We start from the raw sequence: 143,874 nt of genomic DNA on the forward strand, positions 1-143,874 counted from the left end.
CCACTGGCGCAGGGGGTTGAGCCTGCTGAACTGGCCAAGGGTCCCAACCTTCATCAGCATTAATTGCAACATCTTCCTCAGCATTGACCCCTTCCATGGGAGGAATATTGAGATCAAACTGAAAATTGGGCACTGGCTGACCCATTCCAAAAAAACTCAACTGGAAGCTGGTGTCCATCATGAGGGTAGGGAGGCACGGGGTCCTTATCTTGAGGTTGGGCACCAAGCATAAATTGTTGCACGATGTCACATTGAACAGTCCAAGAGACTCCCTGAAAGCCTTCAGCCACCGAGAACACTATGAACTGTGGCACTTCCTGTAAAGAAGTCACTCTTGCCCGGACCAATAACCTAGTAGCATTATTTGGATCAGAGTCCCACATGAGAACCCTTCCAAAGGCACCAACCGCATTTTGAATGTGTTCATGAGTCCAGAAATCCATAGGAAAACCAAGAAGAATAAGCCAACATTCGTGATTAAAGGTTAGGGCACGCTGGTTCCAGCCCTCATTGTGTCGAATGACAGTAAAAGAAAATCCCAGGGCTTGCTAAGGGCCTAATGCCACTAAGTTGTCTCTGTCAAACGCGAACCTGAATCGCACCAAAGCCTGTCCCAAATGGGAGCGCTGAATGCTCCTGACTTGAACACGTCGGGCCTCCACAAGATACTCACGGATGATATCATCAAAAATGTGGAAGTTGACCTCATGCTCCGGCAAAGGTTGAACAAGCACAATGCCCCAATCTTCATGCACAGAAGGTTGAGGACGAGTCACAGTACGTACCATTATTTCGCGATGATCGACCTGTTGCGCCACGAAGCCATGGGGGAGGAACGGCGCAGGATCAACTCTGCGAAAAGCCATATCTTCAGTGGCACCGAGAGTGTCGGAATGCGAGGGTGGCAGAAGCACCACACTCAGTAGAGAGGTTGATGGCGACGGATTCTTCCAGGGCAGCGTAGCGGAATGGGGTTTTGTGAACAGTGCAAGTTCCATGGAAGGCGAAGCGTTGGTACTCGAAAGAACCGCCTGAGAGAACTCACAAAAATTGTTAAAAGAGGGCGGGGAAGGGGGCCCACCTGTAAGTGACAGCAGAGGTGGCCTGAACCATAAACGCGGGGGAAACACCCAGGAGGCATTCGCAAACTTATTGGGGAAAGAGCCAACCGGTCGATTGCACTTCTGTCCCGAGAGACCAAATAATTGTGATTTATTTCCTGGGAGAGAAAGATCCCAAAAATGATGGTGGCCCGACGCCGCTGGGACAGCAGAGCCATTAAGGCTGGGGACAGAATCCTGCCCAAAATTCCCCGGGCACTGTTCCAAAATCTTCTTGGGCCGCCAAACCAACTTCCGCGGGGCCCATGGGGAAGCGCGAGAGGCCCTCAATGATGACCGAAATCCGGAGCGAACCTTGCGGCCGATTCTGCGATTTGAATAATTTTGAAAATGTGGACGAACATCAACTCCATGATCACTGACAGTGTGAAGGGGGAAGGAAATCCGATCGAAAACCGAGTGCCGCTGCTTCAATCCTGAGGAAGAACGAATAGACCTCATCGGTCGACCCAAAGGAACCAAATTTGCACCTGACAGAGCTGGCTTTCGAGCCATAGTAGCGAACGATGTCGTGGAAGAACGGCGATGTGAAACCAGTTTCCAAGATTTAGATTCTTCCACTGAATAACGTTGCCACTCAATGAACCAATTAGGGCCGCCAGAATTCCAAAGGTGCAGATAAGCTTTGAACACGGAGCAGGAATAGGAGCGTAACTGATAAACTGTGAAACCAACGATCTTGCAAGAAAGCGAAAAACGAAAGACCCGATCCGCAAGTTGTGAGACCCTGAATAAGTCTGCCTTGCCACCAACGAAAGATTGAAGAAGACCCACAGACTCTGAGCACAGTTGCAAGGAGCATCTGCCAAAGGAGACGACTAAAAAGAACTCGTGACGATCAAATTTACCTGAGATGAGGTTGATCGGGCGGTTAAACTTGCTGGAAATCTAATCCTGAAAGCGAAGACCGTCGGAGAAGTCCAAAGCCGAGGAACACAGACCCGCCTGAGGGCCCCCATGGCCATGTGCTGGGGGGCACCAAGCCAAGGCGCACCGGCGGACGCCGGGGGCGACCAGCGCTAAAACACCATAGGCAGGATGTAGGGTCGACTCCCAACAGCTACTTCGCTTTATATCTTATCGATGTACTGTTCTTGAAAAAACATTGGAAAAGGCATTAGTTTAATGTACACTTCAATATATATGGATTGGAATGAATATTAGAGTATCCAAACAAAACCTAAAAACTCATGAAAAAAATAGAAGGTCGAGCCCTGTCTGTTCCGTATTGGCGAGAAGGGTACTGTTCTGAACTTGACAACCTTGTAGAACCAAGTATCTGAATGGGAGTAGTTGTATGAAATCTGTCATTAGGACATTACTATTAGGTGACGAGGTGCTGTCTCCACTTGATCTTTGTCTTCGTTTAACTGAAACTTTTAGGGCCCGGCCGGCCATGTATATAGACACGTAGGCCCAGGGAGCTTGTAGTAACGACGAACAAAACAACGCACGTAGTAGGATTTTGCAAGAAACAAAGAACTGGATCGAGCCACATTCGGCCCTAGCCCCTAGAGGGCGAACAGATGGCGCCAATGGGGCGGGGGCTCCATTGGTTATGTCGTGCTACTGGCCGGCTAGAATCCTGCACTCAGATATTAGCACAGCTCCTGAGACGATGCGCGCCACAGAAACGGCATCACTCTTTGACAGTGACAGCGTGCATATTGTCTGGCACCGAGATCTGATTTCGAAGATACATACATTTGCAGTGGCCCCTCTTCTTCCTTCCCCGAGATCTGCAGTGGTGGAAGAAGTGACTGTCCATTTGCTTGGTGGTACAGTCCGGACCAGATTGGATTGGTGCCACGTCTTCTTCACGGAGCCGAGAGGAAAAGGCTAGCGTTGCACTACTAGCTCTCATGTCCTGCGTGCGTCGAACAATGTGCGCAGATCGATGGTTGTGTTGGAGCTGTGCTACCTTGATTTCGGTATACATACATACATACACATCGTAAGGACAGGCGAGTAGGCATTCACAATGTTTCAGTCAAGTATATTGACCTGCAGCCGTGTAGAGCTAAATACAGATTGGCTGTCGTCGTGTATACTGGACTATATATACACCACCACTCACCAGTCACCACTGCCTGTGTCCCGTGTACAACAAACTTTGACGCCGAACAAAGTCTGCGCCTTCGTACCATCAGATATTTGCGTTCCAAACGCATCATCTCAACCGCCGCCTGTACTGGAAAGTACGGTGAGCTAAGCTTGACAGGTTAGCCACCCTGACGAACCGATTATATGAAAACAAACAAATTAAAGACAGAAGCAGCTCGGGCAGGAAGGGACAAGGACTAAGCTTCTCCATTGCAAACCTCAACATACCAGCAACCCTTTTTTTCTCGCGAAACGTGCAGTGCATACGCACGCGCGTATTTCGCACGTTTGGCAGAGCCGAACATACAGCGCACACCCATTCAGTTCGTGACCAAAGGGGTATTTGTTTGGGATTATAATCTATCGAGATTATATAATCCAGCAAACTTTGAACTAACACTTAGTTCAAAATTTATTGGGTTATATAATTTTGGTAAATTATAATACTAAATAAACACCCTCTAATTCTAAATTTTAGCTTATTTCTTTTTTTATACCGACAACATTCATTTTGGTTTTAAAAATTATCCTCCCGAATCTAATTCTAGATTTTGGCTCGTTTCTTTCTTTCTTTTTTTTTTTGTAGAGATAGCATTGAGCTCGGCTTTAAAACTTGTTCTTCCGAACACATCCTGTTTGTTTCTTTTTTCAGGGGTTTTTCTCGTCGAGATGTATATAAGTAGATGTCTAATACAAGTAGAAAAATGTTCATGGATACGCATCACCAAAAAGTTTTTGGAGTATTTACCGTGTTCTTGATAGCTCGTGGTGATTGGTTCATCCTCGCCAAAACCACGATCAATGCCGGAGAAGAGTTCCGGCTAATATATGATACCAAAGACGTATGAACCACGAAGGGATCATGGAGGGATCGTCGCTCTACTCTGCCTTACGGTAATCATGGAGGGCAACAATGTCGCCATGTCTTGGCCTCGCTAGCGTTGCGTAGAGGGTGCTACGAGGTCATGATGCACTACACCATTCCAGAGACATCCGCCTCGGTGAACCAGTTCTCATATTCACGTGCACCAACTACCATGTGTGGACGATGTTGATACGTGAACTTGGAGGTCACATGATGGTGGTGCACTGCTGAGCCAGAGGAAGGCGAGGATATTGTCTACTGCCACGATCACCTGGCGCTTGCCACAATCATATGCTCCATACCGCCTGACATCGGGGTCCAACGGGTGCGTGAGGCCAATGCGCCATAGCTTCACCATGAGTTTAGAACCTTGGTGTGGAAGGAGACAGATAACAAGAAAGATTTCATGAACCACATCAATGGGCTTGGCGCTGATCTCCATATCCTCGAGAGCACATCACCAAGGTTGAGTTAGTGCAACAAATGATGTGGATCATTGCCAAAGCACTTGGCTTAGATCCAAAAAAACTGAAAGGAAAATAGGGTCAAACCTTTTCCTAAATGATTTTGGTGGTTGAATTGCCCAACACAAATAATTGGACTAACTAGTTTGCTCTAGATTATAAGTTCTACAGGTGCCAAAGGTTCAACACAAACCAATAAAAAGTCTAAGAAAGGGTTCAAATAAAAAGGAGCAAAGAAAACCGAAGGCTGCCCTAGTCTGGCGCACCGGACTGTCCGGTGTTGCACCGGACTGTCCGGTGTTCCACCGGACTATGTCCGGTGCACCAGGGAGATCAACTCTGAACTTGCCACCTTCGGGTTTCTGGGATTGCCTCTCCGCTATAATTCACCGGATTGTCCGGTGTGCCAGCGGAGCAACGGCTAACTGCGCCAACGGTCGTCTGCAAAAGTGTACAGTGAACAGTGCAACTGCGCGTGCAGAGTCAGAGCAGGCACCAGATGGCGCACCGGACAGTGAACAGGACCTGTCCGGTGCACCACCGGACTGTCCGGTGGCCCCACATGTCAGAGCTCCATTGGTCGAACCCTAACGGTTGGGTGACGTGGCTGGCGCACCGGACTGTCCGTTGCGCCCTTCGACAGCAGCCTTCCCCAACAGCCACTTTGGTGGTTGAGGCTATAAATACCCCCAACCACCAACACTTTAAGGCATCCAAATTTTCAGCCAACACATTCAATACAAGAGCTAGTGCATTCAATACAAGACACAATTAGAGTGAATTAAAATCTCTCCAAGTCCCAACTCCACTCAAAGCAATAGTGACTAGAAGAGAGAGTTTTGTCGTGTTCTTTTGAGCTCTTGCGCTTGGATCGCTTGTGTTCTTCCCCATTTCTTGTTCCTGAGATCTTTGTAATCAAAGCAAGAGACACCAATTATGTGGTGATCCTTGTGGGGACTAAGTGTCCCAATTGATTGAGAAGAGAAGCTCACTCGGTCTAAGTGACCGTTTGAGGGAGGGAAAGGGTTGAAAGAGACCCGGTCTTTGTGACCACCTCAACGGGGAGTAGGTTTGCAAGAACCGAACCTCGGTAAAACAAATCACTGTGTCATCCGCCTTATTTGCTTGTGATTTGTTTTTCGCCCTCTCTTTCGGACTCGACTTTATTTCTAATGCTAACCCCGGCTTGTAGTTGTGCTTAAACTTTATAAATTTCAGATTTGCCTAGTCACCCCCCTCTAGGCGACTTTCAATTGGTATCAAAGTCGGTACTTCATTAGAGCCTAACCGCTCGAAGTGATGTCGGGAGCTCACGCCAAGAAGGAGATGGTGACCGACGAGAAGCCCGCCACAAGCCACGAGAAAGCTCCATCGGGAGAGTTCGGCAACAAGAAGAGGGAGGAATCACCTCCCCGTGTGAAGTCGCACCGGAGTGGCGACAAGAAGAAGAAAATGAAGAAAGTGGTCTACTATGAGACCGACTCTTCGTCGCCATCCACCTCCGACTCCGACACGCCGTCCGTCACTTCTAAGCGCCTTGAGCGCAAGAAGTTTAGTAAGGTCCCCTTACGCTACCCTCGCATTTCCAAACGCACTCCTTTACTTTCCTTCCCACTAGGCAAACTGAAAGGGAATTAGGCTCACACCTATTTCCTAATTGATTTTGGTGGTTGAATTGCCCAACACAAATAATTGGACTAACTAGTTTGCTCTAGTGTATAAGTTATACAGGTGCCAAAGGTTCACACTTAGCCAATAAAAAGACAAAGTATTGGGTTCAACAAAAGAGCAAAGGGACAACCGAAGGCACCTCTGGTCTGGCGCACCGGACTGTCCGGTGTGCCACCGGACAGTGTCCGGTGCACCACCGGACAGTGTCCGGTGCACCAGAGGACTCCCAGTCGAACTCGTCACCTTCGGGAAATTCCAGAGGCGCTCCACTATAATTCACCGGACTGTCCGGTGTACACCGGACAGTGTCCGGTGCTCCAAGGAACGGCGCCTCAGGAACTCGCCAGCTTCGGGAATTCACAACGGCTAGTCCGCTATAATTCACCGGACATGTCCGGTGTACACCGGACTGTCCGGTGTGCCATCGAAGCAACGGATACTTCGGCGCCAACGGCTACCTGCAGCACATTAAATGCGCGCCAGCGCGCGCAGAAGTCAGGCACGCCCATGCTGTCACACCGGACACTCTACAGTGCATGTCCGGTGCGCCACCGGACATCCAGGCGGGCCCAGAAGACAGAGCTCCAACGGTCAGAACCCAACGGCTTTGGTGACGTGGCTGGCGCACCGGACATGTCTGAAAGGGAATTAGGCTTACACCTAGTCCCTAATTAATTTTGGTGGTTGAATTGCCCAACACAAATATTTGGACTAACTAGCTTGCTCTAGTGCATAAGTTATACAGGTGCTAAAGGTTCACACTTAGCCAATAAAAAGACCAAGTATTGGGTTCAACCAAAGAGCAAAGGGACAACTGAAGGCACCTCTGGTCTGGCGCACCGGACTGTCCGGTGTGCCACCGGACATGTCTGGTGCACCAGAGGACACCAACTTCAAACTCGTCACCTTCGGGAAATTCCAGAGGCGACTCCGCTATAATTCACCGAACTGTCCGGTGTACACCGGACATGTCCGGTGCTCCAAGGAAGAGCGGCCTCCGGAACTCGCCAGCCTCAGGATTTCTCTTCAGCCGCTCCGCTATAATTCACTGGACTGTCCGGTGTACACCGGACTGTTTGGTGTAACAGCGGGGCAACGGCTATTTCGGCGCCAACGGCTACCTGCGACGCATTAAATGCGCGCGCTGCGCGCGCAGAGGTCAGGCACGCCTATGCTGGCGCACCAGACAATCTACAGTGCATGTCCGGTGCGCCACCGGACATCCAGGCGGGCCCAGAAGTTAGAGCTCCAACGGTCGGAACCCAACGGCTTTGGTGACGTGGCTGTCGCACCGGACATGTCCGGTGTGCACCGGACTGTCCGGTGCGCCATCGAACAGACAGCCTCACCAAACGGCTAGTTTGGTGGTTGGGGCTATAAATAACCCCAACCACACACCATTCATTGTATCCAAGTTTTTCACTTCCCAACTACTTACAAGAGCTCTAACATTCAATTCTAGACACACCAAAGAGATCAAATCCTCTCCAAATTCCACACAACGCCCTAGTGATTAGAGAGAGAGATTTGCTTGTGTTCTTTCGAGCTCTTGCGCTTGGATTGCTTTCTTCTTTCTTGATTTCCTTCTTGCGATCAAAACTCACTTGTAATTGAGGCAAGAGACACCAAACTTGTGGTGGTCCTTGTGGGAACTTTGTGTTCCAAGTGATTAAGAAGAGAAAGCACACTCGGTCCGTAGGACCGTTTGAGAGAGGGTAAGGGTTGAAAGAGACCCGGCCTTTGTGGCCTCCGCAACGGGGAGTAGGTTTGAGAGAACCGAACCTCGGTAAATCAAATCCGCGTGTCTCACTCGATTATGCGCTTGCGATTTGTTTTGCACCCTCTCTCGTGGACTCTATTATATTTCTAACACTAACCCGGCTTGTAGTTGTGATTATTTTTGAGAATTTCAGTTTTGCCCTATTCACCCCCCTCTAGGCGACTTTCAATTGGTATCAGAGCCCGGTGCTTCATTAGAGCCTAACCGCTCGAAGTGATGTCGGGAGATCACACCAAGAGGGAGATGGAGACCGGCGACAAGCCCACTACGAGCCAAGGGAGCACTTCATCGGAAGAGTCCCGCACCAAGAGGAAGGAGAAGAAGAAGGACTCCTCCAAACGGAAGGAGAAAAGATCTTCTTCCTCTCACCACAAAGAGAAGAAGGAAAAATCCTCTTCCCACAAGCCGCATCGGAGTGGGGACAAGAAAAAGAGGATGAGGAAGGTGGTCTATTACGAGACCGACACTTCATCAACATCGACCTCCGACTCCGATGCGCCGTCCGTAACTTCTAAGCGCCAAGAGCGCAAGAAGTTTAGTAAGATCCCCTTACACTATCCTCGTACATCTAGACCTACTCCATTACTTTCCGTTTCATTAGGCAAACCGCCAACCTTTGATGGCGAAGATTATGCTAGGTGGAGTGATTTAATGAAATTTCATCTAACCTCACTCCACAAAAGTATATGGAATGTTGTTGAGTTTGGAGCACAGGTACCATCTATAGGGGATGAAGACTATGATACGGACGAGGTGGCCCAAATCGAGCACTTCAACTCTCAAGCTACAACCATACTCCTCGCCTCTCTAAGCAAGGAGGAATACAACAAGGTACAAGGGTTGAAGAATGCAAAGGAGATTTGGGACCTACTCAAGACCGCGCACGAAGGTGATGAACTCACCAAGATCACAAAGCGGGAAACGATCGAGGGGGAGCTCGGTCGCTTTCGTCTTCGCCAAGGGGAGGAGCCACAAGATATGTACAACCGGCTCAAAACCTTGGTGAACCAAGTGCGCAACCTCGGGAGCAAGAAATGGGATGACCACGAGGTGGTTAAGGTTATTTTGAGATCACTTATTTTCCTTAACCCTACTCAAGTTCAATTAATTCGTGGTAATCCTAGATACACACTAATGACTCCCGAGGAAGTTATTGGGAATTTTGTGAGATTTGAATGCATGATTAAAGGCTCAAAGAAGATCAACGAGCTTGACGAACCCTCCACGTCCGAAGCGCAACCGGTGGCATTTAAGGCGACGGAGGAGAAGAAGGAGGAGTCTACACCGAGTAGACAACCAATTGACGCCTCCAAGCTCGACAATGAGGAGATGGCTTTAATCATCAAAAGCTTTCGCCAAATCCTCAAGCAACGGAAGGGGAAGGATTACAAATCCCGTTCCAAGAAGGTTTGCTACAAGTGTGGTAAGCCCGGTCATTTCATTGCAAAATGTCCTATATCTAGTGACAGTGACAGGGGCAACGACAAGAAGGGAAAGAGGAGAGAAAAGAAGAAGTACTACAAGAAGAAGGGCGGCGATGCCCATGTTTGCCGGGAGTGGGACTCCGACGAGAGCTCCATCGAGTCCTCCTCCGACGAGGACGCCGCCAACATCGCTGTCACCAAGGGACTCCTCTTCCCCAACGTCGACCACAAGTGCCTCATGGCAAAGGACGGCAAAAGGAAGAAGGTTAAATCTAAATCCTCCACTAAATATGAATCCTCTAGTGATGACAATGCTAGTGATGAGGAGAATAATTTGCGTACCCTTTTTGCCGACCTTAACATGCAACAAAAAGAAAAATTAAATGAATTGATTAGTGCTATTCATGAGAAGGATGATCTCTTGGACTCTCAAGAGGACTTCCTTATTAAGGAAAACAAAAAGCATGTTAAGGTTAAAAATGCTTATGCTCTACAAGTTGAAAAATGTGAAAAATTGTCTAGTGAGCTAAGCACTTGCCATGAGACCATTGACAACCTTATAAATGAAAATGCTAAATTACTTGCTAAGGTTGATTCCCATGTTTGTATTGATTCAATTTACAATCCTAGAGATGATAATGTTGATTTGCTTGCTAGGATTGATGAATTGAATGATTCTCTTGCTAGCCTTAGAATAGAAAATGAAAATTTGATTGCTAAGGCTAAAGATTTTGATGTTTGCAATACTACCATTTCCGACCTTAGAACTAAGAATGATATGTTGCATGCTAAGGTTGTAGAACTAAAATCTTGCAAACCCTCTACATCTACCGTTGAGCACACTTCTATTTGTACTAGATGTAGAGATGTTGATATCAATGCTATTCATGATCACATGGCTTTAATTAAACAACAAAATGATCATATAGCAATATTAGATGCTAAAATTGCCGAGCATAACTTAGAAAATGAAAAGTTTAAATTTGCTAGAAGTATGCTCTATAATGGGAGACGCCCTAGCATCAAGGATGGCATTGGCTTCCAAAGGGGAGACAATGTCAAACTTAATGCCCCTCCTAAGAACTTGTCTAACTTTGTTAAGGGCAAGGCTCCCATGCCTCAGGATAACGAGGGTTACATTTTGTACCCTGCCGGCTATCCTGAGAACAAAATTAGGAGAATTCATTCTAGGAAGTCTCACTCTGACCCTAACCATGCTTTTATGTATGAGGGTGAGGCGTCTAGCTCTAGGCAACCAACCCGTGCCAAGTTGCCTAAGAAGAAAACTCCTAATGCATCAAATGATCATAGCATTTCATTTAAGACTTTTGATGCATCTTATGTTTTGACTAACAAATCTAGCAAGGTAGTTGCCATGTTTGTTGGGGGCAAACACAAGGGCTCCAAGACTTGTGTTTGGGTACCCAAAGTTCTTGTTTCTAATGCCAAAGGACCCAAAACCGTTTGGGTACCTAAAGTCAAGAACTAAAATTGTTTTGTAGGTTTATGCATCCGGGGGCTCAAGTTGGATACTCGACAGCGGGTGCACAAACCACATGACAGGGGAGAAGAAGATGTTCTCCTCATATGAGAAAAACCAAGATCCCCAACGAGCTATCACATTCGGGGATGGAAATCAAGGTTTGGTCAAGGGATTGGGTAAAATTGCTATATCACCTGACCATACTATTTCCAATGTTTTTCTTGTAGACTCTTTAGATTACAATTTGCTTTCTGTATCTCAATTATGTCAAATGGGCTAAAACTGTCTCTTTACTGATGTAGGTGTCACTGTCTTTAGAAGAAGTGATGATTCAATAGCATTTAAGGGTGTGTTAGAGGGTCAGCTATACTTGGTAGATTTTGATAGAGCTGAACTCGACACATGCTTAATTGCTAAGACTAACATGGGTTGGCTCTAGCATCGCCGACTAGCCCACGTTGGGATGAAGAATCTTCATAAGCTTTTAAAGGGAGAGCACACTTTGGGACTAACAAATGTTCATTTTGAGAAAGACAGGATTTGTAGCGCATGCCAAGCAGGAAAGCAAGTTGGGTCTCATCATCCACACAAGAACATCATGACAAGTGATAGGCCACTGGAGCTCCTACACATGGATTTATTCGGCCCGATCGCTTACATAAGCATCGGCGGGAGTAAGTACTGTCTAGTTATTGTGGATGATTATTCTCGCTTCACTTGGGTGTTCTTTTTTGCAGGAAAAATCCCATACCCAAGAGACCTTAAAGGGATTCTTGAGACGGGCTCAAAATGAGTTCGGCTTAAGGATCAAGAAAATTAGAAGCGACAACGGGACAGAGTTCAAGAACTCACAAATAGAAGGCTTTCTTGAGGAGGAGGGCATCAAGCATGAGTTCTCGTTGCCCTACACCCCACAACAAAATGGTGTAGTGGAGAGGAAGAATCGAACTCTATTGGACATGGCAAGAACCATGCTTGATGAGTACAAGACACCGGATCGGTTTTGGGCCGAGGCGGTCAACACCGCCTGCTACGCCATCAACCGGTTATATCTACACCGAATCCTCAAGAAGACATCCTATGAACTCCTAACCGGTAAAAAGCCCAATATTTCATATTTTAGAGTTTTTGGTAGCAAATGCTTTATTCTTGTTAAAAGAGGTAGAAAATCTAAATTTGCTCCTAAAACTGTAGAAGGCTTTTTACTAGGATATGACTCAAACACAAGGGCATATAGAGTCTTTAACAAATCCTCAGGACTTGTTGAAGTTTCTTGTGACGTTGTGTTTGATGAGACTAATGGCTCTCAAGTAGAGCAAGTTAATCTTGATGAGATAGGTGAAGAACAGACTCCGTGCATCACGCTAAGGAACATGTCCATTGGAGATGTGTGTCCTAAGGAATCCGAAGAGCCTTCACATGCACAAGATCAACCATCCTCCTCCACGCAAGCATCTCCACCAACTCAAATTGAGGACGAGGCTCAAGTTGATGAAGGAGAAGAGCAAAGAGATGAGCCACCTCAAGATGACGACAACGATCAAGGGGGAGATGCGAATGATCAAGACAAGGAGGATGAACAACCAAGGCCGCCACACCCAAGAGTCCACCAAGCAATACAACGAGATCACCCCGTCGACACCATCCTCGGCGACACTCATAAGGGGGTAACCACTCAATCTCGTGTTGCACATTTTTGTGAGCATTACTCTTTTGTTTCCTCTATTGAGCCACACAGGGTAGAGGAAGCACTACAAGATTCGGATTGAGTGATGGCGATGCAAGAGGAGCTCAACAACTTCACTAGGAACGAGGTATGGCATTTAGTTCCACGTCCTAACCAAAATGTTGTAGGAACCAAGTGGGTCTTCCGCAACAAGCAAGACGAGCATGGTGTGGTGACAAGAAACAAAGCTCGACTCGTGGCCAAAGGGTATTCACAAGTCGAAGGTTTGGATTTTGGTGAAACCTATGCACCCGTAGCTAGGCTTGAGTCAATTCGCATATTATTAGCCTATGCTACTTACCATGGCTTCAAGCTTTACCAAATGGACGTGAAGAGTGCCTTCCTCAATGGACCAATCAAGGAAGAGGTCTATGTTGAGCAACCTCCCGGCTTTGAAGACAGTGAGTATCCTAACCATGTCTATAAGCTCTCTAAGGCGCTTTATGGGCTCAAGCAAGCCCCAAGAGCATGGTATGAATGCCTTAGAGATTTCCTTATTGCTAATGGCTTCAAAGTCGGCAAGGCCGATCCTACTTTATTCACTAAAACTCTTGACAATGATTTGTTTGTATGCCAAATTTATGTTGATGATATCATATTTGGATCTACTAACGAATCTACTTGTGAAGAATTTAGTAGGATCATGACACAAAAATTCGAGATGTCTATGATGGGGGAGTTGAAGTATTTTCTAGGATTCCAAGTCAAGCAACTCCAAGAGGGCACCTTCATTAGCCAAACGAAGTACACTCAAGACATTCTAACCAAGTTTGGAATGAAGGATGCCAAGCCCATCAAGACACCCATGGGAACCAATGGGCATCTCGACCTCGACACGGGAGGTAAGTCCGTGGATCAAAAGGTATATCGGTCGATGATTGGTTCATTGCTTTATTTATGTGCATCTCGACCGGACATTATGCTTTCCGTTTGCATGTGTGCAAGATTCCAATCCGACCCTAAGGAATCACACCTTACGGCCGTAAAACGAATCTTGAGATATTTGGCTTATACTCCTAAGTTTGGGCTTTGGTACCCTCGGGGATCCACATTTGCTTTGATTGGTTATTCGGATGCCGATTGGGCGGGGTGTAAGATTAATAGAAAGAGCACATCGGGTACTTGCCAGTTCTTGGGAAGATCCTTGGTGTCTTGGACTTCAAAGAAGCAAAATTCGGTCGCTCTTTCTACTGTCGAAGCCGAGTACATTGCCGCAGGACATTGTTGCGCGCAATTGCTTTAGATGAGGCAAACCCTGCGGGACTATGGTTACAAACTAACCAAAGTTCCACTTCTATGTGATAATGAGAGTGCAATCCGCATGGCGGATAATCCCGTTGAGCATAGCCGCACTAAACACATAGCCATTCGGTATCATTTTCTTAGGGATCACCAACAAAAGGGGGATATCGAGATTTCATACATTAACACTAAAGATCAATTAGCCGATATCTTTACCAAGCCTCTTGATGAACAATCTTTTACCAAACTTAGGCATGAGCTCAATATTCTTGATTCTAGGAATTTCTTTTACTAAATTGCACACATAGCTCTTAAAGTATACCTTTGATCATGTCTCTTTTATATATGCTATGACTAATGTGTTTTCAAGTGTATTTCAAACCAAGTCATAGGTATATTGAAAGGGAATTGGAGTCCTCGGCGAAGACAAAGGCTTCCACTCCACTCTACTACTCATCCTTCGCCGTCGCTCCGCATCACTCTCCATCTTTGGTATAATCTTCACTTATATGTTTTATTTGCCAAAGGGGAGAATGTAGTTAGGAAAGGGCTTATATCTCACTCAAAAAATCCGTTTTTGGCGATTCATGCCAAAGGGGGAGAAAGTATGAGCTCAAAGCAAAAGGACCGCACCACCACCCTAATTTTAAAATTAATGGTTTTCAATTGGACAATTTCAAATTGGTATCTCTTTGTGTTCTAAAGGGGGAGCAAGTAGTATTTTCAAAACGTGATATCTTAAAACCCTCTTGAACACTAAGAGGAGAATTTATTTGAGGGGGAGTTTTGTTTAGTCATAGGAAAAGCATTTGAAACAAGGGGAGAAAATTTTAAACTTGAAAATGCTTTGCAAAAATTTCATCTATCTTTGACTATGTTGCAAAAGGACTTTGAAAAGGATTTACAAAAATACCTTGCAAAAACAAAACATGTGGTGCAAGTGTGGTCATGCATATCTTATAAGTATTTATATTGGCTCAAATTCCAAGCAACCTTTGCACTTACATTATGCAAACTAGTTCAATTATGCACTTTTATATTTGCTTTGGTTTGTGTTGGCATCAATCACCAAAAAGGGGGAGATTGAAAGGGAATTAGGCTTACACCTAGTCCCTAATTAATTTTGGTGGTTGAATTGCCCAACACAAATATTTGGACTAACTAGCTTGCTCTAGTGCATAAGTTATACAGGTGCTAAAGGTTCACACTTAGCCAATGAAAAGACCAAGTATTGGGTTCAACCAAAGAGCAAAGGGACAACCGAAGGCACCTCTGGTCTGGCGCACCGGACTGTCCGGTGTGCCACCGGACATGTCTGGTGGACCAGAGGACACCAACTTCAAACTCGTCACCTTCGGGAAATTCCAGAGGCGACTCCGCTATAATTCACCGGACTGTCCGGTGTACACCGGACATGTCCGGTGCTCCAAGGAAGAGCGGCCTCCAGAACTCGCCAGCCTCAGGATTTCTCTTCAGCCGCTCCGCTATAATTCACCAGACTGTCCGGTGTACACCGGACTGTCCGGTGTAACAGCGGGGCAACGGCTATTTTGGTGCCAACGGCTACCTGCGACGCATTAAATGCGCGCGCTGCGCGCGCAGAGGTCAGGCACGCCCATGCTGGCGCACCGGACAATCTACAGTGCATGTCCGGTGCGCCACCGGACATCCAGGCGGGCCCAGAAGTCAGAGCTCCAACGGTCGGAACCCAACAGCTTTGGTGACGTGGCTGTCGCACCGGACTGTCCGGTGCGCCATCGAACAGACAGCCTCACCAAACGGCTAGTTTGGTGGTTGGGGCTATAAATAACCCCAACCACCCACCATTCATTGTATCCAAGTTTTTCACTTCCCAACTACTTACAAGAGCTCTAACATTCAATTCTAGACACACCAAAGAGATCAAATCCTCTCCAAATTCCACACAACGCCCTAGTGATTAGAGAGAGAGATTTGCTTGTGTTCTTTCGAGCTCTTGCGCTTGGATTGCTTTCTTCTTTCTTGATTTCCTTCTTGCGATCAAAACTCACTTGTAATTGAGGCAAGAGACACCAAACTTATGGTGGTCCTTGTGGGAACTTTGTGTTCCAAGTGATTAAGAAAAGAAAGCTCACTCGGTCCGTAGGACCGTTTGAGAGAGGGTAAGGGTTGAAAGAGACCCGGCCTTTGTGGCCTCCTCAACGGGGAGTAGGTTTGAGAGAACCGAACCTCGGTAAAACAAATCCGCGTGTCTCACTCGATTATGCGCTTGCGATTTGTTTTGCACCCTCTCTCGTGGACTCTATTATATTTCTAACACTAACCCGGCTTGTAGTTGTGATTATTTTTGAGAATTTTAGTTTCGCCCTATTCACCCCCCTAGGCGACTTTCAATGTCCGGTGTGCACCGGACTGTCCGGTGCACCATACGACAGTCAGCCCCACCAAACGGCTAGTTTAGTGGTTGGGGCTATAAATACCCCCAACCACCCCACATTCATAGCATCCAAGTTTTCACACTTCCAACCACTTACAAGAGCTAGGCATTCAATTCTAGACACACTCAAGAGATCAAATCCTCTCCCAAATTCCACACAAAGCTTTAGTGACTAGTGAGAGAGATTTGCTTGTGTTCTTTCGAGCTCTTGCGCTTGGATTGCTTTCTTCTTTCTTGATTCTTTATTGCGATCAAACTCACTTGTAATTGAGGCAAGAGACACCAATCTTGTGGTGGTCCTTGTAGGAACTTTGTGTTCCAAGTGATTGAGAAGAGAAAGCTCACTCGGTCCGAGCGACCGTTTGAGAGAGGGAAAGGGTTGAAAGAGACCCGGTCTTTGTGACCACCTCAACGGGGAGTAGGTTTGCAAGAACCGAACCTCGGTAAAACAAATCCACGTGTCACACCTCTTATTTGCTTGCGATTTGTTTTGCACACTCTCTCGCGGACTTGATTATATTTCTAACGCTAACCCGGCTTGTAGTTGTGATTATTTTGAAGAATTTCAGTTTCACCCTATTCACCCCCCCTCTAGGCGACTATCAATTGGTATCAGAGCCCGGTGCTTCATTAGAGCCTAACCGCTCGAAGTGATGTCGGGAGATCACGCCAAGAAGGAGATGGAGACCGACGAAAAGCCCACTACAAGCAACGAGAAAGCTCTATCGGGAGAGTCCCACAACAAGGAGAAGAGGAAGGAGAAGAAGAAGGAAAAGAAGACTTCTTCCCACAAGTTGCATCGGAGTGGCGACAAAATTAAGAAGATGAGGAAGGTGGTCTACTACGAGACCGACATTTCATCACCTTCTACCTCCGGCTCCGACGCGCCCTCCATAACTTCGAAGCGCCATGAGCGTAAGAAGTTTAGTAAGATCCCCTTACATTATCCTCGTACTTCTAGACATACTCCATTACTTTCCGTTCCATTAGGCAAACTGCCAACCTTTGACAGTGAAGATTATGCTAGGTGGAGTGATTTCTAACCTCACTCCACAAAAGTATATGGAATGTTGTTGAGTTTGGAGCACAGGTACCATCTGTAGGGGATGAGGATTATGATGAGGACGAAGTAGCCCAAATCGAGCACTTCAACTCCCAAGCCACAACAATACTCCTCGCCTCTCTAAGTCGGGAGGAGTACAACAAGGTGCAAGGACTAAAAAGCGCCAAGGAAGTTTGGGACGTGCTCAAGACGGCGCACGAGGGTGATGAACTCACCAAGATCACAAAGCGGGAAACGATCGAGGGGGAGCTCGGTCGCTTCCGTCTTCGCCAAGGGGAGGAGCCACAAGACATGTACAACCGGCTCAAAACCTTGGTGAACCAAGTGCGCAACCTCGGGAGCAAAAAGTGGGATGACCACGAGGTGGTTAAGGTTATTCTAAGATCTCTTATTTTCCTTAACCCCACTCAAGTTCAATTAATTCGTGGGAACCCAAGATATACACTAATGACTCCCGAGGAAGTTATCGGGAATTTTGTGAGCTTTGAATTTATGATCAAGGGCTCACGGAAGATCAACGAGCTTGACGGTCCTTCCACGTCCGAAGCTCAACTGGTCGCATTCAAAGCGACGGAGGAGAAGAAGGAGGAGTCTACACCGAGTAGAACACCCATCGACACCTCCAAGCTCGACAACGAGGAGATGGTGCTTGTCATCAAAAGCTTTCGCCAAATCCTCAAGCAAAGGAGGGGGAAGGATTACAAGCCCCGCTCCAAGAAGGTTTGCTACAAGTGTGGTAAGCCCGGTCACTTTATAGCTAAATGTCCTATCTCTAGTGACAGTGACAGGGGTGATGACAAGAAGGGGAGAAGAAAGGGGAAGAAGAGGTACTACAAGAAGAAGGGCGGCGATGCCCATATTTGTCGGGAGTGGGACTCCGACGAAAGCTCTAGCGACTCCTCCGACGATGAGGACGCCGCCAACATCGTCGTCACCAAAGGACTTCTCTTCCCCAACGTCGGCCACAAGTGCCTCATGGCAAAGGACGGCAAAAAGAAGAAGGTTAAATCTAAATCCTCCACTAGATATGAGTCCTCTAGTGATGAAAATGCTAGTGATGAGGAAGATAACCTACGCACTCTTTTTGCCAACTTAAACATGCAACAAAAAGAGAAGTTAAATGAATTGATTAGTGCCATCCATGAGAAGGATGATCTCTTGGACTCCCAAGAGGACTTCCTAATCAAGGAAAACAAAAAGCATGTTAAAGTTAAAAATGCTTATACTCTAGAAGTTGAAAAATGTGAGAAATTATCTAGTGAGCTAAGCACTTGCCATGAGACTATAGACAACCTTAGAAATGAGAATGCTAATTTATTAGCTAGGGTTGATTCTATTGCTTGTAATGTTTTAATTCCCAATCTTAGAAATGATAATGATGATTTACTTGCTAAGATTGAAGAATTAAACATATCTCTTGTTAGCCTTAGGAAGGAAAATGAAAAATTGATCGCTAAGGCTAAAGAATTAGATGTTTGCAATACTACTATTTCCGACCTTAGAACTAAAAATGATATATTGCATGCTAAGGTTGTAGAATTAAAATCTTGCAAACCCTCTACATCTACCGTTGAGCACACTTCTATTTGTACTAGATGTAGAGATGTTGATGTTAATGCTATTCATGATCACATGACTTTAATTAAACAACAAAATGATCATATAGCAAAATTATATGCTAAAATTGCCGAGCATAACTTAGAAAATGAAAAGTTTAAATTTGCTAGAAGTATGCTCTATAATGGGAGACGCCCTGGCATCAAGGATGGCATTGGTTTCCAAAGGGGAGACAATGTCAAACTTAGTGCCCCTCCTAAAAGATTGTCTAATTTTGTTAAGGGCAAGGCTCCCATGCCTCAGGATAACGAGGGTTACATTTTGTACCCTGCCGGTTATCCCGAGAGCAAAATTAGGAGAATTCATTCTAGGAAGTCTCACTCTGGCCCTAATTATGCTTTTATACAATTTTATGTATAAGGGTGAGACATCTAGTTCTAGGCAACCAACTCGTGCTAAGTTGCCTAAAAAGAAAACTCCTGGTGCATCAAACGATCATGACATTTCATTCAAAACTTTTGATACATTATATGTGCTTACTAACAAATCTGGCAAGGTAGTTGCCAAGTTTGTTGGGGGCAAACACAAGGGCTCCAAGACTTGTGTTTGGGTACCCAAAGTTCTTGTTTCTAATGCCAAAGGACCCAAAACCGTTTGGGTACCTAAAGTCAAGAACTAAACTTGTTTTGTAGGTTTATGCATCCGGGGGCTCAAGTTGGATTATCGACAGCGGATGCACAAACCACATGACAGGGGAGAAGAAGATGTTCTCCTCCTACGAGAAAAACCAGGATCCCCAACGAGCTATCACATTCGGGGATGGAAATCAAGGTTTGGTCAAAGGATTGGGTAAAATTGCTATATCTCCTGACCATTCTATTTCCAATGTTTTTCTTGTAGATTCATTAGATTACAATTTGCTTTCTGTATCTCAATTATGCAAAATGGGTTACAACTGTCTTTTCACTGATGTAGGTGTCACTGTCTTTAGAAGAAGTGATGATTCAATAGCATTTAAGGGAGTGTTGGAGGGTCAGCTATACTTGGTAGATTTTGATAGAGCTGAACTCGACACTTGCTTAATTGCTAAGACTAACATAGGTTGGCTCTGGCACCGCCGACTAGCCCATGTTGGGATGAAGAATCTTCACAAGCTTCTAAAGGGAGAACACATTTTAGGACTAACCAATGTTCATTTTGAGAAAGACAGGGTTTGTAGCGCATGCCAAGCAGGAAAGCAAGTTGGTACCCATCATCCACACAAGAACATCATGACGACCGACAGGCCGCTTGAGCTACTCCACATGGATCTATTCGGCCCGATTGCTTACATAAGCATCGGCGGGAGTAAGTATTGTCTTGTAATAGTGGATGATTACTCTCGCTTCACTTGGGTATTCTTTTTGCAGGAAAAATCTCAAACCCAAGAGACCTTAAAAGGATTCTTGAGACGGGCTCAAAATGAGTTCGGCTTAAGGATCAAGAAAATTAGAAGCGACAACGGGACGGAGTTCAAGAACTCTCAAATTGAAGGCTTCCTTGAGGAGGAGGGCATCAATCATGAGTTCTCCTCTCCCTACACGCCACAACAAAATGGTGTAGTGGAAAGGAAGAATAGAACTCTATTGGACATGGCAAGAACCATGCTTGATGAGTACAAGACTTCGGATCGGTTTTGGGCCGAGGCGGTCAACACCGCTTGCTACGCCATCAACCGGTTATATCTTCATCGAATCCTCAAGAAGACATCGTATGAACTCCTAACCGGTAAAAAGCCAAATATTTTATATTTTAGAGTCTTTGGTAGCAAATGCTTTATACTTGTTAAAAGAGGTAGAAAATCTAAATTTGCTCCTAAGACTGTAGAAGGCTTTTTACTAGGATATGATTCAAATACAAGGGCATATAGAGTCTTTAACAAGTCCTCAGGACTAGTTGAAGTTTCGTGTGACGTTGTGTTTGATGAAACTAACGGCTCTCAAGTAGAGCAAGTTGATCTTGATGAGATAGGTGATGAAGAGGCTCCATGCATCGCGCTAAGGAACATGTCCATTGGGGATGTGTGTCCTAAGGAATCCGAAGAGCCTCCAAATGCACAAGATCAACCATCCTCCTCCACGCAAGCATCTTCACCAACTCAAAATGAGGATGAAGCTCAAGCTGATGAAGAAGAAGATCATGCAAATGAGCCCCCTCAAGATGACGGCAATGATCAAGGGGGAGATGCAAATGATCAAGACAAGGAGGATGAAGAACAAAGGCCGCCACACCCAAGAGTCCACCAAGCAATCCAACGAGATCACCCCGTCGACACCATCCTCGGCGACATTCATAAGGGGGTAACTACTAGATCTCGTGTTGCACATTTTTGTGAGCATTACTCTTTTGTTTCCTCTATTGAGCCACACAGGGTAGAGGAAGCACTTCAAGATTCGGATTGGGTAGTGGCAATGCAAGAGGAGCTCAACAACTTCACTAGGAATGAGGTATGGCATTTAGTTCCACGTCCTAATCAAAATGTTGTAGGAACCAAATGGGTCTTCCGCAACAAGCAAGATGAGCATGGTGTGGTGACAAGGAACAAAGCTCGACTTGTGGCCAAGGGATACTCCCAAGTCGAAGGTTTGGATTTCGGTGAAACCTATGCACCCGTAGCTAGGCTTGAGTCAATTCGCATATTATTGGCCTATGCTACTTACCATGGCTTTAAGCTTTATCAAATGGACGTGAAAAGTGCCTTCCTCAATGGACCAATCAAGGAAGAGGTCTATGTTGAGCAACCTCTCGGCTTTGAAGATAGTGAGTATCCTAACCATGTTTATAAGCTCTCTAAGGCGCTTTATGGGCTCAAGCAAGCCCCAAGAGCATGATATGAATGCCTTAGGGATTTTCTCATCACTAATGGATTCAAAGTCGGAAAGGCCGATCCTACCTTATTTACTAAAACTCTTGAAAATGACTTGTTCGTATGCCAAATTTATGTTGATGATATTATATTTGGGTCTACTAACGAGTCTACATGTGAAGAATTTAGTAGGATCATGACACAAAAATTCGAGATGTTTATGATGGGGGAGTTGAAGTACTTCTTAGGATTTCAAGTGAAGCAACTCCAAGAAGGCACCTTCCTAAGCCAAACGAAGTATACTCAAGATATTCTAAGCAAGTTTGGGATGAAGGACGCCAAACCCATCAAGACACCCATGGGAACCAATGGGCATCTCGACCTCGACGAGGGAGGTAAATCCGTCGATCAAAAGGTATACCGGTCGATGATAGGTTCGTTGCTATATTTATGTGCATCTCGACCGGATATTATGCTTTCCGTATGCATGTGTGCAAGATTCCAAGCCGACCCTAAGGAAGCTCACCTTAAGGCCGTAAAACGAATCTTGAGATATTTGGTTTATACTCCTAAGTTTGGGCTTTGGTATCCTAGGGGATCCACTTTTGATTTGATTGGTTATTCGGATGCCGATTGGGTGGGGTGTAAAATTAATAGAAAGAGCACATCGGGGACTTGCCAGTTCTTGGGAAGATCCTTGGTGTCTTGGGCTTCAAAGAAGCAAAATTCTGTAGCTCTTTCTACCACCGAAGCCGAGTATATTGCCGCAGGACATTGTTGCGCGTAACTACTTTGGATGAGGCAAACCCTCAGGGACTATGGTTACAAATTAACCAAAGTTCCTCTTCTATGTGATAATGAGAGTGCAATCAAAATGGCGGATAATCCCGTCGAGCATAGTCGCACTAAACACATAGCCATTCGGTATCACTTTTTAAGGGATCACCAACAAAAGGGAGATATCGAGATTTCTTACATTAATACTAAAGATCAATTAGCCGATATCTTTACCAAGCCTCTTGATGAACAAACTTTTAACAAACTTAGGCATGAGCTAAATATTCTTGATTCTAGGAACTTCTTTTGTTGATTTGCACACATAGCTCATTCATATACCTTTGATCATGTCTCTTTCATATGCTATGACTAATGCGTTTTCAAGTCTATTTCAAACCAAGTCATAGGTGTATTGAAAGGGAATTGGAGTCTTCGGCGAAGACAAAGGCTTCCACTCCGTAACTCATCCTTCACCGTCGCTCCGCGCATCTCTCCATCTTTTGGGGGAGATTCAAAAGCAAAAGGACTCCATCTTTGGTATAATCTTCACTCATTTATTTATGTCCAAAGAGGGAGAAAGTTCTAATAAGGGCTTATATTTCATTCTAAATATCCGTTTTTGGCGATTCATGCCAAAGGGGGAGAAAGTATTAGCCCAAAGCAAAAGGACCGCACCACCACCTAATTTTAGACACTAATGATTTTTCAATTGGTAAATTTCAAAATTGGTAATTTTCAAATTGGTATCTTATTGTGTTCAAAAGGGGGAGAAAGTAGTATTTTCAAAATTGATATCTTAAAACCCTCTTGAACACTAAGAGGAGAATCTTATCTAGGGGGAGTTTTGTTTAGTCAAAGGAAAAGCATTTGAAACAGGGGGAGAAAATTTCAAATCTTGAAAATGCTTTGCAAAATCTTATTCATTTACCTTTGACTATTTGCAAAAGAACTTTGAAAAGGATTTATAAAAAGAATTTGCAAAAACAAAACATGTGGTGCAAGCGTGGTCCAAAATGTTAAAAACAAAGAAACAATCCATGCATATCTTATGAGTAGTTATATTGGCTCAATTCCAAGCAACCTTTGCACTTACATTATGCAAGCTAGTTCAATTATGTACTTCCATATTTGCTTTGGTTTGTGTTGGCATCAATCACCAAAAAGGGGGAGATTGAAAGGGAATTAGGCTCACACCTATTTCCTAATTGATTTTGGTGGTTGAATTGCCCAACACAAATAATTGGACTAACTAGTTTGCTCTAGTGTATAAGTTATACAGGTGCCAAAGGTTCACACTTAGCCAATAAAAAGACAAAGTATTGGGTTCAACAAAAGAGCAAAGGGACAACCGAAGGCACCTCTGGTCTGGCGCACCGGACTATCCGGTGTGCCACCGGACAGTGTCCGGTGCACCAGAGGACTCCCAGTCGAACTCGTCACCTTCGGGAAATTCCAGAGGCGCTCCACTATAATTCACCAGACTGTCCGGTGTACACCGGACAGTGTCCGGTGCTCCAAGGAACGGCGCCTCAGGAACTCGCCAGCTTCAGGAATTCACAACGACTAGTCTGCTATAATTCACCGGACATGTTCGGTGTACACCGGACTGTCCGATATGCCATCGAAGCAACGGATACTTCGGCGCCAACGGCTACCTGCAGCACATTAAATGCGCACCAGCGCGCGCAGAAGTCAGGCACGCCCATGCTGGCGCACCGGACACTCTACAGTGCATGTCTGGTGCGCCACCGGACATCCAGGCGGGCCCAGAAGACAGAGCTCCAACGGTCAGAACCCAACGGCTTTGGTGACGTGGCTGGCGCACCGGACATGTCTGGTGTGCACCGGACTGTCCGGTGCACCATACGACAGTCAGCCCCACCAAACGGCTAGTTTGGTGGTTGGGGCTATAAATACCCCCAACCACCCCACATTCATAGCATCCAAGTTTTCACACTTCCAACCACTTACAAGAGCTAGGCATTCAATTCTAGACACACTCAAGAGATCAAATCCTCTCCCAAATTCCACACAAAGCTTTAGTGACTAGTGAGAGAGATTTGCTTGTGTTCTTTCGAGCTCTTGCACTTGGATTGCTTTCTTCTTTCTTGATTCTTTATTGCGATCAAACTCACTTGTAATTGAGGCAAGAGACACCAATCTTGTGGTGGTCCTTGTAGGAACTTTGTGTTCCAAGTGATTGAGAAGAGAAAGCTCACTCGGTCCGAGCGACCGTTTGAGAGAGGGAAAGGGTTGAAAGAGACCCGGTCTTTGTGACCACCTCAACGGGGAGTAGGTTTGCAAGAACCGAACCTCGGTAAAACAAATCCACGTGTCAAGCCTCTTATTTGCTTGCGATTTGTTTTGCACCCTCTCTCGCGGACTTGATTATATTTCTAACGCTAACTCGGCTTGTAGTTGTGATTATTTTGAAGAATTTCAGTTTCGCCCTATTCACCCCCCCTCTAGGCGACTATCACAAACCACCGGTTTTTAACGGTGAAGATTATTGTATGTGGAGTGATAAAATGAGGCACCATCTAACCTCACTCCACGCTAGCATTTGGGACATTATTGAATTTGGAGCGCAGGAACCATCCATGGGGGATGAAGGCTATGACTCGGACGAGGTAGCCCAAATCCGGCACTTCAACTCCCAAGCCACTACTATACTCCTTGCCTCTCTAAGTCGAGAGGAGTATAATAAGGTACAAGAGTTGAAGAGTGCCAAAGAAATTTGGGACGTGCTAAAGACCACGCACGAAGGAGACGAAGTGACCAAAATCACCAAGAGGGAAACGATCGAGGGGGAGCTCGGTCGCTTCATGCTTCACCAAGGGGAGGAGCCACAAGCCATGTACAACCGGCTCAAGACCTTGGTCAACCAAGTGCGCAACCTCGGGAGCACCAAATGGGATGACCATGAAATGGTCAAGGTTATTTTTAGATCACTCGTTTTTCTTAACCCTAGTCAAGTACAATTAATTCATGGTGATCCTAGATATAAACTAATGTCTCCCGAGGAAGTAATAGGAAAGTTTGTGAGCTTTGAGTTGATGATCAAAGGCTCCAAACAAATCATCGAGCGAGGCACCACCTCCACACCCGAGGTGCAATCCATCGCATTCAAAGCAACGGAGGAAAAGAAATAAGAGTCTACGTCAAGTAGGCTCCCCATCGACACCTCCAAACTCGACAATGAGGAGATGGCTTTAATCATCAAAAGCTTTCACCAGATCCTCAAGCAAAGGAGGGGGAAGGACTATAAGCCCTGCTCCAAGAAAGTTTGCTACAAGTGTGGTAAGCCCGGTCATTTCATTGCTAAATGTCCATTATCAAGTGATAGTGACAGGGGCGACGACAAGAAGGGAAGAAGGAAGGAGAAGAAGAAGTATTACAAGAAGAAGGGCGGCGATGCCCATGTTTGTCGGGAGTGGGACTCCAACGAGAGCTCCACCGACTCCTCCTCCGACGAGGACGCCGCCAATATCGCCGTTAACAAGGGTCTTCTCTTCCCCAACGTCGGCCACAAATGTCTCATGGCAAGGGACGGCAAAAAGAATGTAAAATCTAGAGCCTCCACTAAATATGCAACATCTAGTGATGAGGATAGCTCTAGTGATGATGAGGATAATTTGCTTGCCCTTTTTGCCAACCTCAACATGCAACAAAAAGAAAAGTTAAATGAATTGATAGGAGCTATTCATGAGAATGATGAACTCTTGGATAGCCAAGAGGACTTCTTAATTAAAGAAAATAAGAAGCATGTTAAGGTTAAAAATGCTTATGCTCAAGAAGTAGAAAAATGTGAAAAATTAACTAGTGAGCTAAGCACTTGCCATGATACTATTTCCAACCTTAGAAATGAAAATGCTAAATTAATTGCTAAGGTTGAAAAGTTAAATGTTTGTGATGATTCAATTGTTAGTCTTGGAAATGATAATGCTAGTTTGATTACTAAGATTGACAAATTGAATGCATCTCTCTCTAGCCTTAAAATTGAGAATGAAAAATTAATTGCTAAGACTAAAGATTTAAATGTTTGCAATGATGTTATTTCCAATCTTAGAAATGAAAATGTTTCTTTACATGCTAAGATTGATGAAATAAATGTTTGCAAACCCTCTACATCTACCATTGAACATGTTACTATTTGTACTAGATGTAGAGATATTAATGTTGATGCTATTCATGATCACCTAGCTTTAATTAAACGACAAAATGATCACATAGCTCAACTTAGTGCCAAAATTAATGAGCATGACTTAGAGAATGAAAATTTTAAATTTGCTAGAAGCATGCTCTATAGTGGGAGACACCCTGGCATTAAGGATGACATTGGCTTGCAACAGGGAGACAATGTCAAGCTTAATGTCCCTAAGAAATTGTCTAATTTTGTTATGGGTAAGGCTCCCATGGTTTCGGATAATGAGGGTTACATTTTATACCCTGCCGGTTATCCCGAACACAAAATTAGGAGAATTCATTCTAGGAAGTCTCACTCTGGCCCTCATCATGCTTTTATGTATAAGAGTGAGGCATCTAGTTCTAGGCAATCCACTCATGCTAAATTGCCTAAAAAGAAATCTCCTATTGCATCAAATGAACCTAATATTTCATTTAAGACTTTTGATGCTTCTTATGTGCTCACTAACAAATCAGGCAAAGTAGTTGCCAAATATGTTGGGGGCAAACACAAGGGGTCAAAGACTTGTGTTTGGGTACCCAAGGTGCTTGTTTCTAATGTCAAAGGACCCAAGACCGTTTGGGTACTTAAGAACAAGGCCTAAATTTGTTTTGTAGGTTTATGCATCCGGGGGCTCAAGTTGGATAATTGATAGCGGGTGCACAAACCACATGACTAGGGAGAAAAGGATGTTCTCCTCCTACGAGAAAAATCATGATCCCCAAAGAGCTATCACATTCAGGGATGAAAATCAAGGTTTGGTCAAAGGACTTGGTAAAATTGCTATATCTCCTGACCATTCTATTTCCAATGTTTTTCTTGTAGATTCTTTAGATTACAACTTGCTTTAAGTTTCTCAATTATGCAAAATTGGCTACAATTGTCTTTTTACGGATATAGGTGTTACTGTCTTTAGAAGAAGTGATGATTCAGTATCATTTAAGGGAGTGTTAGAGGGTCAGCTATACTTAGTTGATTTTAATAGAGTTGAACTCGACACTTGCTTAATTGCTAAGACTAACATGGGTTGGCTCTGGCATCGCCGACTAGCCCACGTTGGGATGAAGAATCTTCATAAGCTTCTAAAGGGAGAGCACATTTTGGCACTAACGAATGTTCATTTTGAGAAAGATAGGATTTGTAGCGCATGTCAAGCAGGAAAGCAAGTTGGTGTTCATCATCCACACAAGAACATCATGACGATCGACAGACCGCTTGAGCTACTCCACATGGACCTATTCGGCCCGATCGCTTACATAAGCATCGCAGGAGTAAGTATTGTCTAGTTATTGTGGATGATTATTCTCGCTTCACTTGGGTGTTCTTTTTGCAGGATAAATCTCAAACCCAAGAGACCTTAAAGGGATTCTTGAGACGGGCTCAAAATGAGTTCGACTTAAGGATAAAAAAGATTAGAAGCGACAACGGGACAGAGTTCTAGAACTCACAAATAGAAGGCTTTCTTGAGGAAGAGGGCATCAAGCATGAGTTCTCTTCTCCCTACACACCACAACAAAATGGTGTAGTGGAGAGGAAGAATAGAACTCTACTTGACATGGCGAGGACAATGCTTGATGAGTACAAGACTTCGGACCGGTTTTGGGCGGAAGCAGTCAACACCGCTTGCTACGCCATCAACCGTCTCTACCTTCACTGAATCCTCAACAAGACATCATATGAACTCCTAACCGGTAAAAATCCCAATGTTTCATATTTTAGAGTCTTTGGTAGCAAATGCTTTATTCTTGTTAAAAGAGGTAGAAAATCTAAATTTGCTCCTAAGGTTGTAGAAGGCTTTTTACTTGGTTATGATTCAAACACAAGGGCATATAGAGTCTTTAACAAGTCCACTGGACTAGTTGAAGTTTCTTGTGACATTGTGTTTGATGAGACTAACAGCTCTCAAGTAGAGCAAGTTGATCTTGATGAGCTAGATGATGAGGAGGCTCCGTGCGTCGCGCTAAGGAACAAGTCCATTGGGGATGTGTGTCCTAAGGAATCCGAAGAGCCTCCACATGCACAAGATCAACCATCATCTTCAAATCAAGCATCTCCACCTACCCAAGATGAGGATCAAGCTCAAGATAATGAAAATGAAGATCAAGAAGAGCCATCTCAAGAGGAGGACAATGATCAAGGGGGAGATGCATATGATCAAGACAAGGAAGATGATGAGGGTCCAAGACCGCCACACCCAAGAGTCCACCAAGCGATTCAAAGAGATCACCCCGTGAACTCCATCCTTGGTTATATTCATAAAGGGGTAACCACTCAATCTCATGTTGCTCATTTTTGTGAACATTACTCCTTTGTGTCTTCTATTGAGCCATACAGGGTGGAAGACGCATTAAGGGATTCAGATTGGGTGCTGGCGATGCAAGAGGAGCTCAACAACTTCACGAGGAATGAGGTATGGCATCTTGTTCCACGTCCTAATCAAAATGTTGTAGGAACCAAGTGGGTCTTCCGCAACAAGCAAGATGAGCATGGTGTGGTGACAAGGAACAAAGCCCAACTTGTGGCCAAGGGTTATTCACAAGTCGAAGGTTTGGATTTCGGTGAAACCTATGCACCTGTAGCTAGGCTTGAGTCAATTCATATATTACTTGCCTATGCTACTTACCATGGCTTTAAGCTTTACCAAATGGACGTGAAAAGTGCCTTCCTCAATGGACCAATCAAGGAAGAGGTCTATGTTGAGCAACCTCCCGACTTTCAATGGACCAATCAAGTACCCTAACCATGTCTATAAACTCTCTAAGGCGCTTTATGGGCTCAAGCAAGTCCCAAGAGCATGATATGAATGCCTAAAGACTTTCTTATTGCTAATGGCTTCAAAGTCAGAAAAGCCGATCCTACTCTCTTTACTAAAACTATTACAAATGATCTGTTTGTATGCCAAATTTATGTTGATGATATCATATTTGGGTCTACTAACAAATCTACTTGTGAATAGTTTAGTAGGATAATGGTTCAAAAATTTGAGATGTCTATGATGGGGGAGTTGAAGTATTTCTTAGGATTTCAAGTCAAGCAACTCCAAGAGGGCACCTTCATCAGCCAAACTAAGTACATTCAAGACATACTCACCAAGTTTGGAATGAAGGATGCCAAGCCCATCAAGACACCCATGGGCACCAATGGGCATCTCGACCTCGACACAGGAGGTAAATCCGTAGAACAAAAGGTATACCGGTCGATGATAGGATATCTACTTTATTTATGTGCATCTCGATCGGATATTATGCTTTCCGTATGCATGTGTGCAAGATTCCAAGCCGATCCTAATGAAGTTCACCTTAGGGTCGTGAAACGAATCTTGAGATATTTAGTTCATACTCCTAAGTTTGGCCTTTGGTACCCCAAGGGATCCACTTTTGATTTATTAGGTTATTCAGATGCTGATTGGGCAGGGTGTAAGATTGATAGAAATAGCACATCAGGGACTTGTCAGTTCTTGGGAAGATCTCTGGTGTCTTGAGCTTCAAAGAAACAAAATTTTGTAGCTCTTTCTACCGCCGAAGTCGAGTACATTGCCGTAGGCCATTGTTGCGCGCAATTGCTTTGGATGAGGTAAACCCTTAGGGATTCCAAAGTTCCTCTCCTATGTGATAATGAGAGTGCAATCCGCATGGCGGATAATCCCGTTGAGCACAGCCGCACTAAGCACATAGCCATTCGGTATCACTTTTTAAGGGATCACCAACAACGGGGGGATATCGAGATTGCATATGTTAGCACCAAAGAACAATTAGCCGATATCTTTACCAAGCCATTAGATGAGAAAACTTTTACCAAACTTAGGCATGAGCTAAACATTCTTGATTCTAGGAATTTTGATTGATATTTTGCACACATAGCTCATTTATATACCTTTGATCATCTCTCTTTCATGTGCTATGACTAATGTGGTTTTCAAGTGTATTTCATGCTAAGTCATAAATTGAAAGGGAAATGGAGTTCTTCGGCGCAGACAAGGCTTCCACTCCACTCCATCGTAATATTTATCCTTCGCCGACACTCCGCCTCGCTCTTCACTTTGGTATAATCCTTCACTCATATATTATTTGCCAAAGGGGAGATAGTTTGAAAAAGGGCTTATATTTCACTCACAAGTATCCGTTTTTGGCGATTCATGCCAAAGGGGGAGAAAGTATTAGCCCAAAGCAAAAGGACCGCACCACCACCAATTTCAAAAATGTAGTCTTTCAATTTGTATTAAATAAGTTTTTCAATTGGTATCTTATTTTTGATATAATTTCAAATTGGTATGACCCCTTTCAAAATTAGTATCTAAAACCCTCTTGAACACTAAGAGGAGAATTTCATTGAGGGGGAGTTTTTGTTTAATCAAAGGAAAAGCATTTGAAACAGGGGGAGAAAATTTCAATTCTTGAAATGCTTCTTAAAATCTTATTCATATACCTTTGACTATTTTGCAAAAGACTTTCCAAAAGAGTTTGCAAAAACAAAACAAGTGGTGCAAGTGTGGTCCAAAATGTTAAAATTAGAAGAAAGCATCCATGCATATCTTATGAAATATAAATTAGTTTAATTCCAAGTAACCTTTGCACTTACCTTATGCAAACTAGTTCAATTATGCACTTATATATTTGCTTTGGTTTGTGTTGGCATCAATCACCAAAAAGGGGGAGATTGAAAGGGAAATAGAGTCAAACCTTTTCCTAAATGATTTTGGTGGTTGAATTGCCCACCACAAATAATTGGACTAACTAGTATGCTCTAGATTATAAGTTCTACAGGTGCCAAAGGTTCAACACAAACCAATAAAAAGTCCAAGAAAGGGTTCAAATAAAAAGGAGCAAAGAAAACCGAAGGCTGCCCTGGTCTGGCGCACCGGACTGTCTGGTGTGCCACCGGACAGTGTCCGGTGCACCAGGGAGATCAACTCCGAACTTGCCACCTTCGGGTTTCTGAGATTGCCTCTCCGCTATAATTCACCGGACTGTCCGGTGTAGCACCGGACTGTCTGGTGTGCCAGCGGAGCAACGGCTAACTGCACCAACGGTCGTCTGCAGAAGTCTACAATGAACAGTGAACAGTGCAACTGCGCGCGCAGAGTCAGAGCAGGCGCCAGATGGCGCACCGGACAGTGAACAGGACCTGTCCGGTGCACCGCCAGACTGTCCGGTGGCCCCACATGTCAGAGCTCCAACGGTCGAACCCTAATGGTTGGGTGACGTGGCTGGCGCACCGGTAGGGGTGGGCATTTTAAAACCGAAACCCGAACCCGAACCGAACCCGAACCCGAATAGACCGAATTATCGGTCTATTCGGGTTTTCGGGTTCGGTTCCTATATGTGCTATATTTCGGGTTATGGGTTCGGGTTCGGTTCCTAAGCTTTAAAACCCGAATAGACCGAATAACCCGAAATATAAAAAACCTCTTAATATATGATGATATTATTATATGATTTATGAGTTTATTAGCTAAAAATTATGATATCATCTTAACGATAGTATATATATCTCAGTATGCTATTTTTTATAGTCACTTATTGTAATAATAGTACTTCCAATTAATTATAAATTGTATATATTTTAACAAAAGATAATAGTCTCTCTACTATTCGAGTCTATTCGGTGGACCGAATAGACCGAACCGAAATTGTGGGTCTATTCGGGTTCGGTTCCTAAAATTATTTTGGAAATTTCGGTTCTCATTTTTCATAACCCGAAATTTCAAAAACCTGAATAGACCGAACCGAATTACCCTAATAGACCGAATGCCCAGCCCTACGCACCGGACAGTGTCCGGTGGCGCACCGGACAGTGTCCGGTGGCGCACCGGACTGTCCGGTGCGCCCTTTGACAGCAGCCTTCCCCAACGGCCACTTTGGTGGTTGGGGCTATAAATACCCCCAACCACCAACACTTCAAAGCATCCAGGTTTTCAGCCAACACATTCAATACAAGAGCTAGTGCATTCAATACAAGACACAATTAGAGTGAATCAAAATCTCTCTAAGTCCCAACTCCACTCAAAACAATAGTGACTAGAAGAGAGAGTTTTGTCGTGTTCTTTTGAGCTCTTGCGCTTGGATCGCTTTTCTTCTTCTCCATTTCTTGTTCCTAAGATCTTTGTAATCAAAGCAAGAGACACCAATTGTGTGGTGATCCTTGTGGGGACTAAGTGTCCCAATTGATTGAGAAGAGAAGCTCACTCGGTCTAAGTGGCCGTTTAAGAGAGGGAAAGGGTTGAAAGAGACCCGATCTTTGTGACCACCTCAACGGGGAGTAGGTTTGCAAGAACCGAACCTCGGTAAAACAAATCACCGTGTCATCCACCTTATTTGCTTGTGATTTGTTTTTCGCCCTCTCTTTTGGACTCGACTTTATTTCTAACGCTAACCCCGGCTTGTAGTTGTGCTTAAACTTTATAAATTTCAGATTTGCCTATTCACCCCCTCTCTAGGCGACTTTCAAAAACCATATCAGAACCCAAAGAAAAGGAGATTGAGAGAGGGAAAATCAGAGCAAACACGCCAAACAACACAAGATCTTGAGCCACTACCAACCTAAGAGGATAGGGTCTCCATTTTTACAAGATTCGCAAGCTACAAGATCATATTACATGGATGTGTTGGGCACCAAATTGAGAGGGCGGACGGTCCCCGCGTGCGCAGAGCAGTTTAGGGTTCCGAGTTTTGTGCTACTGTTATTAGCTAGATTCGCGGAAATAGCTCGGAAATTAGTTTATAAAGGGATCAGCCCCCCTCCTCTATAAATAGAGAGGTATACGACCGATTTGTACGAACCTTCAATCAATATAATTTACATTTTATCCGAGGAGTAGTTCTAGTCTAGTTCTAGTTTAGCCTTCCAATCCCCAAATTCTTCGCTTCTGTTCGACTCTACGTCGATTAGAGGAGTCTAGGTCAGCCTGCCGAGCCTAGACATCACCTAGGATCTCTCCTCCCCGACGGGGTCCCTCCCGGGAGCGAGATCCAGGCGCCGCCGGCGATCTTCCGCCGCCCCTGCGCAAGCGCGGACCGTCCGGTCGTCAGGCAGGAACCCTAGCCTCGCGCCAGGCCGCGGACCATCCTCCCCTGTGCAGAGAGCACCGCCGCTGGTTCGTGTTGAGTGATTGGCGCCCTAAAAAGGTGTCAACATACTTTTTGTCGACTCCGCTGGGGAAAACACGTCTAGACCCATCAAATCGGCCCTCAATGGCCGGTTCAAGGGATAGTTCTGAAGTCTCTCCCAGCAACATTATAGAGCCGACTTGGGAAACCTTGCCGGCTGACGAACAGCTCCAGTTCGAGGAGCATAAGGAGCAGCTGATTCAAGAGGCGAGAGCAAAGTTTCTGGCCAACTTCAAGGTGGACAGGAACAATAAAGTCATCCGACAACGGGCGACGGATCTGGCTTCGCTCCGACCCACACCAGTTATCCCTAATGTAAGTAATATAAACAAGCTACAATCTCTTAAGAATTATGTAGATGAACAACGAGAACAAATGCAAAATATCATAGGGGGTATGCAAAACGATTATAGGAGACTAGTACGTGCATTTGATAAATCTAGTATAGCAAATTTTCCTTCGCACGAGGTTGAATTAGGGGGTAACACGCGTAATACATCGGCTATAGGTTGTCACGACCAATCACAACCCCTTTATGGGATGCCAATGGACACATACCCTGAGCAACCGCAAATCGGCGGTAAATCAGCCGATCTGCACATGTCCGGACCGTCCGCACGTGAGCGCGGACCGTCCGGGCCAGCAACAGCCGGGCCCATTTTTAATGAGCTACCAGACATGCACCCGAGCCACCACATATGGCACAAAATCTAAACTACCCAGTCGGACCGTCCGAATATAATCACGGACGGTCTGGGTACATGTCCGGACAGTCCGCGCATGAGTCTTTTGATGAGGATTGCTACCTGAATCCTCACATGTCCCAGCAACACTTCCCATCACACTATGCAATGCATCAGCCCATTAATACAAAACCAGAGCCCAGGAAAGCTGTCCGGCCCCGCTTAGAAGGCCAGAAAGGAACGACCAATCCTATGAGCCATATAGGGCAAACAGCAATGCACCACATAGATCAAACCAGTGGGGGGAGACAACACGCTAATATCCAGCCAACCCCACCTATGTTTGACCAGAGAGCCGGTGGTCTCGCACCGGCTGCCATCGATATAGTGAGGGAGGAAATAGCTGGGGCGTTCCGAGATAAGCTCGGAGTAAGCATGGTGCCTGGGGGGCAATCATATCGGAAACCTTATGACAGCCGATTTGATCACCACCCATACCCCCAGGGAACCAGGATACCCGAATTCGCAAAATTTTCGGGTGACCAAGGAAAAAACACGCCCGAACACATAGACCAGTTCTTAGCACAATTAGGAGAATTGGCCGACACAGAAGCATTGCGCATGCGTTTATTTTCATTATCTTTAACAGGAATCGTGTTCGCGTGGTACGCCACTTTACCTCCTAATTCTATTTCGTCATGGGGGAGTTAGAACAAAAATTCCATGACCATTTTTTCTCTGGTGACTATGAGTTAGATTTGGTAGACCTAGTGGCCCTGCGACAGGGGAAGGATGAATCGGTTAATGAATACATCCGGAGGTTCCGGGATACAAGAAACTGATGCTTCCAAATACACTTAGCAGAAAAACAGCTAGCAGGATTAGCCTTTAATGGACTGTGATATTATTTAAAAGAAAGATTAGAAGGCATCCAATTTTTCATGCTAGCACAATTACACCAGAGAGCTTTGGCCTGTGAAAGCCGAAGCAAAGAGACTGCCAAAACCATTCATCACAATGTCCACATAGTAGAGTGCGATCAAAGTATCTCGGACGACGAATCAACAGAGGTATACACTGCTAAAATGGTTTGGCCAAAGCAGGCCAAATCTTCGGCTTGTTCCTCCTTGCAGCCGGTTCAAAAGAAACGGCAAGAGGAGGTTAAATTTACATTTAATGTTGGTAAATGTGATAAAATATTTGATGAATTATTCAAAAATGGCAACATTAAAATAAATCACACTATTCCATTCGCCGACGAACTGAAACATCGTGCATACTGCAAGTGGCATAACTCATTTTCTCATGCCACTAATGATTGTAATGTATTCCGTCGATAGATTCAATCGGCCATTAACGAAGGACGATTGAAATTTCAGGAAATGCAAGTGGACACGGAGCCCTTTCCGATGAACATGATCGATTTTGAGGGCAAGAGGATCCTGGTTCGGCCAAACACAGCCGATAACGGCAAAGACAAAGAGATAATCATCGGCAATACAAGAGAGGCTGATGGCAATCATAAAATTTCTTGCAGGAAAGTGGTGGCCGAGAAGACTCCCGATGGAGGGGAGACTCTTAAGGTGACCATCACGACCCTCAGCGCTGGGGGGCAAACGCAGACCAAGGAATAGGAGCCCGTGCTGTGCATCTCGGACGGTCCGCCGCACAGGCGCAAACGGTCCGGGACCACGCCGGATGGTCCGGAGAATTCCAGCGGACGGTCTGATCATACTCAAGACCTACAACGACCGCGTACCTTCAAACCACGACGACCAAAGATAGGTATGTGGAAAACAAATACATTAAAAGTAGCTGGTCGGGTGGTCAAATCCGGCCCGACTTTCGATCAATTATTATCCAAATATGTGAAAAAGAAGGCCGGTCCCAGTGACCGACCAGCGAAGCGACCTCGCTCGCCCATTCGTGAGCAATGTCAGGTAAGACCGATTGGACCACCCCACCAATCGAAAGAAATGGAAGGTCATATTGTCCAATTGAGACCTAACATACCTACATGGACACCTCCACCCCCTTATCCACCTATGCCATATCCATACACATATTTACCTCCACCATATGTCCCAAATCAAATGTGGGGCATGCCACCATATCTATTTGGGATGCCACAGTACCCCGCTTGGGGGGCACCCCAAACATCTGTATTCAACAGGTTGGCATTTCCAGTACAAGGTCGATTGAGCGTCGCTCAATCCGGTCACCAGACACAGGCTCAACAAGATTGCCAGAGTACTTGGCCTCAAAGGCCGACCAATCCGGCAGGGGGGCATGTGTTAGAAATATGCCCTAGAGATAATCATAGAGATGAGCATATTTCTTTGTATCCATGATATATATATTGCTTAATTGAATATCCATGGAAGGCACCTTGTATTGATTAGCAATTATGTGAATTGTTTGTGAGATTCTTTACTTATATGGTTATTCTAAATGATGTCCCTAGTCAGAGTCGATGACTAGCACATGTATTAGTTGATGACTACATTTCACAAGTCATGAACATGGAGATGTTAAATTAATAATGTGGGCGCATGTATGACATGAGGCTGGACCGACCCAACGTGAGATATTGTAATATAGTTCTCTTCTTGCAACATGAATACTGTATCCTTAGACCTGAGATTGTCGCATGTTCTCAAGATGTGAATTGACTTACTTAGGGACTATCAAACGCTATCCCGTAACTGGGTAGTTATAAAGGTAGTTTTGGGTTTGTCAGGAAGCATGCTATGAGGCATGGTCAGTCAAGATGGAATTTGTCCCTCTCTTTGTGAGAGAGATATCTCTGGGCCCCTCGAGTGATTGGATCAAGAAATGCATGGCCGTGCTAGGGTTAAGAGTTAACCATTGAAAGGATTCCAATTCACAGTATCGAGAAAGAGAGGTCAGCTTAGAGCCAGACCAAATATCGTGAGACAAAGGGAACAGCATGTACGTAATGTCGCAATGGTTCGTCTGATATGATCTTTACGTACACATAGGAGTTGACATGTATTGCTAGAGGCCGCTGTCAATTATTAGACCAAGTAAGAGTACTCGGGCTATGTCTATTTGTACGTGAACCTATAGGGTCACACACTTAAGGGGAAGGAAGCCTAATTCGGATTAGATCCGAAATTAGACTGTGCTTTAGGGTTAATGATGGGCCTCGGCGTCAGAAGCCCACCATAACGCCTATATAATGAGGGGCGGGGGCGCGGTTAAGAATAACCTAATTCGCCACCTGCAAATCAGCAGCCGCCGCTCGCCTCTCGCCCTCGCCAAGCCGCCGTCGCGAACCTAGCAGTTCGGTACGCGGCGCTTCCTCCCTGTACATGTGGATACCTCGGAGGTGCTGCATCTGGAGCACTTGGACGAACCGTGCGAGGACGTGAAGGATGCCGGCGACTGCACGGCACTGCTCGACGCGTTCGTCTACATCGAGACGTCTTCCGCTGCTCTACGCGTCTAGTGGTAATTCCATGACCTATAACCGCAGTAGTTCTTGGTATTATAGGGATGAAAAATTTGTTTTGCGCTAGCGTAGCCTCCCCGTAATCCTTCAGCATGTGCCTGCAGCGACCGAAAGAACAATAAAAAAGGATATCATCAAAATAGGTACTACAGAGGTCATCATACAGGAAGATAATGAGGGGTCGATGATTTTTGGTGAATCGGCCAACACAACCAAAAAAGAAGATACGACTACCATCAAAACAGCCGATCCAAAATACTCCTTGCCTCGATGGTGCCCAGCGGGATTGACACGGTCCCAAAAGCGAAAATTACAACGCCGCCTAAGGGCAAAAGAGAACCAGGAAAAGGAGGCAGAAAAGATATTCAATGACACACATCCACAGTACCCGCCACCGCAAAAGAAATGGAGACCAAAGGCCATTGAGGAAAAGCAAATGGCCACAAAAATAGAAAATAAAACAGCACTTGTATAGCACCTTGCAGGTATGGCAGACATCCCAGCTAAAAAAGCTGGACCATCTACACCAGGCGCCGACCGTCTGACCCTTGAGTCCGGACCGTTCGCAGCACACCAGGATGCCTCCGACGATGTGCCAACACCAATGGAGGAGGATGACCTACTGGGAGAAGACCTGGTCGACTACGAAGCTTCTCCAGAGCGCCTAGGTATGGATGTAAATGTTATTACATTTTCCGCTGATTGTACTATTGTCGGCGACGATGAACCTGTTGTTGCCCAGTTTGATTTTGGTCCTAAAGAAGCCGCCTTTACTAAACCAAAGGAATCGGTAAATCATTTAAAACCGCTCTTCGTGCGCGGTCACATTGATGGAATACCGATTGCTAAAATGTTGGTAGATGGAGGGGCGGCTGTAAATCTAATACCTTATTCATTGTACAGAAAATTAGGTAAACAAGATGACGAACTTGTCAAGACCAACATGACCCTCAGCGGTGTTGGAACTGATAGTTCGATCAAAGCCAGGGGAGTCACGTCCGTTGAATTAACCATCGGGACTAAGACCCTTGCTGCTGCATTCTTCGTCGCTGATGTAGAAGAAAATTATAGTCTAATCCTAGGCAGATATTAGATTCATGCCAACCAATGTATACCTTCTACATTACATCAAATGTTAATACAATGGGTAGGCGATGATATAGAACAAGGATGTATCGGCCTGTATCGCTGTGGCAGATGCCCCTGTACTCTGGACTTATGAGACTTCTACATGTCTCACATGAGTAGATTTTTCTGATTATCAGTTCATAAGTATAGATAAGAAGGGTTTCATTCCTGTAATGATAGAGCCGATGGAGAATCGGCTAAATCCCAAATAAAGTTTAGTCCTTGGTCACGGACAGTTTGGCTTCTAAGGCCGGATGGTCTGGTCTTTCACAAAATAGTTCGGACTTTAAGACCGAACATCTACCACAGCGTAAAGACAGTGTTACGAATAATCTGGCCCCCGAGACTGGAGAGTCCGCCATCACACAAAGATCATCTGATTCCTCTGTGGTAGACATGATAGAGGAATTCAGAGATCTTGATAAACTAGGACAGGGGTTTACATTGGCCGATCCTTTGGAGGAGATTGACATAGGAGATGGTAAAACTCCAAGGCCGACTTTTGTAAACAAAACCCTGGAGACCGATCCTAGAAATGAAATGATCGGTCTATTGAAAGAATATTCGAATTGCTTTGCTTGGAATTACACTGAGATGTCGGGATTAAGCCGAGAGATCGTAGAGCATCGACTGCCCATTAAGTATAGTTTCAGACCTTTCAAGCATAAAGCTAGAACATTTCGTCCAGACCTTCTCCCACGAATCAAGGACGAAATCCACCGGCTGCTAGAAGCTGATTTTGTTAGACCTTGCAGATATGCAGAGTGGGTCTCCAATATTGTGCCGGTGGAGAAGGAGTCAGGTAAACTTAGAGTATGCATTGATTTTCGCAATTTAAATAGAGCAACTCCTAAAGATGAGTATCCCATGCCCATAGCCGACATGTTAATCAATAATGCATCAGGGAATAGAATTATTAGCTTTCTTGATGGTAATGCCGAATATAATCAGTTTTTCATGGCCGAAGAAGATGCGTCTAAAATGGCTTTTATATGTCCAGGCTTCATTGGTTTATTTGAATAGGTTGTCATGACATTTGGTCTGAAAATGCTGGTGCTACTTATCAGAGGGCTATGAATTTGATCTTCCATGAGCTGTTGGGAAACACTGTGGAAGTCTACATTGATGATATTGTAGTCAAATCGGCTGAGTTTAGTTCTCATGTAGCTGATTTGCGCAAAGCCTTTGATAAAATGCGTCAGTATGGTTTGAAAATGAACCCATGTTAATGTGCTTTTGGAGTGTCGGCTGGTAAGTTTTTAGGATTTGTCATCCATAAACATGGTATAGAGATAGAACCTGACCGAATTAAGTCTATTCAGAATGTGGGACCTCCGACCTGTAAGGTCGAAGTGCAAAAGTTTCTCGGCAAGGTGAATTAATTATGAAGGTTTATTTCTAACCTAGCTGGGAAGATTGATGCCTTCACCCCTATCCTTCGGCTTAAGAATGATGCCGAATTCGCTTGGGGGCAGAGCAGCAGGAAGCATTTGATCTCATTAAAAAATACTTGTCTTCGGCTCCTGTATTAAAAGCACCACGAGCAGGAGTACCATTCCGATTATACATTGCAGCTGAAGATAAGGTCATTGGGGCTGTTCTGACACAAGAAACCGAGGGAAAGGAGCATGTGGTGACATATCTAAGTCGGAGGTTGGTGGATGCTGAAACGAGGTACACTTTTATTGAGAAGTTATGCTTATGCTTGTTTTATGCACGCACCAAGTGTAGATGTTATTTACTGTCTAGTCATTGCATTATTTTTGGTCAAGCCGATGTGATTAAATACATATTGCATAACCCAATTATGAGTGGTAGAATTGGTAAGTGGGCTTATGCACTCATAGAATATGACTTGGCCTATGAACCATTGAAATCTATGAGAGGCCAGGTCGTAGCGGATTTTATTGTAGAACATCGGATTAATGATACTCATAAACTAGACATGTCATACCTCATTATTACTCCTTGGACTTTATATTTTGATGGATCCGTTTGCAATAAAGGGCAAGGGATTGACATTGTGCTTGTTTCACCAAGTAATGTCTCCTTCGACTTCTCTAGCCGATTGAAAATTTATTGCACTAACAATCAAGCCGGATATGAAGCCCTTTTGTTTGGCTTGGAACTTTTAAATTGTATAGGAGTAAAACATGTGAAGGCATTTGGTGATTCTCAGTTGGTCGTCCAACAGGTGTTAGAAGAATATCAATGTTTTGATGGTACTCTAAATAGTTACCTTGAAAAATGTTGGGGCATAATTCATTCTTTTGACGAATTCAGTATTCGGCGTATCTCTAGAGTTGAGAATCATAGAGCTAACAATTTGGCACAAGATGCATCAGGTTATCGGATAAAGCAAGGGAGATTTCACAACACTGAAAATCTGATAACCAGTGCAGGGCCAATTCCCCAGGTTGCGGACCGTCCGAGCAAAGACTCCGGACCGTCTGGGGTTACTAGGAAAGTTCTCCTAATTGATTCGGCTCATAATGAAGCCGATACAAGTGATTGGAGGACGCCCATAACTAATTATTTATGAAATCCCAATATCAGGACAGAAAAGAACATTCGACGCACACCTTTCAAGTATGTTTTGATGACAGATGAACTCTACCGCCGAACAGTCAACGACGTCCTGCTAAAGTGCTTGGGCCCAGATGATGCTATACTAGCCATGGCCGAAGTACATGAAGGAATTTGTGGTACCCATCAATCGGCTCCAAAAATGAAGTGGTTTTTGCGAAGGTCTGGTTTTTATTGGCCTAATATGATAGCTGATTGTTTCAAGTACTGCAAAGGATGCCAAGTGTGTCAAAAATTCGGTGATCTACAGTTGGTCTCTGCAGTCAAATTACATCCTATCATCAAGCCTTGGCCTTTTAGAGGATGAGGATTAGACTTTATAGGAGAAATTCATCCTTCATCATCAAAGGGGCATCAGTTCGTGTTAGTTGCCACTGACTACTTTACCAAATGGACTGAAGTCGTTGCTCTAAAGAACATGACACACAAGGAGGTAATTGAGTTCATAACTGAGCATATTATTCATGGATTCGACATTCCCCAGACCTTGACTACAGATCAAGGAACTTCTTTTATGTCAAAGGAGGTACGTGAATTTGCTGAATTATATAGAATTAAGTTGCTTAATTCATCTCCATATTATGCTCAGGCCAATGGACAGACCGAGTCTAGTAATAGGACATTGATTAACTTGATAAAAAAGAAGATATTCGATAATCCTAAGCATTGGCATAAGATTTTGTCCGAAGCTTTATGGGCTCACAGAATATCTAAACATAGTGCTACTAAAGTATCTTCTTTTGAGCTTGTCTATGGGCAGGAAGCAGTGTTGCCTGTGGAAATAAGTTTGAATGCTGTCAGGTTCGCCAGACAGAATGATCTAACCGTCATTGATTATTATAATTCAATGATGGATAATATTGATGAGGTGACCGACAAGAGGGTGATAGCTTTGGGAGCAATAGAAAAGGACAAGATCATGGTAGCCAGGGCCTACAACAAGAAGGTCAAAGCAAAGTCATTTCAAGTAGGGGACCTGGTGTAGAAGACCATCCTACCTTTAAGGAATAAAGATCGAAAGTTTGGGAAATGGTCGCCAAGATGGGAGGGTCCTTATAAAGTAAAACAGGTAATGTCTGGTAACGTCTATTTACTACAAACATTACAAGGCAAGGATTTGCCCAACGCTTTGAATGGGCGTTTCTCAAGCAGTACCATCCTAGTATGTGGCAAGATGCTTAAGAAAACCGATGTAATCACATCGTGTTAAGATGCTTTTGGTTTGCTCAGCTCCACCAAAAGGCAGGCGGCATATGTTGGGCACCAAATTGAGAGGGCGGACGGTCCGGCCCCGAGGCCGGACGGTCCGCGTCTGTGGGCCGGGCGGTCCGCGCGTGCGCAGAGCAGTTTAGGGTTCCGAGTTTTGTGCTACGGTTGTTAGCTAGATTCGCGGAAATAGCTCGGAAATTAGTTTGTAAAGGGTCCAGCCCCCCTCCTCTATAAATAGAGAGGTATACGGCCGATTTGTAATGATCAATCGAACCTTTAATCAATACAATTTACATTTTATGCTAGGAGTAGTTCTAGTTTAGCCTTCCAATCCACAAATTCTTCGCTTCTCTTCGACTCTACGTCGATTAGAGGAGTCTAGGTCGGCCTGCCGAGCCTAGACATCACCTAGGATCTCTCCTCCCCGATGGGGTCCCTCCCGGGAGCGAGATCCAGGCGCCGCCAGCGATCTTCCGTCGCCCCTGCGCACGCGCGGACCGTCCGGCCCCAGGGCGCGGACCGTCTGGCCATTAGGCAGGAACCCTAGCCTCGCGCTAGGCCGCGGACCGTCCGGCCCCTGGCCGCGGACCGTCCGTCCCTATACAGAGAGCACCGCCGCTGGTTCGTGTTGAGTGATTGGCGTCCTAAAAAGGTGTCAACAGGATGAAAGATTTCTTCAGCGACTAGCTCATCTCTATGGATCTCACTCGATATGCTAGATGGAGGGAGAAAACTAATAAGGATGAAAATAAATGAAGTGTAGGAGATATCAGATCCATTGGATTAGCGTCCATTTTTTTAGTCTGGTTTTTTAGACGGTTGGGTCTCACTCGATATGCTAGATGGATCTCACTCGATATGAGACCGGTTTTCTTAGTCCATCAATCCAAGTTTAAGTGTTCGTCCTTCACCACTCCTTGTTTGGCACATACCCTCTTGACCTTCATCTTTGATGTTGACCATCGTTTTTGTGTTGTAGATCTACGCATCACAAACCAAGAGACATATTGCACACATCATAAGTCGCGATAAGGTTAATCCACAAACTCAATCAAAACCGATCATTTTCTCGCAATCACACATCTGTCTTGAATCCCATGAACCAATATCAACCACATATATATCCGGATACTCACCTTTCTCTTTTAATACTACCTTCGTCAATACAACAGCAGTTCTAATGGAACGCGCCACCCTTGAATGCCTGGACAACCATGAAGAAGTAGCTACTAGTTAATCCTTCAATAACTGCTACCAGGTCAATTCGGTTCAATTTTTACAATACCGATATGACATCAAAGTCACACCACACCACCATCGCCCCGGCCGTCGGCATCGCTGTTAATTAAACAAACATTCCGATAGCGAGCGGCGAATCTAAAGCTGGATTTTCCATCCATTGGCGATCGCCATCTGATGAAACGGATGGCCTACGCAGAGTAGTTTATGATGGATCTGGGAATTCTTATACCGGATTGTCACCGTCAGGGGTGCTAAACTACTGCTGTTGTCTCTACCCAGCCTGGGCCATGCCCCATTCTCATCCGTTGGTTTGGTCCTTGGTTTTACAAAGGGAGCATATACCTGAAGAATATGTGATAGAATAATTCAGGTACTTAGCTGTAGTGCTGCTGCCTCTAGTTGCCGATCGATAGCTACGTGATCGATGATTGTGTTGGGACTTGGGACCCCCGATAGTAGGTATAGGATGATGATTGCTAACCTGAATTTAAGCGCCCAGATTTCTACTGCATTGTTTCTTGAAGTACTCCAGTGTTTTGGACAGGGATGAACATGAGGCCTGCGTAGAGAGACGGCAAGAGTCTGTGTGGACGAGGGCACCCAGAGCATGTTCTTCAGTAATAATTGCGGCACTGCCACTGCATTGCGAATCTCCTCAGCCATTTGAACATTTTGTTTTTGCAAAACTAGGCATGTCATATACAGAGTATATCACATCTTGGTGGCACAAGATCTTCCACTGGTTTCAGAACGGATGAATAAATTATTGTTTCATTTCATTTGTTGATCCCACCCCACATGCAACAGATCATACGAGAGAGAGAGAAAAAAAAACAGAATTGGATGCCGTCTGTTAATTAAAACTTATATAATTTTCTATACACACGCACACACACAGACAAGCCTGACACTGAAAAGATCTCACTCCCGAAATATTCTCCAAAGATTATTAGCAGAAGCACATATGCGTGCCGCTGTCGCTGTATAGTGCCGCCCTTTGAACTAGAAAACACGTAATAATGCAATCCTACGCCAGCAGATTTTTCCATTCAGGCAATGTCAGGCTGTTCGCTCGATCCATTCTCTGACAAGAGGCTATCTCCCTTCTGCTTGGGAACCTCCAACGAAACATTTCAACATGTTCGTTGGGGACTCTTGCTGCTGCTGCTGGCAACTTTGGAAGCGTCGAAATGCTGTGATCTTCACAAACGAGGTCAGAAAGGGAGATTGAACTGTGCCCGTAAAGGACACGGACGTAGCTATCGTTTGGCAGGGTGCAGTTTTGGATTCGGCAAGTTAAGGCCAAACAAACACTGCACCATTCCTCCTCCTACTGTAATTTCTACTGTCAAAACATGAATCGCAGCGGGCCGCAGCCGAGGGGCCAAAACAGATACAAATTCAGGTGGGTGAAAATCCACCCAAATAATGCAAATCCTAAATATATATACCAAGAAGCTGCAGTGACGTTCATAAATAGGAAAGCCAACAGCTCAAACCCCCTTTGGCTTTTGCCGCAGGAGGCTGCAGAGATCCTGTTCGTGTACAGTACAGGTGTTTGATTGGGGGGAGAGGATGTGTTCCTTTCTCGCTAGTGGCTCCTCGGGGATCAAATCATCAAGTCTGTTTCTTGTTCCACCTCCACTGGCTAAAATTTGTTTGTGTCACAGTCTCGCCATTTTCTGATCTTATAAACATCTCGAAGAATTATTTAATAGAGAAGTTGCAATAATTAGGCATGGAAGGCAATTCAGTAAACGCATGTGCTGAGTTTAGAGAAACAAACCCGAGCTACATATTCCCGTCAATTCTCATCCTGACATGTGGTGGGGCAATAGGAGGAAAGAATCGTGGGAGTCGGGAGCAATCATGCGTGCGTGACGCTAAACTACACGTAAGAAAGATGCTCGGTTCTCTTAATTTTTATTGAAGAGTATCTCAGTAGCCTCCAGTTCAACGTGATATTGGAAGCCACCGGACCCTGGATGCTGAAAATTGTTTGATACTATCAATAATGGCAGAAGATACACATGCTGTATATGTATAGTTATGACCTTGTCCATTATGTTTATTTCTATGTCAAATGTTAATGTCAACACTGATGGTTATGTTATGTATAGAGAACCTCTATTAACAACAGCATTGAAGAAAAATATAATGCTCCATCTATTCCCAAATAAAATTCGTTTAACCTTTTTAGTTGATTCATACAATAATTAATATATTTGTTTTACATATATATCTAGATTCATCGATATCTATTTGAATATGGACATAAAAATCAAAAGCTAAAATGATTAATATTTTTGTAACGGAGCGAGTAATAAATAGCTCCAATGATGCGTTGACATGCCTTCGTTTTTTTAGTTGTCTCTGTACTAGTACATTTAAGTGCATGGTGCATAACACGGAATCCCCATGTTAAACAGATCGGTTTCCTAAAATATATGAAAATGATAGCATTGCATGGTCTAGTGGTCAGTATTTTTTTTGGTGAAATGTAAGTTATTTCCTGGAGAAAATAAAGTAGAGATGTCGTGAATGAATCATGTGAACTCACTGTCTTTCACTTTCGGACTTGTCCATTGAAATTGATCCCATAAACCCTAGTTTACTAATTCAAATGAAATATGTGTGTGTATGTGTGAAGGATCTCTATGCGGTACGCAACTGGTTTTGTATATATATGGCAGCACTTACATGTTTAAATACTTGCAATATGTGAATATCATAGAAGAACAGCTAAAGTAAAATATGAGCGCACAGTAAGATTTTCTAGTATACACAAATTAAGTAACTTTATCAGCTGTACTTTTTAAGTTTATATTTCTACTGACGATTAAACTATATAAAAGGCCAGTACAAAAATTTATAGATGTTCATGTTCTTAGCAACCACGCACGATTTTTGGCTTTTTCTTTTAACTTCTGATTTTGAAGGTCAGAATTCTATATGTGCATATATTCGCGTACCAATACTTCATGTGCACCGGTTATTATCTCTAATACCTTAGCATATTGCTGGTTCATTAGTATAAGCAAACTAGCTAGACTGGATCTGCTGTGCACACTACTATAACAGTTCAGACTTTTATAGATAGGCACTACTATTCCTCTTCCATGAGGAGACTACTCGATCGGATAAATAATCTACGCTCAGTTAAGATAAGGCCCTGTTTGTTTCAACTTATAGATTATATAATCTATATTATAATTTAGATTATATAATCTGGATTATTTGCTCTGGATTAAATAAGCTAGGTGCTACTGTTTGTTAGCTCAGATTATTTGGACTCGGCTTATTATTCATATGCATACAAATACAATAATACCCTTGATTGTTTTAATTGTCTGGTGGGTGAGAACGCTTATAGATAGGTGGATGACAATTGGAAGTAATTTTAATCAACTTGCCATGGGTAGTGGGTCTTTCATAAAAAATAAGCTGAAATAAGCACCCTTTGATGAGCTTATAGGATTATCATAATCTCAAGTGCTAGATTATATAATCTTATCAGATAAGTTGTTTGTTTGTTTCCTCACTAGCTTATTTACATTGGATTATATAATCTATATAGATTATAATCTCAAACAAACATGGCCTAAGTTGGCATAAATCGATTATCTACTAATAGGCAAAGTTTTTCCTGGTGCAGCAGACCGACTGTGCATGCATGTTTTGAAACTAACGCAAACACGTACAGTCGTACACTGGTTCGGTCGAACCGAAAGCAGAGACTTGCTTTTTTTAGTTGATTTACTACTCTTGGTCCAAAAGGAATATGTGCGTTCAACTCTTTGAATTGATCGAAACGAATTAATTAGTATCCCCTAACTATGAAAATAATATGACCGAGATAATTTTGGTTGAAATGCAAGATGCCATACACATATGCCTGTGAAATGCTAGCTGGAGTTCAAAAGCAGATTGCGACGCGCAAAAAAAGGACACACAACAAGAGGATGATTTACTTCACTTTGAAGTGAAGTCTCTCAAAGCGGAGAGAAGAAGATATACATGCACACTAGCCAACGCAGCATTGATCCATATAGATATATAGTAGCGCTCGAATCGAACTAGAGAATAGCGATGTTGAAACTAGACCTGGCAAAAATATCTATCGTCTCCCACATGCATCGTCAATTAATTTTAGGTGGTGTTTGATTGCACTAGAACTAATAGTTAATTAATAGTTAATGATTACATTAAAAACGTCCTAGCTAATGGTTCAACTATTAACTATTTTTTTTTGTAAATTAGTTAATAATAAGCTAGTTATTTGTTAGCTAACTAATTTCATTAGTAATTTTTAGTCGACTAATAATTCAAAATGAGGTGGTGCATCACTGGTTCATTTATCAAGTTTGGTGGAATGATCTCATTTCTCATATTAGTATTAACCAACTAAGAGCAATGAGGTGGACTTATTTCATTCCACAAACCAAACGAAAAAAGTGAGAAGTGAGAAGATGATATGGACTAGCTCGTTCCTTAAAACAAACACCCTATAAATATCGAATTCATCGTTTAGATTAATGTTTTTTTAAACTATATATATAAATACTCCTGTGGAGAGCATGGGTTCATTTGTTTGCAATACATGCATTATGCATAGTGGGGTTAGATGGGCGAATGCGATTCGATCGTTTGATTAGTCTCAGGCTCTCTCATATGTAGCAGCTAGTGCGAGATCTTCTGGCTGTGTTACTTTGCATGTCACATGTTCATGGTTCAGTTCGCCCTTTCCGGTATCCCAAAGGTTACTTGCACTGCGCTAGCTGCTGTTGTTTAAGACTTTGCATGAAACAAGTGCATCCTTCGTTTTAGAAAAGAAAAACTAATTAAAATAAAAGGCTGTATCTCCAGTATGATCGGCACAGGTGAAAAGCTTCGGCTTTCAGCGCGTATTTTGGACGGACGTGTAGATTTGCATCTCCTTGACGAGAAGCTTGCACTAGCCCAAAGCTTGCACTTGCGCATGTTCGAGAGAGAAAAAAAATCCGATCCGTGTATAGATCTCTTTCTGGAGGAGGTGTGTCGGTTGGAATAATATATATATCTTCTACAAATAAAAGGCCTCTCGCACATTATTTTCTGTTTACACAAGTTTGTAAAAGGTTCCTCATGAACATTTATACATGCTTAAACAAGCTAATAAACACGGTGTTTTTCTCCCCCTTTTTTTCCCCAGGATTCTTTGGAGATAGGGGCCTTTGGAGATTAGAAAAAACATCTAGAGCGTCGTCGTCGGCACCGATGCAATGAGGGTCTCTGCTTCCTCTTTGATTCATACGCAGAAAGTGTTTCATGCTCCTCTGTATATGTTGAAAGTATTGTTGATAAGGCTCATTCTTAATGCGGTGTGCTCTTTTTTTTTTAAAAAAAGAATAGATTAGATCATGTAAAATTTTTGTATAGAAAATAATATTTTATGGTTGAGTGGGGTATATGTAGATAATTTAGGGGTAACCACTGCGGGGAAAACAAAAGTAGGGGGTAGAATCTGGACAGGCTGGGATCTAGGAATCTCCCGTCCCCGCTCATGCATCCAATCAGTGAAAAAGCGGCATGCATTGTACCGCACGTGTCTGTGCATACAACCAATCAGGGGTTTGCACGCATGCGGAGGACATGGACGCGGGTAGCAGGGAAACCAATCATGCGAAATAGGTTTTTGCAGGTGCATGTGCGTATATAACCACCCGCGCGCAGGAGTAGGGATGCGTATAATAGATAGAATGATGAAGATATATCTGCGTAGGCTCGGTGATGTTTGTACGATGGATGAATTGAAGGCGGCATTTCCCACTTGCCTGCGCTACGTACCGACGGTGTGCTGCGGGGCGACTGGCGAGAAGGAAGGGGACAGACACGCACGGCATGTCGGCATCCAGCTGCTGGTGCGCACCCAACGCAGGCAACCGACGGAGGAAAAACGAAAAAGGAAACCAGCCAGGCTCGCGACGCTGCTGCTGCTGCTGGGCGGGCGCTCTGCTAGCCGTTGGTTGGCACGACAGATAATGATAGATGGATCCAATCCAACGCACCACCCCGTCCGTGTCACGACGGCGGATCGGAAGCCAGAAAGCAAGGGGCTGCTGCTGGCTCTGGCTGGTCCATCAGTCATCACGTATACGCGTATCGACCAGCCGCCTATGCGCGCGCAGGCAGTGCAAGAATGAACGAACGTTCCCAAGTGCAGGTGACCCGTGACCGTAGGCGTGAACCACCGGTCTAACTAGTCAAGTACTAGCTACCAGGTAGTTTGCCATATGTATCTGAGATAGTGTATGGCGCCCGAGGCGAGACGTTTTTATCTACGTACTGTACTCCACACTTGGCGCTATCCTGGATGTTCCTGTTGCCGCCGGGGACGGGAACAACACCGTAGCGCCTAGCGCGGGTGCGGGCGCGGGTGGTGACATCTGATGTACGCCACCGGGCTCCGGAGCGCGACGGCCAGGCAGCCCCGGCGCCACACGCGGCGCGCTAGCTAGATTTTCTTTCCCCGAAAAAGCTGGACGGGGACCTCGCCCTCGCCGCGCTGGTTCCGTTCCGTTCCGCCCCGCGGATATTTTGCGTGGAGCCTCCCCACCCCGCGGCGACCCCAGCGGGCAGCGGCTCCTTTCCGCGTCCGCCGCCGCACCCGCGTCTCGGTCTACGGTCTCTCGTCACGTCTCGCTCTCGCACCTCACCTGCGCACGGCGCCACCACAGGATGCTCTGTCTCCCTCTCTCCCACTCCCAGCTTTTGTGAGGCCAGAGCAACGTCCAGGAACCTCTGGTGCGTGGGAGAATCGGACGCCGCGTCCTGCCTCTCCCAAGCTCCAAAGGGCGGGCACTTGACACGTACTGGCAGTAGGCTCTCTACCCGATCATCAGAAACGCCAGCAAACAGATCAGCTCCCCCGCGCCGCGCTGCGCTGGAGAGCTGGAGGAGGAGAGCAAGAGAAAAAAAAAATCTCAGGTTCCGCCCGCCGTGGCAACTGGCAACCGAGTTCCTTGTCCTTTTTCCGAGTTCGTGTTGAACTCAATTCTCAGAGCCTGGTTCACACGCTTGAAGATAGTATCTTACACAATTCTACCTTGCAAAAAATGTTTAAGGGTTAGTTTGGGACATAATTTTCTTAAGATTTGTTTATTTTTCCAAAAGAAATTAGCTCATTTTTCTGGGTAAAATAGAAAATTTCTTAAAAAAATGGAGTTCACAAATTAGCCCTAAATATTCAGGGATTTCCACATCTGTTACATAACTCCCATAGCATCGCTACAAATTTCAGAGGAAAAAAGGAGACCATGTCCATGTATCTTCTCCAAAAACAACCATTAAAGTTCAGAGGAAAAAAGGAGGAGATTTTTTTTTTCTTTTTTGGCGAGGAGGGGGGAACAAAAAGAAATATCGTCTTGTGAGCTGCTGGCCTTGGTATTAAAAATCTGGAGACCATGAATATTGGCCTTCTGTGCAAGTGGTGGTGGAAAATATCCAAAACTCTGACTCCCCCATCCGGGAAAAATTGACTAAGGTGAGGGATTATTTTTTTTAGATAATGTAGGTAAGGAATTATTATCTTAAGGGCATGATCATTGTTACTAAATCCGGATACAAAACTGCCTTCTCGACTGATAATTGGCTAGATAGGGAGCCCATGAACATTACTCACCCAGATCTTTATGAAATATGTGATGAAAAAGGATATCTCGGTTAAGAATGCCAAAGAAGAAAAAAAACTAGCAGCTAAAATTCACAATGTTGATGAATTATGACTTATGAGAATCAATTAACTGGGATAACCTCTTTACGGAGTTCAAAGATACTTCTCAACCTTTTCATGTCTTGGTTCAAATATAAACCTTCCAAATACAATAAGGCCTTGTTTGTTTACTCTATAGACTATGTAATCCAGTTTAATTAAGTTAAAAGACAAACAAACAACATATATTATTAGGTGGATTATACAATCTATAGCTAGATTATGATAATTCATAAGCAGATCATTATATAATTCATAAGCTAGATTATATATTCGGGAAGAAAACAAGCAGGGTTTAAGAGTGTGTTTGTTTGGGATTATAATCTGCCTAGATTATATAATCTAATAAACTATAGTTCAAAAAAATTTGGGTTATAATAGCATATAGCCCGTGCTAACGTCACGATCTCGCGAACGAGGGTAAATATGTTCACGGCGGCGGCGCAAGTGAGGGAAGGGAGCAGCACTGGACAAGGACGCAGGATTATAATTTGTAGTGATAATCTAGCTAGATTATAATCTCAAACAAACATTCCTGATTCTTGAATGAAAATGTAGCGGTAGTGCCAGTAGGGTCATGGATCTAAATGACGTGATCACTGTGATCATATCTTGCAGCTATAAATACAAAATGCCAATGACAGGAACCAGAGGAGGCACGAGAGCGCCATACATACACAAACAGCGTACAAGACTCAACCACTCCCTCCTTGTTTGTTTATATACCTTGGCACCACCAAGGCAGCACCCTGTAAACTAACTACCAAAGCCGAAGAAGGCGGCTTGCCCTGCCCGTCGCCTTGGTGCCGCGCGCGCCATGGCCAAGAGCAAGTCGTCCGCCAAGGCCGGCCCCCCGCTCCTCGGCAAGTACGAGCTCGGCCACCTCCTCGGCCGGGGCAACTTCGCCAAGGTATACCACGCGCGCTGTCTCGGCGGAGGCGACCCCGTGGCCGTGAAGGTGCTGGACAAGGCCGGGTTGGCCGCCACGGGCATGGCGTCGCGTCTCCTGCGCGAGGTGTCCGCCATGCGCCGCCTGAGCCACCCCAACGTGCTCCGCCTCCACGAGGTGCTGGCGACGCGCTCCAAGGTGTACCTCGTGATGGAGCTGGCCCCGGGCGGGGACCTCCTGACCCGGCTGGCGTCGCTGCCGTCGCGCAGGCTCCCCGAGCACGCGGCGCGGCGCGTGTTCCTCCAGCTGGCGTCGGCGCTCATCTACAGCCACGCGCGCGGGGTGTTCCACCGCGACGTGAAGCCGCAGAACGTGCTGCTGGACGCCGAGGGCAACCTCAAGGTGTCCGACTTCGGCCTCGCGGCGCTCCCGGACTCGGTCCGCGACGACGGGCGCCTGCACACGGCGTGCGGCACCCCGGCGTTCGCGGCGCCCGAGGTGCTCCGGCGCAGGGCCTACGACGGCGCCAAGGCGGACGCGTGGTCCTGCGGGGTCATCCTCTTCGTCCTCCTCGCGGGCCACCTCCCCTTCGACGACGCCAACATCGCCGACATGTGCCGCAGGGCGCACCGCCGGGAGTACACGGTCCCGCGGTGGGTGTCGCAGCCGGCGCGCCGCCTCGTGGCGCGCCTGCTGGACCCGAACCCGGCGACGCGCCTCGCCGTCGCGGAGCTCGCCGGCCACCCCTGGTTCAAGCGCTCGCTCAGCGTGGACTCCCAGCTCGGCGGCCTCCTGGACGGCCAGGCGGAGCGCGAGCTGGCGTTCCAGGCCCCGCCGGCGTTGAACGCCTTCGACATCATCTCCATGTCCCCCGGGCTGGACCTGTCGGGCCTGTTCGGCGAGGGCAGGCGCCGCCGCGAGAAGCGGTTCATGACGACGGCGTCCCCGGAGCGGGCGGTGGAGCGGCTCGCGCAGGCCGGCGCGAGGCTCGGCTACTTCATTGTGGGGAAGAAGGGGGCCGAGCGCCTGCCGCTGGGCGTCCTGCCGGGCCTCGTGGCCATGTCGATGGAGATGTCGGAGGTGTCGCCGGAGCTGATGCTGGTGGAGCTGAGGCTGGAGGGCGGCCACGGCGACGAGGACGAGGCGTTCGGGTGGGAGGAGCTCCGGGTTGAGCTGGGGGACGTGGTAACAGCATGGCACGTGAGTGAAGAAGGTTAAAAATTCGCAAGAGGAAATGCGAGAACGATTTCGCAGGTGTATCAGTGTAGCATGTATAGCCGTATAGCAAGTGCGCATCTCATCTCGTGTACGTGAAATTAGTTGGTTAGGACGAACAGCAGCGTGTGATGTTGGGGATTAACTAGACTGGTAGTTTCAATCAAATGTGTGATGTTTGGGATTATTTGTCAAATTAGTACGTATACTAAAGACCTTACTAGGTACCTCGCGTGATTGTTGTTCAAGTGTACTAGCTACCAAGCTAGTGACAAGAATGTTGCAAGGATATACCAGAGGAAACTGTTTCAAAGAATGAGCTTAACTTGAACTGATTGCAGCATTAAAACAGTTTCCTTGTCCAGTCGTCGAATGGAGCTCTCCAAACTTGACTGCACATTCCCATTGTTGCATGGACTCGTGGTCTTCCTTCCCTGACAGCGGCTGCCAAACCGCCGCAGCGACGCCGTCCGAATGATGCAGCTAGCTGCGTGCCTGCACCCACCCAGATCCAGCAAAATACATGCTGCCTCCGAGATCCTCCCATGAGGGCGTGGCAAATTCTTTCTTGTCTATGTGCTTTGGGCCGGGGTGGGGGTGGCAAATGCATCTATCTATATGCGGTCAACCGTTTAAGTCCATCCAATTAAGGTTCAGGTTCAAGGTGCTGTCCAACTCGATGTCACCTGCTCCTTCATCAGGTTGATGAAGAATATATATAATACCATCCCAATTATGGTTGGCGAATTGAAGAAGAACCATAGCGCAAAAGGTTGACAGGCATGTCTACTAGCATTACAGCGAAGATTCATGGTGCAAGTCGTAGTCGGTTTACAGGCAACGCCCTCCAGCAGCAGGGACTAAAATGGCCATGGCGTGCGTGATCAGATGGATGGCGAACGGAGAAATTTAAAACGGAGACCACATCATCTTCAGTGACTTGTAGGCTCCGGGCTCTGGCAGCACCGAGCTCATGGCGGACGAGGATGAACATGTGTCAATGGAACTCCGTGGAAACCACACACCAGTCATCTTGCTGTCCATTAAACACGTCAAATGTCGACCCGCACAAGGCACGTACGCGCGCGGACCACATCTCTCGTTCATCAAGCTAGCAGCAGTTCAAGTCAACTTTGCCGAATGCATGCTAACGGCTGAACTGTTGATTCAAGTAGCAGTATCGGCAGGCAGCTGCAAGCTGTGGCCTCCCTGCTACATATACTAGGTAGCTAGTGGTGGTCTGGTGGATGCGGTGCTAGATGGGGACGAATGAAAGCGAGAATCAGTAAGACCCCGGCCGGAGGAGAAAAAGGAGTGATGCTCTTGGCTGGCATGGACGTCGCCGATCAGGGGAAACGAACAAAGCGAGATCGATCAGCCCGGCAGGGGTATGGCAAGATGACAATGCAAGCAGCTTGTATTGTATCCTTGTGCCGGATAATTTAATTAAGCATACAGTTTTCTCCCTTCTGACGTACGGCCTCATCCAGCCTGCGAAGTGGTGAAAGTGAACTGAGCGTTACAGCAGAATACCAGATGCGACTAGCTGAAACGCCGGGTTTTGGCCATAGATCCAAGAGAAAGAAGCTCAAGTGGAACCACAAGCGCAAGAAACTAAGAATATATTTTGGTCAGGTCATCCGTTTCACAAGAAAACTGAGTTTATTTTCAATTCAGATGCATCATGATAATAGGCAGCAGACCAGAAGGCAAAAAAAAAAAAAAAAAAAAAGAGTTCTTCATCGCTTTGATCTGACCATCTATCTCTTCAACCATGGCCCATGGGGCAATCCTAACTGGAACCCAGAAATAAGCCGCCCCCTTCCTTAAGCTAGACAGAAGAAGACGCCCATTATAGTGTCTAATAACGGTGTTAATTAAGTTGAGTAGTAGCATGCATGAATACTATCGGGAAGAATATGTCAGATATTGCTGAAAGCATGTAATTAAGTTGAGTAGCGGCATGCATGAATCTAGGGCCAGCAAGTCTGACCCGGACGGGCGGACCGGAGAGGGCTCTCCCTCTCCAACAGTCCAACTACTACCGCAACTGTCAACGCAAGGCATAGGCATCCAAAACTGAAGATGAACGATACCTAACACCCCCTGCATTAGTGCACAACTTCGTTGTCGTCTTGCTGCCGTCATGTACTCGATTAGTCTAATTGTGTCTAGCCATTGGACGTGAAGAAAAAGGTTCTCCTCCTTCCCTTGTGCCAAAATAAATAAATAAACGAAGGGCAAAGGGCAAGATCAAGCGAGTGGTCACGATCAGAGGTGTACAGTACAGTTGTACATGCATGTTTCTGGAATCTGATCAGTGGACTCGGAGTGCGAATCAATCAGTCAAGGTGCTAAAAAGAAGCTACAAATGTGCACGCTTCTTCATCTTGTGCATCCCATTCTGTGTGAGAAAGAGAGAGAGAGAGAGAGAGAGAGAGAGAGAGAGAGAGAGAGAGAGAGAGAGAGAGAGAGAGAGAGAGAGAGAGAGAGAGGTGAATGGCACACTTCTAGCAAGTTCTTGTAGCACGGACAACGAAAGGGTGAGCTTTGAAAAGTACACTCCACGAAGGATATGCAAAAAAATGAAATAGGCCCGAAAGTTCAATTAGACAGTCCAATTCCGAAGCACCCACAAATTGGTTGTTGGCCCATGAAGCACCCACAACACCCTGTATCTCGTCCAGCCCACTTTGCATCCAATCCAACGGCAACGGGCAACGAAATGGCACCGTGTTACACGAACACGCGTCACACGACGGGAATGTCAGAAGTCAGAACAGCTCGTTCGTCCGTCACCAACTCGCCATAGATGATAGAACGCTATCCCATCTTCACACACAAAAATATCCGCGCGACCCCGACCTCCCCCCTCCCACTCCGGGCAGCAGCCAGCAGCCAGCAGGCATGGGGATACCCGTGGTGGTTCCCGTCGCGGCGGCCTACTCGTGCTCCTCCTCCCTCGCCGCGCCACCGAGGGCCGCCGCCGCCGCGGCGAGGGCGCCGAGCCGCGCGCACGTCGCGGCGGCCGGGATGTCCTCCAGGGCGTCCTCCTTCGTCGGGGGCAGCGGAGGCGACCTCGCGGCGGTGGCCGCGTCGGTAGCCGCGCGGCCCAGGAGGGCGGGCTCCGGGGGAGGCGGCGCGCTCGGGTGCAAGTGCCTCTTCGGGCTCGGCGTGCCGGAGCTCGCCGTCATCGCCGGCGTCGCCGCGCTCGTGTTCGGGCCCAAGCAGCTCCCCGAGATCGGCCGCAGCATCGGCAAGACCGTCAAGAGCTTCCAGCAGGTGAGGGTTGGGGCATGAATCCAAATGGCGTGGTCAGTAGAAGCTCGCGGTTGCTGGGGGGGCGATGCTGACAATCGTTTGACTGCTAGTTAGCAGCTGCGGAAACTTGTCACCCCGTTTTGCTCGAGATGCTAAAGCTTAGGTCTTCTTCGTAGTGTTACCAATCTGCAAGTCATTGCTTTGGTAGCTATGAATATGCAGGCGGAGGAAGTATCCTCACCCCCACACCCCCGGCGCGCTGAACCGTATAAAAAAAGTTTGGCTGATTTCGGTACTCTAGTAGATAATATTGTTCAGTTTGGCAGCTAATACAGTGGCCCAGTAAATCACATTCATTGCAAATTTGCATTTTGGCTCGGCTGTGCTGTTGACCGCTTAGTGGGATGCCAATGGTAGGATATATGGCCACATTGCTTCCTCATTTTGACTTATGAGCAGTGTTCTTAAGGCGCCTAGGCGAGCAAGCAAACACTCCGAGCGCCTTAGCGCCTACGCGGGCAAGGCGGCAAGGTTTAGCCGAGCGCCCGCCTAGGCGACGCCTTAAAAACCCTGCTTATGAGTTATGTTTTTTTATATGCCAGTGTGATGAGTGGTGTGGGTACAGGGATGTAAGATTGGAGTGATAGAAATTTCTGCACCTCATTCTTTCTGAACTGCAATGGGAAGTAGTAGAACATATCTTCCAATTTAGTACTACCTCTTGTCGGATTTAGGTGACGTTTTGGAAAATCAAAAAGATTGGAGCAAGTAGTTGTTTGAGATGGAGCCAAAATTTGGTGTGGTTTGTTCTTGCCCATTTGGAGTTGTATAATCTCTTAAGAGTCCTGCATGTTATGATATGTGCAGGGTTTTTTTTGGTCGCCGATGAATTATGTCATATACAAGCTAGGCCTGTAGCTGTAGCAAAGATAACAGTTGTTACCTTTAGGGCCTATTTGGAAGCTCTGTAATTTCCTAGTTTCAAGGTAATACTGTAGTATTGGAGAATACCATAGTTTTATAGGCTAAAAGGTGTTTGGTTGGTCCTTTCAAAACTCTGTTTTCAATACTATGGTTTGTCAATACTATAGAATTTTTGTGGTGTTGGATACTTCAATCTTGACCCAAGTTTTCTTTGCGCAAGAGCAGCTCGCAGCACACAGAATAATGGAAACAAACACACTTCGGTTTCAAAAAAATACCATGGTTTAAATAGAGTAATCGAAACTACAGTATTCATGTCACAACCAAAAAAATGCTATTGTATTCTAAAACCACAGTATTAGAAAACAATGCTGCCAAACAGGCCTTACGTGTTAGAGTGTTACCTATTGAGATTCAGCTGACTTTACATTTATTATAAAATGATAACCCCACGATGCTAAATTTTCATTGCTTTTAAAATCAAGAAGGGGGTAATTGTCTTGAGAATAGTCCCACATTGTGTGTTGTGGAGAAGCAATCATGGTTTATATGTTTGAGGGTGCAAGTGCAACCCCCTAATGGGCAAGCCTTTTGGGGGGAGTATTGGCCCAACAGACCTAAAGCCCGCTGCTATGCGTGCGTGCGCGTGTGTCGCGGCCCGATGACTTGGATAGGCGCGCCGTGTGGTGGGTGGCCCGACGGACACGCCATGTGTTGGTGGTTCAGTTTAGGTCCGGTTCCAACAATTGGTATCAAAGCCAGATTGACCCAGTGTATTCTCAGACAAATCTCGGCTCACAATGTGTGAGGGAGAGATTGTTGAGAATAGTCCCACATAGTGGGTGCACCCCCCTAATGGGTTAGCTTTTTTGGAGAGTATTGGCCCAACAGACCTAAATCTCGCTGTCATGTGTGCGGACGCGTGTGTCGCGGCCTGACAGCCTTGGTAGGCGCGCTGTATGTGCGGATACGCCATGTGTCGGCGGTCCGGTTCCAACAAATTGGTCTAAAACTGAGGCCATTTGTGGTTTATGATCTATGTTTTGGTCGTTGCCAACTTACATGCTGATATGGCTTACCCAATTCTACTTGATAGGAGATAAAGCTGCAGAGAAGAAATGGTTTAAAGGTGGCGTGTAAAAGTTGAAAAGTGTTTCCATTTTAGTCCAACTTGTTTTAGGAGGCAGGGTGTGCGGAAATTAGTGTCTAGAGACTAGAGATATGTCACCCACAGGCCACAGGGCCACATTACCACTAGTTTGATAATTTCATCATTACTTAGAAGAATGATATGCCTGCTTCCTTTTGGTCTCACTTGTCTAAGAATTTGATGGGACTGATCCACCTTAGCCTGCACCATTATACTAATTGAAAGCTTGTTGAGTTGCATACACTTCGTGCTCTGTTTCTGAAGATCAAGTTTTCTGACCAGCATTATTTCCTTTTCCATTCAGTAAAATTGTTCCGTGATCCATCCAACTTCTCTCGCAGGCGGCTAAGGAGTTTGAAACTGAACTGAAGAAAGAGCCTGGGGAAGGCGGCGATCAGCCCCCACCTGCAACTCCCACAGCTGTAAGTGGCGGGGAGGAGAAGGGGCTTGAGGCATCTAGTAGCAAGGAGAGCGCGTGAGGATCAGGATCTATCTAGTGTTGTTTATGAAAATTGTATTCTGGGCTTCTCGAGTTAGCAGTTCATATCCTTTTAACCGCATCGCGGTTTCAGGCCATGTAGCGATATTGTTTGTAGTTTGTACCGGGAATAACATATTTGGTTGAGCTTCTACGTATTGAAGAAACAACTTATCTGTGAAGCTGACGCGAACAAATTCTATTTATTATCTATTTTTAGTTTGTTCTGAGAAGCAGCTGTTGTAGAAGTCTATTGTTTGGTACATATTCTGCTTAAATATGTGAACAAAATGTGAAATAAGCTGTACAAATTCTGCTTAAATATGTGAAGTCTAATGTAAAATAAGCTGCTTGGTACAGATTTACAGTTTTTTAAGCAGAAATGTATCGAACAAGATGTTTATGTAACATCTTACTAGTTCAATTGTTTCTTAAAATAAACTAAAAGCAGAGAATAAACATAAGTTTCTTTTCATCTTCTTATAAGATAAGCTAATTTGTCAACGAGCAGCTAGGGATGACAATGATCAGATTGGGTAGAGCAAAACCCTCCCACGATCGCATCTATAAAGTCTATTTAATCCCTTCTGCGCTTGCACCTATGAGTGCAATTTCAAACCTGCATCCAAACCGTCGGATTTCAAGTCACCTACAGTTTTTTACCCAGTCTACAATTTTAACAAAAATTCAACTATAAGCAATTAAATACCAGCAATAATTAAGTTATATCCACCGGCTTTAAACCTTCTCACGTTGATTGGCAACAAAATATTTCGTAAATTATTAGCCAACTTACTTATTCAAAATAAGTATTATTATATCTTAATTATTTTTGCACAAATAAAGAATAAACCACATTTTACCTCAAATGTAAGTCAATCGCGGGTTAAAATATAAACTCACATCAACACCTACTAAACTTTGGTCAGGTGCGGGTGCACTTATGGATACCCGTCGAGTGGGGTACCTGTTAAGTTTCGGTTCTGCGGCGTTGGCATCGGCTTTGATTGAGCGGACGGTCTAGACTATCCGTCGGAGCGGCGCGGACCGTGCGTGCGTGCGTAAAATCAGTTAGGGTTCCAGGTTTCTCGCGAGATTCGCAAAGAGCACCGTCAGACGATTCATTTTCTAGTGTTTGACCTCTAGATCGACACCAATATATGAATTAGATTAAAAATTGGGCTGTATTTAGTCATCGACTGTTATGTAAGCCGTCTTCAGGTACAAACGTAACCGAGCCTTTTGGTATGTTGTGTCATAGATGTAGTAGTGGGCAATCCAGTGAAGTCCACCTCGCACATTCCAAATTTATCGCTTGCAACGTCCCCAATCCGGTGAAAGCCGGGAAAATAACGCCATGGCTATCCTCGCCGTTGCCTCTCCGTTCAAAACCCTAAACCCTAGCCCGCCGGACCACAGCCGCACCCGCAGGCGCCTCCCCTCCTCCATTCTCCACCTTCCGCTACCGGTGCCACGATGTCGCCGCCTCCGGTGCTCCGCTAAGTACAGTGAAGCGGCGGCGCCGTCCGCGTCGACAACGACGCCGCGGCCGTCTGAGATACCTTGGAGCAAGGATATCTGCAATTCGGTGCGGCTCATTGGGACTGTGGGCACCGATGTCGAGCTGCGGCAGCTGCCCAGTGGCTCCGCTGTTGCGAGGGGTCGCCTCGCCGTATGGAAGTCGGCCACCGAGACTACATGGTATTACTGATTTGATTGGCGCTAGGCAATGTTAATTCTTCTACCATTTCTAGCGTCACCTATTTATGTCCATATTGTTGGGGGCCGGCAGTGGACAGTGGTTCGACTATCCGGGTCATTCGCAGTAGGTGTTTGTAGCTTTGTGAGTGTGAGGGATGCGTGATTCTTGAAAGGTCGACGAAGACATTCGGTAATATGTTGGCTAGAGCAGTTTGTGCAATTGATGTATTGTAGCAACAAGAAAGATGATTGCCCAGACCATGGAATTGAGTTTTGTTTATGGACAGTGTAGTTGTGCCAAATTGTCTTGCTGCTTATTGGGTGATGTCGGAAAGTGCTAATGGAACTGTAACAATTCTTTGTTGTGGCTGAGTTACACGCTTAGTTAAATAGGTACCTTATTTTGGAGCAGTGAATATTAACCAGTATATTCCCTTAGGCTATTTGCTACCTGCAAAAAAATTTCTCACAACCTGACAAGATTACCTTACCTATTTCTGTTGTACTCTCTGTTTCAAAGGCGTTATTAGGCTTCCAGGTGTACCCAGCTTGCCTCCGGGAACAGTGTCCGCTCTCACTTGGATGCTTAGTCACCTTTGAAACCATGGTTGTACTATGATGATAAACAAATGAGCTTTGATTTCTCAATGCCTATTGTATCAACAGATGAAGCATTAGACTGAGTTCTGACTCCTAAGGCTCTCCATCAATAATTAACACTATCTTATTTGCACACAGACACCACACACACACACACACACACACACACAGACACACACACACACACACAGACACAACAAAAGTTAACTCTGAATAGCCAAGCAAGTCCAAGCGTGACTGCATGAGTTGTCGATATAAATATTTCTAGCTTTGCAGGTACATAATACTGCCTTTTACATACTCTCAAAGCCATAAATGATGAGCATTTTTTGGTAATTGAAAAATACAGTCCTAGAAGTAGTTGTTTAAGTGTTTAATGGGGTCACTGTACTATAGGGTAACACTACAATTCTGGGATGATATGGCAATTGTGTCCTCTGAGCATGTTAAGAAGGGTGACCGAATATTTGTTGCTGGACGGCTTGTGTCAGATACTGTTGATGAGGGGCCTGAGAAGCGGCACGTTTACTACAAGGTATCATCTTTGCTGGACATGCTCATTTTCATTATCCATCTTGTTAGCTACCTGTGTACATGGGCCTAGCCCACAGCCCACTAGGGGTATATATCTGTTAGGGTTAGGGTTTACTGTAGCGACTACTGTTCATTCGCTCTCCAATATGGTACCAGAGCTCTAGGTCCAGCCGCCGCCGCCACCCTACCCCTCCAGCCGCCGCCGCCGCCTCTCCATGGCCGGTCGGCCGCCGCCCCCTCCCTTCTTCGGCGACCCCTTCCCTCCCCTTCCCCTTCCTCTCTCCTACAGGGCGGCCCTCGCCGCGCCCCTGGCGGGCCTCTCCCCCGCGGCCGGCGCGCCGCCGGGCTTCGCCGCCCCCGCGGCGGTCCTCTCCCCTGAGGCCGGCGCTCCTGCAGGACTCACCGCCCCCGCGGCGGCCTTCTCCCTCTCCCCTGCGGCCGGCACACCCTCCGCGGCGGCCCTCTCCCCTGCGTCCGGCGCGCCGCCGGGACTCGCAGCGCCCGTCGCGGCCTTTCCCTCTGCGGCCAGCGCGCCCTCGGCCCTCACTGCGCCCCCTGCGGCCCATTTCCCCGCTGTCCCCGGCTCTGCACATCCCTTCGCTGCTGCCGGAACGCCGCCGAGCCACGCCTTTGTGCTCACCGCCACGCTTCCCCCCACTGTCGAGCCACCTCCGCCCATGCCGACCCCAACTGCAACCCTCGCGGCAGCCCCTGGCCACGACGGGTCCCCGCCGGCTCCTGCCCTCTCCCTACCGGATGCCGCCCTCCTTCGCTCCCAGCTGCTGGCGCCCGGTTTTCCTCATGTCACCACAACTGGCGGGGGCCCCGTTCGTGGCTGCCCCCTGCCGACCACTGTCTACAGTCAGTCGTCCGCCATTATCTCCTCCCTGCGCACTCCTTCGGAAGACGCTGCTGCCATTCTCGCCGCCACCCGGGCGGCCGTTACGGCTGCTCGCCAGCGGGCCCAGGACGCCGCCCGTGCTCTCGAGCAGGAGCAGGCGGTTGTCGACGCCATTGAGCGCCAGTACGCCGAGACCTACCACCGTCTCGCTGGCAAGGGCGTGCCGGATGGCTCCCCCACATCCGCTCGCCACAGCGCCGACACCTTCGAGCCCGCGCTCGCCCCGGCCTCAACCCTTCGCGCCTCTCTTCATGCTCAGGCGGCGGCCCTCACCAGCATCCGGGCCACCGTCACCGACGTCCTTGCGCCGGCCTCCACTCAGTACCCCCGGTGGCGCGATCAGGTCTTGCAGACCCTTCGCCGTTACGCCCTCGCCGACCACGTCCTCTCAGCGGTCCCTGACCCGTCAGAGGATTGGCTTCTGATGGACGAGGTGGTGCTCTCCTGGATTCATGGCACCCTCACGGCCGAACTTCAGGACATCGTTCGCGTTCCGGACGCCACTGCTCACCGGGTCTGGGGTGCTCTTGAGGCCCAGTTCCTCGGCCACCGCCAGACTCGGATTCTGTACCTCGAGACCGCCTTCCGTCAGCTTACTCAGGGCGATCTCTCTGTGGACGAGTACTGCCGTCAGATGAAGACGATGGCGGACACTCTTCGCACCCTCGGGTCCCCCATCACCGACGAGTGCCTCGTGCTCAACCTCCTCCGCGGTTTGAGCCCTCGCTTCGATCGTGTGACGCCCATCCTCACCCGCCTGAAGCCTTTTCCCACCTTTGCTGAGGCCAAGGACGATCTACTTCTCGAGGAGCTTCGCCTCTCCGCCACTGCGACCGCCGCTCCCGCCACGGCGCTCTACAGCGCTCCTCGGGCTCCCCCCTCTGCCTCCGGGGGGGATCCTCTTCGCCGCACTCCGGCCTCCCGCCGTCTGGATCCCTTCGGCAACCTCCTGGCTCCGGGGGGGGGGTCGCAGTCGTGGTCGCGGCCGTGGTCGCAAGAGTGGCCGCGGCAGCCGGGGCCATTCCCCGGGTGGCTCCCAGTGGCCATCCTTCTACAACCCGTGGACTGGCACCATTCAGATGTGGCCCGGGCCGTCCGCGGGCACCTCGGCCCCTCGCCCCGTCGCCCCTCAGCAGGTTTTCCTTGCCACTCCTCCGGCGGCGCCCTCGGCACCTCCCCAGCCTCAGCAGGGGCTCCTTCCCCTCCCAGGGCCTCCGGCTCCACCCGTGTGGGGACCCTGGACCAATGGGTGGGACACGCAGTCTCTCGCCAACTCCTTCTCCACAATGACGCTGGCCCCACCCACCTCCGTCTCTGACTGGGTGGCTGACTCCGGTGCCTCCTACCACACCACCCCGGACGCAGGTACTCTGTCTTCCACCTATCCCCCCCACCCCTCCCTTCCGTCCTCTATCGTGGTTGGAAACGGCTCTGCCCTTCCCGTCACCTCTGTTGGTGACGCGGTCCTTCCCGGTCCTTTCCGTTTATCCAACGTTCTTGTTGCTTCCCACATCATTCAAAATCTTCTTTCCGTCCGTCAGTTTACTACTGACAACTCTTGTTCCATGGAGTTTGACCCGTTTGGTCTTTCTGTGAAGGACCTTGCCACCAGGACCCTTCTCGCTCGGTGTGACAGCCCCGGGCCGCTCTACACACTTCGCCTGCCTGCTTCCCCGCCACCGACCTCTGCGCCGCCTGTTCTTGCAGCCGCCGCCTCTTCTGTGACTTGGCACCGTCGTCTCGGTCACCCCGGTCGTGATGTGATGTCCAAGCTCTCTAGCAGCACCTCCGTTTCTGGTTGTAGGGGATCTTTTGAGCACCTCTGTCATGCTTGTCAGTTAGGTCGCCATGTTAGGCTCCCATTCCCCATCTCCTCTTCTAGAGCAGCAGGCATTTTTGATCTGATACACTGTGATGTATGGACATCCCCTGTAATCAGCATTTCTGGCTATAAGTATTATTTACTTATTCTTGATGACTTCTCGCATTATCTGTGGACTTTTCCTCTTCGTCAGAAGTCCGACACCTTTCCCACCCTGTCTCACTTCTTCGCTTGGGTCTCCACTCAGTTCAGCCGCACCATCCGGAGCATCCAGTGTGACAACGGGCGTGAGTTCTACAACAATGTGTCCCGTGACTTCTTCCTCTCTCGTGGCGTCCACCTCCGCATGTCCTGCCCCTACACGTCACCTCAGAACGGCCGTGCTGAGCGGATGATTCGCACGACGAACGATGTAGTGCGCTCTCTCCTTTTCCAGGCTTCCCTTCCCGTTTCTTACTGGGCTGAGGCCCTCGGCACTGCCACCTATCTCCTCAACCGTCTCCCCACCAAGGCGGTTGCCCACCCCACCCCTTACTTCGCTCTCTTCGGCGTCCATCCCTCCTACGACCATCTTCGAGTCTTCGGGTGCGCTTGCTACCCCAATCTCGCTTCTACTACTCCTCATAAGCTCGCCCCTCGCTCCACTCGTTGTGTCTTCCTCGGCTACTCTCCCGATCATAAGGGGTATCGGTGTCTTGACCTCGCCTCTCACAGAGTCCTCATCTCTCGTCACGTTGTTTTCGACGAGTCGGACTTCCCCTTTTTGATAGTCGCCTAGAGGGGGGGGGTGAATAGGGCGAAACTGAAATTTACAAATATAAACACAACTACAAGCCGGGTTAGCGTTAGAAATATAAACGAGTCCGAGAGAGAGGGCGCAAAAACAAATCCCAAGCGAATAAGCAAGTGAGACACGGAGATTTGTTTTACCGAGGTTCGGTTCTTGCAAACCTACTCCCCGTTGAGGAGGCCACAAAGGCCGGGTCTCTTTCAACCCTTCCCTCTCTCAAACGGTCCCACGGACCGAGTGAGCTTCTCTTCTCAAATCAAAGCCGGGAACAAAACTTCCCCGCAAGGGCCACCACACAATTGGTGCCTCTTGCCTTGATTACAATGGAGTTGTGATCTCAAGAACAAGTGAGAAAGAAAAGAAGCAATCCAAGCGCAAGAGCTCAAATGAACACGGCAAATCACTCTCACTAGTCACTAGGGCTTAGTGTGGAATTGGAGAGGATTTGATCTCTTTAGTGTGTCTAGAATTGAATGCTAGAGCTCTTGTAGTAGTTGAGAAGTGGAAAACTTGGATGCAATGAGTGGTGGGGTGGTTGGGGTATTTATAGCCCCAACCACCAAACTTGACCGTTGGCTGGAGGCGTCTGCTCGATGGCGCACCGGACAGTCCGGTGCACACCGGACAGTCCGGTGCCCATGCCACGTCATCACTGCTGTTGGATTCTGACCGTTGGAGCTTCTGACTTGTGGGCTCGCCTGGGTGTCCGGTGCACACCGGACATGTACTGTTTGATGTCCGGTGCACCGGTATGGGCGTGCCTGACGTCTGCGCGCGCTGCGCGCGCATTAAATGCACCGCAGGGAGCCGTTGGCGCCGCAGGGAGCCGTTGCTTCGCTGGCACACCGGACAGTCCGGTGAATTATAGCGGAGCGGCTGCCACGCGAACCCGAGGCTGGCGAGTTCCGGAGACCGCGCTTCCTTGGAGCACCGGACATGTCCGGTGCACACCGGACAGTCCGGTGAATTATAGCGCGCCGTCTTCCGAGAATTCCCGAGAGTGAAGAGTTGGAGTCTGAGTCCCCTGGTGCACCGGACAGGTACTGTTCACTGTCCGGTGGCACACCGGACAGTCCGGTGCGCCAGACCAGGGGTGCCTTCGGTTGCCCCTTTGCTCCTTTATTGAATCCAAAACTTGGTCTTTTTATCGGCTGAGTGTGAACCTTTTACACCTGTATAATCTATACACTTGGGCAAACTAGTTAGTCCAAAGATTTGTGTTGGGCAATTCAACCACCAAAATTATTTAGGAACCAGGTGTAAGCCTAATTCCCTTTCAATCTCCCCCTTTTTGGTGATTGATGCCAACACAAACCAAAGCAAATAGAGAAGTGCATAATTGAACTAGTTTGCATAATGTAAGTGTAAAGGTTGCTTGGAATTAAGCCAATATAACTACTTACAAGATATGCAAGGAATGTTTCTTTCTTTATTTAGTATTTTGGACCACGCTTGCATCACATGTTTTGTTTTTGCAAAATTTTTGGAAATTCATTTCAAAGATCTTTTGCAAATAGTCAAAGGTGAATGAATAAGAGTTTGCAAAGCATTTTCAAGATTTGAAATTTTCTCCCCCTGTTTCAAATGCTTTTCCTTTGACTAAACAAAACTCCCCCTAAAAGAGATCCACCTCTTAGTGTTCAAGAGGGTTTTGATATATCATTTTTGAAATACTACTTTCTCCCCCTTTTGAACACAATAGGATACCAAATGATAAATACTTTTGGAAAGCAATAAGTTTTTTGAATTTGGTGGTGGTGGTGCGGTCCTTTTGCTTTGGGCTCATTTCTCCCCCTTTTTGGCATGAATCGCCAAAAACGGAATCATTAGAGCCCTCCTTAGTGTTTTTCTTCCTCTTTGGTCATAAATGAATGAGTTAAGATTATACCAAAGACGAAGTCCGGTCCTTTTGCTTTTGAGCTTTTACTCTCTCCCCCAAGGATGAAGTCCTTTTCTTTGATGCTCATTTCTCCCCCAAAGAATAGAGAGTTGCTCGGAGTGATGGCGAAGTATGAGTTACAGAGTGGAAGCCTTTGTCTTCGCCGAAGACTCCAATTCCCTTTCAATATACCTATGACTTGGTTTGAAATAGACTTGAAAACACATTAGTCATAGCATATAACAGAGATATGATCAAAGGTATTTAAATGAGCTATGTGTGCAAGCTAGCAAAAGAAATTTCTAGAATCAAGAATATTGAGCTCATGCCTAAGACTGGTAAAAGATTGTTCATCAAGTGGCTTGGTAAAAATATCGGCTAATTGATCTTTAGTATTAATGTAAGAAATCTCGATATCCCCCTTTTGTTGGTGATCCCTAAGAAAATGATACCGAATGGCTATGTGCTTAGTGCGGCTATGCTCGACGGGATTGTCGGCCATTTTGATTGCACTCTCATTATCACATAGCAAAGGGACTTTGGTTAATTTGTAACCGTAGTCCCGCAGGGTTTGCCTCATCCAAAGCAATTGCGCGCAACAATGTCCTGCGGCAATGTACTCGGCTTCGGCGGTGGAAAGAGCGACCGAATTTTGCTTCTTTGAAGCCCAAGACACCAAGGATCTTCCCAAGAACTGGCAAGTCCCCGATGTGCTCTTCCTATTAATTTTGCACCCCGCCCAATCGGCATCCGAATAACCAAGTAAATCAAATGTGGATCCCCGAGGGTACCAAAGCCCAAACTTAGGAGTATAAGCCAAATATCTCAAGATTCGTTTTACGGCCGTAAGGTGGGATTCCTTAGGGTCGGATTGGAATCTTGCACACATGCAAACGGAAAGCATAATGTCCGGTCGAGATGCACATAAATAAAGCAATGAACCAATTATCGACCGGTATACCTTTTGATCCACGGACTTACCTCCCGTGTCGAGGTCGAGATGCCCATTGGTTCCCATGGGTGTCTTGATGGGCTTGGCATCCTTCATTCCAAACTTGCTTAGAATATCTTGAGTATACTTTGTTTGGCTAATGAAGGTGCCTTCTTGGAGTTGCTTTACTTGGAATCCTAAGAAATACTTCAACTCCCCCATCATAGACATCTCGAATTTTTGTGTCATAATCCTACTAAACTCTTCACATGTAGACTCGTTAGTAGACCCAAATATAATATCATCAACATAAATTTGGCATACAAACAAGTCATTTTCAAGAGTTTTAGTAAAGAGTGTAGGATCGGCTTTTCCGACTTTGAAGCCATTAGCAATAAGGAAATCTCTTAGGCATTCATACCATGCTCTTGGGGCTTGCTTGAGCCCATAAAGCGCCTTGGAGAGCCTATAAACATGGTTAGGATACTCACTGTCTTCAAAGCCGGGAGGTTGCTCAACATAGACCTCTTCCTTGATTGGTCCGTTGAGGAAGGCACTTTTCACGTCCATTTGATAAAGCTTAAAGCCATGGTAAGTAGCATAGGCCAATAATATGCGAATTGACTCAAGCCTAGCTACGGGTGCATAGGTTTCACCGAAATCCAAACCTTCGACTTGTGAATACCCTTTGGCCACGAGTCGAGCTTTGTTCCTTGTCACCACACCATGCTCATCTTGCTTGTTGCGGAAGACCCATTTGGTTCCTACAACATTTTGGTTAGGACGTGGAACTAAATGCCATACCTCATTCCTTGTGAAATTGTTGAGCTCCTCTTGCATTGCCATTACCCAATCCGAATCTTGAAGTGCTTCCTCTACCCTGTGTGGCTCAATAGAGGAAACAAAAGAGTAATGTTCACAAAAATGTGCAACACGAGATCGAGTGGTTACCCCCTTATGAATGTCACCGAGGATGGTGTCGACGGGGTGATCTCGTTGTATTGCTTGGTGGACTCTTGGGTGTGGCGGTCTTGGTTCTTCCTCATCCTCCTTTTCTTGATTATTTTCATCTCCCCCTTGATCATTGCCATTATCTTGAGGTGGCTCATCTTCTTGATTTTGCCCTTCATCAACTTGAGCCTCATCCTCAATTTGAGTTGGTGGAGATGCTTGCATGGAGGATGATTGTTGATCTTGTGCATTTGGAGGCTCTTCGGATTCCTTAGGACACACATCCCCAATGGACATGTTCCTTAGCGCGATGCATGGAGCCTCTTCATTACCTATCTCATCAAGATCAACTTGCTCTACTTGAGAGCCGTTAGTTTCATCAAACACAACGTCACATGAGACTTCAACTAGTCCAGTGGACTTGTTAAAGACCCTATATGCCCTTGTGTTTGAGTCATAACCAAGTAAAAAGCCTTCTACAGTTTTAGGAGCAAATTTAGATTTTCTACCTCTTTTAACAAGAATAAAGCATTTGCTACCAAAAACTCTAAAATATGAAATGTTGGGCTTTTTACCGGTTAGGAGTTCATATGATGTTTTCTTGAGGATTCGGTGAAGATATAACCGGTTGATGGCGTAGCAGGCGGTGTTGACCGCTTCGGCCCAGAACCGGTCCGGTGTCTTGTACTCATCAAGCATGGTTCTTGCCATGTCCAATAGAGTTCGATTCTTCCTCTCCACTACACCATTTTGTTGAGGTGTGTAGGGAGAAGAGAACTCATGCTTGATGCCCTTTTCCTCAAGGAAGCCTTCAATTTGAGAGTTCTTGAACTCCGTCCCATTGTCGCTTCTTATTTTCTTGATCCTTAAGCCGAACTCATTTTGAGCTCGTCTCAAGAATCCCTTTAAAGTCTCTTGGGTTTGAGATTTTTCCTGTAAAAAGAATACCCAAGTGAAGCGAGAATAATCATCCACTATTACAAGACAATACTTACTCCCGCCGATGCTTATGTAAGCAATCGGGCCGAATAGATCCATGTGGAGTAGCTCAAGCGGCCTGTCGGTCGTCATGATGTTCTTGTGTGGATGATGGACTCCAACTTGCTTCCCCGCCTGGCATGCGCTACAAATCCTGTCTTTCTCAAAATGAACATTTGTTAATCCTAAAATGTGCTCTCCCTTTAGAAGCTTATGAAGATTCTTCATCCCAACATGGGCTAGTCGGCGGTGCCAGAGCCAACCCATGTTAGTCTTAGCAATTAAGCATGTGTCGAGCTCAGCTCTATCAAAATCTACTAGGTATAGCTGACCCTCTAACACACCCTTAAATGCTATTGAATCATCACTTCTTCTAAAGACAGTGACACCTATATCAGTAAAAAGACAGTTGTAGCCCATTTGACATAATTGTGAAACAGAAAGCAAGTTGTAATCTAAAGAATCAACAAGAAAAACATTGGAAATAGAATGGTCAGGAGATATAGCAATTTTACCAAGTCCTTTGACCAAACCTTGATTTCCATCCCCGAATGTGATAGCTCGTTGGGGATCTTTGTTTTTCTCATATGAGGAGAACATCCTTTTCTCCCCGGTCATGTGGTTTGTGCACCCGCTGTCGAGTATCCAACTTGAGCCCCCGGATGCATAAACCTACAAAACAATTTTAGTTCTTGACTTTAGGTACCCAAATGGTTTTGGGTCCTTTGGCATTAGACACAAGAACTTTGGGTACCCAAACACAAGTCCTTGACCCCTTGTGCTTGCCCCCAACATATTTGGCAACTACTTTGCCGGATTTGTTAGTCAACACATAAGAAGCATCAAAAGTTTTAAATGAAATGGCATGATCATTTGATGCATTAGGAGTTTTCTTTCTAGGCAACTTGGCACGGGTTGGTTGCCTAGAGCTAGATGTCTCACCCCTATACATAAAAGCATGGTTAGAGCCAGAGTGAGACTTCCTAGAGTGAATTCTCCTAATTTTGCTCTCGGGATAACCGGCAGGGTACAAAATGTAACCCTCGTTATCCTGAGGCATGGGAGCCTTGCCCTTAACAAAGTTAGACAAATTTTTAGGAGGGGCATTAAGTTTGACATTGTCTCCCCTTTGGAAGCCAATGCCATCCTTAATGCCAGGGCGTCTCCCATTATAAAGCATGCTACGAGCAAATTTAAATTTCTCATTCTCTAGGTTGTGCTCGGCAATTTTAGCATCTAGTTTTGCTATATGATCATTTTGTTGTTTAATTAAAGCCATATGATCATGAATAGCATCAATATCAACATTTCTACATCTAGCACAAATAGATACATGCTCAACAATAGATGTAGAGGGTTTGCAAGATTTTAATTCTACAACCTTAGCTTGTAATATGTCATTTTTAGTTCTAAGGTCGGAAATAGTAGCATTGCAAACATCAAGATCTTTAGCCTTAGCAATTAAATTTTCATTCTCTAATCTAAGGCTAGCAAGAGATACATTTAATTCATCAATCTTAGCAAGCAAGTCAACATTATCATCTCTAAGATTGGGAATTGAAACATTACAAACATGTGAATCAACCTTAGCATTTAAGATAGCATTTTCATTTCTAAGGTTGTCAATCATCTCACGACAAGTGCTTAGCTCACTAGATAATTTTTCACATTTCTCTATTTCAAGAGCATAAGCCTTTTTAACCTTAACATGTTTTTTGTTTTCTTTAATTAGACAATCCTCTTGTGAATCCAAAAGGTCATCCTTTTCATGAATAGCACTAACCAATTCATTCAATTTTTCTTTTTGAGCTATGTTAAGGTTGGCAAAAAGGGAACGCAAATTATCTTCCTCATCACTAGCATTGTCATCACTAGAGGATTCATATTTAGTGGAGGAATTAGATTTAACCTTCTTTTTGCCGTCCTTTGCCATGAGGCACTTGTGGCCGACGTTGGGGAAGAGGAGTCCCTTGGTGACGGCGATGTTGGCGGCGTCCTCGTCGTCGGAGGAGTCGCTTGAGCTCTCGTCGGAATCCCATTCCCGACAAACATGGGCATCGCCGCCCTTCTTCTTGTAGTATCTCTTCTTCTCCTTTCTTCTCCCCTTCTTGTCGTTGCCTCGGTCACTGTCACTAGATATAGGACATTTAGCAATAAAATGACCGGGCTTACCACATTTGTAGCAAACCTTCTTGGAGCGGGACTTGTAGTCTTTCCCCCTCCTTTGCTTGAGGATTTGGCGGAAACTCTTGATGACGAGCGCCATTTCCTCATTGTCAAGTTTGGAGGCGTCGATTGGTTGTCGACTTGGTGTAGCCTCCTCCTTTTTCTCCTCCGTTGCCTTGAATGCAACGGGTTGGGCTTCGGATGTGGTGGCATCGTCAAGCTCGTTGATCTTCCTCGAGCCTTCGATCATGCACTCAAAACTTACAAAATTCTCGATAACTTCCTCGGGGGTCATTTTGGTATATCTAGGATTGCCACGGATTAATTGAACTTGAGTAGGGTTAAGGAAAATAAGTGATCTTAGAATAACCTTAACCACCTCGTGGTCATCCCATTTTACGCTCCCGAGGTTGCGCGCTTGATTCACCAAGGTCTTGAGCCGATTGTACATGTGTTGTGGCTCCTCCCCTTTGCGAAGCCGGAACCGACCGAGCTCCCCCTCAATCGTTTCCCGCTTGGTGATCTTGGTGAGCTCATCACCTTCATGCGCGGTCTTGAGTAAATCCCAAATCTCCTTGGCGCTCTTCAACCCTTGTACTTTGTTATACTCCTCTCTACTTAGAGAGGCGAGGAGTATTGTTGTAGCTTGAGAGTTGAAGTGCTCGATTTGGGCCACCTCATCCTCATCATAATCCTCATCCCCTACGGATGGTACCTGCGCACCAAACTCAACAACATCCCATATGCTTTTGTGGAGCGAGGTTAGATGAAATCGCATTAAATCGCTCCACCTAGCGTAATCTTCACCATCAAAAGTTGGTGGTTTGCCTAAAGGGACGGAAAGTAAAGGTGTATGTTTGGAAATGCGAGGGTAGCGTAGGGGGATCTTACTATACTTCTTGCGCTCTTGGCGCTTAGAAGTGACGGAGGGCGCATCGGAGTCGGAGGTCGATGTTGATGAAGTGTCGGTCTCGTAGTAGACCACCTTCCTCATCCTTTTGTGCTTGTCTCCTCTCCGATGCGGCTTGTGAGAAGAAGATTTTTCCTTCTTCTCTTTGTGGTGAGAAGAGGAAGACTTTTTCTCCTTCCGTTTGGAGGAGTCCTTCTTCTTCTCCTTCCTCTTGGTGCGGGACTCTTCCGATGAAGTGCTCCCGTGGCTTGTAGTGGGCTTTTCGCCGGTCTCCATCTCCTTCTTGGCGTGATCTCCCGACATCACTTCGAGCGGTTAGGCTCTAATGAAGCACCGGGCTCCGATACCAATTGATAGTCGCCTAGAGGGGGGGGTGAATAGGGCGAAACTGAAATTTACAAATATAAACACAACTACAAGCCGGGTTAGCGTTAGAAATATAAACGAGTCCGAGAGAGAGGGCGCAAAAACAAATCCCAAGCGAATAAGCAAGTGAGACACGGAGATTTGTTTTACCGAGGTTCGGTTCTTGCAAACCTACTCCCCGTTGAGGAGGCCACAAAGGCCGGGTCTCTTTCAACCCTTCCCTCTCTCAAACGGTCCCACGGACCGAGTGAGCTTCTCTTCTCAAATCAAAGCCGGGAACAAAACTTCCCCGCAAGGGCCACCACACAATTGGTGCCTCTTGCCTTGATTACAATGGAGTTGTGATCTCAAGAACAAGTGAGAAAGAAAAGAAGCAATCCAAGCGCAAGAGCTCAAATGAACACGGCAAATCACTCTCACTAGTCACTAGGGCTTAGTGTGGAATTGGAGAGGATTTGATCTCTTTAGTGTGTCTAGAATTGAATGCTAGAGCTCTTGTAGTAGTTGAGAAGTGGAAAACTTGGATGCAATGAGTGGTGGGGTGGTTGGGGTATTTATAGCCCCAACCACCAAACTTGACCGTTGGCTGGAGGCGTCTGCTCGATGGCGCACCGGACAGTCCGGTGCACACCGGACAGTCCGGTGCCCATGCCACGTCATCACTGCTGTTGGATTCTGACCGTTGGAGCTTCTGACTTGTGGGCCCGCCTGGGTGTCCGGTGCACACCGGACATGTACTGTTTGATGTCCGGTGCACCGGTATGGGCGTGCCTGACGTCTGCGCGCGCTGCGCGCGCATTAAATGCACCGCAGGGAGCCGTTGGCGCCGCAGGGAGCCGTTGCTTCGCTGGCACACCGGACAGTCCGGTGCACACCGGACAGTCCGGTGAATTATAGCGGAGCGGCTGCCACGCGAACCCGAGGCTGGCGAGTTCCGGAGACCGCGCTTCCTTGGAGCACCGGACATGTCCGGTGCACACCGGACAGTCCGGTGAATTATAGCGCGCCGTCTTCCGAGAATTCCCGAGAGTGAAGAGTTGGAGTCTGAGTCCCCTGGTGCACCGGACAGGTACTGTTCACTGTCCGGTGGCACACCGGACAGTCCGGTGCGCCAGACCAGGGGTGCCTTCGGTTGCCCCTTTGCTCCTTTATTGAATCCAAAACTTGGTCTTTTTATCGGCTGAGTGTGAACCTTTTACACCTGTATAATCTATACACTTGGGCAAACTAGTTAGTCCAAAGATTTGTGTTGGGCAATTCAACCACCAAAATTATTTAGGAACCAGGTGTAAGCCTAATTCCCTTTCACTTTTCCTCCGCCCCCACTGCCTCCCATACCGACCTTGACGTTCTCCTCGACCTCGACCCTGTCTCTCCCACTATCGTGCCTCCCTTCCCCGCTGGTTCGCCCACTTCACCGTCTCGCGTGGCCCTGCCTGCGCCGCCCCCCGCCGCACTGCCACGTGCGGCCCCGACGCCCTCTACGCCGCCCTCCTCCGCACAGCTACGTGCGGCCTTGCCGTTCCCAGAGTCGCCTCGCGCGACCCTGCCTGCGTCGCCCCCTACCGCACAGCCACGTGCGGCCTCGCCGTCCCCTGCGACCCTGTCTGCCCCGCCCTCCCCCGCACAGCCACGTGCGGCCTCGACGTCCCCTTCGTCTTCCGCACAGCCCAGTGCGGCACCGGCGCCTGCTTCGCCGTCTCGCTACACCGAGCCCATCCATACATACCAGCGCCGTGGTCGACGCGGCACCCCGACTCGTTCCCGCGCCGAGGTCACGCCCTACCACCCCGTCGTCGTCCACCGTGATCCTCGCCACATCCACCCGATGGTCACCCGCCGCGCGGCCGGTGTCCTTCGGCCGCCTGATCGCCTGATTCTCTCTGCCACCTCCTCTTCAGCTCTTCCTCCTGTACCCACGACTGTCCGTGGTGCGCTTGCCGACCCACAGTGGCGGCGCGCCATGGAAGCGGAGTACGAGGCCCTTCAGGCCAACCACACCTGGGACCTGGTGCCTGCTCCCCCTGGTGCCAATGTGGTCACCGGGAAGTGGATCTTCAAGCTGAAGTTGCGCGCCGACGGGTCCCTGGAGCGGTACAAGGCCCGCTATGTGCTCCGGGGCTTCACCCAGCGCCCTGGGGTCGACTTCGACGAGACCTTCAGTCCGGTGGTCAAGCCTGCCACCATCCGGACTGTTCTGACCTTGGCGCTGGCCCGGGACTGGCCGGTCCACCAACTCGACGTCACGAACGCCTTCCTCCACGGCACCCTGACGGAGACGGTCTACTGCACCCAGCCGGTTGGGTTTGTCGACCCTACTCAACCCGACATGGTCTGCAAGCTCAACAAGTCCCTCTACGGCCTCAAGCAGGCACCCCGGGCTTGGTACAGTCGCTTCGCCACCTTCCTGTGTTCGCAGGGTTTCTTCGAGGCCAAGTCGGACACGTCCCTGTTCGTCCTTCGTCATGCTTCGGATACCGCGTACCTCCTCCTCTACGTCGACGACATCGTCCTCACCGCCTCCTCCCCCGAGCTTTTGCGTCGCATCATCTCCTGTCTCCAGCGGGAGTTTGCGATGAAGGACCTCGGGACGCTCCACCACTTCCTGGGGATCACCGTCGAGCGCCGTTCCCCGGGCATGTTCCTCCACCAGCGGCAGTACATCGTCGACGTCCTCGACCGCGCTGGCATGGCTGACTGCAAGCCCTGCGCGACTCCAGTGGACACACAGGGCAAACTCTCCGCCATCGGCCCCCCGGTTGCCGATCCCACCGGCTACCGGAGTCTTGCCGGGGCCCTTCAGTACCTCCTCTTCACCAGGCCTGACATCGCCTACGCCGTCCAACAGGTGTGCCTTCACATGCACGACCCTCGCGAGCCGCATCTCACCGCACTGAAGCGGATTCTGCGGTACTTGCGGGGCACTCTTGACTTCGGGCTCCTTCTACGCCAGTCCTCCACCACGGAACTTCGCGTCTACACCGATGCCGACTGGGCGGGCTGTCCCGACACGCGCCGGTCCACCTCGGGCTACGCCGTGTTCCTCGGCGACAACCTCATCTCTTGGTCGTCGAAGCGCCAGCCGGTTGTCTCCCGCTCCAGCGCCGAGGCCGAGTACCGCGCCGTGGCCAACGGCGTGGCCGAGGCGGCTTGGCTCCGTCAGCTCCTCCACGAGCTCCACAGTCCGCTGACCACGAGCACCCTGGTTTTCTGCGACAACGTCAGCGCCGTCTACCTCTCCACCAACCTCGTCCAACACCAGCGCACGAAGCATGTGGAAATCGACCTCCACTTCGTCCGCGAACGGGTAGCTTGTGGAGCTGTTCGCGTCCTTCACGTCCCGACCACCTCACAGTTCGCGACGTCTTCACCAAGGGGCTTCCGTCGGTGGTCTTCACGGATTTCCGATCCAGTCTCAACATCTGCAGTGGCTAGAGTTTCGACTGCGGGGGGGTGTTAGCTACCTGTGTACATGGGCCTAGCCCACAGCCCACTAGGGGTATATATCTGTTAGGGTTAGGGTTTACTGTAGCGACTACTGTTCATTCGCTCTCCAATACATCTTTTCTGTAATTATAATGGAATTAATGGGTACACTGATACACTCTTTCTCAGCTTGCAGTTCAACAGTTGAATTTCATCGAGTCCCAGCCAGTTCGATTATATGAATCAGATGCAAGCCAGGATGCCCCAGGTGTGGATCTCAGTTAGGCTGTGAAGCCTTTTTTTACCATAAAATTGCTGCCTTTTCCATTCCTCTTGTCTGCCTATATTTTTGTGAGATATAGTTGTCCGTAACCTGTGATGACATGTTCCACTTTTTTTAAACATTAGTAGAGTTGTTTGGACTGCTGCAAATTATTTTGGAACATTCTTAGGCTACTGTTTGGTTCATGGTCAATCTTTGTTTTTAGATTTGCTAACTTCTTGATTGCTTGTTTCTTATTTGTATTTGTTATGTGCTTAATTTAGCAGTGGACTCTTGATTGCAGACATGGTTAATTAGTTTGAAGCTTAAAGTAATGAAATATAGCTTATGCAAGTTCTTAGACTTTGCACATACCACAGGCATCTACTGTTTGCACATGCAAAAAGTCATGCTAGTATTATGTAATGGCCATAGTTAGCTGCAACTGTAAATAGTACAAGAGAGCAGTAGAGAAAATAAACTTAGTGAGAATCCAGGTAAGTTGGTTTGCAAGCTTCTGGCAAGTGTTTCCTGTATCCACAACTCTGCGGATGTTTTGGAATGGGAGAGCTAATTCTTCCATTGGCTTGCCAAGTTCAGTGTTACTCCCAACAGAACCTAATTGCAAGGGCAAATCAAACTTGACATTTGTATATTCTGTTTTGTGTTAAGATATATCAATCCTTAACATGCGAAAAACCTTTTGCCTGACTGTTGGTTATTGCATTTTAAGTTTTATGTCCAAAGTGCACCAAAGTTTCTTTTTAATATCGGGATCACTAATTTTCCTGTAATATATAATTTTATATGCTGTTAACCTTACCACTATGCCCCCTTGTTTATATGTATGTGAAAGTAAATATTGCTTATGATAGATCCCATTAAACTACATGCTTCTCAAAAACCTTTGCCAAAGTTTCAAAGTTGTCTCTAGAAAGGCGCAGAAAAAATCTCTTACCTGCATCATTCTTGAGTACTGTTGCAGAAGTAGTTGTTTGATTTAGCTGCCTTTCTTCAGTTCATGAAATGTTTTATTAGCCAATGATGCACATGACTTGGTTCTAGGTAGCTCGTAGCTGTTTATTAATGTAATTAAAATTCATAAAAAGCTAAAATTTAATTCTCTTCTTTTGTTCAATCAAAGGTGGAAGGCGTGCTGATTATTTTAACTTTACCTCTAATTCAACTGACGAAAAGAATAGGGATAACATGAGCTCTTCTCGGTCAACTGAAGAGCTGTGGCAAGCGTTCTTTGCTAATCCTCTTGACTGGTGGGATAACAGGACAAATAAGGTTAGACTGGGATTGTTCAAAGATATAGCCACTTGTCATTTACATGGTAACAGTTACCTTGCATGTGAATAACTTAAATGTTCCTTTTGAGTGTTGCTACTTTGCAAACATAAAAAAGAAATACAGAGAACACATGAGAACTCTAGAACCAAAGAAAAGAAGTTCAAATATTTACTGAGGGAGAGGGATATATGGCCAGTAGAGTGGTTGAATATTAAGACGGAAATAATGAACAGCCAAATGCGGTTATGAAGATATTTTTTCTTGTGATTTAGTGTTTAATTTCTTCACTTGTTACTTTAAATTTAAGACTAGTGTACTAGAAGGGTTCTGTATGTTTATGTTGGATTCTCTTCTGACTTTGGAACCTACCCTTATTTCCTTCCAATTTAACCAGAAGAGGCTGCACTAAATTTTCTAATTTAGAACAGCAGAAATAAAATATCTAATTCACAGCTTAATCAACGTAAGTTTAGTGGCTGTAGTACTGTTTGAGTCATGCAATTGAATTTAGTTGGTTTAATCCCATTTCTATATGCCACGCAGAACTAAAAACAATCACTTGTTCATCGTCCTGAATCTATAAAGAAATCTAGTACAAATATGAAATTAAATTCAACCTGGCGACAAGAGTTTAAGACCTGTTATCAGTGCATAACACTTCTATGCTAACGTTCAGTGTGCTTTTTATGGAGATAGACTTGCTATTACTTGTTTTTTTTCTTAAACAATTTTTTCTCACATATACACCAGATATGCTGTCATGTTCAAACAAATAATAAGTAAATGCAATGAATGGACAGTGACTAGTTTGGTCCATATTTTAAACTGAATAATCTCTAATAGAAGATAGAAGCTACTTTGACTCTGCTTCATAATACAGCTTTCAGAAGGATCATGTTAGGTTGATGTATTTGTTTATCTACTTCAGTAATCTGTCTATCAATTTGTTTGGAAGAGTCTGCTCCACATTTGCTTGATTTATGACCTTAAATCATGTCAACAGAAGAACCCAAGGTATCCAGACTTCAAGCATAAGCACACTGGTGAAGCGCTATGGGTTGATGGGAGGAACAACCCTAACTGGGTTACATCTCAGCTGGCAGTTTTGGACTCAAGAATGAGTTCTCTGCAAGACAATGAGAGAAAACCAGTCTCTTACATGTATGCTGACGAGTTCATGACATTGGAAGGCAATCGATAATCTTTATGAACGAGGAAGCTTCGCAGCCCCCATTTTTTGTGCAGCTTGGCTGGCTGTTATGACGATTGTGATGTCGGAGTAGCTAACCTTGCTGTCTCAGTTTTGTTGTACATATCTGAGCGGCTCTGGAGGGTTGTTATGAGCGTACGTAGTATCATGTATTCGGTAGACTGTAAGGTCGCTATGAGCCTATAGCAGGCATAAACAAATGGGAGAAACCCTTGCTTCTTCTGACTCTGTTAGTAGTATTATCTGGTTTGTGACATGGTTTTTAACTATGCTGTTACGTCGAGCGGTTATGGTATGTAAACCGTGGCCTCTCATGAAGTTTTTCCTTTTGTCTTCGGAAGAATTTGGAAATAAAATGTCGCATTATGCAGAGTGGGATTTGCGACGTTTAGAGCAACTTCTAAACCAAAATAAATTTGAGGGCTCGCCTTAAAGACGGCGGTCTTACAGGTAGAGATGGTAATAGATCACAATTGAAATGCATCTTGATAAAAAAGTTAGGGACATTAAATAATTTTAGTTTAAAAAATAGAAATAGAGTACTATTTTAATTCGATTAAATCTTTAAAGTTTGTAGTGGAAAATCTAGAGTCCATTACTGCCCATACCTACAGGGCTTCTAATCGAGCCCTTAAATTGGAGGAGTCTTTTACCAGCGTGCTATCATAAAAGATTGGAAAATTTGGATATGCACCATTAAAAGATTACAACTTTAAATATATATTATTGTTATCTCACTTACATATAAAGTTCACATGAGTCAATGAAATGTGAACTTAATGGTATATATCTAAAGTTGTAATATTTTAATGGTATAAATCCAATTATTCCTAAAAGATTTTACCATTATGCTATTATAAAAGATTGTAATTGTTTCCGTACCATTAAAAAAATTGAAAGTTTCTTTATTATCCTTGCCTAAAACTTTGAGGATCCTTACTGCTATTAGGGCATGTACAACCCATATAAATATCTTGGATCTTAAGGGGTATCAAGGGGGTAAGTGCAAAAAAAACATAAGAGACGGTATCTTGATGAATGAACGTCTCTAGCACGGTTCTCTAAGTCTAAATATGATTTTAGCCATACAACTCACATAAATTAGTATCTTGAGAGGTTCTAATGAATAAGATACAAGACTTAGATATATTGGGTTGTATGAAGGAGTTTCTTATGTGTATCTAGTGTTTAGAGAATCGCAACATAGTATCTAAGTTGTGCATATCCTTATATTATATAAAACATTGTAATTACTTTTGTTTCATTGGAAAAAAATATTATCCTTGCATGAAACTTCTCCCTAAGCTTCACTATCGTCTATTGGTTAGGGCCAGCGAAAATAACATTTATTGTCTTTAGTTGAATAATACACTAAAAATTTATGGTTTATTCTGGTGCTGCTCTAATAGCCTTTGTTGGATCAGAATTTTATTCTCCTTGTTGCATCATTTTTTTGTTCCCCCTCTGTACTATTCTTTCAGTTTTTGTGTGCACATGAAAATTTGTAACAGATAGAATAAATTTGCAATACATCTAAAAGTTCCATAGTTAACGACAACCAAAGTAAGTGCTTAAGACCCTGTTTGTTTGAACTTCTGGACAATTATAACAGCTAGCTTTATGGTTTAGCTTAAGAAAGCTAGAAACTCAAAAAAGCTAAGTTAATAAGGGAAGCTAAAAAGCTTGATTTTATGGCTTTTATAGCTTCCTGAGTTTAGGAAGCTAATAGCATCATTGGAAAGTTATTATTGGCTTCTCTGAATCAAAAGTTCAGTAACATCATTTCAAAAAAGCTCCAAAAGTTATAGCTTAAACAAACATGGCCAAAATCAATTACATAGGTTTATATTGTTACCATAGCAGCAGCAGCAACAACAACAATAATAACTTTTAGTCCTAAATGATAGATTAGAGTTGAAACTCAATAGAAACCATAAATAAAGCTTCAGCCACATGAATAGATGTAGTTTATGCTCTCCCCTATTTGAACCTAAATATTTAGATGTAATTTATGTTTTTAATTATTGTTTTACTGTCTATTTTCATGTTAACTTGGGTCTTTTCTGTCTCTTTTCTCATTTATATGGAACCTTAGGATCCTGCTAAGTACTAGCTTCTCTGGAGGTTTCCTTTAGATATGTCAAATAATCTCAATCGGTATTAGACAAGCATTTTTTTCGTTTCAGACTTGATCTTTTCTTGTATGACCATAAATCCAATGTAATATACATATTTTCGGATACTTATCTGCGGAACTTATGACATATGACATAACAACTTTAATTATAATCCTAGCTATGAAATTTATCTTTTAGCTTCTATAGTACCCTCTTGTCACATTGGAGCTTGGCACCACACTCATTACCCAAATCATGCACCTTGTCAATCTCATTGTCACACGGCACATATACTAAAGGTGAATCACCGAGATAAATATGTACGTATCCACTGATTTCCTTGTCATACATACACTATCATGGACGTGGTACCCCTCTTGCCTTGTCGGACGACGTGGTCTGAAGAATCTGTGCTGAAACATTTTCTATGCCTGCAGCAGATGGACCTGCCGTATCTCCACTTCTCCAGGCGTCATGCACGCCAGCAACCATACAGAACGCAGCATCCAAGAAGGTAGAAGAGTACAAGATAGGGCTGCTAGCTGCTGCTAGAGCTCCAAAATCTGTAGGCTGTATTTCAGGGACAGGGAGGATATTGACTTGGCTATTTTAAGTTTCCTTCTGATGAATGATGATCCGGATAGTGACCTAACAACCAATCAGCTATACTTACTCTATCCCTCCGAAAGGGCATGTACAGCATTAATCCCTCGAACCGGTTGTCCAAATACAAGATATAATTAAATGACCGCATGATACAATTCTAAACCCTAGATCAAATGTAGTTATAAGATAATATGTATAAAGAGTCGTGTAGATATGAGCTCTTTACAAAGAGATCGTCTCTTGTTATTTTTCATTTATCTCTGAAGGACACTCAAGAGAGACCTTATTATATTAAATAAGATTGTAGTATAGCCTCCTAAGGATGGTACATGATATCAATATTGTAGATAAAAGACTAAAATAATCTTACAAGAAGATGAAATAGATGAAATAGATTAAGATGTGTATCGAGAAGAGAAGAAGGTATTAGGAGGGTGTTTGAATGCACTAGAGCTAATATTTATCTGCTAAAATTAGTTGAGGACATCCAAACACTCTAACTAATAGTTTAACTATTAGCTGTTTTTAGTAAATTAGCTAATAGTTGGCTAGCTATTTGTTAGCTAGCTAATTTTACTAGTAATTTTTTAGCCAACTAACTATTAGATCTGGTGCATTTAAACACCCAACATTAAGTATTTTAAACAAAATTTAAATGCCATAACGATGAGCTCTCTTAAGACGTACGGGAGTGCATTAACTAGCTACTAATGAAGCTCCCCTGATGGCAATGGATCGGATGCTTGGGCGATGCGGCTCTCATGTGCGCCCACATGCTCGGTGTCCGCGGGTGCCTCGACCGACGCATGTGTTGACAGCAAAACGCAGGCAGGTCGGCGGCGTCGTGTCTGCGCTCGATCTGTTTGCTTGAGCGATCGATATATATGATCTCGGTGATAATAATAACCTGTTTTTCTCTCTCTCTCTCTCTCGTTTGACTGAGCTCGGTCACTCACACATTAATTGGTTTCATTTGTGGATCTAGCTTGAGAACTAATTAACAGGCCACCATCACACACATGCAGGGACATGCATGCCACGCTGATTTGAACCGGAACTTCTGGTTTCAAGTCAAACTTGGACAAGTTGCCCATTGTTTTGTTTTGGTTGATAATAACATATATAACTTGCTGGGCTAATGTCAACTGCTGCTAGGAATCAAGAACTACTGCAGTTTTGCAATTTGGACATGCTACAATATTGTATGGCTAGCTTGCAGCATTATATTGTTGGTAGCCTTCACGTACTCCTGTATAATAATTTGCCTTAATCGGGGTTCACCCTGATGAACAATCTTACGACGATGACATGAACTGACACGGCATCAGATAGTACGGAAACGGGCGAAGGCATTAAAACGCTGAACTAGAGCTAGCTAGCTAGCTAGTCGGGAAAGCTCGAGAGAGAAACACCAGCGCGCTCAAGCAAATTAATAAGGGATCAACGATCAAAATATAACTGTATTGTTTCGTTTGTACAGACACACATGGAGAGTGAACTGAAACAACCTCAGCATGCATCTAGCTCCTTTTGTGCCGCTAATAACAGATCGAAAAAAGGACCCCTGGTTGTCTTATTACAGAACCAAAGCCGCACACATCCGTTGCATGCGCTTCGATGCGCCAGCCAAGCTCATCCTTCGGCTTGGGGATCCCTCCGATCCACGGCGGCGCCAACCAGAACAACAAAAATAATTAAACAGAAAAGAAAAGAAAGAAAGAAACAATTAATAAGGCCATGACGATCGATCGACGTGTTGTTGCCGGGCATGCAGGTCCTCTCGATAGATCAGATGAGATCTTCATTGTTGCCTCGCTGACGACGACCCCAGGCCTGTGGCTTCAGATCTCTTCATGATCCTCAGCTTCTTGCAGGTGCTAGCGAACATCTCGAACGGCACGTCTCCGACGAGCATGAGGTCGCCGTCCTTGTCCTCGTAGGTGACGGCGAACTCCGACAGGTTGTTGGCGCTGCTGGAGGAGACGAACAAGGCCTCCAGGGCCTCCCGGAGCTCCCTGTAGCCCCTGTACATCCTCAGGTCCACCTTCCTCAGGTACGGGGCGCCGTCCATGCTCACTTTGACGAAGGAGCCAACGACGACGGCGGCGCTGCTGCTGCTGGTGGTGTTTGTGGCGGCTGCTGACGATGCCGTGCAGCCGGGCGCCGCCGCCGCCGCCTCCTGTTTGGCCGCTGCCGCCTGCTTGCTGCTGGCCTGCTGGAAGCAGCTCTTCCGGTACGACCTCACCGGCGGCCAACCCACCACGGGCGCCCTGCGAGAGTTGAGTGACATACGTACGTAGCGTCAGGACTCAGGAGTCAGGACCTGATGCAGCAGAGCGGAGCTAGCTGCGCCTGCTACGATCGAAGAAGGGACACTACGGTTCTTCTGAACAGTTTTGGAATAACGCTCTATCTATAATCTCTACTCACTTGGCTGCCGGGGGCGCCGTCTCGGCGTCACGCTTGCTTGCCTCCTCGGCGCCGGCGGCTTCCTCCACGGCATCGGCGGTGGCGCGCCTCTTGCCCCTTGGCGTCGACGGCGGCGTGGCCTTCACCAGTTGGGGCTGGCTGCAGTCGTCGACGGTGCCCGGCAGGCCAAGCCTCAGCTCGGTCGCCATGAGGTCGCCCACGACGGTTTCCATGTCCCAAGTTCTGTACGTACTCCTCCTTAGGCCGGCCGGCGAAGGGTAGTCCTCCTTCTCTCTTGTTGCAGAGCTAGCTATAGCTCGATCTTTGCGTGCTAGAAGAGATGTATGCGAATGTGATGATGAGCTGGTCTCTGGTGTGTTCGGCCTGAGGATGGCATCGGTGCGCATGTTTTATACTGGAGGAGGAGAGGTGGTCAGGTCAGCCAGCCAGGCTGCCAGAAGGAACTGGTCGAGGGGAGCGAGATGAGAGGCCGGCGACACGGACACATGCATGCAGCGACGTCGGGGGCGTGCGCAAGGCTGTGCTGCGAGGGCGACCGCGGGGAAGCAGCCACGAGCGGCCTGCCGGGTCGGCCGGCGACATGCATAGATTCCTCGGTCGACGGAGTCATGGCGGGCCGCGGGGCCGTCGGATCCGGACCGGAGGCAGCCCATGTGGGCGGGGCCCGCCAGCCGCTGGATGGATACCCATAACCATAACTCATATCAATATATATATGAAATCATGGTATGCACATATTCTCTAATATATTTTGTTTCATTAGGTATTGTTCAGTTATTCCCCTTTCATATGGATTAGATAAGATTTAAAAAATTAAGAATTTTTTTAACCTGTATGTGATTTAAACCCACCCAGCCTATATAGATTAAGAGCGAACCGGACATTAGAGTTTGTTCGTTTTACCGTTAATCTATATGAATTAGTTAGTATTAAGTCAATTTAAATGTATTGCAAGTTAAAATTTATCTTAATCTATTTTAATACATTTTTAATTCACATAAAATTAGAATAACCGAATAAAACCTTAGCGGGACCAAATGGGTGGCTGCCTGGCTGGATACGCGGTTTTCCGAGTCCCCCGGTCGATTTTTCAATTCAGCGGAGAACATGGCGTGCTAACGGGCTGTCGCCGCTCATCATGATGGCGGATTCAGTTTTGGAGGAATTATTTGGCGATCCTGTTTTGGAGAAATCACTCTTCGCTGATACATATAAGTACCGATTACTTAGTAGGATGCTATGATAGATATAAATGGAGAAGCGTCTCTCCCGTATTATTTACGGTTACATTGAAGATGGCTCATATAGTCATATGTATCGCAGAATATAGGGGGGCACTGTCGATTGCTTTTGCCTGCATATATATATATGCATCTCTTTCTCCATTTTCCCACGTATCTTTGAGTAAATTACACCCAATTATTGACCATCATCGCACGCGTCACCTTTTTCGTGCTTGTACATTTTAAGGTTAGGCAAGGGTCCAAGGGATACATGGAGGAATATTGTTTTTTTACATGGTTGCGCGGATTATACATATTTTTAATAAGTACAACTGGACATCGAAAAAAAATGATAGTATACATATTTTTGCACGGCTGTTCTTTTTTTTACCGAACCAGCATTTAAATCAAGTGACGTTTTGACAAGATAAAGGGGCTCTATATATAGTACCAGTGGCGGACTCACCACCCAGGCACCACAGGCGGTGGCCTGGGCTGTTTTGCCTACGACAATGGAAAGAAGCAAGCAAGCACCATACGCTTAATCCTACGGCAATGGAGAGAAGCAAGCAAGCACAGGCATAGAGGATAGCAACTTAATCTTGCCTAGGTCGTCCTCAAATCCTGGGTCCGCCACTGTATAGTACGACTACCTGTGTGATGTACCACACACTACAGAAAAACCCCCATGGTGTATATAATTTTATATATCCTCCACTATCATCATCTACTTCACTTTGGATCCCCACTATCTCTCTTTTAATAACCACCAAATGGGATACTATTGTTCAGCAAATCTCTCCCTGCGCGCGCCGCTGCTGCTTCATCTTTTGGTTCGGTAAAGGTCCAACAAAGCCAAGTGGGAGCTGTTTGTTTACAAGAGATCTTCGCACACAAATTAAAGCACTGTCGTTTGGCTCTGTGCTATTCCCCATGCAAACAAATTGAACTGCACTTACTCCTGAGTTTTGATCATGAGAACCACCAAATGGCCCCCTTGTTTAAGAATTAATGTGGCTCATACGTGACATGACATGTATATATCATGGTAGTCGGGACCTGTTGAACCAAACTAACGTACCTTTTGGAAACCACGCTTCTCGAGCAGTTCTAGAAAAAAGCAAAAAGGTTAGTGTGCCTTCGGAAACAAGCGTGTCTTGTACGTATAATATACTACAACGTAGGAAAAATCATGCACTCCGGAATTCACGGGATTGCATTGGTACGGTTTGTTTGTCATCAGTTTGACTGTTTTGAAGGCACTAATCCTGGAGCAACTTTATTGTGTGTTTAATTACAGTACGCAACCATCCAAATGTTTTTTACGATCTATTTAAGTCCTTAATTAATTTCCGCTTAACAAATAGAAATAGAGTTCGATCCTAATATGATCTGATCCCTAAATTTTATAGTGTAAAATTTAGAGTCTATCACCACCACTAGATTATCTCCAGCATATACTCCTAGATTATCTCCAACATATACTCCCTATCTTACTCATTATTTCAAACTTCGTTATAGAGACAGTACAAAACAGTAAGCTTTAGTTAGCAAGATAGCCAACTTTGAATTGAAGCATGAACATATAAAGATGCCTGAACCAGAGCCTATATTAACTATGGAATAATTTGGCAAAGTAGAAGAACAATACTTGGGTGCTTTTTATAGTGACAATGGTATTAGGTAATTTAAATAGATACAGATTCGGAGGTTTATTTGAAGTTAGTTTTTAATTATGACACATGTGGGTAATTTAGATAAGCCTACGAGTTACTTTATATAAATTTTTTTCTAATGCTATGGGTGATTTAATTAAAGATTTAGTGGGTTACTGTAGAATAAATTCTATAGTGAAACACGTGGGTAGTTTATAAAAATATCTGCATGTGGTAATCTAGATATATGTTTAGGTGTTACTTTGAACTTTTTCAATAATGAAAGCTGTAGGTAAAAAAAAAACTGAATAAAATCTAAAAATTATTGTTGTTAGCGATCATTAGAGTATGGCTTATTGATACCCGAATATTTTATACTCTCCTTGTTCTAACGCGTGTGGACCATTTTATCTTTTTTTTTGAATATATTATATTTATTATATAACTAGATATATAATAAAATTTAAATATCTAGAAAATGGAAAATAATCTGGGTCAGAGGATGATGGCTTTTTTAGGTTTGCCTTTCTTCTATTAGCAATAGATATATGTCAACCTCCAAGGTGATCTAGACGAACTGTGGCTAGAATATATTGCTCGTATTGAGCGTCGTGGGAGAGGAATACTTGTAGGGACTTGTAGGGACCAAAGCACGGATCACAACAAGGGCTTGTTAAACCCGTACTAACCAAAATTGAGTATAAGAGAATTTAAGAGTGTGTTTGGTTTGATGAATGAAATCATTCATCTTCTTCTCACTCCTCACTTTTTTATTTGGTTTGTAGAATAGAATGAGTTGATCCATCACCACCTCATTCCTCATAAGCTAATAATTAATATATACACGAGGAGTAGGTTGATTCTACCAAAATTGATGGAATGAACTTATGATGCATCACCTCATGAAGTATAGAGTGACTCCACAAACCAAACACACCATTATCCTCTCAGTCCCCTCCGATTCGAATGCAACGGAACAAATCTTAAGTGTGAATATATATGTGTGGATTGCAATTTGGATGTATATAAGGACAGTCGGAAAAAAGAAAAGATAACAAAACTTCTCGAAAGATTGCATGCATGTTGTTTGGCTCCTCTCTCTAAAGTTTAGTTCGTGTTATATCAAATATTTAATATTAATTATAGATATTAAATATAATCATAACAATATTTAATAAATCTGTCTTATTTTTTAGCCTTTATCTATGTAATTTATTTTATAACTAGACTAAATTTAATATATTTAATTATCGTTTAAATATTTAATGTGACAGTGACTAAATTTTAGTTGGGAGGAACGAATAGAATGGTAAGACTACGCTGCAACGTACGGTCTAAAAAAAAACAATCGGAGTAGCAATATTACTAGTACCACAAGTTAAACACACAGGCCTAGCTACGCCTAGTAAAGGACTACTACTATACCCAGCCAAGCCTATAGCTAGCTAATTTGACTTCGTTGTGTGTGTGTGTGTGTTTTAAGAAAAAGTGGCGAGAAGGTTTAGATGATGTTCCTGATGTCGACACTTGCATGCCGCGCGGTGCGGTGCTCCATGACGCGCGCGAAAAAGAATTGTTTTTGCAGCTCGCAACAAGCAAGGTCGTGTCGACTCGTGTGCTATCCCATCCCAGCCCATGCATGAGCATGATACGCTCCGATCCTTTTGTCAGCATCAAGTCGATCCAAATTCAATCTACCGAAGCTAGCTAGCTAGCTACGAGCCGTTTATTGGTGTTAACTAACTGATCTAGCTAGCTGCTCTGCCTGTCTTGAAATGACGAACGCGCTAGCTAGAATTAATCAAGCCTGATTCGTCGATTCCCTGTCCCACTACTGCTCTCTGCTGTCCATGCATGCATGATTAGAGATGCATGCATCCAAAACTAAATTGCATATAGACTGACTGATATAGATCAGAGCAGCTTCCCAGTACCGTTTGACTGTTGGCAGAGATGCCTTGTGTTCCTGCAACCACTTACAAGGCTAGCTAGCTGAGACGTCGTCGTAACACACTGCTGATGATTGGGCTGCTGCTGGCCTGCTGCTCATAGTGTGCATGTGTGTGTGTGTTTCAACTGTCCATGACTAAACTAAACATCATATACTATTCTCGAGCTGTACGTGATGTGTACTACCTGCTGTTGGTGTCGCCCCCGGCCAACCGAAAAGAAAATTCCTGGCGGTCTGCTGCATATGATTCCGATCGACGGATGCAGTGCAGTGCAGTGCAATTGGACTTGTTTGGCTCGGCTGTATTGAAAATGCTGCACTCTGCATCTGGGGTTCCCACGACTAGACTAATAGCTAGATCAGAGCAAAGGTTTGCATGCATGTTCAGTTTGTTTTCTGTTTTCAAAGATGCCATGTGTCGCAATGACCTCCCACATCCAGCGTATACGTACCTACAAATGTGTGTATCTGCCGGTGTGTGAACTGCGAACCATATATATATGCCCTTGTACTATTCGACTTTCTTCAGTCTCCTGTCGAATCTTGATTGTGTTTCTGCATACGGTTTCCTGAAAACCGTGTTCTCTCGATCGTTGTCATCACTGCTAATGTAAGCAGCTAAACTTTAGCCTTGGCTCTCGTTGTTTTTTCTTACTAGGTGTCGTTTGGTCGTTCACATATTTTGTAACGTAATGAATAACTGGTAACGTTAAAAAATATTTGTTTAACTTCAACCGTAATCAGATATCACATTAGAAATTTATAACGGACTATTCAAAATTGTTATCGCTTATACTCAAGTGTGTTACATTACATTTCGTGAACCAAATAACACCATATTGTTTTCGTACAACAATTTCAAAGATCAGACTGTACAACTATAACTGTCGGATAGCTACACTTGAAGTGCAAACCCTCGTGGGCTAAGTTATGGCGAATAGGTGAAGACGAACACAACCCATGTCGCGATCATCGGCCCACACACCTTAAGATATATGGGATGTGGACAACTGTACGAGGGAAAGTTCTGCAATGACACAATAGAGATGTAGACTTGTACTACCCTGTCCTAAAATAAAATTTGTTTTACTTTTTTATTTGATTCATGCAATAGTTTAATATATTTGTTTTATATACGTGTCTAGATTTATCATCATCCATTTAAATATAGACATAAAAAAAATCAAGAGTTAAAACGACTAATATTTTAGAACGGACCGAGTAAAAAGAAAGTGCTCATGCCGGTTTTTTTATTAACACGGAGCTAAGCGCCGTTTTAAACACATCAGCTAACGCTTTGTTTGAATACTCTAATATTAACCACAATTCATGTGTTTTGAGGTGGATTAGGGTGCAATTTAAGTTACACCTCAATATATATAGATTAAGCTCAATACTAGAGTACTCAAACTAGACCTAATCTTGGACGAAGGGTTGAGATTGTTTTTGTATATATATACACGAAGGTGGGTTTAGTGCACGAGATGTGTTGCCCTAATATAAGCCACGCTGATCGAGGTGCTACCCGACCTTGCTGCCAATTCAAGCACGCGCTGCAGCCTGCAGTGCTGGCTGGATCAAGAGACGTCAGAGGAAGCAATGCAAGCAGGCAAAAGTGACCAAAGCTGTAGCAAAAGGCTGTCATGCCCGAATGTGCATGCATGTGTCGATGCTCGAAACATACCACAAATGTACACGCGTGCACGTGAAGCGACAGTTTGTGCGCAAGCACAGTTTTGTTGCCTTCCGGATGGCAACGTATATGGCAGCGTACGCACGTGGAATATAATGACACGCAGGAGATTAGCGTTACTCGCACAACCATTATATTGTGCAAGAACTAATGTTTCATACATGTGTATGCATGCACGCACTAAGCTTACAACGGAGATCGATTATTATGTTATTACACGTATACAAAAAAGCCAAATTACAACAGTAACCTTAGGTGTAAATTTCATTCTAGTTTCATATATTGATTCAATAGGCTATATCTGACAACATTTTTACAATTAGAGAAGAATAGTGTGTGTATATTTAATAAGCTATCTGACAGCATTATTAAAAACAGAGAAGAATAGTGTGTTATAGGGATAAATTAAAAGTATAAAACTAGGTTGGTTCAGTTTTTAAGTCTAGATGAATCGTGGATTAAATGACCATAAAACAATAGAATACGACTATGCATTAAGGGTGTGTGTTTTATCAATATTTTATTTAGTTTTATATGATATTGTAGTCTTCAAAACAGTACCATGAAACTCTCTACTAAGAACAAGTATAATAATGGTCTTATAATCAAACTACTCAACATTTTTCTTGATGTAGAGGAGAGAAGAGTTTGGCTCTCATACAAGCAACAAGCTAACTATGGGAGCTTATGTAATGGTGAGTCTATCTCTAACAAGGAAATACATTTTTAGAGGCATTTAGCTATTTGCATAATAAATAGTGTATGTGTGTGGCTCACAAAGTTTTGTTTCTCCAAAATATCATGCATAATGCTTTGAAGGAAAGGGGTTGTGGGCGTGTAGATTTGTATAACCTCTTTCCTCATATGCATTTTGCCTCTTGTGAATGTGTAGCCGTTCGAGATAGATGCATTGCTCTACAGTGTCGTGCGAGAGGTATTTTGCATTTGCATGCTCTTTTGCATGATCTGTTAGCAAGCAAATATAAGGAGGACTAAAAAAATAATGTGAGACATGCTACCCATAAAATCCGTTAAGGCCTCACCTCCATCTCCTTCCCATCCTAGGTGTGCCACATGACCTTGTAGACACTCAGCTCGCCCCTCTGCTGCATAGACAACTAGCATGCGAGTTGAGTAACACAAGCAAGATATCCACAAAGCTTGGACAAATGTCGCCACTACTTCGGTTGGTGACAGTGCGTGTGGCGTAACACAAGCAAGATATCCACAAAGATATCCACGCAACTCTTCTTTTACTCCTCTGCTCCATCTTCTTCTAATCCTATTCTTTGTTTTTCTCTACTTCATCCCCTTCCCTTGGTTTGGCATCGACTTCACTCGGTGGATGGCTAGATTTATGTTGAAGTTGTATGTATCTGCATGCTATGAGCCAAAAGCATCTGGTTATCGTGCTAGATGGCATGGGCTTTGGTGGTGGTCCTCCATGGCTAGATGGTCATGTTCGAGGCATGGCTACCTGTCTAGTTCTTGTAGGTAGTAAATGGTGTCTGGTGGTTTGGTATCGGTGGATTAGTGCCATCCGAGTGCTCATCAGACTCGGTGTGGCATGTAGTGCTGGACAAGTGGCATGCTACTTGGCTGTCATGGTGTTTTATTGGTGAAAGCCTTGTTCAGCTTGCTATCAATGCCAGCGGTAATGGCGTCCTTCGAGTCTTCGACATCTTGCTCCTTGTTATAGGGATCGCTGAAGAACCACTCCTCGTTAATTATGACTTATGGATCAAGGGCTATGGGTGGTTTGGGCAAGGCCCTTTGCAATGGTAGTTCTTGGGGAAAGCCCTTCTTGATCGCTAGCCATTTGTAGCGGTGATGGTGATCTAGGCATCATGTTCCTTCTTGGAGGCATCACTACAGGACCACTACTCTACTTTGGCCTCTACGTCTTTGTCTTTGTGGCCTTTTGTTGTTCCCAAAGAGATCACTGTTGTCAATGGTTCTTGCCACACAATCGATACACGTTATAGGTCCCTGTTGTGCCTATGCATTTGATTATCGTTCGTCTTTGCAATGGTTGGTCCAACCCTAACATTGTTTGGATCGTCCTAGGGGATTATTTGTTGCATCATTCAACTTTTATGGTGGATGATTTGCTGCCAATATCGCTTTATTCTCTGTGGATGCTTTGCTATACAGATCCTGTCCCTATGGTACATTTTTTGATTATGGAAACAAAGAGTTCCGGCTTTTGCATCAAATGCGTACAACCATTACATGTCAATTATTATCTCAATGAACATGTGCTTGAATAATGAAACTAACTTGATGGAACTAAATATCGTGACTATGGATAACACTAGCCACACTCAAGTCTTGCATTTGATCGCCATTCATGATTCACAAAGACTTCCATTGCCACCACTTCCAAGGCTTGACACACATCGAGAATTTGTTGATGTGTTTCCTTCTTCTGTAGAAGTCTCCAGAACCTAAACCAATGAGTACCTCTGAAAATGACATGCACAATTTATGGTATTGGTTTGTGATTAAAAGCCACCTCATTTCGAGTAAGCCAAATAGACCAAAATAAAGCCGACATGGTTGTTTGGGGCTCCCTCCAATGGATGTGTTGCCATCAATATTTGTGCATGCCCATGTCGTCTCCTTTGGATGAATGCTTTATGGTTATGTGTTCAGTTTCTCTATAGACAATCATTGTGTCAATGCCTTCAATTTTCTTATACTTAGTCTTTGTATTCCGTGCCATAGCTAAGGCTCCTCTCCCCCCTAATTTTTCTTACTGATCTATGCATCTAGTGGTGATACTTTGATTACTTTTATAACTTAACTTATAGCTAATAAACTAACTCTATTATTGAGATCCCTCCGACAATGACTATATATATAGCGTGTAGTGTGTGCGCACGACAGCGCTCTGAAGTCACGCCTCGACGTCGGCCTCTGTTCGTCGTGCACGCCTCGATGCTGGCCGCTACTTGCGCTGCCGTCGACCGCTGCTTGCCGAGCGCACAATTGGCCGCTTTGCCACGCCTTGGCGAACACACATCTCCTTGTTGGCTGTTGCCGCTAATAGCTGCTTGGTCTACTACTTTTGTTGTCTTTTACTGCAGTTATTGCAATTTTATTTATATTTGATGGCCTGTTGTAGCCACAACAAGCTAATCCAAATAGAACGTATAATGTCTCGACGGTTTGGAGTGAAAGCAAATCCTATGTTGTAACGTCCCGCCACTGACGCGTTGAACTAGATCTAGACTGGCCCTGTATGTTAGTGGCCCATCTGATTCCGCCTAGGTTTAGAGTACTTCTAGAAATCCACAAGGTGGCACACGCCACTGTAGTTGGAAGTAGGAACAAAAGGGAAGCAAACCCTCTACAGTAACATCTAGCCGCTAGCATGCGGGACCAGGCATCGACTAGTCCCACACATCAGTGATCGACCGATAAATACGTCCATGCACGTTACTACAGAGGATCTGGTTGAAAACAAAAGAGGGAGATGGAAGAAGGGCCAGCGGCTCCTCTGTCATAACGTCCGGCCGCTACCAAGGCGGGGCCGAGCTGCAACCGGGCTCACGAGTCAGTCGACCGCGGTCGGCTACGTCTGACGACGTTACGTTAGAGGATCTCGATGCTAGAAGAAGTATATGCTTTAATATTATATTGTTTTATTAAGTTTTGTAAAAAACATAACTTGACAAAATAAGATGAAGTGGGTCTTACTCAACTAGTTGAGTTGAGTGGAAGGTGTCATCGTAAACCCAATCACCCATGTACGAATTCGGGGTTAGGTGAAAGGTGGTGATCATGAACCCAATCACCCATGTTCATATTCTGCATGATTATTTCCAGGCGCTGAGACTGCTAGCAACCAAACAGCATGATTATTTCCATTTCAAAATCGGGTGCTTTCTCCTCTGGTCACACTTTCAAAGTTGCAAGAGGGTGTGAGCATATGAAATAGACAAATATATAACAATACATGCTCTCTTATTGTGGCAAATTATCCCAATCCATTGTCGCCTCCGATAACATAGTTTGAAAGCTAGATGTTTTATTAAGGCCTTGTTCGGTTATTTCCAATACACATGAATTGGATGAGATTGAAAAAATTAAAAAGAAGTTTTACTTGTTTGGGATTCAAACTCATCTAATCTCACTCAATCCACATGGATTGAGAGCTAACCGAACAAACCCCAGTGGGAAAGTTACAAACCCTGCACGGCAGTCTCAGCTGGAGGCAGGGCATGGCCTCCCTCTTATTAGTAGTTGCTGTATAAATTCATCCACGTACCTGTCTTGAAGTTCCTTATCAGCTACAATCGCTTGCACCTTGAGAGCATTTGCGACAAAGACACCCCTGGTTTCCTCCTCTAGCATGACGGCCCGGGCCGCGCCGGCCACGCCATGGCGGTCGAAAGAGCCGTCGTGCTCATCCCTGGGCACCTGCAACCCCACCTTCTTTCCCTCCATGAGGCGCGCGTTCGGGCCCTGGTCCCCGAAGATGGGCAGCATGACGAGAGGGCGGCCGTACAGGAGCCCTTCGATGAGCGAGTTCCGTCCGCAGTGCGTCAAGAACCCGCCCACGGCGGCGTGCGCCAGTACGCTGGGCTGAGGAACCCACCCCGTGGTCACCAGCCCACGGCCGCGGGTGCGTTCTTGGAACCCGGCCGGAAGGACGTCCGCGTCGGGGACGCCGCTAGGGTTCCGCAAAGCCCAGAGGAAGCCCGTCCCGGCGAGCTCCAGCCCCAGCGCCAGCTCGTGCACCTGCTCCGCGCGCAGCGGCACCTCGCTCCCCAGCGCCACGTACAGCACCGAGCTCGGCGGTTGCGCGTCCAGCCACCGTACGGTGGCGTGCTCCCCGTTCGCGTTGGCGCTGGCGCCACGCCCTCCGTCGGGTGACGGCGGAAGCAGGCCGAGGGGCAGAACCGGCTTGCCGACGAGCGGCGCCACCAGCGGCAGGAACTCCGGTTCCCACTCGTGGCTGCTTCGTATGGCCATGATCGTGCACCTCTCGCGTGTCAAGAAGTAGCGCTCGGCGATGGACACACCGGATGCGCCATCCTTGGCGGAATACTGTTTGTTCTGCTCCGACTCGTAACGGGGTGCAGCGGCCGGCTTGCCGCTCGAGGACTGCCGTTCCCTGCCCACGGCCAGGCACGCGGCGCTCGGGAGCAGCATCGCGCATGGCACCTGGTGACAAGCCAAGCTAATCTTTGTACACATGTTGCACATATTAAATCACAATTATCCATATTAGATCTAACGTCTCTGGTTATCATTGTAATTTACAAATAACACTTTCTATCACTACATCCACCACGTCGGAGAGTGTTCTTAGCAAATATATCAAACAACTACATACATTAAATCTAAAATGAGTGGTGATGATTTAATGTGCACTAAAATTTCATGTGCATTGATATGTTCTCAGAAAAAACAAACAACGCTAGTAACCAGTTTTCGTTTGGTGTGCGGAACTGCGGACTGCGGACGAACCTTGTGCTCGACGGCGGCGGTGGCGGCCCAGTAGTGGAAGGAGTCGAGGACGACCCAGTCAGGCCTCCTGCCCTCGTCGGCGCAGCACCCGCCCAAGAACTCCGCGAAGGGCGCGGCGAGGCCGTCGAAGGCCTTGAACAGCAGCTCGAACTTGTCGTGGGGGACGCTGTTGGTGGACTCGGCGCCGTCGGGGAGGCCGTCGACGCGCGGGAGCGGGAGCGCCACGATGTCGACGCGCGGCGCGGCGGCGGGGCGCAGCGGCGGGAGGCGGGCGACGTTGCCCGGCGTGGAGACGAAGGACACGCGGTGGCCCCGCAGCGCCAGCCGCTCCGCGAGCTCCAGGTACGGGAGCAGGTGGCCGAACCCGAGCCACGGGAAGATCACAAGGCGCAGCGGCGCCGCGGACGAGGACGCGGCGTCCATGGCGATTGGTTGACCTTGACCGAGGGCAAGCGGAAGTGCCGGGAGGCGAGAGGAGCTGGTCTTGCCCGACGGCGTGGCGTGATCTGGATCTATACTGTAGGAGTTTATATTGCAGCGATTGATACTTAAGGGGGTCAATGGCACCGTCGGAGTCAAATATGGCATGCACTGCTAGTCTTGAATGGATGCTACAGTTCGTCAGATGGGGCTGTCCGGCTGTGCGAGGTGCCAACCTGGGTCGTGTTATCAATTGACCAGATGGGCATCGAGACGTGCGCCGACAGTCGGGTCACTTTAGCCCTGATTCGGTTAGGAGTCCCGGTTTTGATGATTAAACGACAAAACCAACAAAATTTCTAACAAGTTTTGCTCCTAGTATATGTTCATTTATATTAAAGACAGAAGGAGCACAAACTCTAAATGTAAGCAAAAAAGAATGTGTTGAGGACAACTTATATATATCATATGGCGCACTTCATGTGATTCCATGTGACGATCACATAAAATTTTATATTTCTTGAGTAGTAGAAACCAAGGTACAATTAAGAGGGGTCTTCAATGCTCAAGTGTCTCAATTTCAAAAGCTTATTTCGAAAACTAAAGTATTCAGATACTTTGTAAGTTCAACTAGAGTGAGATTTTGGGGTTAGAGAACCTCCCTGTTCAAAAGCAGTTGAACCTGTCCTCAGGGACAGTTCAACTTGTTTTGAGTAAAGACGCTGTACACGTGCTACGTCTCCAGGCCACACGGAGAACGACATCCGACCCCACCACATGGGCAGATCTAAAGGCACCACGTGGCAAGGAAAGATAATACATCCTAGGATGCATCATTGGGTCCGGACCTCCACAGAGGGACACCGGACCCCTGTGCGTACAAGTCCGGAGCTCCCAAGAAGGCATACCGGGTCCCTCGGGTGGGCCCCAGGACCCTCCGAGTAAGGTCCGGGCCTTAGCAAGGTCCCGGGACGGGGAGGACCCCGACATGAGTAAGGGCCCGGTGCTGGCACGTGTCCAGGCCTTGCCCTATGCTCCCCGCTCAGGCGGAGACCCGCTGCTGTCGCGTGGCTTGTGGCCCGTAACATAAGCCAACGGGCCGAGCCTGGCGTAAGGCCCCTAAAGCCGTGCAGCCTCTGCATTTATTGCGGAGAGGACGCGTCACCTGCCACCACGCTGACGGGCGATGTGCCCTCTCAGCATTTAACGCGTCATGTCCACTCCACTGGCAGACGGCGTCAGGGTCATCCATCAGACGGCGTGCCTGTCCAGTCTGTTGACAAACAGTGCGCCCGTGTCGTGCAGCGCATCGTGCTCATCATCCCTTCTACAAGAAGCTTCCCCTGCACGCCGAGGATACGCAGATCTCGGATGTCAGGGCACAAGAAGATTGCCCTAGCAGCGAACATTTGTAGCTCCAAGTGCTATATTCATTATGTCCCTGGGCCCATATGTCGGGGCTCAGTACCTTTGTGCATGCCCCCCTTCAGCTATAAAAGGAGAGGCATGCGACGTTACAAGGGATCCAATCTTAGGCTCACTCAGACACTCACAAGTTCATACAAGCTCTCAAGCAATACATCACACAGTGGAGTAGGGTGTTACGCTCCGGCGGCCCGAACCACTCTAAATCCTTGTGTATTCTTGTGTTCTCCCCATTTTCCAACTAACAAGCAAAACGCTTAGGCCCCTCCTCATCTTAGGATTTAGGACGGGTGCACTCCGCCACCCGGCCGGAGATTTCCTCTCCGACATTTGGCGCGCCAGGTAGGGGGCTAGGCATTAGGTTTTTGCTTGTTTCCTTGCTCGAGCATGATGGTGCAAATCGTTGAGCACCGTGCCGAGACTTCGGTAGATTTCGCGGTGGAGGGAGAAGCTGCCTCTTCCACACCACAGGTTCCCAATCGCCATGTGCCAGGCACTGCTGCTGTGCACGCCGCACGGCAGCACACGGCTGCACAGACGTCCCGGACTCCATCGAGGGCGACCCCACGAGCATTGTCAGTAGCCAGGGAGTTGTTGCGACACCCTCCAAGCTCCACGGCCTCACCAGGGTCCATGAAGCAATGGCGGGACGACGTCGACCGACTACTCGGTATGGCGCATTCTACCTCGACCAGGTCAAGGACACAGTCATCCCGGCGCCAACACAAGGCATCAGCGTCTGTGCGCTCGCCCTCAGTAAGGGGCGCTTAGACCAATGACCTCCGGGCAGAACTCGACCGCAGGCGTGCGGGAGAGGATGCCCGAGTCTCCTTGGAAAGGGCGCGCGAGCGCCGCCAAAACATCGGTGGTCGCAACCTCGATCAAGACTTCGCTGCGGTTGCACCGCAGACACCAATGGGTACCCGGTCTCAAACGGGTGTCCCCTTGGTCGGCGTGGGCTGCGCCGCTCTCGCGGATCACCTCTGCGCGGCGTCATGACCACCTAAGTTCCGGCCGCATCTGCCGGAAAAGTACGACGGAACGTCGAACCCGTCGGAGTTCCTGCAGGTGTACGTCACCGCCATCACGGCAGCAGGTGGAAACACCGCTGTGATGGTGACATATTTTCATGTTGCCTTGTCTGGACCTGCCCGGACCTAGCTCATGAACCTCACCCCAGGGTCAGTCTACTCCTGGGAAGAGCTCTGCGTGCGGTTCGTTGCAAACTTCGCCAGTGCTTACCAGCAGCACGATGTGGAGGCCCACCTCCATGCGGTGAGGCAGGAGCCCGGGGAGACTCTTCGGAAGTTCATCTCCCGCTTCACCAAGGTACAAGGTACCATACCTCGCATTTCTGATGCTTCCATCATCACGGCCTTCCGACAGGGAGTACGTGATGAGAAAATGCCGGAGAAGTTGGCCACACATGACGTGGAAACTGTCCCCACACTCTTCGCTCTGGCCGATAAGTGCGCTAGAGCCGCCGACGGCCGTGCATGGCACTCGGCCCCACAAACCGGAGCTGCCCAGTCGGGTGGCTCGGGTGCCGTCCCTCGGGACGGAAAGAAGAAAAAGAAGAAGGACCGTGACTACCAGAAGTCGCGGTCCACCGCTCTGGTTGTCGCAGCCACGACCGGAGGCCAGGGCGACCGCAACAAACGTCCACGGCCGCAGAGGGGTAACAGCGGCTCATGCCCTGTGCACTCCAACGGTCGCCACAGTGCCACGGAGTGTCGCGAGATCATTGACCTAGCGAAACGCGTCAGTGAGCGGCGCGAGCAGTCTTCCAAAGACGGCTCCCCACCTCGTCGTCGACCTGGCAAAGAAAAGGTGGACGACGGCGAGGTGGCCGCGGCTGAACGGGACCTCAGGTATCAGTCACACGAGGGGGACCTGAAGGATGTCTTCGCTGGAGGCTCCTACTCCGGTGGAGACAACTAGACGGACCCCAGAGGGACCCTGTGTTCCTCGGTCTACGGAGCTGAAGCTTGCCTTCCTCCGGAAACCCTTCTGGATTCCCCACGGGTCCAGGCTTCCGACAGGTACATGCAGGAATGGCCACAGCCAAAGGCGAGGGCTCCCGTGTCAAATGCAGTGGGGACCCAGGGTCGGGACCTAGCCCTATGGCAAGTACCAAACCAAGAAGGGCTCCGCAACTCTCCCCCAGCTGGGAAGGACCCTTCAAGGTAACGGGAATGCACCGACTCGAGGGCAACCATCTAGCTACGACTGAAGGAGTGCCTTACCCCGATGCCGGAACATCTCTGTAAGTTCTATCCATAGAGCAAGTCTGAGGGGTCGATTTAGTTTCCCTTTTGTAACTAGGTAGCGCATACGTGGATGCCAACCCGGTGGGGTCCGTCCCCATAAACCCGGCCTGTTGGTCTACACCCATGCATGATGAGTTATAAAGAAAAACTACCCCCTCAGTTGAGCCCCTATGATAGTTCCATATCGCTGCTCCATGGTCTTGCCTTGCAGTTTTTTCAGATAGTACTTTTTATCTAACCCACCCGTGCGGTTCCCATCTGTCATGTCATGACGACATCCGAATTGAGTAGCCAGGCTTACAGTTTAGGGCCCCCGATACGAAAGTTGGGAGGCCCGACAGCCTGGGGGCCGGCTCTAGAGAATGGGACCCCGTTCCATGGGGTGGTCCGGAGCCTGTGTGGCTGCTTAGCCTGGTTCTGTACCCGAAAGCCTGCACACTCCACCACTCCGTGACGGGTACCTAGTATTTGGGGCTATAAGTCCTGTGCGTCCGACAACCTCGAGTCCGGAGCTAGAGAATGGACATTAGTCTCCTGGGGTGGTCCGGAGCCCGTGTAGCCGCTCAGCCTGGTCCCGTACCGTGGACCTGCACGCTCCACCACCCTGCGACAAGTGTCCTAGTATCTAGAACCGCGACCCAAGGGGGTCCGGACACGCAACTTGACCACCCGGACTGAAACTTGCGAGTCCCGAGCATGTATCAAAGGATGGCTATTATCAGACAGGGAACCCTATGGGTGTACTCCTAACGCTCCCTAGCTGAAGCTGTGTACAGATCTAGATCCCGACGAGGTTGCCTCCCGAGAGTTGTTGACAACCTTTTCAAATACGCTGGTATCCAACCTCAACACATCAAGCCTGCATCCCAGGCGGGGGGTCAGGTACCAGGGAGGAGTCAACAATATCGCACACAGCAGAAACAAGTTGAAAATAGATAAGTACTAATACTGCTTAATAAATAGTACTCTTGAGTACCTTACAAAAAGCGAAAGTATTACATCTGTTTCCAAGCGGAGCCCTAGCTCCATCTCTACTCTACAGGTATGAACTACCTCCACACCAGTAGGGCCGCGGGATAGCTAGCTCCGAGCGGCTCACCAGCGGAGGCGGCCACCTCTGCACCGACGACTCGCCAGCAGTGGCGATCACCTCAGCACGTGCGCCATTGCGAAAAGGTCCTCGCCCTCGTCTTCCTACGGGGGGCGACAACGAGGCCATTAAAGCCAAAGAGTTGGAGGCTCGGCGGCAGGTGGCACTGATGGTCTCGCTAGCAGAGGCAACCACCTCTGCAACGGGCAGCCTCACTAGCGGCGGCGACCACCTCAGCACCGACGACAGCGGCCACCTCTACACCGGTGGGCGGCGGCTACCTCAGCACGCGCGAAGAGGTCCTCGCTCCCGTCCTCCTGCGGGAGTGAGGACAAGACCGTCTAAGAACGTGGTCGCCGCCCCCACGGCGTACGACGTCTTGTACGGCCCCCCGGTGCGGCCACCAGCGCGGGAGAAGCTGTGGATGTGGCGGACCTCCACACGGCGCGACCGTCGCCCATGCGGTGGACGGACAGCCACGCCCCGACCAAGCAGCAGGAGGCAGCGCCAGAGGCGGCACCAAAGCCATCCAGGCCAAGGAGCCAGACACGCGGTAGCTGACGGCGCCTGCAGCCGGCCGACCCTGCGTAGCCGAAGTTCGCCTCCTCCGCAAGGCTCGTGGACGCCCTTATCCCCCGAATGCTGGAGGAAGAAGCGGGTCGCCAGCCCATGCGGAAGGCAGGACCCCAACTCGGCTCGCCCTCTTCCCCATCGCGGATGATGAACATCCTTGAAGCTGAGGGCAGGGGGGAGGCCGCAGCCCGGCTCGCTTCTCTCCACCACAAGGCTGGTGATCATCCCTCTAGATGACCACTGGCAGAAGATTGCAGCCGGGCTGCATGATGAAAATCCTTGAAGCCGAGCGATGGCGGAAGAGCGCCAACCCCCACGGGGTTGCGCTCCTCTAACAGCAGCAAGAAGAAGACAAGATCGGTAGCACCACCATGAGCGCGAGCTCTCCGGTGGAGAGACCGCCGGAGGGGGCGGCCCTGACGCGGATCCCTCTAGAGACCACCGACGCACCCCATCTGGAGGCCCGGAAGGCGGAAGGGCGCGATGAATGCAAGAGGAGCGAGACATGGCTACTGCCCGGGAGATCGACCCCTTTTTAAAGGCAGATTTCCCCACTCGTGCCCTGAAGCGTCAAGGGCAAAGTCTCCCCCGACGTGCACCAGGGTTCCCACCCTATGACACGGGGGCTAGGCCCCACATGTCATACAGACCGACCCGAAGCACGAAGAAGGCGAACCACCGCACAAGGAGCGTGTAACTACTCCGCGGTTATGCGCCCCTTCATTTTCGGGGTAACCAGCGGCCAGGAAGGCGAACCGCCGCACAAGGAGCATGCAACCGCCCCGCAGTTATGCGCCCCTTCGTCTTCGCCGAAACCAGCGGTCGAAAAGGCGAACCGCCACGAAGGAAGTGTACAACCGCCCCACAGTTGTGCGCCCCCTCAGCTTCGCTGCAACCGGCGCGCCGATTACTGGGTGCAGAAAAATCGCACTGCCGCTCGCGCCAATGCCACGTCTTCTCGGGGCCGTCATGGAAGACTGAAAAGATAAGTTTTCAGAACCAGTGCAGCGACTCGAGGCATCCCGCGCATGGCCCAACAGTGACATTAAGTACGAAGGTCATGGGCCAGTCAACCGTGGGAATAGGCGTAGCAGTCGGCATAACCATAGGCGGGCCGGCAGTAATTGCGTCAACAGGCACGTAGGAGAAGTAGGCCAACCGCTAATCAGACTCTGGCCCCACCTGCAGGCTCGCATCCTCCCCTGAGGCGGGTCCGGGGGCCACTATCGGTACCCTGAATCAGGGGTACCCTCTTCTACAGTATGAAGACGTTGTACATGTACTACGTCTCCAGGCCACACGGAGAAGGGCACCCGACCCCACCACATGGGCAGGTCTAAAGGCACCACGTGGCAAGGAAAGATAATACATCCCAGGATGCATCATTGGGTCTGGACCTCCATAGAGGGACACCGGACCCCTGCGCGTACAAGTCTGGAGCTCCCAAGAAGGCATATCGGGTCCCTCGGGTGGGCCCCAGGACCCTCCGAGTAAGGTAAGGGCCTTAGCAAGGTCCCGGGATGGGGAGGGCCCCGGCATGAGTAAGGGTCCGATGCTGGCACGTGTCCAGGCCTTGCCCTATGCTCCCCGCTCAAGCGGAGACCCGCTGCTGCCGCGTGGCTTGTGGCCTGTGACATAAGCCAACGGGCTGAGCCTGGTGTAAGGCCCCTAAAGCCGCGGAGCCTCTGTATTTATTGCGGAGAGGACGCGCCGCCTGCCACCACGCTGACGGGAGACGTGCCCTCTCAGCATTTAATGCATCCTGTCCACTCCGCTGGCAGACGGCGTCAGGGTCATCCAGCAGACGGCGCGCCTGTCCAGTTTGTTGACAAATAGTGCGCCTGTGCCATGCGGCGCACCGTGCTCATCATCCCTTCTACAATAAGCTTCCCCTGCACGCCAAGGATACGCAGATCTCGGATGTCAGGGCAAAAGAAGATTGCCCTAGCAGCGAACATTTGTAGCTCCAAGTGCTATATTCATTATGTCCCTGGGCCCACATGTCGGGGCTCAGTACCTTTGTGCATGCCCCCTTCAACTATAAAAGAGGAGGCATGCGACGTTACAAGGGGATCCAATCTTAGGCTCACTCAGACACTCACAAGTTCATACAAGCTCTCAAGCAATACATCACACAGTGGAGTAGGGTGTTACGCTCTGGCGGCCCGAACCACTTTAAATCCTTGTGTGTTCTTGTGTTCTCCCCATTTTCCAACTAACAAGCAAAACGCTTAGGCCCCTCCTCATCTTAGGATTTAGGGCGGGTGCACTCCGCCACCCGGCCGGAGATTTCCTCTCCGATAGAGCTCTTTGCTCAAAACCGGTTGAACTGGCCCCCGGGGTTTTCTCCTCGAACCTCTCTAGTCAAAACTGGTTGAACCAGCCCTGGGCGGTTAAACCGTGTTAGGGCCTGACTGGATGTTATGCCCATGTCTATCAGTAAGACTAGCAGGTGGTGGCATAAGTGGTTGAACCGGTTTTGCTGGATGGTTTCTAGTTGAACTGATCGTTTTGAACTTGGTTTGGCTTTGCTCAAAACTGGCAACCAGTTTTGGAGGCGATTAAACTGCTTTCCACGTAGAAAGTTCCAACCGTCAGCACATTTTGAGAGACATCTATAAATACCTCCTTGTGTCTCTCTCCTCATTCACAACAGTTGCTGCACTCATTCATTGCTTACCTAACTCGATACAAAAGCTCCTAACTCCTCTCTCACACCCCAAATCGTTCCCTCTTGATTGAAGGAATTTTGGTGTGAGGTTTGAGTTCTTCACTTCTCGACTTGGTTTTCATTCTCCTCTCCTTTCTCATCTCTTGAACTTGTTGCAAACACCTCTTGTGTGGATTTGTTGCTCTTGGAACCATCGTTCCTTGATGGTTTGAGGTTTCTTTAGAGTCTCTAAATTTGTGGATGACCCCAAGAAGTTTGAATCACCTGCTTTTTTAGACAAGTTGAGAAAAAAGTTTGCCTTCACCTTTATGATTGGCTTGTGAAGGATTAGCGTTGGAAAAGATCCGACCCTTTGTGGAGTCCTCAACAAAGTAAATAAAATTGGGGAGTAGGGCCCTTTGAATCACCTGCTTGGGGAGTAGGGCACCTTTATTGTGTGACCAAACCTCAGGAAAAATTCGTGTGTCTTTGCGCTCTTGCTTTGATTCAAATCAATGTGCTTCATCTTTCATAAAGTAGACATCGCTCGAGTTGCCTTATGTGTGAATCTTGTGGAATTTCTCCACACGGATTCATCACCATCCGTCTATCCCTAGTTTATCCCGTGAGTTTTTTTCTTAAAGGAATCTCTCATTGGTCTCCATGTTTTTAATAAACTAGATTTACTCCTGCAGTTGGACTGGTTCAGAGTGGTTCAACCAACCTCAATAGTTGTTGAACCAACATGTACTAGTTGAACTGTTTATTTGACATTATTTCGGATTTTGTGGTGGAAATTTCTGGTTTAGCCTATTCGCACATCCCCTCTAGGCTACTTTTAGATTGGCTCGAGAGCAACGACACCTTGCTGGCCCGACGTGGGTGTGTGAACGGACCAAACAGAAGCCAAGTTTTCAATTGCACCTTGCACGGGAGCAACAACACTTTGCCTCGGGATATCGCTTCTCGCCATACAGAAGAAAAACTGCAATACCAAGACAAATTTTCAATACCCCAAAAATATTGTAGTATTGATAAAATCATGGTTTTAGAAACATAGTTTTTGGCTGAGCAACCAAACATCTTTTGGTCTAAAATACCATAGTATTCTTAAATACTATAGTATTCTTAAATACTATGGTATTGTCCTGGAACCAGGAAAATACTCTATTGCCAAACAGGCTCTTAGTGCATGTTATATCATATGTTTGATCTCTATTATTAGTATTGAATATAGAGGGTGTTTGAATTCAATATAGCTAATAGTTAGTTGGCTAAAAATTGGTAGTGGAATTAGCTAGCTAACAAATAGTTAACTAACTACTAGCAAATTTGCTAAAAATAGCTAATAGTTAAACTATTAGTTAGGTGGTGTTTGAATGCACTAGAGCTAATAGTTAGCTGGTAAAATTAGTTGAAGACATCTAAATTGTTTATCTAATATTTACTTTTAGCAAATTAGCTAATAGTTTGCTAACTATTTGTTAACTAACTAATTCCACTAGCAAATTTTAGCTAATTATATATTAGCTCTAGTGCATTCAAACATCCTCTTAGACTATTTAGATGTCTCCAACTAATTTTAGCAGCTAACTATTATCTCTAGAGCATTCAAACATGGTTATAGTCTAATTATAAAACTAATTACACAGTTAAGACTAAACAACAAGAGAAATTTATTAAACCTAATTAATTCATAATTAGCAAATGTTTACTATAGCATCACATGAGTGAATCATGAACTAAGGCATGTTTGTTTCCCTCTGCTAAAGTTTAGCATCTATCATATCAGATGTTTAGATGTTAGTTAGAAGTATTGAAAGGGAAATGTGCCCTTAGGTCATTTTTATAAGTGTTTTGGTGATTAGGTGCCCAACACATATTGATTTAGTTCTTATGTGCCAAATAAGTGAGAAGTGCAAATCGAAGAAAAAGGTATGTACCCGGCCCTACTAAACTGTTTTTCAGTACTAACATGTGTATCTAAGTACTAGAAATAGTGCCAAGAAAAGAAAAAAGCATCGGAGATGATATGGCTCAGGACAGCCAAAACCAGCACTAGCCTGGCACACCGGACTGTCCGGTGGTGCACCGGACAGTGTCTGGTGCCCCAGGCTGGCTCGGTGGCGAACTGGCCGCTCTCGGGAAATCGGCGGGGCGACGTAGCTAAAAATCACTGGACTGTCCGGTGGTGCACCGTACTATCCGGTGGTGCACCGGACTGTCTGGTGAGTCTTCAACGCCCGCGCCCAAGTACATCGGCGATGAACTCGTCGCTCTTGGGAAATCGCCGGACTGTCCGATGAGTCAGAGCCGCCCGAGCCAACGGTCGCCGGTGCAATCAGCGGGCGACGCGTGGTCCACGTCAACAGTCGGTTGGGCACACCGGACTGTCTGATGTGCACCGGACAATGTCCGGTGCGCCAACGGGACCACCGGCCCAACGGTCGGATGCGCCAGATAAGGAAGGGGGTCGAGCACCGGACTGCTACAGGACCTATCCGGTGGTGCACCGGACAGTCCAGGTGCACCACTCGACAGAAGGCAAGATTTGCTTTCCAAGTTGATCTCCAACGGCTCCTAGCTGACTTGGGGCTATAAAAGAGACCCCTAGGCGCATGGAGCAGAATACCAAGCATTCACTAAGCATCCTAAGACTCCCAAACTCCGCCTCCACGCATATGATCGATTGTGTTATGATTTGAGCTCCATTTGAGTTGTGAACTCTCTGTGCTATGTTTCGAGCTCAAGTCTTGGCTTGTGTGTGTGTGCTACGGATTTGAGTCTTGCATGTGTTACTCTCCCTCACTTACTACTGTGCTTCTCTTGTGATAAACTTGTAAGGGCGAGAGGCTCCAATCTATGGAGATTCCTCGCAAACGGTAGAAAGATTACTAAGGAAGATAGTTGTGGTACTCAAAGTTGATCATTGGATCACTTGAGAGGGATTGAGTGCAATCCTTGACCGAAGGAGGTCACCACAACATGGAAGTAGGCATTGGCCGAACCACGGGATAAATCACTGTGTCTTGTGTCCATCTTTTTGTGATTGGCTTTTTTCTAGAATTCACACTTTAGCAACTTGGTTTAAATTGCACTAACATTTTACAACCAAGTGTTGGCTATTTAGTGTTGAAAATCCCAGGATCACCTATTCACCCCCCTCTAGGTGCTCTCAATTGGTATCGGAGACGTACTCTTCATCTAAGAGACTAACCGCCCAAAGAGATGGATCCTAAGGGTAAGGGGATGGTGGTCAACGATAAGGAGAACGAGTCCCTCTTCAACGAGTTAAGAGACGACAAGACCACTGACTCAGGTTCGAGTCACAAGAAGAGCGACAGGAAAAAGAAGAGGCGCATCAAGAAAATCATATACTATGAAAGCGACGCCTCCTCTTCTTCACCGAGGGATGACGACGATGACTCGTCCAAAAGAAAGACGGTTAATCAAAACTACTCCCTTATAATTCAAATGCTAATTTGCTATCAATTCCACTTGGGAAACCCCCACACTTTGATGGAGAAGACTATTCTTTCTAGAGTCATAAAATGCGTAGTCATTTGTTTTCCCTCCATCCTAGTATCTGGGAGATTGTTGAAAACGGAATGCACTTTGATAGTACTGACAGTCCCATTTTCATAAATGAGCAAATTCATAAAAATGCCCAAGCCACTACTGTGTTGCTAGCATCTCTATGCAGGGATGAATATAACAAGGTCAGCGGCTTGGACAACGCCAAATAGATTTGGGACACCCTCAAAATATCTCACGAGGGTAATGACACCACCATGATCACCAAGATGGAACTGGTAGAAGGCGAGCTAGGGAGGTTCGCGATGATCAGGGGAGAGGAGCCAACACAGACCTACAACAGGCTCAAGAACCTGGTCAACAAAATTGAGAGCACCTAGAGGGGGGTGAATAGGTGATCCTGTAAAACTTACAACTTAACACCACAAACTTGATTAAGAGTTAGAACAATTGAAATCAAGTGAGTAGAGAGGAGAGCTCTTGTGAAGCACAATAGACACAATAAGGACAAGCACAAGAGACACGAGGATTTATCCCGTGGTTCGGCCAAGTACAAAACTTGCCTACTCCACGTTGTGGCGTCCCAACGGATGAGAGTTGCACTCAACTCCTCTCAAGTGATCCAATGATCAACTTGAATACCACGGTGTTCTTCTTTACTTTTCTCTTTCCCGTTTGCGAGGAATCTCCACAACTTGGAGTCTCTCGCCCTTACAATAAGAATCACAATAAAGCACAAGAGTAAGGGAGGGAAGCAACACACTCAAATCCACAGCAAATACGCACACACAAGACCAAGACTTGAGCTCAAGACAATATCTCGAGGTTCTCACTAGAACGGAGCTCAAATCACTAAGAGTGTCGAACAAGTGCACAAGAATGAAGTGTGAGTGATCAACAATGCTCAAGGAATGCTTGGTTTTCTCTTCCATGCGCCTAGGGGTCCCTTTTATAGCCCCAAGGCAGCTAGGAGCCGTTGAGAGCATTCCAGGAAGGCAATTCTTGCCTTCTGTCGCCTGGCGCACCGGACAGTCCGGTGCACCACCGGACACTGTCCGGTGCGGATTTCTTTCCTTCTTTGGCGAAGCCGACCGTTGGCGCTTTGAAGCTGTTGGCGCACCGGACACTGTCCGGTGCACACCGGACAGTCCGGTGCCCCTTCTGACCGTTGGCTCTTGCCACGCGTCGCGCGCGGATTATGCGATCGACCGTTGGCCCGGCCGACTGTTGGCTCACCAGACAGTCCGGTGCACCACCGAACAATCCGGTGATTTATAGTCGTACGCCGTTAATTGCTTCCCGAGAGCAGCCAGTTGACAGACGCCGGCTTGCGCACCAGACACTGTCCGGTGCACCCAGACCGAGCTGTCTTTGGCTGAACAAAGCCATCTCTTTTCCAACTTGATTTCTCCTGTTTCCAGCACTTAGACACAATACATTAGTCTCCAAAACAATGTACTAAGTCTTAGAAACATACCTTTTTACTTGATTTGCACTTTATCCATCACTTTGCATAGATTAACATAAGTCCACTTGTGTTGGCACTCAATCACCAAAATACTTAAAAATGGCCCAAGGGCACATTTCCCTTTCAATCTCCCCCTTTTTGGTGATTTATGCCAACACAATAAAAAGCAACTAAAGGAAGTGCAACATCAATACAAATGAGAACTCAAAATTGTTTTGATTCAAATTTGGCATATATGGATCATTCTTTGCCACCACTTGGTTTGTTTTTTGCAAATCAAATTCAATTTCCTATCTCTAAGTCAAACACACTTATTGAAACATAAAGAGAGATATTTCAAGAGAAATTGATCAAAGATTCAAAAACTCCCCCTTTTCCCCATAATCAAGCCTTCTCCCCACAAGAGACCAATGTTTTGACAATAAGAGACAAACAAAAGTATTTTGACAAACAAAAACTCTAACTCTACTATTTTCAAAATTCTCAAGTGGTAGCTGATCCATTTCTTGCTTTGGCCTTATTTTCTCCCCCTTTGGCATCAAGCACCAAAACGGGATCAATTTTGGCCCTTTAACCCTATTGCCTCACCAAAATCTTCAACTAAGAGTAAAAAGGCAATAGGAGTACAAAGATGAACTTGGAATCAGTTACTCTTTCATCGGAGTGCAGTGGAAGTCTTGCATGGTCCAAGTCCACCTTTTCCCTTTCAAACCTCCTTTGAGACTAAATTAAGCAAACTCAAGCACACAGTTAGTCTCAAAGGGTCAAGTTGTAGCACATCTCCCCCTAAATATGTGCATCACTTGCAAATGGACTTGTGAGGTCCGGGGAGTGCTTGTACAACTTGAGCACCAAAAATAAACAACAAAATGATCAAGGCATAAAACACATGTATGCTATAGATCAATCCAGGTTCCGCGAATCTAAGACATTTAGCTCACTACGCAGCTTGCAAAAGGTCGACTCATCTAGAGGCTTGGTAAAGATATCAGCTAGCTGGTTCTCGGTGCTAACATAAAACACTTCAATATCTTTCTTTTGCTGGTGGTCTCTCAAAAAGTGATGCCGGATGTCAATGTGCTTTGTGCGGCTGTGTTCAACAGGATTATCTGCCATGCGGATAGCACTCTCATTATCACATAGGAGTGGGACTTTGCTCAGATTGTAGCCAAAGTCCCTGAGGGTTTGCCTCATCCAAAGTAGTTGCGCGCAACACTGTCCTGCGACAACATACTCGGCCTCAGTGGTGGATAGGGCAACAGAGGTTTGTTTCTTAGAACTCCACGACACCAGGGACCTTCCTAAGAATTGGCACGTCCCCGATGTACTCTTCCTATCGACCTTACATCCAGCATAGTCGGAGTCTGAATATCCAATTAAGTCAAAGGTAGACCCCTTTGGATACCAGATCCTGAAGCAAGGCGTAGCGACTAAATATCTAAGAATTCGCTTCACAGCCACTAAGTGACACTCCCTTGGATCGGATTGAAATCTAGCACACATGCATACGCTAAGCATAATATCTGGTCTACTAGCACATAAATAAAGTAAAGATCCTATCATAGACCGGTATGCCTTTTGATCAACGGACTTACCTCCTTTGTTGAGGTCGGTGTGTCCGTCGGTTCCCATTGGAGTCTTTGCGGGCTTGGCGTCCTTCATCCCAAACCGCTTGATCAAGTCTTGCATGTACTTCGTTTGGGAGATGAAGGTCCCATCCTTGAGTTGCTTCACTTGGAACCCAAGGAAGTAGCTTAACTCGCCCATCATCGACATCTCAAACTTTTGAGTCATCACCCTGCTAAACTCTTCACAAGACTTTTGGTTAGTAGAACCGAATATTATGTCATCGACATAAATTTGGCACACAAATAAGTCACCATCACAAGTCTTAGTAAAAAGAGTTGGGTCGGCTTTCCCAACCTTGAAAGCATTAGCAATTAAAAAGTCTCTAAGGCATTCATACCATGCTCTTGGGGCTTGCTTAAGTCCATAGAGCGCCTTAGAGAGCTTACACACGTGGTCGGGGTACCGTTCATCCTCAAAGCCAGGGGATTGCTCCACGTACACCTCCTCCTTAATTGGCCCGTTGAGGAAAGTGCTCTTCACATCCATTTGGAACAACCTGACAGAATGGTGAGTAGCATAGGTTAACAATATGCGAATTGACTCTAGCCTAGCCACAGGAGCAAAAGTCTCCTCAAAGTCCAAACCTGCGACTTGGGCATAACCTTTTGCCACAAGTCGTGCCTTGTTCCTTGTCACCACCCCGTGCTCGTCTTGTTTGTTGCGGAACACCCACTTGGTTCCCACAACATTTTGCTTGGGACGAGGCACAAGTGTCCAAACTTCATTTCTCTTGAAATTGTTGAGCTCCTCTTGCATGGCCAACACCCAGTCCGGATCTAGCAAGGCCTCTTCTACCCTGAAAGGCTCAATAGAAGAGACAAAGGAGTAATGCTCACAAAAATTAACTAATCTAGGACGAGTAGTTACTCCCTTGCTTATGTCACCCAATATTTGGTCGACGGGATGATTCCTTTGAATCGTCGCTCGAACTTGGGTTGGAGGTGCCGGTTGTGCTTCTTCCTCCATTAAATGATCATCTTGTGCTCCCCTTGATCACACGCCTCCTCTTGATGAACCTGTTCATCTTCTTGAGTTGGGGGATGCACCGTTGTTGAGGAAGAAGGTTGATCTTGCTCCTTTTGTTCCAGTGGCCTCACATCTCCAATCGCCATGGTGCGTATTGCGGCCGTCGGAACATCTTCTTCATCTACATCATCAAGATCAACAACTTGCTCTCTTGGAGAGCCATTAGTCTCATCAAATACAACGTCGCTAGAGACTTCAACCAAACCCGATGATTTGTTGAAGACCCTATACGCCTTTGTATTTGAGTCATAACCTAACAAAAACCCTTCTACAGCTTTGGGAGCAAACTTAGAATTTCTACCTTTCTTCATTAGAATGTAACATTTGCTCCCAAATACACGAAAGTAAGACACATTGGGTTTGTTACCGGTTAGAAGCTCATATGAAGTCTTCTTGAGGAGGCGATGAAGGTAGACTCGGTTTATGGCGTGGCAAGCCGTGCTCACAGCTTCCATCCAAAATCGTTCGGGAGTCTTGAATTCACCAAGCATCGTCCTCGCCATGTCTAGTAGTGTCCTGTTCTTCCTCTCTACCACGCCATTTTGCTGTGGTGTGTAGGGAGCGGAGAACTCGTGCTTGATCCCTTCCTCCTCAAGATACTCCTCCACTTGAAGGTTCTTGAACTCGGACCCATTGTCGCTCCTTATCTTCTTCACTTTGAGCTCAAACTTGTTTTGGGCTCTCCTTAGGAAGCGCTTAAGGGTCCCTTGGGTTTCAGATTTATCCTACAAAAAGAATACCCAAGTGAAGCGGGAAAAATCATCAACTATAACAAGACCATACTTACTTCCTCCTATGCTTAGATAGGCGATGGGTCCGAAGAGGTCCATATGAAGTAACTCCAGGGGTCTTGATGTTGTCATCACATTTTTGGCATGATGAGAGCTTCCCACTTGTTTACCTGCTTGACAAGCTACACAAGGTCTATCTTTTTCGAAAGTTACATTAGTTAGACCTATCATGTGTTCTCCCTTTAGAAGCTTGTGAAGGTTCTTCATCCCCACATGTGCTAAACGGCGATGCCACAGCCAGCCCATGCTAGTCTTAGCAATTAAGCATGCATCTAGACTGGCCTCCTCTTTTGCAAAATCAACTAAATAAAGTTTGTCGTCTAGTACACCCTTAAAAGCTAATGAACCATCACTTCTTCTAAAGATAGACACATCTACATTTGTGAATAAACAGTTATATCCCATATTACAAAGTTGACTCACAGACAACAAGTTATATCCAAGCGACTCAACTAAGAACACATTAGAAATAGAGTGCTCGGATGAAATAGCAATTTTTCCTAACTCTTTCACCTTGCCTTGGTTCCCATCACCGAATATGATTGAATCTTGGGGATCTTTGTTCTTGACGTAGGAAGAGAACATCCTCTTTTCCCCCGTCATGTGGTTTGTGCATCCGCTGTCGATAATCCAGCTTGAGCCCCCGGATGCATAAACCTGCAAGGCAAATTTAGGCTTGGGTCTTAGGTACCCAACTCATGTTGGGTCCTACAAGGTTAGTTACAATAGTCTTAGGGACCCAAATGCAAGTCTTGTCTCCCTTACATTTGGCCCCTAATTTCCTAGCAATCACCTTCTTATCCTTTCTACAAATAGCAAAGGAAGCATTGCAAGCATAATAAATTGTAGAAGGTTCATTCATTACTTTCCTAGGAACATGAACAATATTTCTTCTAGGCATATGATGAACAACATTTTTCCTTGCCAAATTTCTATCATGCATAATAGAAGAACTAGAAGCAATCATGGCATGAGAATCAAAAGTATCATAACTTCTATAAACATTCCTAGAATGTCTTCTATCATGATACATGAAAGCATGGTTCTTTTGAGCACTACTAGCCATAGGGGCCTTCCCTTTCTCCTTGGCGGAGATGGAAGACTTATGACTTGTTAAATTCTTGACTTCCCTCTTGAAGCCAAGACCATCCTTAATTGAGGGGTGTCTACCAATCGTGTAGGCATCCCTTGCAAATTTTAGTTTGTCAAATTCATTCTTGCTAGTCTTAAGTTGGGCATTAAGACTAGCCACTTCATCATTCAATTTAGAAATTGAAACTAGGTGTTCACTATAAGCATCAACATTGAAATCTTTACACCTATTGCAAACTACAACATGTTCTACACAAGATGTTGATTTATTAGCTTTTTCTAACTTAGCACTCAAATCATCATTTATGCTCTTTAAGCTAGAAATAGAGTCATGACATGTAGACAATTCACAAGAAAGCATTTCATTCCTTTTAATTTCTAAAGCAATGGATTTTTGTGCCTCTACGAACTTATCATGTTCTTCATACAAAAGATCCTCTTGCTTTTCTAATAATCTATTTTTATCATTCAAGGCATCAATTAATTCATTAATCTTATCAACCTTAGTTCTATCTAGGCCCTTGAATAAACATGAATAGTCTATTTCATCATCGCTAGATTCTTCAGCACTTGAGGAAGCGTAAGTACTAGTATCACGAGTGCTTACCTTCTTTTCCCTTGCCATGAGGCAGGTGTGATGCTCATTGGGGAAGAGGGACGCTTTGTTGAAGGCGGTGGCGGCGAGTCCTTCGTTGTTGGAGTCGGACGACGAACAATCCGAGTCTCACTCCTTGCCAAGGTGTGCCTCGCCCTTAGCCTTCTTGTAAGTCTTCTTCTTTTCCCTCTTGTTCCCTTGTTCCTGGTCACTATCATTATCGGGACAATTAGCGATAAAATGACCAATCTTACCACATTTGAAGCATGAGCGCTTCCCCTTCGTCTTGGTCTTGTTGGGATGCTCCTTGCGACCCCTTAGCGCCGTCTTGAAACGCTTGATGATGAGGGCCATTTCTTCATCATTAAGCTCGGCCGCCTCAAATAGGTAGCGCCTCCTTGCTCCTCGTTGCTTTGAGAGCAATGGTTTGAGGCTCTTGGATTGGGCCATTCAACGCATCATCAACGTATCTAGCCTCCTTGATCATCATCCACCCGCTTACGAACTTTCCAAGTATCTCCTCGGGCGTCATCTTGGTGTACCAAGGATTCTCACGAATATTGTTCACAAGATGTGGATCAAGGACAGTAAAAGACCTTAGCATTAGGCGGACGACGTCGTGGTCCGTCCATCGCATGCTTCCATAGCTCCTTATTTTGTTGATGAGGGTCTTGAGCCGGTTGTACGTTTGGGTTGGCTCCTCGCCCCTGATCATTGCGAATCTCCCAAGTTCGCCCTCCACCAACTCCATTTTGGTGAGCATGGTGACGTCGTTCCCCTCATGTGAGATTTTGAGGGTGTCCCAAATCTTCTTGGCGTTATCCAAGCCGCTCACCTTATGGTATTCATCCCTGCACAATGAAGCTAGAAGAACAGTAGTAGCTTGTGCATTTTTGTGAATTTGCTCATTGATAAACATGAGACTATCAGTACTATCAAATTGCATTCCACTCTCTACTATCTCCCATATGCTTGGATGGAGAGAGAACAGGTGACTACGCATTTTGTGACTCCAAAATCCGTAGTCCTCTCCATCAAAGTGAGGAGGTTTACCAAGTAGAATGGAGAGTAAATGAGCATTTGTACTTTGTGGAATACGAGAATAATCAAAAGAGAAGTTTGAATTGACCGTTTTCTTTTTCTCATAGTCGTTGTCGTCATCCTTTTGGGAAGAGGAAGATTCGTCGCTGTCGTAGTAGATTATCTCCTTGATGCGCCTTGTTTTCTTCTTCCTCCCATCTTTTCTTTTGTAGCCCGAGCCTGAGTCAGTAGGCTTGTCATCCTTTGGATCATTGACGAAGGACTCCTTCTCCTTATCATTGACCACCATCCCCTTGCCCTTAGGATCCATCTCTTCGGGCGATTAGTCCCTTTCTTGAAGAGAACGACTCTGATACCAATTGAGAGCACCTAGAGGGGGGTGAATAGGTGATCTTGTAAAACTTACAACTTAACACCACAAACTTGATTAAGAGTTAGAACAATTGAAATCAAGTGAGTAGAGAGGAGAGCTCTTGTGAAGCACAATAGACACAATAAGGACAAGCACAAGAGACACGAGGATTTATCCCGTGGTTCGGCCAAGTACAAAACTTGCCTACTCCACGTTGTGGCGTCCCAACGGACGAGAGTTGCACTCAACTCCTCTCAAGTGATCCAATGATCAACTTGAATACCACGGTGTTCTTCTTTACTTTTCTCTTTCCCGTTTGCGAGGAATCTCCACAACATGGAGTCTCTCACCCTTACAATAAGAATCACAATAAAGCACTAGAGTAAGGGAGGGAAACAACACACTCAAATCCACAGCAAATACGCACACACAAGACCAAGACTTGAGCTCAAGACAATATCTCGAGGTTCTCACTAGAACGGAGCTCAAATCACTAAGAGTGTCGAACAAGTGCGCAAGAATGAAGTGTGAGTGATCAACAATGCTCAAGGAATGCTTGGTTTTCTCCTCCATGCGCCTAGGGGTCCCTTTTATAGCCCCAAGGCAGCTAGGAGCCGTTGAGAGTATTCCAGGAAGGTAACTCTTGCCTTCTGTCGCCTGGCGCACCGGACTGTCCGGTGCACCACCGGACACTGTCTGGTGCAGATTTCTTTCCTTCTTTGGCGAAGCCGACCGTTGGCGCTTTGAAGCCGTTGGCGCACCGGACACTGTCCGGTGCACACCGGACACTCTGGTGTCCGTTCTGACCGTTGGCTCTTGCCACGCGTCGTGCGCGGATTATGCGGCCGACCGTTGGCCCGGCCGACTGTTGGCTCACCGGACAGTCCGGTGATTTATAGCCGTACGCCGTTAATTGCTTCCCGAGAGCAGCCAGTTGACAGACGCCGGCCTGGCGCACCGGACACTGTCCGGTGCACCACCGGACAGTCCGGTGCACCCAGACCGAGTTGTCTTTGGCTGAACAAAGCCATCTCTTTTCCAACTTGATTTCTCCTGTTTCCAGTACTTAGACACAATACATTAGTCTCCAAAACAATGTACTAAGTCTTAGAAACATACCTTTTTACTTGATTTGCACTTTATCCATCACTTTGCATAGATTAACATAAGTCCACTTGTGTTGGCACTCAATCACCAAAATACTTAGAAATGGCCCAAGAGCACATTTCCCTTTCAAAAATCCGAAGCTACGGAAGCACAAGATGGATGGATCATGATGTCGTCTGACTCATGCTCAGGTCATTTACAGTTATTGACCCCTATCTTGTCAACCTTATTCGTGAAAACCCTAGGTACACCAAGATGACGCCCGAGGAAATCCTTGGAAAATTCGTGAGCGGGCGCATGATAGTGAAGGAGGCACGATACGTGGACGATGCACTAAACGGTCCACTACCCGTCTACGAGCCACAGCCTGTTGCTCTCAAAGCAACAAGCAGCAGGGAGGCACTACCGAGCAAGGTAGCACAAGTAGAGGCTGTCGGGCTCAATGAGGATGAGATGGCGCTTATCATCAAGCGCTTCAAGATCGTGCTAAAAGGACGAAAGGAGTACCCCAACAAGAACAAAACAAGGGGAAAGCGCTCCTGCTTCAAATACGGTAAGATTGGTCATTTCATAGCTCAATGCCCCGATAATGATAATGACCAGGGACAAGAAAAGCACGAGAAGAGGGAGAAGAAGAAGAACTACAGGAAGGCCAAGGGCGAGGCGCACATCGGGAAGGAATGGGACTCTGACTGCTCCTCCTCCGACTCTGAGGATGAAGGACTAGCTGCCTTGGCCTTCAACAAATCTTCGCTCTTCCCCAACGAACGCCATACATGCCTTATGGCTAAGGAGAAGAAGGTACGTATTCGAGACACTCCTGAGTACTCTTCTTCTAGCGATGAGGAATCTTCCGATGATGAGGTAGATTACACTGATTTGTTTAAGGGATTAGATAGAGCTAAAGTAGACAAAATAAATGAATTAATTGACGCTCTTAATGAAAAAGATAAACTGCTAGAAAAGCAAGAGGATATTTTATATGAGGAACATGACAAGTTTGTTAGTGTTCAAAAATCTCTTGCTTTAGAAATTAAGAAAATGAAATACTGTCATCTGAGTTATCTTCCTGTCATGAATCTATTGCTAGCTTAAAGAATTTAAATAATGATTTGAATACTAAGTTAGAAAAATCAAATGCAACTAGTTCATGTGTAGAACACATAGTTATTTGCAATAGATGTAAAGATGTTAATTTTGATGAACATGTTACTTCTATTACTAAATTAAACAATGAGGTTACAAGTCTTAATGCTCAACTTAAGACTTGCAAAGATGTATATGATAAACTAAAATTTGCTAGGGATGCCTACACTGTTGGTAGACACCCCTCAATTAAGGATGGACTTGGTTTTCGAAAGGAAACCAAGAACTTAACAAGTCAAAGGACTTCCAATCTCAAGGGGAAAGGGAAGGCTCCTATGGCCAGTAGCTCACATTCCTCACATGATCAAAAGAAACATGCCTATCTTTATGCTCATGTTAAGAAAGTTTCTCATTATAATAGGAGTTATGATCATGTTGCTTTACCTATTTATAATTATTCACATGCTATGTTTGCATCAAGCTCTACTTATGCACATGATAGAAATAGGCCTAGGCGTAATCATGTTGTGTCTCACGCGCCTAGAAAATCTTGCAATGGACCTACTACTGTATATCATGATTGTAAAGCTTCCTTTGTACTTTTATGTAAAAATGCAAAAGTGGTTGCTAGGAAGTTGGGATCCAAATGCAAGGGAGACAAAACTTGCATATGGGTTCCAAAAACTGTTGTGACTAACCTTGTAGGACCCAACAAGAGTTGGGTACCTAAGACCCAAGCTTAAATTCCTTGCAGGTTTATGCATCCGGGGGCTCAAGCTGGATTATCGACAGCGGATGCACAAACCACATGACGGGGTAGAAGAAGATGTTCACCTCCTACGTCAAGAACAAGGATTCCCAGGATACAATCATCTTTGGAGATGGGAACCAAGGCAAGGTCAAAGGGTTGGGAAAATAGCCATCACATCCGAGCATTCTATCTCTAATGTGTTTTTAGTTGAATCGCTCAGATATAATTTGTTGTTTGTGAGTCAATTATGTAACATGGGTTATAATTGTTTATTCACAAATATTGATGTATCTGTCTTTAGAAGAAGTGATGGTTCACTAGCTTTTAAGGGTGTACTAGACGACAAGCTCTATTTAGTTGATTTTTCGAAAGAGAATGTTGTTCTAGATGCATGCTTAATAGCTAAGACTAATATGGGTTGGCTTTGGCATCGCCGTCTAGCACATGTTAGGATGAAGAACCTTCATAAGCTTCTAAAGGGAGATCATGTGTTAGGTCTAACCGATGTCTGTTTTGAGAAAGACAGACCTTGTGCAGCGTGCCAAGCAGGGAAACATGTGGGAAGCACTCATCATAGCAAAAATGTGATGACGACGTCAAGACCACTGGAACTTCTTCATATGGATCTCTTTGGTCCCGTTGCCTATCTCAGCATCGGGGGAAGTAAGTATGGTCTTGTTATAGTTGATGATTTTTCCCGCTTCCCTTGGGTTTTCTTTTTACAAGACAAATCCGAAACCCAAGGGACCCTAAAGCGCTTCTTAAGGGGAGCTCAAAATGAATTTGAGCCTAAGGTGAAGAATATAAGAAGCAACAATGGGTCCGAATTCAAGAATCTACAAGTTGAAGAGTTTCTTGAGGAGGAAGGCATCAAGCACGAATTCTCCGCTCCCTACACACCACAACAAAATGGTGTGATAGAGAGAAAGAACAGGACGCTAATCAACATGGCGAGAATGATGCTTGGAGAGTTCAAGACACCTGAGCGTTTTTGGTCGGAAGCTGTGAACACAACGTGCCATGCCATAAACCGGATCTACCTGCACCGTCTCCTCAAGAAGACCTCCTACGAACTCCTAATTGAGAGCAAGTTGATCTTGATGATATAGATGAAGATGAGGTTCCAACGGCCGTAATGCGAACTATGGCGATAGGAGATGTGCGACCACAGGAACTACAGGAACAAGATCAACCTTCTTCCTCGACAATGGTGCATCCCCCAACTCAAGACGATGTACAGGTACCTCAAGAAGAGGGGCAGGATCAAGGGGGAGCATAGGAAGAACAGGTTACGGAGGAAGAAGCACCACGGGCCCCTCCAACTCAAGTCCAAGCGACGATCCAAAGACATCACCCGGTCGATCAGATTCTAGGTGACATCAGCTAGGGAGTAACCACTCGCTCACGATTAGCTAATTTTTGTGAGCATTACTCGTTTGTCTCGTCTATTGAGCCTTTCAGTGTAGAAGAGGCCTTGCAGGATCCGGATTGGGTGTTGGCCATGCAGGAAGAGCTCAATAACTTTAAAAGGAATGAAGTATGGAGCCTGGTGCCACGTCCAAAGCAAAATGTTGTGGGAACCAAGTGGGTGTTCCGCAACAAGCAAGACGATCATGGAGTGGTGACAAGAAATAAGGCTCGACTTGTGGCAAAAGGTTATGCTCAAGTCGCAGGTTTGGATTTTGAGGAGACTTTTGCTCCTGTGGCTAAGTTAGAGTCAATTCGGATATTATCAGCCTATGTCGCTCACCATTCCTTTAGGCTGTTCCAAATGGACGTGAAGAGCGCTTTCCTCAATGGGCCAATCAAGGAGGAGGTATACGTGGAACAACCCACTGGCTTTGAGGATGACAGGTATCCCGACCATGTATATAAGCTCTCTAAAGCGCTCTATGGACATAAGCAAGCCCCAAGAGCATGGTATGAATGCCTTAGAGATTTTCTTATTACTAATGCTTTCAAGGTTGGGAAAGCCGATCCAACTCTGTCGGCGTTTCGAGGCCGGGGGGTCCCTAAGCCGATGAGTGAGTGTGCCGCGTGCCCCAGCCCAGATGGGTCGAGCGCGTGGGCGAGCGCGAAGGGGGGAAAGGAGCGAGGAGGCCGGAGTCCGGCGAGAGAGAGGTGGGAATCCCGCGGCCTTCGTGTTCGTCCCGCGCCCAGGTCGGGTGCGCTTGCAGTAGGGGGTTACAAGCGTCCACGCAGGTGAGGGAAGCGAGCGGCCCCAAGAGAGCGCCTGTCCCCGTCCTCGTCCCCGCGCGGCCAACCTTTTCTAAGAAGGCCCTGGTCCTTCCTTTTATAGGCGTAAGGAGAGGATCCAGGTGCACAATGGGGGTGTAGCAGAGTGCTACGTGTCTAGCGGGGGGAGAGCTAGTGCCCTAAGTACATGCCAATGTGGCAGCCGGAGAGATCTTGGCACCCTGCTGGCGTGATGTCGTGGCTGTCGGAGGAGCAACGGAGCCTGGCGAAGGGACAGCTGTTGGAACGGTTGTGTCCTTGCTGACGTCGCCCTGCTTCCGTAAGAGAGCTGAGAGCCGCCGTCGTCACGGGGCTAGCGGGGCGCCATCATTGCCTATCTGGCGGAGCTAGCCAGATGGGACACCGGTCTTGTTCTCTGCGGCCCGAGTCGACTCGGGGTAGGGTGATGATGGCGCTTCCTGTCGACGTGGCTGGCCTGTGCCCTAGGTTGGGCGACGTGGAGGCTCCTCTGAAGCCAGGGTCGAGTCTGTCTTCCATGGCCGAGGCCGAGTTCGAGCCCCTGGGTCGGGCGAGGCGGAAGTCGTCGGCAGAGGCCGGGGCGGTGTCCGAGCCCTGGGGTCGGATGAAGCGGAGTTCGTCGTCTTCTGGGGCTGAGCCCGAGTCCGAGCCCTGGGTCGGGCGAAGCGGAGTTCGTCGTCTTCCGGGGCCTTAGCCCGAGTCCGAGCCCTGGGTCGGGCGGAGCGGAGTTCACCGTCTTCCGGGGCTTAGCCCGAGTCCGAGCCCTGGGTCGGGCGGAGCGGAGTTCGCCGTCTTCCGGGGCCTTAGCCCGAGTCCGAGCCCTGGGTCGGGCGGAGCGGAGTTCGCCGTCTTCCGGGGCTTAGCCCGAGTTCGAGCCCTGGGTCGGGCGGAGCGGAGTTCACCGTCTTCCGGGGCTTAGCCCGAGTCCGAGCCCTGGGTCGGGCGGAGCGGAGTTCGCCGTCTTCCGGGGCTTAGCCCGAGTCTGAGCCCTGGGTCGGGCGGAGCGGAGTTCGCCGTCTTCCGGGGCCTTAGCCCGAGTCCGAGCCCTGGGTCGGGCGGAGCGGAGTTTGCCGTCTTCCGGGGCTTAGCCCGAGTCCGAGCCCTGGGTCGGGCGGAGCGGAGTTCACCGTCTTCCGGGGCTTAGCCCGAGTCCGAGCCCTGGGTCGGGCGGAGCGGAGTTCGCCGTCTTCCGGGGCTTAGCCCGAGTCCGAGCCCTGGGTCGGGCGGAGCGGAGTTCGCCGTCTTCCGGGGCTTAGCCCGAGTCCGAGCCCTGGGTCTAGGGATGGCAATTCTGCCCGCGGGCATGGATATCCGCGGGTTTCGTACCCGATGGGCATGGATACGGGTAAGAAATCTCGCCCACGGGTAAGGATACGGGCAACACTTCTCACCCGCGGGTAATTGACGGATATAAAATTTCGCCCGCGGGTATTATCCGTTACCCGCTTAATTTACTAGCCCATCAAAATATCGCCCATGTGTTCATTTTATCCTAAAACATTGTGTTGTAATAATTAATTATCTTAAGGGTTTGAGACATATGTTTGTGGATGATCGATCATGTTTGTGGACTTTGAAGTTTGAACTATGTTCCTTGCCATATTATGTCTGTCAAGTCATTGATGTTCTTGGTAAAATGAACATGACCACATACTCGTATGGTATTTTCTGGCGGGTAACGGGTTGCCCGATATCCGCGGATATCCTGCGGGTACGGGCATGGGTCGAAAATTTTACCCGCAAGCTCTCGCGGGTACGGGTAAGCACTAGAGGCGCGGATATGTTGGCGGGCGGGTAAATGGCTTACCCGCACTTTACCCGACCCGTTGCCATCCCTACCTGGGTCGGGCGGAGCTTCTTATGGTGCCTTTGGCAGGGCCTGGCTTCCTTTGCGTTAAATGCTCCTGCAACTTGGCCGGTCGGTGCGGCGATTCAGTCAGGGTTGCTTCTTAGCGAAGGCAAGGCCTCAGGCAAGCCGGAGATGTGTCCGCCGTTGAAGGGGGCCTCGGGCGAGACGGAAACCCCTTCAGGGTCGGCTGCCCTTGCCCGAGGCTAGGCTCGGGCGAGGCGTGATCGAGTCGCTCGTATGGACTGATCCCTGACTTAATCGCACCCATCAGGCCTCTGCAGCTTTATGCTGATGGGGGTTACCAGCTGAGAATTAGGCGTCTTGAGGGTACCCCTAATTATGGTCCCCGACAGTAGCCCCCGAGCCTCGAAGGGAGTGTTAGCACTCGCTTGGAGGCTTTCGTCGCACTTTTTTGCAAGGGGACCAGCCTTTCTCGGTTGCATTTGGTTCCGGTGGGTGCGCGCGAGCGCACCCGCCGGGTGTAGCCCCCGAGGCCTCGGAGGAGTGGTTTCACTCCTTCGAGGTCTTAATGCATTGCGTAATGCTTCGGCTGGTCTGGTTGTTCCCTCATGCGAGCTGGCCGTAGCCCGGGTGTACGGTCGGGGCCCAAGTTCTCGGGCTGGTATGTTGACGCTGTCAACGGTTCGGTCGGAGCCGGGTTTGCGAGAGCAGCCCCCGAGCCTCTGCACAGGGCGAGAGGGCGATCAGGGACAGACTCGGCTTTTTTACATACGCCCCTACGTCGCCTTTCCGCAAGGAGGAGGGGGGAGAGCGCCATGTTACCCTCGATGGGCACCGAACATGGTGTCTCCGGTGAGCTGCAAGCGGGTAATCCGAGTGGACGTCCGTGCCCCGTTCGTTAGGGGTCGGCTAGGGGCCCAGAGGCACGCCCAAAAGTACCTGCGGGTGATCTGCCGGACCCGGTCCCCTGGCGACGGGGTCCGAGGGCTCGATGCCTCCCTCCGATGGGATTCCGTTACAAGATCGCTCCCGCTGGTCTCGGAAATGTCCTAGGGTACCTCGGGAGCGTAGCCCGAGCCTCGGTTATGTATCGAACGTACCCCTGGTCATCCCTCGCTCGGCGTCTGAGGCGACTGTGAACCCTTCGGGGGCCAGCCTTCGAACCCCTGATCAGTAATGGGCACGGAGCCCGAGTAGCCTGAGGCGACCGTGGAACCCTTCGGGGGGCCGGTCTTCGAACCTCTAACCAGTAGTGGGTGTAGGGCCCACACGATCTGAGGCGGCTGTTGAACCCTTCGGGGGGCCAGCCTTCGAACCCCTGATCAGTAAGGAGGCTCGGAGCCTGGTTCCTTCACGGGGAAGGATCCCTTTCGGGGTATCCCCCTTTCCCGGTCCCTGTTGCAAGAGATAGAGAAAGAGGAAAAAAGGGAAAAAGGATACGAAACCGAACGACGCGGCGTACCTTTTTTGGGGCGGTTGTTTCGGCGAAGGCGAAGCGTCGCCTGTTGCTCCTGCCAGAAGCGCCACCTGTCCAGCCGCGGAGTTAATGCGACGGGGCGAGTAGTTGGCGGGGCAGCCGTTGGGCGTGCGCGAGCCGTTCGAGGAACGGATCACGGGCGCGTTGTCTTCACACCGTGAGGGGGGGCTCTCTCGCTGCCCCCGGATGGGACGTGAGCTTGGCTATCAACGTGCCCGCTGCTCCCGCGCGTCTGCCACCGTCATTACTGCCGGCCCTCCTTTGGCCGCGTTGGCCGCCGTGTCAGGCTGGCGCCGCTGGGTCGCGCGCTGGGTCGCCTCGAGTCGCGGTATTGGTTCCGCAATCGAGGAGGCACGGTGGTGGCGCAGGCGATGCAGTTGCTTGCATGCAGCATCCGGCGCGCCGGTTGCGCGACGCGTGGGCCTGGGCTTCCATGCGGGCGTGTCGGGAGTCGGAGAAGTGCGTCCACTTGGCGCGGTTGCATGCCGCCTGCATGGCTGCCCGCCTCTCTCGCCCGTTGGTCTGGGCAAAGGTGGAGGATCACTTGTAACCGCTGGGCGGTTGCGTGCACCACGCGCGGCGGTTTGGCTTCTTCTGCTCGGAGCCGGTCTGCATGACATGCGGGACCCAGCCCCCGCGCCGCAGGGGAGGGCTTTGAAGCGTGTTGGAGAAGACTCAGCCCGTGACGGTTGGGAGCGCAAGCAGGGAGAGTTGCCTTTAAAAGGAGGGCGACCCCTTTCGTAAGGCGACCATGTCTTCTTCCTCCCTCATGCGCCGCATCTTTCCACCTTCCAAGCCCCCGGATGGGGGATGCCCGCCGTCTTTTCGCCTCATCGTTGGTGGAACGCAACTCCGTGGGAGTTGGTACCTTTCAGCCATCGTCCGGCTTCAAGGATTTTCATCAGCCAGCCCGGCTGCACCCCCCCGCCGGCGGTCACCCAAGATGGTGACCTCCGGCTTGATGGTGGGGGAAAGCGAGCTGGGCTGCGGCCTCTGCCCCTACCTCGGCCTCAAGGATTTTCGTCATCCAGGCCAAGATGGAGGATGAGGCGAGTCGGGGGGCTGCCTTCGTGGGGGTCGGTTGCCCTCTTCTTCCCCGGGCGTCTGGGGGAGAACGGCATCCTCCAGCTCCACGGAGACTTCCTCCAGCCATGCCGGGAGAGGCGGGCCGTCGTCACTCGGCCAGGGCGCAGCACCACGTCCTCCGTCCGGACGACGGCAGCCCTGGGTCTCCGTCTCCCGGCCTGAATGGCTGGCTCTCGTCCTCGGTGGGTGAGAGTCCTTCTGCCGTAGCACCCGCCCTGAAGCCACTGCTGAAGCTGCTTCGTCACTCGGGGCGAGGGTGGTTATCGCTGTCGCCGGATCGGGCGGCGACGGGCCACCTGTCGGCCCGCGATCGCTCCGCGGGCTCCCCAATCTTGTGGGGTTGTTCGTGCCCAGGGGGACGGAACCGGAGTTCCGTTTGAGACGGCGCTTCGAATGCCGGTATTTCTGTTCATTACGGCTTTCGGGGCCTGAACATGTATGTAATTTCGGCACGGAGCCGTGTTTTTTCTTCATCTTTGAGCGCTAAGACTCGTCTGTTGATTATCTGAACCGCTTCACCAAGCATGAGTCGCCCCGTGTCAAGGTGACGAGTGAGGTATCCGTATCCCGGAGGCGTAGGAGTTCCTCGGCTCGGTCGGCCTTGCTGTCCGAGGCTCCTCTAGCTCAGTTAAAGGGACCCCTCGGCCGCTCTTCGATGAGCCGAGGCCAGGGGTAGCGACATCAGTATGAACAGAGGCGGAGTCGGCTCAAGAATGAAACCTGGTTGGCCGGAGCCTAGTCGAGTTGTCCATCAGCGGGACCGATGCCGGAGTTGATCAGACGAGGCCTCAAGTCGGGCTGGCGCCCTCGGGAGATGGTCTTGGCCGAGGCCCCGGGGGTAACCGGCCGAGCCGCCTGCTCGGGCCGGATTCCCGGAGGAGTCCCTGGCAGCGATTGCCCGAGCGTGGTGATGACGTCGTCCTTCGGAGCGGAGAACCTCGGACCGCGTCGCCGTCCGAGGCTAAGTCAGGCCTCGCCGGAGGTGTCGTCGATGCCGAGGGTGTTGCTGCCTCCTTCCAGCGTCAAGACCCGAGCCTGCAGGGTCAAAGTGTCTTGTAGCGTGTGCCTTGTGCGGCCGCCGAGGCCGGAACACACACCCTCGCTGCGTCGTAAAGCTGCGTCTCTTTTCCTCTTGTTTCAAGTATCTGGACTTTTTGTCGGTAACAGGGATGTTTGTGCGAGCGAAAGTTGCTTCTCGCGGAAGGTGATGAGTGAGGTATCCGTATCCCGGAGGCGTGGGAGTCCCTCGGCTCGGTCGGCCTTGCCGCTTACCCGTACTTTCACCCGTCCGCGAGGCCCTGTCACCGACTCGGTCGAGAAGGCTCGAAGGATCGCTTCGGCAGAAGGGCTTCCGAACGTAAAGACTTGTCCGATCCGCAGAGCCACTTTATCCGAACGCGAGTTACTTATCGCAGAAGGTGATGAGTGAGGTATCCGTATCCCGGAGGCGTAGGAGTCCCTCGGCTCGGTCAACCTTGGCTGCTTACGTGTACTCCGTCGTTTCCAGGACCCACTTTTCGAAGTAGTCAAAAAGCATGGAAGATATTCTGGTGAAAGAGATCTTTTTTCGAGGAAAATTTCGACGCAGAGGGGGTTTCCCCCCTTTTAGCCCCCGAGGGAGGGTCGGGCTTTGCCGAGGCGAGGCCGACCCTTCCTTGTTGACTAAACTTTGTGTGGGTGCGAGGTATATGCATAACTTGAAAACATCTTAAGGGTAAAAGCGACGTAGCTGTTGGATGTTCCAAGCGTTGCCGTAGACCTCGCCTTGGTTGTTGGCCAGCTTGTACGTTCCGGGCTTCAGAACTTTGGCGATGACGAATGGCCCCTCCCAGGGGGGCGTGAGCTTGTGCCTCCCTCGGGCGTCTTGCCGCAGCCGAAGCACCAGGTCGCCCACCTGGAGGTCTCGGGGTCGGACCCCTCGGGCGTGGTATCGTCGCAGGGATTGCTGATACCGCGCCGAGTGTAGTAAGGCTCTGTCCCGAGCCTCTTCCAGCTGGTCCAGCGAGTCTTCTCGTCTAGCTTGGTTGCTTTGATCGTCGTAGGCCCTCATCCTCGGGGAGCCGTATTCCAGGTCAGTGGGCAAGACGGCCTCGGCCCCGTAGACCAGGAAGAACGGCGTGAAACCCGTGGCCCGGCTCGGCGTTGTCCTCAGGCTCCAGACCACCGAGGGGAGTTCCTTCATCCATCGCTTGCCGAACTTGTTGAGGTCGTTGTAAATCCGAGGCTTGAGCCCCTGTACAATCATGCCGTTGGCACGCTCTACTTGCCCATTCGACATGGGATGAGCTACGGCGGCCCAGTCCACCCGGATGTGGTGATCCTCGCAAAAATCCAAGAATTTTTTGCCGGTAAACTGGGTGCCGTTGTCGGTGATGATGGAGTTCGGGACCCCGAAGCGATGGATGATGTTGGTGAAGAACGCCACCGCCTGCTCGGACCTGATGCTGTTCAGGGGTCGGACCTCGATCCACTTGGAGAATTTGTCGACGGCGACCAGCAGGTGTGTGTAGCCCCCGGGCGCCTTCTGCAAGGGACCGACGAGGTCCAGTCCCCACACAGCAAAGGGCCAGGTGATGGGTATCGTCTGCAGAGCCTGAGCGGGCAGGTGGGTCTGCTTCGCATAGAATTGACATCCTCCGCAGGTGCGGACAATTCTAGTGGCGTTGGCCACCGCCGTTGGCCAGTAGAAGCCTTGCCGGAAAGCGTTCCCGACGAGGGCTCGAGGCGCTGCATGATGGCCGCAAGCCCCCGAGTGTATCTCTTGCAGAAGTTCCTGACCTTCGGCGATGGAGATGCATCGCTGGAGGATGCCCGAGGGGCTGCGGTGGTAGAGCTCCTTCTCATCGCCCAGCAAGACGAACGACTTGGCGCGTCGCGCTACCCGCCGAGCCTCGGCTCGGTCGAGGGGTAGCTCTCCTTGGCGGAGATATTGCAGGTACGGGGTTTGCCAGCCTCGGTCAGGCGTGGCCCCGCTCTGCTCCTCCTCGATGCGCAGCGCCTCGCCCTCGGGGGCCGAGGGTACCTCGGGCTGAACCGAGGACGCCTCGGGCTGGGCCGAGGGTACCTCGGGCTGGACCGAGGGTACCTCGGGCTGGACGGAGGGTGCCTCGGGCTCGGGCGTGGCGTTGATCTTGACGGAGGGTTGGTGCAGATCCCGGGAGAAGACGTCCGGGGGAACCGTCATTCGCCCCGAGGCTATTTTTGCCAGCTCGTCCACAGTCTCGTTGTAGCGCCGAGCGATGTGGTTAAGTTCGAGCCCGTAGAACTTGTCTTCCAGGCGCCGAACCTCATCGCAGTAGGCCTCCATCTTTGGGTCGCGGCAGTGGGAGTTCTTCATGACTTGGTCGATGACGAGCTGCGAGTCGCCGCGAGCGTCGAGGCGTCGGACCCCTAGCTCGATGGTGATTCGCAATCCGTTGATCAGAGCTTCATACTCAGCCACATTGTTGGACGCCGGGAAATGGAGGCGTAGCACGTAGCGTAGGTGTTTCCCGAGGGGTGAGATGAAGAGCAGGCCCGCGCCGGCTCCCGTCTTCATCAGCGACCCGTCGAAAAACATGGTCCAGAGCTCCGGTTGGATCGGAGCCGTCGGTAGCTGGGTGTCGACCCATTCGGCTACGAAGTCCGCCAAGACCTGGGACTTGATGGCCTTCCGAGGTGCGAACGAGATGGTCTCGCCCATGATTTCCACCGCCCACTTCGCAATCCTGCCCGAGGCCTCTCGGCACTGGATGATCTCCCCCAGGGGGAAGGATGACACCACAGTTACCGGGTGAGACTCGAAGTAGTGTCGCAACTTCCGCCTCGTCAGGATCACTGCATACAGTAGCTTCTGAACTTGTGGGTAGCGGATCTTGGTTTCGGACAGTACCTCGCTGACGAAGTAAACTGGCCTCTGAACGGGCAATGCATGCCCCTCTTCTTGCCTCTCGACCACAATCGCGGCGCTAACCACCTGAGTGGTCGCGGCGACGTAGACCAAGAGGGCTTCTCCATCAGCTGGCGGTACCAAGATAGGCGCCTTTGTAAGAAGCGCCTTCAGGTTCCCGAGAGCTTCCTCGGCCTCGGGTGTCCAAGTGAAGCACTCGGCCTTCCTTAAGAGGCGGTACAGAGGCAGGCCTCTTTCGCCGAGGCGTGAGATGAACCGGCTCAGGGCCGCGAGACATCTCATGACCCTCTGTACGCCTTTTAAGTCCTTGATGGGCCCCATGTTGGTGATGGCTGCGATCTTCTCCGGGTTGGCTTCGATGCCTTGCTCGGAGACGATGAGCCCCAAGAGCATGCCCCGGGGTACCCTGAAGACACACTTCTCGGGATTGAGCTTGACGCCCTTTGCCTTGAGACACCGGAATGTCACTTCAAGGTCGGAAAGGAGGTTGGAAGCCTTCCTCGTCTTGACTACGATGTCATCGACGTAGGCCTCGACTGTGCGACCGATGTGTTCGCCGAACACATGGTTCATGCACCGCTGGTACGTCGCGCCCGCATTCCTCAAACCGAACGGCATGGTGACATAGCAGTACATGCCGAAGGGTGTGATGAAAGAAGTCGCGAGCTGGTCGGACTCTTTCATCCGGATTTGGTGATACCCTGAGTAGGCGTCGAGGAAGGACAGGGTTTCGCACCCAGCAGTGGAATCCACGATTTGATCGATGCGAGGCAGAGGGTAGGGAACCTTCGGACATGCTTTGTTGAGACCAGTGTAGTCTACACACATCCGCCATTTCCCCCCTTTCTTTCTCACAAGCACAGGGTTGGCAAGCCATTCAGGATGGAATACCTCTTTGATAAACCCTGCTGCCATTAGCTTGTGAATCTCCTCGCCTATCACTCTGCGCTTCTCCTCGTCGAATCGGCGCAGAGGCTGCCTGACGGGTCGGGCCCCGGCCCGAATATCCAGCGAGTGCTCGGTGACTTCCCTCGGTATGTCGGGCATGTCCGAGGGACTCCACGCAAAAACGTCGGCGTTTGCACGGAGAAAGTCGACGAGCACTGCTTCCTATTTGGGGTCGAGCCCGGAACCGATCCGGGTCTGCTTGGAGGTGTCGCCACTGGGGTCGAGAGGGACGGCCTTAACCGTCTCCGCTGGCTCGAAGTTGCCAGCATGTCGCTTCACGTCTGGCATCTCTTTGGAGAGGTTCTCCATGTCGGCGATGAGGGCCTCGGACTCGGCGAGGGCCTCGGCGTACTCCACGCACTCCACGTCGCATTCGAACGCGTGTTTGTACGTGGGGCCGACGGTGATGACCCGTTGGGGCCCGACATCTTGAGCTTCAGGTAGGTGTAGTTGGGGACGGCCATGAACTTCGCGTAGCATGGCCTCCCCAATATCGCGTGGTAGGTTCCTCGGAACCCGACCACCTCGAACGTCAGAGTCTCTCTTCGGAAATTGGAGGGCGTTCCGAAGCAGACGGGAAGGTCGAGCCGTCCGAGGGGCTGGACGTGCTTCCCAGGAATGATCCCGTGGAAAGGCGCAGCGCCTGCTCGGACGGAGGACAGATCGACGCGCAGGAGCCTGAGGGTCTCGGCGTAGATGATGTTGAGGCAGCTGCCCCCATCCATCAGGACCTTGGTGAGCCTGACGTCGCCGATGATGGGGTCGACGACGAGCGGGTATTTCCCCGGGCTCGGCACGTGGTCGGGGTGGTCAGCTTGGAAGAAGGTGATGGGCTTGTCGGACCAGTCTAGGTAGACTGGCGCCACCACCTTCACCGAGCAGACCTCCCGGCGCTCTTGCTTGCGATGCCGAGCCGAGGCATTCACCGCATGCCCACCGTAGATCATGAAGCAGTCGCGGACCCCGGGGAACTCTCCTGCTTGGTGATCTTCCTTTTTGTCGTCGTCGCGGGCCCTGCCACCCTCTGCGGGTGGCCCGGCCTTGTGGAAGTGGCGCCGAAGCATGACGCACTCCTCGAGGGTGTGCTTGACGGGCCCCTGATGATAGGGGCACGGCTCCTTGAGCATCTTGTCGAAGAGGTTGGCACCTCCGGGGGGCTTCCGAGGGTTCTTGTACTCGGCAGCGGCGACAAGGTCCACGTCGGCGGCGTCGCGTTTCGCTTGCGACTTCTTCTTGCCTTTCTTCTTGGCGCCGCGCGGAGTAGACGCCTCGGGAGCTTCTTCCGACGGGCGGCCCTAGGGCTGCTTGTCCTTTCGGAAGATGGCCTCGACCGCCTCCTGGCCAAAGGCGAACTTGGTGGCGATGTCCATCGGCTCGCTCGCCCTGGTGGGAGTCTTGCGACCCAACTTGCTCACCAGGTCGCGGCAGGTGGTGCCGGCAAGGAACGCGCCGATGACATCTGAGTCGGTGATGTTGGGCAGCTCGGTGCGCTGCTTCGAGAATCGCCGAATGTAGTCCCGAAGAGACTCTCCCGGCTGTTGCTGGCAGCTTCGGAGGTCCCAGGAATTCCCGGGGCGCACGTATGTGCCCTGGAAATTGCCGGTGAAGGCTTGGACCAAATCGTCCCAGTTGGAGATCTGCCCCGGAGGCAGGTGCTCCAACCAGGCGCGAGCAGTGTCGGAGAGGAACAGGGGGAGGTTGTGGATGATGAGGTTGTCGTCGTCCGTTCCACCCAGTTAGCAGGCCAGGCGGTAGTCCGCAAGCCACAGTTCCGGCCTCGTTTCCCCCGAGTACTTTGTGATAGTAGCCGGGGGTCGGAAACGGGTCGAGAACGGTGCCCGCCGGATGGCCTGGCTGAAGGCCTGCGGACCGGGTGGTTCGGGCGAGGGACTCCGATCCTCCCCGCTGTCGTAGCGTCCCCCACGCCTGGGGTGGTAGCCTCGGTGCACCCTTTCGTCGAGGTGGGCTCGACGGTCGCGACGATGGTGCTCGTTGCCGAGGTGGCCCGAGGCCGCAGGCGCGGTGTTGCGCGTGCGCCCGGTGTAGACCGAGGCTTCCTGCATGAATCGGGAAGTCGCGACATGAGGTTCCGAGGGGTATCCCTGCCTCCGGGAGGCAGAGCTCTCGGCCCGTCGGGCCGCAGCGCCTTCCAGGAGATTTTTGAGCTCTCCCTGGATTCGCCGACCCTCGATGGTTGATGGCTCCGGCATCGCGCGGATGAGCATCGCTGCGGCTGCCAGGTTCAGACCGACCCCGCTGGATGCGGGAGGCGGCCTGACCCTGACGTCGTTGGCGACGCGGTGCTGGAAACCCTGGGGCAGGTGACGTATTTCTCCGGCTGGGGGCTGGCCCGCCCATACCTGCCCGACGTCCCGGCGGATCGACTCAAGTGCTCCTGCTCCCTCGTCGAGCTTGGCCTGCGCCCCGCGGACTTGCTCGAACTGTGGGTCGTGACCCCCCGCCGGAACGGGGACCACAGCTAGCTCCCGCGGGATGTCGGCGCGAGGCGCCGGCCTAGGGAGATCACCGTCCTCCGACATGCCGAGGTGGTTGCCTTCGGAGGGATCCCCTACCTCGACGTGGAAACATTCGCGGCTTGGGCCGCAGTCCTTGTCGTCAAGGGTGCGGCTACCGTCGGAACAGTCGGAGAGGCAGTAGTCACATGCGGTCATAAAGTCCCGCATGGCACTGGGGTTGCCAAATCCAGAGAAATCCCAACAGATGCTGGGATCGTCATCTTCCTCGGACCCAGAGGGCCCGTAGGTCGAGACGTCCGTCAATCGGTCCCAAAGCGACCGCATACGAAACCCCAGAGGGGTTGCACTCGCCTCAACGAGAGCGCCCGCCAAAGCGAGGTCGCTAGGCGGGTTGAGGCCGAGTCGAAATAATGTAGGATGGGAATCGGTCGGTACCTTTTGGTCGACGAGGAGCGACGTAGTCACGTCGGGGGCTGATCGCGCCGTCGTCCTAGGTACGAGGGCGACGTCCTGCAGGCCCTCCGCGAGCTCGCTGGCGTCGTCCACTTGCTCAGGATTGGCGTGTCGCGGGGGGACGGCGCTCGCCTTCGTCTCGAACGCGAGGTCGACGCCCGACGCGCCCTCCGTTGGGGCGCTGGGGACGTCGATTCGCTCGATAGCTGACGAAACGCGGCCTCCCGTTTGGCCTTGGTTGCCCCGCCTCCTCCTCCGTTGCCGGGGGAGAGGACGGGGCGAGCTCGAATGTCGTTCTTCCACCGCGCGGGGAAGATGTCGTCGATTCTGCCGCCGGAGGGCGGGTTGTCGGCCGCCATGGTTGTTGTCGCGTGGCGGTGGAAGGAGTATCATGTCGTAGCTGCCGTCGAGGGACATGAACTCAAGACTCCCGAAATGGAGCACCGTCCCGGGTTGGAGAGGTTGTTGGAGACTGCCCATCTGGAGCTTGACGGGGAGCTGCTCGTCAACACGCAGCAGGCCCCTACCTGGCGCGCCAACTGTCGGTGTTTCGAGACCGGGGGGTCCCTAAGCCGACGAGTGAGTGTGCCGCGTGCCCCAGCCCAGATGGGTCGAGCGCGTGGGCGAGCGCGAAGGGGGGAAAGGAGCGAGGAGGCCGGAGTCCGGCGAGAGAGAGGTGGGAATCCTGCGGCCTTCGTGTTCGTCCCGCGCCCAGGTCGGGTGCGCTTGCAGTAGGGGGTTACAAGCGTCCACGCGGGTGAGGGAAGCGAGCGGCCCCAAGAGAGCGCCTGTCCCCGTCCTCGTCCCCACGCGGCCAACCTTTTCTAAGAAGGCCCTGGTCCTTCCTTTTATAGGCGTAAGGAGAGGATCCAGGTGTACAATGGGGGTGTAGCAGAGTGCTACGTGTCTAGCGGGGGGAGAGCTAGTGCCCTAAGTACATGCCAATGTGGCAGCCGGAGAGATCTTGGCACCCTGCTGGCGTGATGTCGTGGCAGTCAAGGAGCAACGGAGCCTGGCGGAGGGACAGCTGTTGGAACGGTTGTGTCCTTGCTGACGTCGCCCTGCTTCCGTAAGAGAGCTGAGAGCCGCCGTCGTCACGGGGCTAGCGGGGCGCCATCATTGCCTATCTGGCGGAGCTAGCCAGATGGGACACCGGTCTTGTTCTCTGCGGCCCGAGTCGACTCGGGGTAGGGTGATGATGGCGCTTCCTGTTGACGTGGCTGGCCTGTGCCCTAGGTTGGGCGACGTGGAGGCTCCTCCGAAGCCGGGGTCGAGTCTGTCTTCCATGGCCGAGGCCGAGTCCGAGCCCCTGGGTCGGGCGAGGCGGAAGTCGTCGGCAGAGGCCGGGGCGGTGTCCGAGCCCTGGGGTCGGATGAAGCAGAGTTCGTCGTCTTCTGGGGCTGAGCCCGAGTCCGAGCCCTGGGTCGGGCGAAGCGGAGTTCGTCGTCTTCCGGGGCCTTAGCCCGAGTCCGAGCCCTGGGTCGGGCGGAGCGGAGTTCGCCGTCTTCCGGGGCTTAGCCCGAGTCCGAGCCCTAGGTCGGGCGGAGCGGAGTTCGCCGTCTTCCGGGGCCTTAGCCCGAGTCCGAGCCCTGGGTCGGGCGGAGCGGAGTTCGCCGTCTTCCGGGGCTTAGCCCGAGTCCGAGCCCTGGGTCGGGCGGAGCGGAGTTCACAGTCTTCCGGGGCTTAGCCCGAGTCCGAGCCCTGGGTCGGGTGGAGCGGAGTTCGCCGTCTTCCGGGGCTTAGCCCGAGTCCGAGCCCTGGGTCGGGCGGAGCGGAGTTCGCCGTCTTCCGGGGCCTTAGCCCGAGTCCGAGCCCTGGGTCGGGCGGAGCGGAGTTCGCCGTCTTCCGGGGCTTAGCCCGAGTCCGAGCCCTGGGTCGGGCGGAGCGGAGTTCACCGTCTTCCGGGGCTTAGCCCGAGTCCGAGCCCTGGGTCGGGCGGAGCGGAGTTCGCCGTCTTCCGGGGCTTAGCCCAAGTTCGAGCCCTGGGTCGGGCGGAGCGGAGTTCGCCGTCTTCCGGGGCTTAGCCCGAGTCCGAGCCCTGGGTCGGGCGGAGCTTCTTATGGTGCCTTTGGCAGGGCCTGGCTTCCTTTGCGTTAAATGCTCCTGCAACTTGGCCGGTCGGTGCGGCGATTCAGTCAGGGTTGCTTCTTAGCGAAGGCAAGGCCTCGGGCAAGCCGGAGATGTGTCCGCCGTTGAAGGGGGGCCTCGGGCGAGATGGAAACCCCTTCGGGGTCGGCTGCCCTTGCCCGAGGCTAGGCTCGGGCGAGGCGTGATTATAGGTGTACATTCGGGCCGCCCGGCCCGGCCCGGCCCAAGCCCGAAAAGGCCCGTATTGTTTGAATTTCGGGCCGGCCCGGCCCGTTTGAATTTCGGGCCGTGCCGGGCCGGCCCATGGGCCTCGCCCTCGGCCCACGACCCGGCCCGTAATTACTTAAACGTGCCGGGCTTATTTCGGGCGGCCCGAAATTATAAAAGCCCGAAATTCAATTTTTGGCCCGAAATTCACATTAGGGCCCGAAATTCCGTTTTTGGCCCAAAATTCAGTTTTTGGCCCGAAATTCACATTAGAGCCCTAAATTCAAAAAAAATAATAAAACAAATAAAAGATAAGACAAATAAATTTGAACAAAATTAAACTTAATATTTGTATTAAAGTTACCACAGCTATGCAATGACTACCTCGTTTATAAATCATTTTGTTAGAAGAAAAAAGAGTATAATCAGCTCTATACAAAGTTCGTAAGTTTAGTTTATTGTCTAATGTTCATAACAAAAGTAAAATTACATCACACACTCTAATTCAAAGATACAAAAAAACATCTAACTAGCATTATCTCTAGCTTTGTGTTTTTTATCAAGTATATGAAAGTGTGGAATGAAGTGTGTTTTGATAAATATATGGGCCTTTTCGTGCCTCTATATGGGCCTTTTCGTGCCTGCCTTAAACGGGCCGTGCTCGTGCCCGCCCATGGGCCGTGACCTCGGCCCAAACCCGGCCCGATATAACGGGCCGTGCCGGCCCGGCACTAAATTATTTCGGGCCGTGCCGTGCCTGGGCCGTGCTTTTTTTTCCGTGCTTCGGGCCGGCCCATCAGGCCCGGCCCAAATGTACACCTATAGGCGTGATCGAGTCGCTCGTATGGACTGATCCCTGACTTAATCGCACCCATCAGGCCTCTGCAGCTTTATGCTGATGGGGGTTACCAGCTGAGAATTAGGCGTCTTGAGGGTACCCCTAATTATGGTCCCCGACAAACTCTTTTCACAAAGACTTGTGATGGTGATCTGTTTGTTTGCCAAATATATGTCGATGACATTATATTTGGTTCTACTAACCAAAAGTCTTGTGAGGAGTTTAGCAGGGTGATGATGCAAAAGTTCGAGATGTCAATGATGGGCGAGTTGACCTACTTCCTTGGATTCCAAGTGAAGCAACTCAAGGACGGCACCTTCATATCCCAAACAAAGTACACTCAAGATCTTCTCAAGAGGTTTGGAATGAAGGATGCTAAGCCCGCAAAGACACCGATGGGAAATGACGGACATCTTGACCTCAACAAAGAAGGTAAGTCCGTTGATCAAAAGGCATACCGGTCTATGATAGGTTCATTACTTTATCTTTGTGCTAGTAGACCGGACATTATGCTTAGTGTATGCATGTGTGCGAGATTTCAATCCGACCCCAAGGAGTGTCACCTTGTGGCCATCAAGCGAATTCTTAGGTATTTAGTTTCTACGCCTTGCTTCGGGATCTGGTATCCAAAGGGGTCTACCTTTGACCTAATCGGATACTCAGACTCCGACTATGCCGGGTGCAAGGTTGATAGGGAGAGTACATCAGGCAAAAGGGAGATATCGACATTTATCATATTAGCACCGAGAACCAGCTAGCCGATATCTTCACCAAGCCTTTGAATGAGAAAACATTTTGCAGGTTGCGTAGTGAGCTAAATGTCTTAAATTCGCGTAACTTGGATTGATCTATAGCATACATGTGTTCCATGCCTTTGATCATATTACTTTGAGCTTTTACTTCGTTTTTTTGTGGTGCTCAAGTTGTATAAGTCATCCCCGGACCTCACAAGTCTGTATGCAAATGATGCACATATTTAGGGGGAGATGAGCTACAACTTGACTCCTTTGAGACTAACGTGTTTGTTTGAATACACTTGAAGTAGTCTCAAAGGACCAATGAAAGGGAAAAAGAACTTGGACGACAAAAAGACTTCCACTGCACTCTGGTATTAGTGTATTGAATTCCAAGTTCATACTTATGCTCTCATTGCCCTTTTTTGCTCTTATTTGACTTTTTGGTGAGGCAATGGGGTTAAAGGGCCACAATTTTTCCTGTTTTGGTGCTTAATGCCAAAGGGGAAGAAATTAAGGCCAAAGCAACTGGATCAGCCAACCACTGGTAAATTTCAAAAATAGTAGAGTTAGAATTTGTATTTTGCACAAATGACTCCTATTGCAAAATTTGGTCTCTTATAGGAGAGAATTTTGATTATGGGAAAAAGGGAGAGTTTTTGACACTTGATCAATTTTAATCTTGCAATATCTCTCTATTTGCCCAAACAAGTGTGTTTGACTTAGAGATAGGAAAAAGGATTTGATTTGCAAAAACAAACCAAGTGGTGGCAAAAGTGATCCAAATATGCCAAAATCCTATGTGAGTAAATTTGGTCTTCAATTTGCACTTTTTAGTTGCTTTTTAATGTGTTGGCATAAATCACCAAAAAGGGGGAGATTGAAAGGGAAATGTACCCTTAGGTCATTGCTATAAGTGTTTTGGTGATTAGGTGCCCAACACATATTGATTTAGTTCTTATGTGCCAAATAAGTGAGAAGTGCAAATCGAAGAAAAAGGTATGTATCCGGCCCTAGTAAATTGTTTTTCAGTACTAGCATGTTTATCTAAGTACTAGAAATAGTGCCAAGAAAAGAAGAAAAGCATCGGAGATGATACGGCCCAGGACAGCCAAAACCAGCACCAACCTGGCACACCGGACAGTGCCCGGTGCCCCAGGCTGGCTCGGCGACGAACTGGCCGCTCTTGGGAATCGGCGGGGCGATGTAGCTAAAAAACACTAGACTGTCCGGTGAGTCTTCAGCGCCCGCGCCCAAGTACATTGCGGCTAAAAATCACCGGACTGTCCGGTGATGCACCGGACTGTCCGATGATGCACAAGACTGTCTGGTGAGTCAGAGCCGCCCGAGCCAACGGTCGCCAGCGCAATCATCGGACGACGCGTGGTCCGCACCAATGGTCGGTTGGGCATACCGGACTGTCCAGTGTGCATCGGACAGTGTCCGGTGCGCCAACGGGACTGTCAGCCCAATGGTCGGATGCGCCAGATAAGGAAGGGGATCGAGCACCAGACTGCTACAGGACCTGTCCGGTGGTGCATCGGACAGTCCGGTGCACCACACGATAGAAGGCAAGATTTGCCTTCCAAATTGATCTCCAACGGCTCCTAGCTGACTTGGGGCTATAAAAGAGACCCCTAAGCGCATGGAGCAGAATACCAAGCATTCACTAAGCATCCTAAGACTCCCAAACTCCGCCTCCACGCATTTGATCGATTATGTTAGTGATTTGAGCTCCATTTGAGTTGTGAACTCTCTGTGATGTGTTTCGAGCTAAAGTCTTGGCTTGTGTGCATGTGTGTGCTGCGGATTTGAGTCTTGCATCTGTTACTCTCCCTCACTATTGTGATTCTCTTGTGATAAACTTGTAAGGGAGAGATGCTCCAATCTATGGAGATTCCTCGCAAACAGGAGAAAGATTACTAAGGAAGATAGTTGTGGTACTCAAAGTTGATCATTGGATCAATTGAGAGGGATTGAGTGCAATCCTTGACCGAAGGAGGTCACCACAACGTGGAAGTAGGCATTGGTCGAACCATGAGATAAATCATTGTGTCTTGTGTCCATCTTTTTATGATTGGCTTTCTTGTAGAATTCACACTTTAGCAACTTGGTTTTAATTGCACTAACATTTTACAACCAAGTGTTGGCTATTTAGTGTTGAAAATCCCAGGATCACATATTCACCCCCTCTAGGTGCTCTCAAGTATTAAATATAATTTAATTACAAAACTTATTATATAGATAAAAACTAAATGACAACACGAATATATTAAGTCTAATTATTTTATGATTCGCTATTGTGATGCTACAGTGAATATTTGTTAATCATATATTAATTATTCTTAAAAAATTGTCTCTTTTTTAGTCTTTATCTATAATATTATTTTAATAATTAGACTATATTTAATACCTATATTTGACATCCAAACATTCGATGTGACACGTACTAAACTTTAGTCCCTAAAACCAAACACTCCCTAATTAGGTTAAATAGGTTTGTCTTGTCATTTAGTTCTCGTCTATGTAATTAGTACTACTTTGTTGTTCATATTATACTAGTGCCAAGGTTCAAGTTGTACAAAATCATTCTCAGACCTCACAAGTTCAAGTGTATTGATGCACACATTTAGAGGATAGTCGACACGTTGACCTTTTTGAAACTAACAATCTCTTCAAGTTAATCATATGTGTAGTCTCAATGCTTGAAAGGAAAATGGTGAATTTGAGCAAGACACTTGCATTCGTTTGGTATTAAAGATTGCTCCAATTCACATGGTTTGCATTACTTTTACTCTTAAGTTGTTCATTCTCTTGAAGTAATGTAGTAAGGCCACATGAATTTCTATGTTTTAGTGCTTAATGCCAAAGGAGGAGAAATTATAGGCCAAAGCAAAGGAACCAACTCACCAATTAAGTTTTAAAAGATTTAATGATTTTGATGTTATCAGTTTGTTTGTGAAAACAATGTGAAAACCCTCTTGAAAGTTAAGAGGAAACTTTTACAAAATCTTTGTAAAAGAGGAGTTTATGCCAAAAAGAGAGAATTTATCAAACAATTGCAAAATTTGCCTTGATTTCTCAAAATCAAATGGCCTTTGTTTTGGGAGAAAATTCTAAACCTTAAAAAGGAGTTTCATTTTAAAAATCAAAAGTAAGTGGTGATCAATATGGTCCAAAATGTTAAAATTACTTAAACCATTGGAGTCAACTTATTTCATATTTCAATTTTCATCCTTCGATCTTTTATTGAATAGCAAACATGTTTAAAGTTAGTCATGTTCTATTTGCTTTGGTTGTGTAGGTATAAATCAACAAAAAGGAGAAGATTGTAAGGAAAATGGGCAATTAATTCATTTCCATAATGTTTTGGTGATTAATGCCCAACACAATATCTTGGACTAACTAGTTTGCTAAGTTTATGAGTGCATGTTCACTTAGTGCAAATTGAAGATCTCAAAGTCTAAATAAGCTTAAACAAGGCTAGGAAGGGAAATATTTTTAAAAAACTTAAATTTGAGAGGTTTGAACATTTAAATAAGTTGCATATGCCCTTTACAATGTTTTTGGCACTTTGTTTGGTCCTTTAACTCAGTTTCTTGTAAAAGTGTCACTTTGGACTTGGTTTGAGCTAAAACAAGACCGGTATGGAGAAGACGAGTTAAAGGTATGAACCTATGACTTAGACTAGGTAAACATACTCTAATAAAGTTTGTATAAGTCATAGAAAAGCTCTCAAGACCAGCCAATTCGAAATAGAGAAGAAAAGAGCAAAATTGCTCTTTTCTGCTGTACAGGTGATCATCGGACTGTTTGTCTAGAGAGCCATGTAGAAGACCTGGAGGCATGGTGCATCGGACCTTGGGTATGCACACGCACCAGACCATCGTCAGGGAACTCGGTAGTCTCATGATTTTTGGCTAAAAATCATCAGACCAAGTTGGGTGGTGCATCGGACCTCGGGGTCCAACGGCTAGTTCAAGGGCGGCTAACATGTGGGGGTCCGGTGCTCTAGCTAATGGAAGGCTCGTGACAGATCCCGTTGACGATGATCGACCGTTGGAGGTCCAATGGTGCTCCAGACCAGTACGATACACCAGTTGAGAGCAGATCTTTCGGTTTTTAGCAATGACTCGTTGGGGCTTTTGAGCTATAAATAACTCCCTAACTGCCCTCCTCGAGTACCTAAGGACCTCAAAAGCTATAGATCATTCCAATACACTTATGCAACACCACAAATCCATTCTAGAGAGAGCTTAGCACCTATGTGAGTTAAGTTTGTGTTTTTAGTGAGATTGTGCTAGTGTTCTTAGTGTTGTGGCTAAGTTCTTGCTCTTGTGTGTTCTCTCTTGTATTCTTGGAGATGGTAACTTCCATTAACTTGTGTACGGATAGCAAGAGACTCCGATCTGTGGAGATCCTTGTGAGGAGAATACTATAGCGAAGAATTGTGACCTCAAGTTGATTATTGGATCACTTGAGAAGTGTTTACTGCAACCTTTATCCTTTGAAACACCACAATGGGGATGTAGACTCCTCGAAGTTGAACCTCAGTCAAAAATTCATTGTGTCATGTGTTCGTTACTTTCTGCACTTAGTTTTCTTCTCCCTGTTTAAGTTCTTGATCTTCACTTGATACACATAATAGGCTAGGGGTAGCACCAATTGAAGAAAAAAGTGTCTAACATTGATTAAAATGATTTAACATGCCCAACAGAAATCTTCAAAGACAATAATGTGTAGTGGAATCCTAAAGCGAGAAAAGAAAGAAGACCTAGAAAGTAGCAAAATGAGAATTGAAAGGATGTGATATAACCAAAGATTTCGCTTTAAATAGTAGTGCATAGAAATCAGCTACCTATGTGCCCAGAACCATTTACTTGTTTAATTAGTTTTTTTAACTCCATCCTACCCTAAGTTGTTGCTTCACCACGATAAAGAGTGATCTCAAAATTGCAGAAATTAAACTGAATACTATTGATATGGATCTGTCGTCTGCAGAATAAAGTATTAACTTCCAGACATTATAGGAGTAACAAGAATATTATAGATATGGAT

General features: G+C 47.8%; 5 protein-coding genes across 6 annotated transcripts; 3 read left to right on the forward strand and 2 right to left on the reverse strand.

Annotated features, from left to right (window-relative positions):
* The first annotated feature begins 52,570 nt into the window (after nucleotides 1-52,570).
* On the forward strand, nucleotides 52,571-54,319 carry LOC100285495 (CBL-interacting serine/threonine-protein kinase 15). Its single transcript, NM_001158387.2, has one exon. The coding sequence runs from the start codon at nucleotides 52,720-52,722 to the stop codon at nucleotides 54,007-54,009; it is 1,290 nt and encodes a 429-aa protein (NP_001151859.2). The 5' UTR covers nucleotides 52,571-52,719; the 3' UTR covers nucleotides 54,010-54,319.
* A 2,484-nt stretch (nucleotides 54,320-56,803) lies between these two features.
* On the forward strand, nucleotides 56,804-60,071 carry LOC541788 (thylakoid assembly 4). Its single transcript, NM_001157040.2, has 2 exons — nucleotides 56,804-57,288; nucleotides 59,683-60,071. Exons 1-2 carry the CDS (start codon nucleotides 56,914-56,916, stop codon nucleotides 59,818-59,820), a joined length of 513 nt encoding a protein of 170 aa, NP_001150512.2. The 5' UTR covers nucleotides 56,804-56,913; the 3' UTR covers nucleotides 59,821-60,071.
* Nucleotides 60,072-61,066: 995 nt separating this feature from the next.
* Nucleotides 61,067-80,890, forward strand: LOC100283943 (single-strand binding protein). The gene is made up of 5 exons (NM_001156841.2): nucleotides 61,067-61,520; nucleotides 62,517-62,655; nucleotides 77,964-78,042; nucleotides 79,181-79,329; nucleotides 80,336-80,890. Exons 1-5 carry the CDS (start codon nucleotides 61,177-61,179, stop codon nucleotides 80,531-80,533), a joined length of 909 nt encoding a protein of 302 aa, NP_001150313.2. The 5' UTR covers nucleotides 61,067-61,176; the 3' UTR covers nucleotides 80,534-80,890.
* A 3,817-nt stretch (nucleotides 80,891-84,707) lies between these two features.
* Nucleotides 84,708-86,038, reverse strand: LOC100216870 (uncharacterized). The gene is made up of 2 exons (NM_001143259.2): nucleotides 85,696-86,038; nucleotides 84,708-85,535 (listed from the first exon to the last, which is right to left on the reverse strand). Exons 1-2 carry the CDS (start codon nucleotides 85,905-85,907, stop codon nucleotides 85,067-85,069), a joined length of 681 nt encoding a protein of 226 aa, NP_001136731.2. The 5' UTR covers nucleotides 85,908-86,038; the 3' UTR covers nucleotides 84,708-85,066.
* Nucleotides 86,039-96,152: 10,114 nt separating this feature from the next.
* Nucleotides 96,153-98,404, reverse strand: LOC100272814 (uncharacterized). Of its 2 annotated transcripts, none has more exons than XM_023301487.2 (2): nucleotides 97,696-98,404; nucleotides 96,153-97,410 (listed from the first exon to the last, which is right to left on the reverse strand). In XM_023301487.2, exons 1-2 carry the CDS (start codon nucleotides 98,281-98,283, stop codon nucleotides 96,427-96,429), a joined length of 1,572 nt encoding a protein of 523 aa, XP_023157255.1. In that variant the 5' UTR covers nucleotides 98,284-98,404; the 3' UTR covers nucleotides 96,153-96,426. The 2 variants fall into 2 exon arrangements, with proteins under 2 accessions (XP_023157255.1, NP_001140739.1); NM_001147267.1 differs by having other exon boundaries at nucleotides 96,169-97,389; nucleotides 97,696-98,150.
* Between the last annotated feature and the right edge of the window lie 45,470 nt (nucleotides 98,405-143,874).

Source organism: Zea mays, chromosome 1 (genome assembly GCF_902167145.1).
Source record: "Zea mays cultivar B73 chromosome 1, Zm-B73-REFERENCE-NAM-5.0, whole genome shotgun sequence".
Lineage (NCBI taxonomy): Eukaryota > Viridiplantae > Streptophyta > Magnoliopsida > Poales > Poaceae > Zea > Zea mays.

What these genes read in the sequence shown, in the direction of transcription:
- LOC541788 (NM_001157040.2), top strand. Translation starts at nt 56,914, where the DNA reads ATGGGGATACCCGTGGTGGTTCCCGTCGCGGCGGCCTACTCGTGCTCC. An exon ending in CCGTCAAGAGCTTCCAGCAG is followed by an intron (nt 57,289 to 59,682) that starts GTGAGGGTTGGG and finishes CTTCTCTCGCAG; the next exon opens with GCGGCTAAGGAGTTTGAAAC.
- LOC100285495 (NM_001158387.2), top strand. Translation starts at nt 52,720, where the DNA reads ATGGCCAAGAGCAAGTCGTCCGCCAAGGCCGGCCCCCCGCTCCTCGGC.
- LOC100216870 (NM_001143259.2), bottom strand. Translation starts at nt 85,907, where the DNA reads ATGGAAACCGTCGTGGGCGACCTCATGGCGACCGAGCTGAGGCTTGGC. An exon ending in ACGGCGCCCCCGGCAGCCAA is followed by an intron (nt 85,536 to 85,695) that starts GTGAGTAGAGAT and finishes CAACTCTCGCAG; the next exon opens with GGCGCCCGTGGTGGGTTGGC.
- LOC100272814 (XM_023301487.2), bottom strand. Translation starts at nt 98,283, where the DNA reads ATGCCATATTTGACTCCGACGGTGCCATTGACCCCCTTAAGTATCAAT. An exon ending in CCGCCGCCGTCGAGCACAAG is followed by an intron (nt 97,411 to 97,695) that starts GTTCGTCCGCAG and finishes ATGTGTACAAAG; the next exon opens with ATTAGCTTGGCTTGTCACCA.
- LOC100283943 (NM_001156841.2), top strand. Translation starts at nt 61,177, where the DNA reads ATGGCTATCCTCGCCGTTGCCTCTCCGTTCAAAACCCTAAACCCTAGC. An exon ending in AGCGGCACGTTTACTACAAG is followed by an intron (nt 62,656 to 77,963) that starts GTATCATCTTTG and finishes ACTCTTTCTCAG; the next exon opens with CTTGCAGTTCAACAGTTGAA. An exon ending in TGCAAGCCAGGATGCCCCAG is followed by an intron (nt 78,043 to 79,180) that starts GTGTGGATCTCA and finishes GTTCAATCAAAG; the next exon opens with GTGGAAGGCGTGCTGATTAT.